This window comes from Astatotilapia calliptera, chromosome 13 (assembly GCF_900246225.1).
Source record: "Astatotilapia calliptera chromosome 13, fAstCal1.2, whole genome shotgun sequence".
Classification (NCBI taxonomy): Eukaryota; Metazoa; Chordata; class Actinopteri; order Cichliformes; family Cichlidae; genus Astatotilapia; species Astatotilapia calliptera.
Window position 1 is genome coordinate 28,679,871 of NC_039314.1, and position 144,179 is coordinate 28,824,049.

The 144,179-nt window shown below is 41.5% G+C and overlaps 3 protein-coding genes across 3 annotated transcripts; 1 reads left to right on the forward strand and 2 right to left on the reverse strand.

Annotated features, from left to right (window-relative positions):
- Positions 1-8,096: 8,096 nt before the first annotated feature.
- On the forward strand, positions 8,097-65,112 carry hectd2 (HECT domain containing 2). The gene is made up of 22 exons (XM_026190001.1): positions 8,097-8,652; positions 16,080-16,221; positions 21,973-22,111; positions 22,226-22,328; positions 22,504-22,593; positions 23,176-23,240; positions 23,527-23,572; positions 27,063-27,172; positions 29,142-29,290; positions 29,382-29,505; positions 31,584-31,680; positions 31,823-31,930; positions 34,320-34,452; positions 38,667-38,755; positions 44,892-44,956; positions 45,190-45,283; positions 48,818-48,892; positions 53,274-53,361; positions 55,243-55,349; positions 58,703-58,818; positions 59,859-60,002; positions 61,083-65,112. Exons 1-22 carry the CDS (start codon positions 8,569-8,571, stop codon positions 61,201-61,203), a joined length of 2,289 nt encoding a protein of 762 aa, XP_026045786.1. The 5' UTR covers positions 8,097-8,568; the 3' UTR covers positions 61,204-65,112.
- A 44,241-nt stretch (positions 65,113-109,353) lies between these two features.
- On the reverse strand, positions 109,354-111,816 carry ppp1r3cb (protein phosphatase 1, regulatory subunit 3Cb). Its single transcript, XM_026190789.1, has 2 exons — positions 111,621-111,816; positions 109,354-111,324 (listed from the first exon to the last, which is right to left on the reverse strand). Exons 1-2 carry the CDS (start codon positions 111,632-111,634, stop codon positions 110,301-110,303), a joined length of 1,038 nt encoding a protein of 345 aa, XP_026046574.1. The 5' UTR covers positions 111,635-111,816; the 3' UTR covers positions 109,354-110,300.
- Positions 111,817-130,749: 18,933 nt separating this feature from the next.
- fgfbp3 (fibroblast growth factor binding protein 3) lies at positions 130,750-137,560 on the reverse strand. Its single transcript, XM_026191184.1, has 3 exons — positions 137,484-137,560; positions 133,999-134,275; positions 130,750-132,128 (listed from the first exon to the last, which is right to left on the reverse strand). The coding sequence occupies exons 2-3, from the start codon at positions 134,268-134,270 to the stop codon at positions 131,687-131,689; spliced, it is 714 nt and encodes a 237-aa protein (XP_026046969.1). The 5' UTR covers positions 134,271-134,275; positions 137,484-137,560; the 3' UTR covers positions 130,750-131,686.
- Positions 137,561-144,179: the final 6,619 nt, after the last annotated feature.

Genomic DNA, 144,179 nt, shown 5'->3' on the forward strand with positions numbered 1-144,179 from the left:
AGCCAGTCGGAGGTAAAATCTCTCTAGTGTGCCCTAGGTCTGCCTGAGGGGCTTCTCCTGGTTGGACACACCTGTAAAAATGTAACCTAGCAAGTGTCCAGCAGGCATCCTAGTCAGAAGCCTGAACGACCGAGCTCTACTCTGAAACGGCTGATCTCTAGATGAACAAGCATTCCTTTCTGGAAATACCCTCCCACATAAAGCCAGGAGCACAGATCAGTCAGTTAAAGCCTTAACCTTCATCACAAGTGTGATGAGGCTGGGGTGAGCCATCTTGAAGTCAGTGGGGAAAAAGGTGAAATTGGCACACCAGGGTCAGAGTGACTTGGTGCCCCAAGTGGAGGATTTCAAGTACCATGGGTACTTGAAAGTCAGGGAAGAAGGGAGCAGCAGACTGATAGATGTGTGCAGCGTCTGCAGCCCCAGTCTGCTCTGTGTTCCTACCCTCAGCTATGACCTCCAGCTGTGGGGAGGATGAGATTGTGGTTATGAGCGCCACAAATGAGTTCGTTAGAGAAAGGGTGAGGAGCTCAGTTAATCTTTCCCCTCACCTGGCAGATTGTCGCCCTTCCTGAGGTTAGTTCTGCTCAAGATCTCTTCCTCTCAAAAGGCACTTCTTCCTCTCCACAGTAGCCAGTGTGGTTATCTGACCCTTAATATTGCACAGTCCTTATCTTATAATAAAATGACCTTGACATAACAGTTGCTGTAAAGAGATTCTGTATAATAAATAAATAAATACCGCATTAGTATTTGTAATTCAAATGACCAAACTGCAGAGAAAAGCTTGTGAAATATCTGGAGAAAAGCATAACAGACGCAAAATATTTTATCTTTTCATTTATTTCAATGAGACATCACAGCATGTGGAAAAATAATTTATTCCACGTCAACTTTTGGCGTCACGAAGCATCCTGCAGCACGGGGTCATTCAGAGCGCTCTCATTGGCTGGTATTCTGGCAGTGACATCAAAACATCTGTCGATCCGGAAAATTCTGGGCTTAAATAGATTTGATTAACAGCTGATGCTGGTCTTTTATTTATTGCTTTCATTTCTTTTATTTAGTTTTTGTTGTTAGCTCCGAATCTTGAAGGTGAAAAATTAGCAAAACTGACGAAACAAATGAATGAACATGTGGTTAGCTCTGCTTGTGCTGACATCAGCACAAGCGTGATGATTTGCATGATGAAAACTCACGCAAATCATCAAAGACATTTATATTTAATAAAATATGATCTTTTCTCAGGAACCAGCCTCATTTGACTCTTTTCAGCAGTTCCATCTGATAGAATAAGAAGCGATTTTAAAAGAATTGCATGAAATGAATGCAGACCATGCTTTGATGGGTAAACAGCGCCCTCTTGTGTTCAGACGAGGAATGACTCAAACCGCATCATCGTCTCAGTTTTAAGATCTAATTTTTAAAGCAAGCAAACTGAGATATTACTGTTGTTCTTTGTTTGTTTATTTATGAAATATTTCAGTTTCAGTTTTCTTCTGTAATCATTTATCTGACTATCAGTTCCCCATTTATTTACTTTCTTTCCGCAGTTTTACTTTCAGCAGCCAATTTGTTGTTTTCAACCAACCAGCAGTCGTACAGTTAAACCCATGCTGCATAAATTAGCGCTCCCTCCATCTCCTGAAGAGGCGTTGCCTTTGCAGGCCTCCACTGTAAATAAGGATGTGTGCTTAATGACTTTCCTGACTAGCAAACATTTTTTTTATTTGTAAAAACTGATCTTAAGAGCTTGAAAAGTTGAAATGTAAAAACAAAAAAAAAAAGCATTTTTTTTTTTGTTTTTACATTTGTGAGGATGTTTCACGTCTCATTCAAGAGGCTTCTTCAGCTCGTTCACCCACTGTTGATCATTAGACTTGTCACGTGACCCTGAAGAACTGAAGAAGCCTATTGGTTGAAAAGTGAAGCACCCTCACAAACTTTGTCTTCATTTTTCAAACTCTTAAGACTACCAGTGACAATCTTGTGAATATAATAATAATAATAATAATAATAATAATAATAATAATAATAATAATGTCTCATCTGCTGTTTATTTTTCAAACACAGAGGTTATAAAAAGTACCTTCAGCGACGTCCTTCTTATTTGTCTCCAAAGCAGAAATGAGGCAAATTCAAATCACATTTTTAAAATCATCTTCTACATTAATGTAATAATTGATTTATTTGCTCTCTGTTGATGTTTTTCCCTGACCGCCTGTTTGTTGTTGGGTAGATTTTGGCACTTTTGATCCTTCATTTAAAAAATTGTTTGTTTTTTTTATTTCATGAAACATTTTGGACAAGGATCTAAACATCCAAACTTCTTCTCCGATCCTTTCGTCCTTTGTTAAAGTTCCCTTAATTTTTCCAGCCTTCTTCAGAAACACGCTTGTGTTTGGGCCGGATCAGAAACATCATCATGTGCAGGAAATAGCTGCACCGCTCACCCTCCTCTTCCTCCTCCTGTCTGAATCTCCTCTGCACTCCAGTAACCTCTCTCCCTCTCCTCTCTGTTTTTTGGGGGAAAGGCGTGTGCGAGCGCGTCGCTGCCAAGCGGCCTGAAGCTGAGGATTCTGCTCCTCTCGCTCTCCCAGATGTTGCTCCTGCTCTCTGTCCCACACTTTGAGGCGTTGCTATGAATCAAACCAAATATTCCTCCTGACAACAGATGCCTCTCCCCTCTGAGCTCCTCTGTGCTCTCACATCAGCACAAACTGACGGCGATCAGACAGGATGAACCGACCAACCCGCTGTCCTTACACGCACGCACACGCACACACACTGCCTGTGTTTTTATTCAAATTCAACGCATTATGGAAAACCTTTTATTTACTTGGATTTTACAGTTATCCACCAAATAAACAAATAAAGATCTTTTTCATGCAGTTTGCTTCATATTCCTCTGGTCCCTTCACCCCCGTGTCACATCGCAGAGGAGCGTTGCCACCAGGCGGCGGAGGAGCTCACCGTCACGGTAACACCATCCGCCCTCCGTAAACTGCAATGTGTGGCCCAAATGTGCATTTGAAAAAAAACCCAAACACACTGTTGACAGAGACGCAGGCAGGCTGGGAGTTTATTTCTCACTTCCAGGATGAAGAAACATTTGCATGTTGACAAACAACGATTTAGCTTCAGTAGTTACTGAACACAGTCGAGACATTTGCCTGCATTTGTGTGACGTAGACCTATAGTTGTGTTATATCAAACCTGTCTCCTCCACTCTCCTCCATCCCCTCCCCACACAAAGCTGAATTTTCACAGTCACACTTAGAAATGTCCTCCTCCTATTTTCTTTCATTTCGTGATGATTGTGGTGGATCAGCGTAGCTGGCACACACACACACACACACACACACACACACACACACACACACACACACACACACACACACACACACACACACACACTCTCTCTCTCTCTCTCTCTCTCTAACTTCAAAGCCTGTGGAAATCTGGGTATTAGCTTGTGTGCCTGTGCACACCCAGACACATCTGTGTTGCAAGAGTTGGTTATATGAGCAGGTCCAACATGAACGTACAACTCGGCGGATTGAATTTATATCTGTCTCTCTATTAACTTAATGCATCAGTGGGGAAATTACAGAAATTGATTGGTGAGCTATCGCCAATCACTTTGCCCAGCGTTGATCCCTGGCTGTGCTCGTGTCATTAGCAATTCTGAGACCCAAATGTTAGGAGTTAAAAGTGTCCCATATTCTTTCATTTCCAATAAAATTATCAGTGTAGCTGTTCTCCCAGCTGTTACAATGAAGTTTAACACACTGGTATCTGTGAAATAATGATTTTACAGTATTTAGTTGAGTCAGAAGCTAGCAAGACTTTAGCCAGCTAGCTTCCATCTAAAGATGATAGTATGACAGTCCGAAGCCTTTCTAAAGAAGCGAACCATACAGCTCTGCTAGAAATTTGAACACAAACCAAGATGAAGATCTAAATACGAGTAACATATCTAGCTACCATACCTGGTACCATACCTGGTAGCTAGGTATGGTTTGGCTAATATAAACACATTAGCACAGCAAAGATGGAGGATGAGGCTGAAGTTGTTCTCAATAGAAGTCATCATTATGCTGCTCTTTGGTTTTGTTTACTCACTCTGAACAAGTCCTGATTCTAAGCTCAGTGTCCTCTCTAAAATATGAGTCAGCCCAACTAGCACCCAAATACGTACTGGACCACCGCGAGTCCATGGGTTGTAGTGAGTTTCAAAACTGAGCTTAAAGATGTGTTTGACCTGATCATGGATGGAGCCAATCCTAGCTAGCATAGGGCGAAAGGCAGGAGGGTACATCCAGGCCAGGCTGCCAGAGTGTCCCATTGGATAAGACGGACAACCATTCCCTGCACATCAACAGTGCTGATAATAACCTGAAGAAGCTGGGAATGACCACTCAAGAGTTTCTGAATGCTCGTATCTGTTCAAATAAAGAAGATAAAAACAACCAAAGCCCATTAAAAAGATGAGGGCCCCATCCAACACAGGACAGTCTTATAACTGATCTTTAAACTGATTCTGGCAGCAAGATAAACCTTTAATAACTACGTATAATCAAACTAATAACCTGTAATCAAGCTTCTTGCAACATTTTTACTTTTTGGATACTCGCTGGTTCGCATTAGGTGGTTTTAAAAAACTGTACAGTTTCCTCTTTGCCACCCAGTCCACATCTGCTCAGAGACAGAAACTGGCTACCTGAGATCCCCATATCAGGGATGTTAAAGTGAATGTTTAAAGCAGGCTGCAGCCTGGGTTTGGCTCTCAGGGATTATTTGTGTATGCAGTGACCTAATTGCTTGAAACTTCAGCTATGTTTTGATATCAGGCTCCATTAATGTAATAGTCTACATATAACAGAACATAAGGAAAGGCCATAAAGGTCTCGTTTAATAACCTTTGCGAGAATAAACACACATGTTTGTGCTGAAAAAAGCAAGCAGTCCTTCAGCTGACTGCTCACTCATTCATTCACTCTTTATGTTTTCATCTCCCCTGTCTCGTTCATTTTCCAGATCTGTGTCGGATCCCCAAATTGTTTAAGGAGAGATCCGCAGCCCATAAATCCATGAGTCAGCCGCAGTCCTGCTGCTGTTATGTAACATTCCCATAATGCAACAGTGCCTGGTCCCTCAGTCTGCTGCCTCGAATCCCAGCACGCCACGATGTAACAAAGAGGAGAACAAATCTGATCTGTCATCAGACATAAACACAACATGTCTGTTTACTACAGCTGATGTCTCCAGCGTGGGCCGGAGGCTCACACGAGAGCTCCCAGCAGCTTTGTGTTTCACCATCAGGTGCAGAGAGGCCCGAGCGAATGAACGTCTGAGGTCCAGAAGCCATAAAAAACTCTGTGCTGACGCAAAACACATCTGCTGTTACAGCAACCCTCAGCGCTTGCTGCTGAACAGACTCTGAGCTCGGAAAACAAACAGAGCTCGAGCCGACGGCGAGACTCGACCAATTTTAGAAAAGCTGGTGCCTGAAAGCTGCTTTCGGTTCCTCTACAAAAACAAACTGCTTGTCCAAAAAGTCCATTTTTACACAGCAGCTGACCACCTCTGTGTGATGAGTGAAGCTCAACAGAAAGTTCTCCACTTCATGTTCACGTCTTCCTCAGGTTATTCTGTTGTCACAGGTAAGTCAAAGACGGGGACACAATATTAGGAACCACTGTCAGTGAAAGTCAGTACAATTACAAAGTATTATTTTATTTCATTCAGATTTATTACAGGAATGTTGCCTATAACACCTCGACCATCATTGCTCTCCTTTAGCAGGTTGTAGTTGTTGTTGAGGAGGTGGAAAATGTTTGAAACCTGAAACACATCTTTAGTTAGTCACACAGAAAGTTTGCAGACTGCTGGAGCTTTTCACCCCGGCCTTAGCCTGAAAAAGCTATGTGGGCCCGCCACCCACAGGAGGGGTCGTACAGGTTCAACACTCTTTGAATCAGTCAGAGATGGAGGTCCTCGAGGCCCAATCCCCAGTTCCAAACCGGCTGAAACACTAGTTCATGCATTTATTACTTCCAGGCTGGACGACTGTAATTCATTATTATCAGGAAGTCCTAAAAACTCCCTGAAAATCCTTCAGCTAATCCAAAATGCTGCAGCAAGAGTCCTGACAGGGACTAGAAAGAGAGAGCATATACTTCACTTCACCCATACTGACTTCTCTTGAGTGACTCCGTGTTAAATCCAGAAAACGAGGTTTTGAATAGAATCAGGCCCCATCTTTTCTGAAAGACCTCATTTTACCGTATCACCCCAATAGAGCACTACTTAAAAGTAGAATTGGAGGCAGAGCCTTCAGCTGCCAGGCCCCTCTTCAGTGGAACCAGCTTCCAATACTTTTAATATTAGGCTCAACTTTCCTTTGTGACAAAGCATATGGTTAGGGCCGATCAGGTGACCGTGAATCCCCCCTTCATTACCCTGCAGTAGGTCTGGGTGTGTGTTTCGGTCAGCTGCAGCATTTCAAGCTGACATTTCATCAAATCAAGATGTTAACCAACTGAAAAAAGGATGATACAGAAGATGTGATTGGTTGGAGCTACATCCACTGAAACTTAGTGTACACTTAAGCCTATATTAACCTATAAATACAAGACAAAAATACACACTGTGGCACTCGGCTTGTCCCCTAAATTGCAACTGGCACTGCGAGGTACCAGCAAAAGCAGCACATTGTCACCACTAACCATATATTTCAGCTCTGCTTCGTTTGATACAAGCCTCAGTTGTCTGACTTTATACTGGCCTTGGAATAAAAGTGAGTGCAAAAGAGCAGAGCTTGCATTATGAGAATATCTGATCTAAAAATGTGTTCAAGGCTTTTCCAGGACCTGCAGAAAGACTGGAGCTGTTTTCAGGAAACCAGACGGAGAGTTCAGATGATCTCAAGCTTACCGAGAAAACCACACACACACACACACACACACACACACACACACACACACACACACACACACACACACACACACACACACACACACACACACACACACACACACACACACACACACACACACACACAGATTTGTGAGGAGCTGTTCAGTTTCTTTATGTTCAGTGAGAGTTGGCCTGTAGCCCAGATCCAGTTTCTCTAATTATGGACAGAGGTTAAATTGTGGCGGTGACGCAGAGTCTACAGCTCCGCACAGTCAACGCAGGAGGAATCACAGCTCCTTACTTCCCTTCAGCTTCCTTTCAAAACAAAAGTACCAGTGTGGAAATAGCAAAGTATACAATACATTTGGAATTATCATCAGAGACACAGATGCTCAGTGCTCACAGTGTACCAGTTATTTTCTGACCACTTGTTTAATGTCCATAAATAAATCTCACAGAAAAATTCTGATAATAAGAAAATCCAAATGAGCAGAGGAGAGAGAAGAGAGAAAAGCAGACAAACAAGACCAAACAAAGTGTGGGAGAGAGCAGGCAACAGGTTATATCTCACAAAGAAAATGCCTTTAAAAATGTTTGAAACCCAAAAACAGATAAACGAGGAAATATTTTCTTTCTCGTTAATAAATTTCTGTTTCTACCAAGCAAAAGGACAACAAGCATGTCCCTCCCACCTGCTGACGAAATATCAGATGACGATTTTTTGACATAAATCACAATTCCGAGATGATCGCTTTATGTTATATAAATAAAATTATTGGTTTCTTAACTTTAAGCAATGTGATTTTAAAAAATATTAATGAATGCACTTATTTATGTAATAATTATTTTTAATTACGTATTTTCTATTCTTGCTTTTTTGATTGGACCTTTTTTGCAGGTATTCGTTGATTCTTGTTGCGTTTATATTTGCTTGAATTACTTAAATTCACAGAGATTGTGAAAGTTTCAGCACCAACATGCGTTTATTCTTACAAAGGTTCTTTCGTTCCCTCTTCTAAAGCTCATGTTGCCCACTGTCTGCCGTTATTTCCTCCTCTCTCTAGCTCTCTCTCTCCCGTGTGTGTGTGTGTCTGTGTGTGTGTGTGTGTGTGTGTGTGTGTGTGTGTGTGTGAGAGAGAGAGAGAGAGAGAGAGAAGCTGTGCTCTCCAGGCGCCTCCTCCTCCTTCTCCAAACATGGCGCCGGCCCGCAGCTGTGCTGCCTCCCCGTCAGACGACGCAGAGAGGGAGAGAAAGAGAAGAAGAAGCGGGTAGAAACTCGCCCCAAAGTTTAGGAAAAAAACTTAATTTAAAACCAAGACTGCTTCGTGCTTTTTAAAGTACATCGGAGACTTTACGCGCCGCTTTTGGAGACGTTTACGCGTCAGGCTGTGCGCGTAACGGAAAGCCCACCTGTCCGACGAAGGTAGATTTCACTCCGTTTCTCGTAGGATGTGAGTCTTCCTGATTTTTGTGAAATAACGGAGCAGAGCGAGCAGGCAGCCGGGGGACTCGGGGTCAGAGCTGGCTCTGGTTAAAAACATGTGCAGCCCTGTGACCAACAGCAGCACAGAGGCTGTAGAGGAGTGAGTCTTTCCAGGGGACGGGGAAAAACGCAAAACAACGTTTCCACTCTTCCACGCTCAGAGGATGGATGGAGAACATTCTGCGCTGTCAGGAGTTGAGAGGGAGAGAGAGAGGCTCCCACCAATTTACAACAGCTCCCCTCCTGCTGTAAGAAACCCGCCTTTTATCTTTATCTATTCCACAACAGAGCGATCCCTGTCATCCCTTTCTGTTTGTTGTACAGAAAACATGTTTCAGGTGCTACTGGTTGTTCTGGTGATAAGGAGGCATATTTGAAAAGTTATAAAAAAAATAAGCAACGTTTGAACATTACAGGTAGAAATGTTAGACATCATTATCCCGTTTGAAAAAGACAATATATGAATTCAGGGTAAGGTTTTTCATGCATGTGCTTTAAAAAGCAAACCAATGACAGGTTTTTAGGAAGCATTCATCTTTGCAACTGGTGCAGGTTCAGGAACCGCACTGGGGTCTGTGTGCCCATACTGTTACATTCAGAACTGATTGTTTGAGTTTTACTGTGTAATAATAGATATCAGGCGTTTCGTGTTCTAAGAAATAATAAAAAAACGTTATGCAACACAAACCACGGTAATTAGAGCAAAGGATTTTACTGCAGGTCATCACTGCATGAGTCTCTCAGCGTGCATCTTTTTTAATGCAGTTTCACGTTCCACTTGATCCAAAATCATTTTGTAATAAGACAAAAATCTTCACTGTTTGTACTTCAGGAATCGGGTACATGGATTTGAACTTGTGTAAAGTCCCCTAAACTCCCTGAACAGATAGAAAAGTGACATTTAACAAAAAAAATAAATAAAAGACTGCACTTTTGTTGCTTTTTGGAAAAAGTGATGCCCCTGCCTTACATAATGATGCCTGACTCCAGCTCTCCAGCAGTGATGTAATCATTCAAACACAGAGCCGGGCGCTCGCCTCGCTTGTTGGGCTTTTCACCGGCGTTGTTTTCGGTTTGGTTCTCTGTGTCACTTTGGAGCAGACTGGCGGGCTCGCTGGCTGCTCGGTTGATGTCATCTACATTGTGTCAGGGAGCAGGAATGTGCAGATCAGAAGGTTCGGGGCTAATAAACAGTCTGTCACTGCTGAGACCCACTCTGTCTGGAAATGCCATAAAGTGGCCGCATGCGCTTTTTCTCTCCGGGGCTTTGGCCTGACTGATTCTGATTCTTCTTCAGAAGTTTTCTGGCTGCTTAGGCTCAGTGCGAGCTGAAAAGATTCAGGCTTCAAGTTTGGAGAAACAGCTCCTGGAGACAGTGGCTGCCATTGTTTTACCCACCAGTAAAAACAGACCAATTGAAGGCAGCTGGTGCTCCCTGTTTTTTTTTTTTTTTTTACCTGATCCAGAATTCTTGTTTCTGAGAGTTGCCCGATGATGAGAAAGCATGTTATTATCTGGAAGACTTTTTCCAGACCTCCAAGAGTTTGATGAGCTGATGGTCTGGTTACTTAAGTCAAGTAAAACCTGACTCAGCAGATTCATGACAAACATTTTTTTGGGTTTCAAGCTTTGATTGTTGGGTTCTGCTGTTTTTCTCTGAAAGTATTTCAACTGTGAGTTATTGCATATAAAATCAGCCAAATCTGAAATAAAGCCGGTTTAAAGGTTTTAATTCCTTGACTAAATAGAAACTCGACTTTTACATGTGTTACAAGTTGTTAGAATATGACTGTGTCACACACAGAAGATGAGCCTTGTGTTAATTGTTATATTGAGATTGAAATAAAAATAGTTTCTCTGAATTTTTTTTCATGTCACTGTGGGATGGTGCTTCAGGGTTTAGCACTGGGAGCTCACAGGTGGACGCTCCTCCTGTTCTCCCAGGTTTGTCCTGGAGCTGGCTTAGTTCTCGGCTCAGGGAATTCTTAAACGCTTTGCTTCCAGGTTTAAAAAAATCTTTGATAGACTTCCATTTATATGGTTCCACTCCACACAAACTTTCACAGTAGCATCTCTGTAGATATGCTGTAGCCCCATGGTTATATTTGAGCATTTCCATCATCCATCTGACGCCATCCACGATTATTTTGATGTTGGACAGTCTCCTTTGTCTTTGTTTAGCAGTTCAGCCGCTGGTAAGCAGCTAGCCCTGGCCCTTTATTCTTTCATGTTTTCTCTGTTGATCATTGCCATGGCAACATGTTTCAAGTACCTGCTGATTAGCCTATTAAGAAAAGCCTTGAAGCATAAATTAAGTGGCACAAGCTGAGTGCGATTTGATTTGAAGATGACTTTCCGAGAATGCCTTTGACAGACCTGGCTCGCGTTCATCTAATCCATCCATGATAATCCATAACCAGGGAATTCAGTTTAAAATGAATTACATGTGGATTTGAAGATGAGATTCCCAGTTTGGAGGAGAAAATAACTCCAAATATAAGAATGTTTATCAGACAGAAATGATTTTTTGTACAGATTGCCTGGGTGACATTCGTGTTTATCCACAGCAAACAGCCAGCGTGCTAACTGAATCTTCGCTGACAGCTCGCTAGAAATTGAAAGAGCAGCAGTGCTTCAGTGAGTGTGTCTGTGTTTGTGTTCATCTCAGCTTCAGACTAAACTCAGAACTCCACAGAAAGTCTTGGTGTTCCCCTAGTTTCCCTTTAGTCCCCTGTCCAGGGTGACATCGGGGCTTTCCTTTGACTTTGAACACAACACGCCGGCTCTGAGATGAGCTTCAGGTTCTCTTTGAACACGCAGTGCACATCTGATTTCTGCGTCTTAAAGAAAGAGCTCAACTTTATTTGCTTTGCCACTGCAGACAGCGCGTCCTCAGTATAAGCAGGACTGATCATCAGAGCACGTGACCCTGGTGTAACCTGCAGTGTTTCACGTCACTTTTTGGTATAATCTCAGCTCGCTTCACATCTCCAGCAAGGTGGTACTAAATAACAAGGCTCCTGGGAACTGTGCACGATTACTAAACCAAAAAAAAAGAGCCAGGCAGTACTGGGCTACTCTATCAGTGGTTTGGGGAGTTTTTCTTCAGCCCCAGATATTGGCGCTTGGTGAAAAATCCTAACGGGACTAATGCTTGCTTTATTTTGCCATGACCGGTCTCCAAACTGATGCCAGACTTGTGGTGATGATGCTGATGATGATGCACCAGAATGAGCTCACTGATTCTGTGAGCCATCTCGGATAAATGTTGGCTGCTCATTGGAGCTGATTTCAGCCTAAATCAACCCAAACCAGCTGACTTGAACACAAGTTTAAATCTGGGATCCAGAGTCAGACTCACATCTGGTGCTGTGCTTCCAAAACTCAGCCAGATCTGGCATCATTAAGCCGTGCTTACTCAAACTTGATGAGGAATAATGTCTGTGTATTTGGAAACCATTTCTAACAGACTGTTGAGTCTTTGTGTTCAGGAAGCAGACTGTACATCAGCTGCAGGTCAGTCTGCTGGATGAGATCGTGAACTGAAGCATCTATAGCTGGTGTAAAGACAGTGCTTCACGTTTATATACAGCATATTCGATCTGATTAGAGATGAGCAGCTGACAGAGGAGAGGCTGAGCAGAGTGTGTGAGACACAGTCAGACGCTGAGCTCTTCGTGGCGTGGTTTCTCTCTGGATGACAGCATTTCCTCTCAGACTAAATGACTGAGCAGAGCCGGACACGACGGAAATCACAAGACTGCTGCTAAAGCCGTTTAATTATTGTCAGATGTGAAGCGGGATCTAGTTATCGAGAAAACTTGAGCAGGAATGATTTGTTGACAGCCTCATTTCCTTGATCGAGTTGTTTATGCTGCACGCTTTCCCGGACATCACCTGTCAATCAGCTGGCGTGGGCAGGCCTGTGGCGATGATGAAAGAGTGAGTGATGTGGCTTCACTGGGAGAGGACTGTAATTATACACACATCACTTCTAAGGGAGTGATGCAGGAAAGCAGCTCTGCATGAAGAGAACGAAGAAGTTTACAGCGGCGCTTCGGGCTCTGTGAGGTCTTCAACACCGTGGCAGCATGTCGATATTTAGCATCTTAGTTTGGCTTTTTAGTGCACTAATTAGCACCATTTATAAAGCAAATATACTTATATACAGCATATATACCATATACACAGCAAACTGATGTCAGTGTCATTAATTTCATGAACATTTATCAATAAAAATGTTCTTAATGGAAACCAAATTTTCAAATTCAAATTCAAATTTTATTTGTCACGTACACAGTCATACACAGTACGATATGTAGTGAAATGCTTGGACAACTGCTCGTGACCTAAAGAAAACAAAAAAGGAAAAGGCTATGAATAAGATAGGAAATAAATATGAAAAATTAAAAAGGGTAAATTTAACTAAGAAGGAATAAAATATAAATTAAGGTTAAAAATGAAATAACTGTACAACACAAATTAGAATGAAGGGTAAATTTAACTGGGAAGGAATAAGATAAAATATATAAATTAAAGTTGAAAATAAAATAACTGTACAACAAAATACACAATACACAACCAGCTGAGCTGATAAATGATAATAAATGCAAGTAAAAAATGTATAAAATATCTCAACAGTGTCATTGTTGGTCACAGTTATGGGATGGTAATATGACAGTTCCAAATCAAACATGTTAGTTCAGACATCAACGTCAAGCTCAGCCACAATCCCAGCCCCTGAGATTTACTGGGATTGTGGCTGAGCGTGACAGTGCCAACCCACATCATGATGGCTCAGCTGATACCTTTCTACATATCACAAACTGCATGTCGGCTGTGTTACTTAGGCTGCTTTAGCTTGCCCGCAGTTCTTGCCCATCTGCCGGCTGCTTTGCAACCCACCTCCACCTTTAGCTTAAGATCGTTTTTGATTGTGGGCACAAAAGCAGTGACGAGCAGTCAGGCTTGCAGCGTTATAACTGTTTCCACTGTGGCCACAACGTTTTTCTCTGGAGTGCTCGTTTTGGCTCAACCCTGTTTTATTGGGGTTTGCTGCTAATTAAAGGGGAAAATAGGTCTAAAGGAACCTTTCAAAAGATTTAAGTAAATGCATATCAGTATCTGTTTTTAAAAACTTTTTAACACCAAATTGTCCTCTGAAGATATATAAGATAGAGTCCTTACAATAGGGACAAGATGACAAGAGACAGCAATACAAGCTACATTGTAGCCACAGCCACCCCTTTGCAGGCTGCAGGACACTGCTGCCAGGCCCTCTGACCACCACCAGTAGGCAACGGGTGAAGTGTCTTGCCCAAGGACACAATGACAGAGACTGTCCAAGCCGGGGCTCGACCTTTCGATTACAAGGCGAACTCCCAACTCTTGAGCCGTGATCGCCCCAATCTCCAAGAGAGATCTGCTGTGATTATTTGGATGTTAAATACTGGTTTTGTTGTCAAATAGCTGTATGAGTCTGAATGTAAGTTTGCAAAAAAATTCTAAATAAAAACATTCAATACTGAGGAAACATGTATATCCTGACTTTTGTGGAAATGTCCTTAAACAGCTGTAGTTAAAACACCAAATGTCAGGCTCGCAGAGTCTCAAGAAGAAAAGCCAACGAGTTAGAAAGCTGTGCATTAAACGCTTTTTGCAGAATTTCTCAACCTGTGGCGATTTAACGAACTCAGATGGAGCAACTGCTTTACTGCCTGCACTGAGTGAAATTTAAATGCACTTTAATTTGAAGTAATGAGAATCTTCTTCGACATGTGATTTATTGAATGATTTCAGTGTCTGCTTTTGTATTCCTGCATTAATTCTGGGTTTTCAAAAAGTGTTTGATCTGATTTGAGTGAAAAACCTGTTGCATCTCATTAACACTGTGGAACGTCTGAGCTGAGAGATGAGATGAAAGGGCACGTGTCGGCTCGTGTGTGTGTGTGTGTGTGTGTGTGTGTGTGTGTGTGTGTATCTGTTGTACTATTTGTATTCTGCGTGACGTGTGACACATAAGACTGCACATACACAAATGAGCCACAACATTAAAAGCACTGCTGGGTGAATCACCTTGTTACAATTCAGTGTGCATTAAGAAGACCTCCTAACTTTGAGCCTGTTCAAATGGACTAGTTATAAAAATTTGAACTACTACCCAGTTGTGATGAATGGGGAAACTATTCATAGAGACCAGAGAGCATTTTTCTGTGTGTGTAAGACCGTAAACGTATGTATATCTACTGTGAAGTTGGGTAATTTTACGTTGGGGTCTATTGGGACTGACTTTGGAAGCAGCCTCAAGTGGACGTTAGAGGAACTGCAGCTACTGGCACTCCCACTTTGGCTTTGTTTTTCAGCCTGGAGGTTTCTGCATGAACGAAAGCACACCCCACGCATTACAGGCCTCACCCACAGCCCACAGGACTGTAAGCTGCCTCAGTAGCACAAGAGAGACACATACAAAATGAGACAGGTGGTTTTAATTATGTGGCTGATCGTCTATGCCATCATCGTAATCTGTTCTTTTTTTGAAAATGTAGCATGTACCTGGCTAAAAGGGCTAAAATTCTGTTCACAATATCCCTCAGGGTCTCATTTCTTTTGAAACTGATTCATTTTGAATGGATGATTAACTGTCTTCCCGTTCCATCACCTGAACACAACACTGCTGGTGCTGCTGCTGTGTGTGTGTGTGTGTGTATGTGTGTGTATGAGAGAGAGAGCGTGGTGTGTTTGCGGCTGTCATGAGCGGCTGCTGTGCATCTGTTGAACTCCCCACCTCCTCTTCCTTCCACCTCTCAAGCCTCCTCTACGATCTGTTCTCTCCATCTGTTCTTTCATTTCCATTTCTTCACTGACTTCCTGTCTCATATCCTCCTTCATTTTTCCCCACTTTCTCCCATCTTTCCTGCATTACTTCACTTTCCCTCACTTATCCTTCTTTCCTGCTCTCTCTTTTCAACATGCTTTCTCATCAATCTTCTCATCTTGTTACCACATTTTTCTCATTGCACTTGTGGTTCACAGACACCTAAAACTCATCAAATACCAAAAAGATTAGAAGTGTGATTCATCACAGAGAAGACTGAGTGAATATTAAGTTCATTCATTCAGTTCAGGTCATGTTGTCATTGTCTGTTCATGCAGCTGAAAACCTGATTTCATTTAGAGGTTCTGACTCAAGAGCTAGAGCACCACTAAGTGCTGGTTTCTTGGTGTTATGGGTGAAATCTGGGCTTAAAATGTTCACAATCGAGTTGAAGTCCTAACCTGGATCATCTAGAAGAGATAGAAAAAAGGAGAGAAGATGGAGGTTGTGTCTGGTTTTAAAGGGCTCCATAGTTCTGTTTTAGTTTGTATGTGATTGGATCTCGGAAAATAAACAGAGCTGGTTTTCCATAAAGTTTTGGAGTAAAGGTTTGTGTGTGTAGCTGAAGTCATGTCCGGTAGTCTCTCACTAAAGCTGGCATCTCCACTTTGATTCTTCACGTTTCTCTCAAGGTAGACTGGTGACGTTGATTATGGAGTTACAGACTGAAGCATTTGAGACTTCAGGACTTTGCAGCGGTTCAAAAAGATAAAACAAAGGAGGAGATAACTGGTCTGTTGTGTGTGCATGCAAAAAAACTTTCTTTCCACTCGTCTTCATGATCATGTTTTTGTGTGGTAGGGTTTGGGGCGAGGAGCCAAGCAGCCTTTTCCATCTCTGGGCACCTTCATCTCCACGCTCAGCCAGAGGAGGGACATGGCTGGACGTGGACTGGCTGGTGGCATCATGGGCAACTTGACCGGTAACCACGGACTCAGACACGGTGAGTTCAGACACAACTTATTATTATTTCAGCAAACAGAGTGGTTTTGCCCCTTTTCTGTCTTTCTTTGCACATCGAAAAAGGAAATTTAATCAAATTTCCCAAAATGCTGTCTCTATCCTCCATTCTGTGTTCGTGCCTTTGGTCCAGGACCAGATTAGAGCTTTGGCTTTCAGGAAATGACACCGGACTCGAGCTAGCATTCATAAAACATTATGAGTAAAAATAAAAAATAATTTAAAAAACAGTTAAAAAAAACTCGATCCATCCATCTTCTTCCGCTTAGCAGGCTCGGGTCACGTGGGCAGCAGCCTAAGAAGAGAAGCCCAGACCTGCCTTATTGTGGTGGAGAGGTTTGTGTGTTGCAGGGATCCCAGGGGCTTTGTTGTCTGGGGGCTTTTGCCACCTGGCAGGGTCTCCCATGGCAAACTGGTCCTGAGTGAGGGACCAGACAAAGAGCGATTCAGAAGAACCCTATGAGTAGAACACCAAGGGAACAGTTCACCCTTCCCGGGATAGAGTTACCGGGGCCCCGCCCTGGAGTCAGGCCCGGGAAGGGGGCCGAACGCGAGCGTCTGGTGGCTGGGCCTTAGTCCATAGGGCCCGGGCACAGCCCGAAAAGGGGACACGGGCCCATCAGCAGCCAGGAGCGAATTAAAACTGTTTTGGCAAAATCTGCCTGTTGAAAGAACCTGACTGGAGAAGCACTGCTCTGTAAACCCAAACGCTAAAAGGATTTAAATAGGAGAATTATTTGGAGTTATTTGTTGCATTCTCCCTTTTTTCCATTGATTTTTTTTTTACATTATTTTAAGCCAGACTTAAAAAAACGTGTAATGTGCATCTAAGTTACTGCAATAATGCTGAAGCGTTCCAGCAGAATTAGACTGTTGAGCTGTCATTGGGAAAACACAGACACACAACCATTCGCACTGCACCACTGTGCCGCAGACACTGTGACAACTGATTCATATTAATGAAAAATATTTGAACTGACATAATAAGAACTTTACCATAGACATCATACAGAGATCAAGAGATATGACACTCACAAACCCAAACGATGAAGATGGTGTGATGTTGTGAAACTATGTGCATGCACAGTTTGATGCTGCTGCTGCAAATGGAATAAAGTGTTTAAAACCTGATTTAGGGGCAAAGGTGCCAAACCTCTGAAGTGTTGGCATTGATATGAAAGGTTTGGCTTTCTGCTGGCATATTTAGATAGGATTAAGTTTTGAGACTTGCTTCCAGAAGCACTTTAAATATTTGATTACGTGCAAAATGCACTACTTTACTGCAAAAAACATTGAAACTCTTAGAGCTTTTGATTTTTAGGTTCTTCACCATAAAAGCAATTGTGAGGCTTCTCTGTGGTTTTAAATGTGTAGATGAAACACTTTGCCTTTAGCATCTTTAGTCAAATTGAACTTGTGGCTTTTTTACTTCTACTTGTGCAACAAGCTTTGCTCCGACTTCCTGTCGTCTGAATCGGCACTGCTTCATTCCAAAGCAGTAAAGCTGCTCAGTGTTTTGTAATATTGTTCGCCGCCTCTTTGCTCTCTTGGAAGCACCGATCCCCGTCCTCGTCTGCGATGTAATGATGTGTTACTTCCTCTGTTTACAGTGTGCTTGATGTATGCACTCACACTCTGTTTATGCTGCCTGCAAATGATGACATCGCTACTCTGAAATGAAAAGCTTTGAAAAGGAAGAAGAAGAGAAAAAGCTGTGCGGCTGTGGATTTCAACATCCCGCAGTGTGAGAAGATCAGACGCCTTCACTAATAACGAGACACTTACAGACATTTTTAAGGGGTGATTCAGATCTCAGCTGACTCACAGTTGAAGCTCAAGTCACTTAGACTCAAGAGCTGGAAACAAGTAATAATTACAAATGGTTTGTTCTCCTGCACGTGAAGCATTTTTGGGCAAGTGGCATAAAAAATGTGTTTAGATAAGGTTTTTAGTTTCTCTTATTAAATTAGCATTGCAGTTATCAGATTGCGAGCTTTTCTGCGTGGCTTTAATTATTTTTTCATTGTGAGTGTTTTGACGGTAAAGGGGATGCTGCTTCCTGTTAAAGGCGTGGTTGTTTTTAAATGCCGCGTGAGAACAGAGACCCGGCGGAGCACCCACCAGCCCACTTTGTCACCACGGCTACTGATGCCAGAATAATTATACAAACCTCCGCCCCAAATCAAAACCATATGAAAGTGAAAACCATCAAGACACACACATGAGATATTGTTGCATTCCTCGGGCCCGTTACAGTCGGCCAGCCTGCTGGATAATCACCACAATTTGCTACTTCATCTGTAACGTGTTACGGGTTTTTGTAGAGATTTGTCAAAATAAAAGTGGAGTTTGGTCTCAGAAGGAACACTGTTCCACTGCAGCGTGATATGACTCAATGCAGTAAATATATAAAATGGCTAAATTGGTTGAACGAAGTGCAAAAGTCTTGAACCACCACTATTTTCTTTGTATGTACTACCGGTGAGCTTTCTCGTCATTTTTTAAAGTCGTCTTGAGTAACAGTTCTCGAGGCTTCTGCAGGTCTTTCAAAGTCCTTCTTTGGACTTTGGCTGCTTTTGCACTCGTTTTCAGTCCCAGCCTGGTACGTGATCAGTTTCAGAGAAGTGTCTGTTGAAACAATCAGATATAAAAAGGTAGCTAACTTAACAGACAATATAGCAAAAAAATAAATAAAAAACAAATTTTAAATCAAATCTTTAGGAACTGTTTTACTTGTAGCCTCTGGCAAAAATACCTCATATGTTCCTATTTCTTTTGCTAAAAATATGAAAAATGTCAAAGATGTCACAGTGTGACTGAAACAACATTTTTGCACCAATGCGGTGATTTCCAAAGAACTTTAGCTGCCATGTCTCAGAATCCTTAAAAAAGTTGTGGAAACTATGTACATGGAAGACCAATGAAGAAGTTTACATATCCACTGGTGTTTGACTGCAGTGACTACTCTAGTTTTTAGCGCTTGACTTCATTTTTCTGCCCCAAAGGTTGCCACTTGATGCATGACTAAGTTAAACAGAATAAAAAAAATGCATAATTGTAATAAACAGTAGTCATGTAGCCATGTGCTCACACATAGAGCAGGTAACCAGCAATCATATTTTGCTGTGACATGACTGAATAAGAAGCTATCACTGTGCAACTTGCCTCACAAACAAGGTGCACACATCATCTCCAGTCTGATGCTTGCTTTGTTCAGAAACCTCTGCAGCAATGAAAGCAGGATTGAATGGAAAGCACTTGAAAACACTTTGGGAAGATCTCTCTCACCCATCATCAAGAGACATCAAAGTAAACTCTGGAGAAAGAAAGAGAAGGAGGAAAAAGATGAATGTGACTCTTATGATCAAAAGGTGTCATGACAACGGATGCTTGTTGTTGTCAGCCCTGCGCTCAGTGATATACGAGCTGACAAAGCAATGATAATTAGGATGGTGAGGGACAGGGGAGTGAAGATGGAAGGTGAGATTTAACAATATGTTCTTCTCCTTATTGCAGCTTTGTTTCCTCTTTGATTATGAATTTCTGTCTGATTTCATTAATGAAACAACTAATTCCTTCATCGAGGAGAATTTCATGACAGAAATGGAGCATAATGAAAAAAAGAGCCAATTCAAATTTGGTTCCAATCCAGATAATTTTATTCAAAATAGTTAAATAGTCCTGGCTTTGGCAGACAAAGCACAATCTAAATGCTTTTGTAGTTGATTCATTTCATGGACCGTTTGCATGTTTGATATTCTTGATCCACAGAGGATGGCTTGTTCCTTTTCATCTTCCTTCACAATCACCATCAATACAAAGTTTACTTTTGATCAGCGGTTTGATCCATTGTCTGGAATGCTCTTTGGACAGTTTCATGGTTCAGAACGTCTTGTTTTGTGCGCAATCAGATACACACAGAGCAGCACAAGATGTTTGGACTGATGGAGAAAAGTAAAAGGTAAACCAGGTACTAAATCCTCAGCCAACACCGAACCAAACTGGCAGCCTGCTGACACAAGTGCACTCGGGGGGGGGGGGGGGGGGGGGCATCTTTCACTGAGGCTGAGAAAATCACAACGAGTGATGAAATGGAAATTTCTATTTGAAATCTACTTCTACACATTTTTTTTCACTATTGGATTAATTACTTTTTCTAAAACAATGATTTCTTCATTGTAGCATCTTTCCTCACCCTCGGGACAAAATGCAGACATTTAGCTGTTCTGTTGGTGGATGAGAGGAGTTTCTCTGTGATATAACACGTGCCCATCTCTGTTCTTGTGTCCCTTTTATCTTCTGCTTGCACAATCCTTCCACTTCTGCAGAATGAGCATCCACAATGCACCTGGACAGGGCTGCGCCTGCCTATTGTTAGTGTTGGGATTGAGGCTAATTATAAAGAGAATGGATGGATGGTCATCAGTGTGGGAGGATAGATGAATGCATGTGTGTTATGCAGCGCAGCCTGGCCTCTGTGATTGCACACTGATTGGGGTTAATAGCTGTTGTTGATTCATTTCTCTGTTTGTGGACCTCTTTTGTCTCCCAGCACATATTCCCTACACCTACATGTTCCGAGAAACATTCAAAACAGGCCCAATGTCTGTTTTGCAGTTGTTGTTTTTATTTTCATTTTCACTCCATGTGTCAGTTTAAACGCTGTCGAGCTGCAGATCTACAGCTGTGAGTAATTAACAGTTTGATGTTTTTATTGAATCTACCCACCCATCTTTATCCATCCATCCCTCTTCATCCATCCATCCACCCCTCCTCGACCATCCATCCATCATTCATCTCTCTTTATCCATCCATCCATCCATCCATCCATCCATCCATCCATCCATCCATCACCAATCATCCATCCATCCATCCATCCATCCATCCATCCATCCATCCATCAATCATCCATCCATCCATCCATCCATCCATCCATCATCAATCATCCATCCATCATCAATCATCCATCCATCTTTATCCATCCATCCATCCATCTTTATCCATCCATCCATCCATCCATCCATCCATCACCAATCATCCATCCATCCATCCATCCATCAATCATCCATCCATCCATCATCAATCATCCATCCATCATCAATCATCCATCCATCCATCTTTATCCATCCATCCATCTTTATCCATCCATCTTTATCCATCTACCATCCATCCATCCATCTTTATCCATTATTTGGGCAAGACAATTTACCCTACCGCCTACTGGTGATGGCCAGAGGGGCCGATGGCGCGATATGGCAGCCTCGCTTCTGTCAGTCTGCCCCAGGGCACCTGTGGCTACAACTGTAGCTGCCTCCACCAGTGTGTGAATGTGAGAGTGAATGAATAGTGGAATTGTAAAGCGTTTTGAGGGTCTCGAAACAGAGATTGCATTGCATAATTATTAATAATCTGCACATAAAACAAGATGTCTTGAACCAGATATCTGCTTTACATTATGAACATTTAACGAGCAGACTTGATATTATATTATGACCGTGATTAGGCCTTTGTGAGTGCTGCTATAGCTGAGAAAGCTTTTATTGTGTAGCTCACTAGGCTGAGAAAATGAGAGGATGTGGCTTCCTGTAAAATTCTACTTTGGCATCCAGATTCCTTTTTAAACTCTTTTTCTTTAAAGAACTCCTTAAGTCATGTTTTCTGTGCAGATGGTCAGTGTTACTGAGAGTGTGCTATAGTTGAACTGGTTCCTCTTCTTTATTTTCCTCTCCTGCAGGGAGAGAGCTGCCTCCGATATGCAGCAATGTTCGTCAAAAGCATCGGCTCTCCATCGACACTCTTCCTCCAGAGGTCAAAGCTCCATTCCCCTCTGACCCCATCATCCCCCTGCGCACCAAGACTACCAAGGAGTTTCAGTAGGTGTCAGTTCGCTGGAGCTTTAAACACACTTTAAACATGCAGGAAACATCCTTAAATCAAAGGTAAAGAGGTCGGTCTCCGTGAAGTCTTTCGTGTGTTTTGGCTGCTAGGGAGGACATGGAGCGTGCCCTCCAATCAGGAGACTGGAGGGAGGTCCGGGAGTTTTACCTGACAACCTTTGACTCCTTCATAGAAATCAACGCTGCCTTCAAGGTATATCGCACACAGAATCTGGTTCTCAGCGAATGGCCTGTTGTGAGAAAACACTTTTAAATGCTGGTAAAATTTCACAGAACTGTTTTACGATGTGGTGCGATGGGAAAGCAGTTTTCACTAACTCTCTCCGTGTGTTACTCTGCCTTCGTTTTCCCCGTCACTCCTTTCCCAGCGAGAGGCGAATGGATTGTTTAACACTATAGAGGACTCAGGAGTCAACACCAAGTTTGTCAACGCTGTTTATGACGCACTGCTCAACACGGTGAGACCACACCTTCAGACATGCTTACATACGCTCAGAAACGAGGAGAAAATACTCTGAAATTCGTTTGTTGGCTGTTTGCAATCACGATAGTTTTCCTGTAATCACTTTTGAATGTAAAATATTTTACATTTGATGGGCCTCATCAGCCAACACCTTGTGTGCAACTGCTGGAGCAAATCCCAGCAGTTGATCAACTGCTGGGATCAGCTTAAGGCTTTTCTGGGAGCTTTTAGGAACTGACTGTAGGGAATGACAATACTCCAGCATAGAAGTGAACTAGTTTTTTAGCATCAAGCATTTAGCATGTTTCTAATTTGATCAGTATTGCACATATTAAACAAGGCAGTCATAGAGATTTTTGGGTTATGTGTATTAAGAGATATATCCTGGTCAAAACTGACTCCAGGGTTCCTCGCAGTAGTACTGGAGTCGTCCACACCTGGTGAGCGTTTTCTCAATTTAAAAGTAGAACAAGTGACCTTCCTGTTGTGGTAAAGGTTAGATGAATATGCCGTTCAGTGTTTTTATTTCTCTTTGTAGGCCTCTGTACACTAAGCTTGTTTTCGGTTGTGTTTTTAGCCTCAGGACATCCAGAAGTCAGTGCTGAAAGGGATCATTAACAGCCTGCTGAGGGAGTGGAAAGGGTGAGACGAGCTCTCTGCATCTTTGTGTTATCATGTTCCACTTATGAAGTTTACTATACATGCTTTTATGAAAGGAAATTATTAACATTTCATTGATATTTTTCACATTCTAATCACTGATGTTGGAATTCTTGTTCATTTATTTTAAATTGTAGTAAAATAGCTTAAAGTAATACCTTGAATCTCTGTTTTGTACCTCTTTGCTGGTGTAGTTATTTGTTATATTGTGGGACTATTTGTTAACAGTGTCTCACTGTGTTCTGGGTTTGGTCTGTTCTTTTTTCAGGCCTCGGACAAAAGATGATCTGCGAGCTTACTTCATTCTCGTTCAGGTACGATTGTGGGGAGTACCCAGAAGGCCCCTTACAGTGAACTAATCTTCATCACAAATCAGTGAAGAAATCAAATAAATGAGAACAGAGAGTACAGCTGATTAAGTCAGATACAGCATGAAAGTGGGAGCTAGAGTGTAGGTGGGTTGCAAAGTGGCTGACAGACTAAAACAGTGCGCCCTGTTGGCAACTTTACACTTAAACATGCATCATGTCTTGATGCATGTTCAATCATCCAGGTAAGGAAATCCCAAAAAGTAGATTCTGTTGATTTGGACATAGAGTTTTCATCCAAGTGACTTCTTCACTATCTGCTACATCCAAATGAACAGAATCAGCTTTTTGGGATTGTCTGCAAACACTTGCTAAGTAACCACTGAGTGACTATGAAACTGCGACAGTAAAAGGAGGTTGTTCAAATGACCTGAAAGACCTTCAAAATAAAAGTTTTCCCTTTCCGCTGAAACCAAGATGTTTCAAAGGTTTAACTTTTACTTTGACGGTGAATGGTCTCCTGTTCTGGTTTGTTCCGTTTCACAAGTGTTTGAAGTCGGGGTGCTGTTGGTGCCTTCGAGCTACCGAAACAACAAGGTTTTCGGTGTAGCACTCTTTGCCACCAGTTTTTTGTAACAACAGTCAGCAAACAACCTCTCACCAAACAGTTAACGTTTACACATTTTTGTCCCCTAATAATCGGTAGTTACCATGGGCTCAGTGACTGGTTTTTAAGCCTACGTCACTGGGACTTGAGAACATTTGTTAAATTTGGTAGTTTTTGCCCATATTTATTCTTATTTAACAAAGACATTTTCATCAAAATGTTTTGTTTTCTTTTTGAAATTTCCCTTTGCTATTCTTCTTAATCTTGCCTCTTGTTTTCATTCCAGTCTTCTGTCTTTCTCTCTTTTTGGGGATCTTTCTTTGATGCTATTTTTCATCTCGGTCTGTCTTTCGTTCTCTCCGTCCAGTCTGATTCCCATATATGGTTTTGGGGATCAGCATCAGATAAAGACAGCAGTCTACAGTAGTCCCACTGTGGTTCCACCCTCCATCACACACACACACGGCCGAGCCAAACTTCTGATTTTGCCCCATTTGACTTTGAGGACTTGTCTCGTCTTTCAGCTCTCATGAGAACATAACCACGCACACACAAACACACAGATCGGGACTGGATGAGGTCATTTTGCAGTTGAGGACTGTTGGTTTCCTGCCTGATGATGACTCTCCTTCCTTTATGGGCTCTGGTTGCTACAAATTCATCTCTTTTTCCCTTCATCTGTGCATTATAACCATTCTCAGACTGAAGTGAGCTTTTCGGGATTATCTCACTCATTTTGTCATTTGTTATTACTTTTATTGCATCCAAACTTGTGCGCGTGCGGTCAAAGTGAAAGTGGGTCACACTTAAGGAAAAAAAGTAAAGAATAACAATCATTTAAATCCTACTTCAGTCGGCCTTTAGCCCTGCAGTTAGTTGAACGAATGAGAGATTTTTAAGGAATTGCAGTAAACCAGCCTTCTCTGGATCTTACAAATATGAACCGTATGTTGAGCATGAAGCATTTTCAATGGAAAACTCAAACATTATGTTCAACTTGAACCATTGTTTTGTTTTGTTTCAACTTGTTTTCATAGTTCTGCCCATTATTTCTTTATGTTATAATGTTGTACTCTCCAAGTTAATTAATAAGAGCTGAGAACATGAGGCCGTAATGAAGTCCACCGGGGCAGTTAACTCTTGTTTTCATTCTTCATCTAAACAAATTTGTCTAGTGGGTTGTTTAAGGGTTGTTTGGATGCTTGTGGGAGACCCAGCAGATTCCCTTTAACGCATGTTCCCGTGATCCCAAATGAAAGGTTTAAGACTGGTGAGTAAATGTTCTAAAAAGTCAAAGAAATCATACACAAAACTATCAAAATAAGGGGTACTTTCCTCAAAAAGAGTATTTTCTTAGTAATGCAAACTAATGAGATATTTATGGTCACTTTATTTTATCTAAAAATGCACTCAACAACAGAAATAAGGAGATGAGTAAGAAATAAAACAGGGAAAATATGCTTATGACAAGCATGCGGTAAAAGCCACTTGGTTATGGTTAGAACATGAATAAAGAATAAACTCCATCAGTCATATTTTCCCACTTCATGATGCTCTTAAACTTATTTTATTTTATCCTATCAAGTAATAAAAGAATAAGAAACTCATGAAAACTAATGTTCCACAAACTTGACTCAGACTCTTGCTCAACACTTCATGGCTTATCCTGCTGATCTGAACAACACCCTAAACAAGCAGCAGTCCACTGGAGAAGGTCCACCTGAGACAGAATCTGCATGTAAATGCTCATCCATAGTGTTCATAGTTAAAAAGCAGCCATCCAGTAATTGGTGTAGCTCAAGTGTGATGTTTTCCTTCTATTTCTATTCCGTGTTTTTCTTGGTTGACTGTCGTCCATGAAAACAACACTGAAAACTGTCCTCTTATGGTCTCGCCTTTGACTTCATTATGTGATAAATTTCTCTTTCTGTTAGAGTATAAAAAGGTAGAAGTAGCTTTTAACTCTAAGTTTCAGAAAGAAGGCTTATATGGGCTATGCCCATCGGCTAATGAATTGTGATTGACAGTTTGTGAACCAATGAGAATGCAGTTTAACAGTCACATCCGCCTCTGATGACAAAAATCCTCATGTTGAGGCTTCACGATGGAGCTTTGGAAACCAGCAGGTGAAGTTATTAACAAATGTACTGTTTTATTCCTTATAACTCGAAATGAGTAAATGAGCCCATGAAGTCATCAGAAAACTGTTTACTGAGATTATCCAGGACAGCTTTCACCAGACGAGCATGCTTTAATCAGTCAACTCAATTGAACCCTTTCACACATAGCGGTCACTACAGTGGACAGCTATTCAAAGGCTGTGTTCTTGCATTTGTGTCAGTGTTGATGGTATACTTGCACATAAACCACTACATAGGACGCTGATGTGTCACTCCATGCCCTGCCACACAGTCAAAACGTATGTTGTCCACCTAAGTGGACATTTAAAAAAAGACTCTTTGAAAAGTACATGTTTAAAAAAGTGAATTTCAAAAATGGTTAACATGGTTAACTACTGCAAGTAAAATGAACATGTGGTTCATTACCTTAGCATGTTCCCCGCATAAATAACAGTTATTTGTAGTATATATTGACTCACATACTATTTAATACAAGACAGTACATGCCCTCATAAATGTTTAAGCAGAGGATACCTTGAATTGTGTACGTTTCCATGGTTGCCATGTGCGTTCACATGCATCCAGGCACTAAGTTGCTGCTCTATCAATTTGTCCTGTTAAGGTCTCTGTTAGTAGCATCATGCAATACATTTGACATTTGTGTTACGATTTCCGTCTCAGTTCACATGTTGGATTCCGGCTTTTTAACTATGTGTTTCTGCTGTGTGCGTGTGTGTGTGTGTGTGTGTGTGTGTGTGTGTGTGTGTAGAACCCACAGTACTCAAGCACCAGCACCTATGTGATCTATGCTCACCTGCTCAGGCAGATCGCAGCTTTGTCTGAGGCTGACCATCACTTCCTGGTTCACTGGTTCAAAAAGTAAGTCCAAAACTCTGTGCAAGCGTCTGTATGTTCGTCTGTGTGTTCGTGTGTGTGGTAACCAGTTTGATATTGGTTCGCAGCCAGTAACAAATGGACCTCACCGCAGTTTAAATAAACAATAAAAATGTCAGGTATCATATTCTGATTGATGTCTCTTTACAGCGTCTATAAAGCTACAGAATATTTTCTTTGTCTTTACATTTGAATTACTTTGTCTTTTACTGATTTTCGTCATCCACACTGGATCTAAGGAGAGAGGATTTTGTATGTTAAAGAGATCGTGCAGCCTTCTGTGGAAAATGTGGGATTTGAAGCTTTAAATAACTCGTGGATGTGTGGGCGGATTGGCTGTTGTCATCTTGTTTCTGCAGCAGGGTTAGCAGGTGATAAATTGTGAGATGAGAACATAAATTAGGCAACTACTCTGCTTAGTCTCACTTTCTTAATGCATATCACATACACAGTTTTGAGGTTTTATGAATCTCTGCTGTCGTTTGGTGCAAACCCTAAAATTTGACAAAACACAGCACTCGCATTCTTTTTACATCCAGCTTGGTTTTTGTCTTCAGCTTTGCTTTCCCTACTCTAATCAGCCCACACAGTGCGACCTGCATGCCAACACTTTCCCTTCTGGAAAAAAAAAAGTTCAAACGTGTATTTGTGATTAACTGTCAAGTATAATAGAATTGTTCTACTTAAAAGAGTATGCTTAACTACTTGACATCCACCAGGTCACCAATAATCTGTCCATGGCTTGAGTTTTGTTTTGGCAAAATGTTTCTGGCAAAACTTTAGAAACTGCAACATGTTACATTACAAATAAAGAGTCATACATCAGCTGTTGCATCTTTTTTCTATGTGACTGTTCCAAATAGGCATTATATTATATTTAAAAAAGGGGTCAACATAAGCCAGACCCTACCCTAATCATAGGTGGGCTGCTAGTGACTAGCCGGATGTTAAATAGTTAAAAAAAAAAAACTCATGGCGAGTTACAACATTGTGTGCTAATGTATTGTAGTTGTTGTCTGCTGTTGTGTTACTGTACACATATTATCTGCTTTAGCTTGAATATAGAAAAACATCATAGAAAAGTTTTATCAGGTCATCTTTCATTATATATTGTTTTGCTAAGAACACGTTTGGTGAATCTGTCAGTGACATACTACATGACTAAAACTGGTGCCAGGCAACATATGACTCAAATAGTCTATACGAGCAAGGGAATGGAATGGAAATCTCATTTCAGCTTTTTGTGGATGCTAACAAGGACACATTTGTTTTAATGTTTGAGAATCTGCTTGCAAAAACCCAACAAGCTGTAGTCCAAAGTTTTATTCAGAATGGCAGTAAAAAAAGTCTTAGATCCAGTCCTTATGGTGCAGGAACCCTGGACGTGAAAGCAAAGACTGGAAGCTTGTTTGGGAGTTTTAGTATAAAAGAAATTTTTCACAATGTCAACACAGTAATCAACAGTAAGAGATTAATAGTTATGGGGCTTATGAAATATTAAACTTCTCTCCAATAGAAAAAAAGCATGTTTATTAATTTATAAATTTCTTTATCTTATTTAATTACATTGTTCCTCACTGTCCAAATATAAACTTTGTCCAGCTAGAAGACTTTAAACATCACACACAGCCTGAAAGCACAAATGTAAACCAGCTTCTGTTCGTCTCCCTCTCGGCTTGAATGAGGAACATTTGAATTCATGCTGTTTGTGGTAATGATTTACTAGCAAGCTGCTTCAAATTAGAAGTTCTGTTTAGTTCTGCTCAGATCCAAAAACCAAACTTCTCCAAAGCTGCTATTAGTTGAAGTGTAAACATCTATTTTTGTGCACATGTATATTTCAGGGTGCAGTTTGACTCTGCCAAGCCACCAGTATTAACTCCATGTATCTGTGTGTGTGTGTGTGTGTGTGTGTGTGTGTGTGTGTGTGTGTGTGTGTGTGTGTGTGTGTCAGACTGTCTGCAAGGCGTTTCAGACAACTGGTAGAGCGCCTCCTGCAGTTCATCTCCACTCGCCTATTTCCAGCAGAACCAGATGAATTTCCTCCTCTGTCCAAGTGCGCCTGGTGGATTCCCTCTGCAACCAAAGTGCTCAGCCTCTTCAGTGAGTCTCTTGCAAAACTAATAACATCTCGATGTCTGCTGCAGATGATTTCTGTCACATTTGACTGTTATTCTTGTTTCCCTGTCCTCAGATGCAGCCAACAGTGTCTCCTCCCCTCCAATCATGTCCTTCACTGACTTTTACAACATTACTCTTGAACACATAGATTTTATGGAGGATTATAGGAGCTGGCAGAACTATGGCAACTCAAATAGGTCAGTTGTGTTTTTTCTGTATACATTAAACTGTATGAATTTTCCATCTGGTTCAATCCTGCTAAATCCTGATGCTTGCATCATTAGTAAATCTAAAAGTCATATCTTGCAATTAGGTTTGTTTTCTTTCAGCCAATACTGGACAAATTACCTGCCAAGAAATTTAGCTGAACATGATTTTCAATTTAATCGCAAAATTTAGTGTTCACTTGAACCGTTCTTTAGAGCACCAAAGGCGATAGGATACATTTTACTTCCAGGACTTCATTTGAGTCATTTTGCAATTTAACAATAATCAACTTTTAGATGGACATGACCTTTTTGGTTAAAATATTTACATGTATATATATATATAAACTATCATATAGAAAGGGTGTGATAGAGGGCTTGTCCTGGTGAAAATCCCGGACGAGCCCCCAAACATTTTCTTAGTCCATAAATTGACAATGTAGTGGAACTAACGGCATATAAGATGGCACCATCTTGCTGTAATTCTATGAATGTTAAATGATGTAAATATAATTATAAAACACATAAGCTTGAACCAATTTTATTATTAGATTCAGGCTTCTTAACTAATATCTTAACTAACAAACTTTTAAAACCAAATCCAAAAAGTACGACTGCTTGTATCATCCAACTCAAGTATTAAATAACAAAGAAATTGAAGGACCAAGGCTTACTGTAGTCGACACCAAAGCCAGCCATTCTGACCACGTCTGGCTTTAAATGCATGCATAGGCTGATAAGGCATAACTGAAGTAATATTAGGTACCAGAACACTTTGAATATTTCTTTCTTTGTTTGTTGTTATGGATTGAGATATGTTGTATTACCATATAGATTTGTAGGAATAATTTCTTGCTAGCATAGATGCATTTCTGTTCAAATCAAGCATCTTTACTGCAGCATAATAAACTAATGAAACTTTGACATTAAATTTACACCACTGCATGTAATGAAATAGCTGACATCTCTCACTTTGGTGGGGCGTACCTCTTCGGTGACAAACTGGCGCAAACGAGACCCTGTTGTAATTTTGTATGAACTAGGCATTTATTTTCTTTCTTGTAGATCACTGAATATGGTAGTCAGCATGTGAGTAGTTGATTTGTTGCTACGTAACAAGTTTATGGTTGATTGCAGTAGCAGGTTATGCTAGAGCTGCTCATTTCTCATGGATACACAACTTTTCCACAAAGATATGTTCCTGAAAATACCAAAAAGGTAACATACTCTACTTTAACTTGTGATTCAAATCCAGTCATAACCCTGGGTTGCTCTATATAAGAGACTAAATCAATGTCATCTGGATTCAGATTGGTTGACCAATAATACAAAACCTGAATGACTCTGATTCACTTCACTTTTGTTATTCAAATCTTCATCAGTTTAGTTTTGTATGAACTGAAAACTCTCCAGATTTCAGCAATAAATAGAAAGCATAAAATGCTGTACTACTTTGTAGTGTAGTAAAGTATAGTACAGAATAGTAGTAATGATTGGTTGATGATATAGTCAGTGATGACTGATTTTTGTCAAAAAAAAAACAAACATTTTTAGACTTGCCTGTAAGCTCCTATTAGAATTGCCCCTCCATATTACAGTACATTACCCTGAGTAAGTGCTACTCATGACCAAGTCATCTAACATCCCTTTGAAGATTCCTGGAAGTGAAATTGAGTATCTCCTCAAAAGCTGAATAAAGTAACGCTTCCACAGCTGCAGTTTATCCAGAACTATGGAAAGACTTGCAGAAGCCGTGAAGTTCGTTTCACGCTGTGTCACGGCTCGTTAATGTCTCACAAAGAAAATGGATCTGGAGTTTACAGTTGAAATGACCGGCTCTTACAGCCTCTGGCTGGTGTGGTGGGGGATTTGTGGAGCTCATGTGGCTTGGAGGGTGTAGACTTCAGAGCCTGCTCATTAGGGTAAAGTATAGAATTTTGAAAACACTTGAAAGCTGGTCAGAAATGCAGTTACAGAAAGACATATTTATGAAACTGCTGATAGAAAAACAGACTAAGAAACTCTGCCTGAGAATTATTAACTATTCTTAATTTTTTCCTCTTTTTCAGGTTTTCTTTCTGTCAGTTTCCCTTCATCCTCTCGACGGTGGTAAAGAAAGCCATCATCCAGAAAGACTCGGAGCAACAGATGATCAGTCAGGCCAGGGTGAGTCGCACATTAACAAAGCCTGATTCCAGCCTTAAAATATTGTAATAAGGAAACACAGAGCAGGCAGATTTGCTGAAGCTGTATATGAGCAACAAATGCTTGTCTGTTGAGTTTAGGATTCTGTGTTTTTGCTTCACAGCAAAGTCTGGTCAGTAAAGTTTCTCGCAGGCAGAGAGTGGACATGAACCTTCTGTTTCTCAACATTAAAGTACGACGAGCACAGCTTCTCAGCGACTCACTGGATGAGGTTAGTACATTCACAAATTTCAGTTTTTGATGTATAATCATTTTACAAGACGTTTAAACATCTTTTAAACTTTTTAAACTGAAATATGCAAGTTAAAGCATGCAGTGTAGACTGGTGTCATCAGGGCGTTTATTAATTAGAAATAATGTGAATGTTGTCTGATCTTTAATGCATGAACAACTGCCATGATGATTATTTATTTTAAAAAAAGAAAGATAAAAAAATCTCCTGCAAATTCCCAATGATATCTTTCTGTTTTTTATCAGAAAGTTATTTTTATTCCAGTGCGAACTGGAATTTCTAAATTCAGTTTCTCTGATTTTAGTGCTTTATGCTTTATTTTTGGTGGTTTATAAAGGCTGCTTTGGTAATCTTAGTAGAAAGTTCCTTTTAGGGGCAAATTCAGGGGCAAATTGATAACATGTATGGCAGTTGCATGGAAACCTATTACTGATTACTATGTCTGATTTCTGATTTCTAAAAACAAATCTGAGAACCCGTTAACCCATCAGCTGACAAACTAAGGGCACAAATGCTAGCAGCTGTCTGAGCCGAGACTTCCTGATGTGTCTGCCAATCATAGTTTATGATCGTTAATAAATTAGAAAAAGCTAATAAAAACCTTTTGTCCTCTTTAGACAATGCCCAGTGTTTTTGAATTTGAATTTTGGTAAATGCATTCTGTTTTTTGCTGTCCATGTTTACCTGGTCAGTACCTGCTCATACATGATTGGTTATTAAAATTAAGACAAACCAGGAACATTCATGTCCCTAAAAACTCATCCTTTGTCTACTATCTTTACACATATTTATATGCAGATATCTGAAGTGACCTTGAGCCATAACACACTGTGAATTTATGTTTAGTGTGTTTTAAATGTCCTAATGCAATTTTAGTTGATACCAGAAAGCCAATCAGAAAACAATATGTTCTTTAGAAATACACAAGCACAGATTGGTGCAGGTTCAGCGTCATTTAATGAAAAATGAGATGTGTTAATGTGCCTTCTCCACTGAAGTACTGAGCAAAGATCGTGAAAAAAGAAGGAACTGAGGAGAAGCTCATGGGTGTAAACTGGGATTTTTAGGACATCTGAGAGTGTGATAACAACCAAAAACCAAAACATTTCTTAAAATGTTGTTTTAAGCAAGGGGGAAAAATTGGAAACTTGTGATGTGGGAATACTGGGAATATCGGCCAGTGAATATATAGACCCTGCCATGAGGATCAGCAAGTATGCCTTTAATGTTTTGCAGTCATGTGTCACCCTCAACCTCCGTCAATCTGAAATGTAACCGTAAATCTGAGATAAACACTAAAATCCAAGTCTAAATTATGTGAAATGTTATTTTCTTCCTGCAGTGAGGTTCAGACCAAATGTCTTTCATTTTGGTCTTTAATTGCTGGTCTGTCCCTGTGAAGATATTCAGTCTGCAGACACTGAGGAATACATGATCACAGCATTTTCATACTTTCATTTGAAGAAACCATTTAGCAACTTAAGTAACAGTGTTTATGGGAAATTATAGCAGAGGATGTCATTTTTTTACCCAGAAAATATTTCCGCATCTACTTATTTTCTACTGCTTCTGTCTGTAGCAGCAGTCTAAGCAGACCAGTCCTCTTTCTTGGTGACCTGTGCCTAAAGCTCTTGTGGCGTTCTCAAGCCAGAAGAGAACCATAATCTCTCCATCATATCTGCACTGGAATCTTTCCCATGTTGGGTGTGACTGGAACACCTCCACAGGAGCCGTCCAGAGGCACCTGGTCAGCTGGTCTGATTTGATGTGGAGGAGCAGCAGTTTTACTCTCAGCACCTCCTGAACCACTGAGCTCCTCACCTAGTCTGGGAAGCAGAGCTGAAAGTGCCTCTGCGGGCTCTTGCTTGCAGTTTTCATAATTCCTTTCATAACTTCTTCCCTCATCATGACCATAGATGTGGGTAGGAGTGTAGATGGACCAGTAAATCAGCTGCTTTTGTCATATCTCTCTTTACCAGAACAAATAGCATCCACATCCCAGCAGACACCGCAACCACTGGTCTGTCAATTTTGCATTTGCTGACTTATTGTTAGCAATGCACAACTTTCCCTGGTGCTCTACAGGAGCCAAATAACCCATAATAATGGGCCTGATACCCCAGATTTCTTAAGCATCTCAAACAGGGCACCATAAGAGCAATCACACACCAGTTCCACAAAGCACATGCAGAACAGCTGGACACAATATTGCCAAGGCGTGTCACCCAGGATAACCCCACATCAGACGCTTCAGGCGCTGCAACTCTTACCCATCCAAGGGGTACAAAGGTTTCTGCAGCAAGTGTTTCTGCAATGCAAACTGAAACGAAATGTGTGTGTGTTTGTTTCATCTCTTTGTCGCCGATAGCTGACGAGGAAGCGATGCGATCTAAAGAAGAAGCTGCGGGTGACTTTTGTCGGGGAGGCGGGGCTGGACATGGGCGGCCTGACGAAAGAGTGGTTCCTGCTACTCGTCCGACAAATCTTTCACACAGACTACGGTGAGTCAGGGTTTCAGATTGGAGGTCATTCACACTGAAATATGAGCTGCTGGGCTGTGAGTGTCCACAATCCAGCCTTCATCATAAAAATGGAAAAAAAGCTTTTCTTTGAATAGGTCTCGAGGGAGCAGCTGAGAATAACAGATAAGGTTGAAAATCTGGAAGGTAAATCCCGTTTGATACAAAGTCAGTGGAAAGTGAAGCTGTATTTTATTATTGAAGTCAAGCGGAAAAAAATCGTATTTTTATTGGATAAAACGGAAAGTACATTTTTATTAGACGGAGGCCTCGGTGGACGTGCTTTGTGAGTTTTCGGGTCAGTGAAACTGCAGCGGGAATAAGTGTCAGATGGCTGAGAAAAGTGGCCCGTGTTGGTTTTGGCAACTGTATAATTAGCTGTCATTTCAGTCTGGAAGAGTTCTTATTATGATGGTCTTCTTCTCTTGTTTCTCTTTTCCTTTTTGTCTGTTCTGGCTGCCTGACTGTAATTATCTCTGTTTGCCATTGTTGTCACTGTGCCTATCTCTTTCTCAGTGTTGCTCTCTCAGTCTTTTAAACTCCTTTAGCTCTGTTTACACGATTTATTCCAAATCTAAAGCCAGACACGGCTAAGTCACTCCTTCTCGTTACAGTTGCGTTAGGCTCTACAACGACCGGTAAAACTATCACATGTAAAGTTGCTCGTGTTTGATGTGACGTTTGCTCGATGTGACAGCTTTAGAATAAAGACACCATTATTATTTAGATGGTTCAGTGTAAGCCTTGCTTTTTATGCGTGTCCCAAGTTTTGACTGGCTCTGTGTTCAGCCTCTCAGCTAGAACTTGTTTTTTTCCCAGTAGCTATTGGCAACTTTTCCCCAGTAGCAAGAATGCTGGACAATGGAACAGCTGGAGAAACTGTGGAAACTTTACTTTTCTTTCAGTAAAAGAAAGAACTCGCCACAAAAAAGGCAATAAAACGGAAAATACAGTCAAATGAGAAGGAAAGGCCTCAGGCAGGCGTTGACTGGACGGAGAGAGATCCTGGACATAAGAGGGTTTACTCCGTTATTATTTCTAATGATAGGAATATGAGTATTTTTCCAATACTCTTCTTTTAAAAACCCAAGAACCTCCCATCATATTGAAACCAGTAGCTCTGTAATGCAAAGAAGTGCTTGACTGATGTTGCAGGTATCACTTTCACCTTATAGTTTAACACTGATTCTGGAGAAAGATGAGTACTTCTAAGGCCTATAATGCCTGTTAAAGCTGGCTGAAGTAGTCCAGTTTGTAAAATTGCAGCAGAGGGGAGACTGGTGTGACTGTCTGCTGTGCTTAAAACAATCCCTGCACTTCCTTTTCCGACACTGATTACTGTATTTGTGTAATAGCTTATAGTCGTTAACTGTCAGCGTAGACTTCTTCACACTTAATATCTTTAGTGTCTTACTTGGTCAAGCCAGCGTCAGCAACCGCAACAAACAACCTCCTCAAGGCCAAGGCCGCCTCTTCCCCATCGTTCCACATGTTTAGCTTCTACCTTCACATTCTTCTAAATTGGTCATTCATTGCTCATCCTTTTATACTTATAAAAAGGCCATTAATCTCTGGCTCTCGTCTACAGCATGTCATTTATCCCGTCTTCCTTTTTCTCTCCCCAACCAGTCGCAGCAGATGGCCCCGCCCCTCCCTGAGCCACCAAAGTGCTTGCTCATAGGGGGTCATATTTTCAGATTGTTGGGTTATTTCTCTGTATGTATTATTGTAGGGTCTATCTTACAATATAAAGTGCCTTGAGGTGACTGTTGTTGTGATTTGGCGCTGTGTAAATAAAATTGAATTGAATTGAATAGAGTTTATTTCTCAGTGGTATTGACGGGTTTTGACCTGCTGTTGTGTTTTGGCCCCAGATACATAAAACTGAATTGAGTTGAACTTGCTGGCTGCTCCGCCTTTCCTTTATAAGTGTCTGTGTTTGACAGTCACCAACAGCTGAAGGAACCTGTAGTTCCTTGGCAAGTTTTCACACATTAACTAAGATTACGTGGACCTTTGGTGGAAACGCAGCGAAAGACTCTCACTTCCATGCCCGCTGGTAATGTGGATAAATAAATCTTAAGTAAAGGGCTCAAATATTTCCCTTTGGAAAGGATTCAACAGTTTCCTAAAACAGCTGGAAAGTCTAGTTTTAAGCAAACATGAAACAAAGTTGAGGAAACGGCACATTTTTGGGGACTATTTTCAGTGGTGGATTACTACACGTGTGTGTGGGATTCACTCAGGACAAACTGCAGTGTCTGTTCGTGGTAATTAAAGCGCATGTCGCACAGCATAGTGCAGCCATGTGTTATTAATAGTTCTTGGAGAACAGCAGCGCACAGATGCATGGGTTATATCAGCCTTTAAATACATACACAGTGCTTCATAGCGCCATACTTTCATTGTTGGTTTTGCTCTTTTGGGGAGACAGTAAAAAATCCTTTAATGTGAAGTCTCGATTGAACGCACTTATCACAAACAGTTATTTTATTCACCGCTTTCCAGCTGCGCTGTGCTGAGTTGCACATTTCACAAATGGTGGCGAGTTGGTGGTTAACAAAAATCATTTAGATCTCAGTCCAAACTGAATTTCTGTGAATTGTGAGGAAAACATTTCTCAAGCCTTTCTTCCTCCATTTTTCAATTCAACAAGTGTGTTTCCATCACTGCCGCTCCAACATTTCCCCTAACTGCAAAATGATTCTCACATCACGTCTGGGCAAAAAAACCCTTTTTACAATATTGATATAGCATTTTCTCCAAGTTTCGGCCGCGTCCGTTCAGCCTTTGTAGTTCAGTATGTTGGAATTTGCATAAAATATACTCGAGTGGAACCAAGCGAGCGTCTGCCTGTGCATCTGCGTTTTCTGCTCTCTGCGTCTCCGCTCTGGTCAAGTTGTTCTTTCCATCGTCGTTCCATCTTTCCGCGGTCGTCTGTGTTTGTCGGTGCCAGGGGGATGTCGGCCCAAAGCAACACACTCAATGAAAGCTGTGTTCCCCTCATTAGCAGCACAGGGAAATCCCCACCTCTGCACACACACACACACACACACACACCCAGCTGCACACAGACAGGTGTATGCGCACACACACACACACACACACACACAGGCTCTTTTATACATGAGGTCTTTTCCATTTTGTGTGTTCAGAGATGTGAGTGGTCCAGATGTGAGTCTCCACTCTGAACAGACTGCTGCTGTTTCTTTCAGTCACAGCTGGAAGAGTTTCAGCAGCGCTCGAGTCTCAACAACTTGTGTGTTACTTTTTTTTAAAATGATTTATTTATTTTAATTAAATATTTAATATGCTTAGGACGTCAGCAAGGTGCTGCAGTTGCAGAGAAACTCTAATCAGAAAAGAGGTGATGTGACTGACATCCAGCAGATCAGCAGTGAAACAGCAAAGCTTTTCAGGTGGAGGCTAAAGAAGCGTGTGCTATGTACACACCTACACATTACACCTGCAGCAGTGATGTAATCACATCATTGATGCCATTGGACTGTCCTGGTTGACACACCTCTACAACATTGATGGAAGTTGGGGACAGTGTCCTTTGCTTGCTGAACTGCAGAGGCGGTCACCCTTTGAGAACCACAATTCCCTTGGAGGTGGTGCACACCTTCTGATCCCCCTTCTCACAAATTCCAAATGTGCATTTAAAATTCCACATGAGGGGAAGATGCGAACCAACCTCTAACTCTGATATAGCTCAGTGATCTCAGTGATGAACCAGGCACTCTTTCAGCCTCGCATTTCAACTTGCAGGGCAGTCCAGTCGACACTTTCCCAAACCGCGCTGTTTGGTTTCTATCTCCGCTTGTGTTCAGAGTAACAGCAGTGCTTTTGATTTCAGTGCAGTTTTACTGCTACTTTCCAATTCGACTCAACCTAAATCCCTTTTCCCCCAAGTTTGGACAGTTGATTAAAAGTCCTGAGTTGAAAACTTTAGGTGGACACTTTTTAATTTAACAGGGACTCACTGATTCCGGGAAAAGTCCAACTACATGTACCAGGTGTCTTTTTTCTTCTGTCTTTTCTTCTTCAGACCCTCTGTTTGTCGTAAAAATGACCTTTCCTCTTTATTTTTTTTTGCCTTCATCACTTCCTGTATCCTTTTTTCTACCAATCAAATGTATCGAATTAAATAAAAGAGATGTGTTCAATCTAAATGTAGTACTTTCTTTTTTTAGGGATGTTTACCTACATGAAGGACTCACGCTGCCATTGGTTCAGCAGTTGGAAGTGTGACAACTACTCTGAGTTCCAGTTGGTCGGGACTGTATCCTTTATGAAGAACAACAACAAACATCAGGGTATGTGCAAGCTTTAAATGTTGTTTAAGCGCTTTATAAATGAGCTCTTTGGAGGTCCTAATGAGCCTAACGAGGTTGCCTACGTTATCCGGTTCAAGTTAAGAGAAGGACAATAATATATATATATATATTTTTTTTTAATGAACGTGCATCGGAGCAGTTTGTTTAGCACCTCCCACGTTAGCGTTTTAATGCGTTTTCATTGTTTTTGTAGCTGCAGAGCAGTTTCACAGCATCTGCTTTTCTGCTCTAGACAAAACTGCTGAGTTTCTGGGAGGGTCGGACTATAAATGCGTGTAATGTGCAGACGGGCACAAATAACCACACACAGGAGCTTTCCTCGTGCACTCCCCTCTGACGTAGCAAACACTCCTCCGTTTTAAACCGCAAAGGAGAAAAAGATACTATAATGTGTGTGTTTAGGCCGTGGGTCTGCACATGTAACAAATACGCCTCGCTCTGTGGAGGCTTTTTCAGCGCAGCACATAAAATTGAATCGACGTGGTCAGAATCATTTTTCCAAAACAAGACCTCAGCGAAGAGCTTCATAACAAATACAAATAGAATCACAGCAGGTTTGTGTGTTTTTAAATAATAAATGATATTAAAAAAGTATGTTTTTATCACAGACTGTAAACCAAAAATGGACACAGCCTAATATAGAATTGCCTTAAACCTGCTTTTCATTGGGCAGCAGAGGGCAGCGTCTTACATTGCAAAAGGAGGTCTGATTGTTTGCATGTTTATGAGAAAATGATTGTAGTGCTCCTCTCAGTAGGTTTGAGTCATATTTGTTGTTAGTGTGAGTACATGAGTTACATGATCAGCCCAGTTATAATAATGGCCAGCAGGGGGCGCTTCCTTTGCCTTCCAGTTGTAAATCTGTGACCTCAGTAAACAATTCCTTCATGAGTTTTTGGTTCAGCTGCTAGTTTGAAGTCTTATTGATACAACTTTGTAACCGGCAATAAAGCATGATATGCTTTATTGAAACTGTGACATCATTACTTCTGTCTTTTATATACAGTCTGTGTCATTAAGTCAATGCAAACGTTCAGTCAGCAGTGAAGCTCATCACTTATCCTTCTGCTTCAGCCTGAAACGCACCAAAGATCAGCTGTTTTGCTCCTGCTGTTTCAGGGTTCTCAAAGTGTGGCTCACGGGCTATAGGCGGCCTTTGGTAGCTGTTATGTAAGTGCAACAAGTACAGACGCACTACAAGCTTTTCATTCATCCACAGTTAACATCATACAGGTCAATCTGGAACAAGATTAAGTTAACATTTGTCTTCAGTTTCAGGTCAGGAAATTTAACAGCAAGCTGTTAAAACAACATAACGTGAACGAGCACAAAAATGACAATTCTGAACATAAAGCACGATCCTCTGAGCAGATGCATTACAAACACTAATGATAGGTTTTATGTTTCCTGCATTATCACATGTTGGCTCCTTTAACTGGCACCCAGTCCTCAAAGATTCTGGTCCAGTTTCTCTTCCCTTTTGTCTGCTCTGCAGAGTTTTGTAATAGAGTTACTACAAAATGTACTTCTTTGTCTTCTACAAATTCTGTTCATGCATCAACTCAACCACTCGCTGAGTTTTCAGGCACATAATTGCCGTCTGAGTTTAACTCGCGAGCATCATAGTTTCCATTCACTGCATGTTAGTGTGTAAGTACGCAGAAGTCACAGGAAGGTGGATGTGGTGGATGGTGGGAGCAGAGGCCAGGGACTGCAAGTCCCCTCTGTGGTTACGTTTTAACAACAGAAGCACTTTAGTTAAGGTCAGGGAAGGATTGCAGTCTGGGTTAAATACAGTAAATACAACACACCATTTATTCCTATTAAACTCAACTACAATGAATAAATAAATAATGTGAATACAGTATTATATACAGTAAATCCATCTGGATGCTGTTTTACAAGACTGGGTGTTAGTGTGTTAATGTGAACTTTAAAAATTAAATAAATTTTTTACTGCATTGTATCCGACAGCTTTCTGACTACAGGCAGCTGCACCTTCCCACCTTCTTTCAGGCTGTTGGAGCTAACTGCACCGTGTGTAGCTTGAAAGTTGCCACGTGCAGGAAAAGGAAATGATAGTCAGGTGGTCAGAAATGTAAAATGCCTGTTCTCCAGTCGGAGGGCTGAGATTAGCTTCAATTTTTCACTCAATTTAAAATATTTTCAGTTCATGTGGACATTCCTTCATTTTGACTCGGCCCCACCTAAAACGGACCTGCATATTTTTGCATTGTTTCACTCACTTTTTACACATTCATGCACAGCACAGCCTCCCTGTGTTATTATTATCATTCTTCTCTCCTCAATGAAAGTTTATGTGCGCGTGTGTGTATGTGTGTGTGTGTGTGTGTGTGTGTGTGTGTGTGTGTGTGTGTGTGTTCATAGAGTTCATGTGTGTGTAATATGTGGCCAGAAAGTGATTCAGCACTTCGGGCTCAGTTACTAGCCAGCTGGGAACTGTCAAAAGGTTACATAACCTAATAGCTGCCGTTCCTCGCCAGGTTAGTGAGTGTGTGTGTGTGTGTGTGTGTGTGTGTGTGTGTGTGTGTGTGTGTGTGTGTGTGTGTGTGTGTGTGTGTGTGTGTGTGTGTGTGTGTGTGTGTGTGTGAACATAAATCTGTTTATTGAGTCGCACACTGGGGATCCAGCGTTCAACTTTAAGTTCCCATAAACGTAAATTTTTGGGATGAGGCAGTTTTCGGTTACAGCGGCGGTTAAGGTCGGAGTACGTCTTCAGTAAACGAGTCCTCTGTAATGAGGGAAACATAAATGTGCAGTTGTCGAATCAGTGAGTGAGCAAAAGAAGAAAGAAGTGGAAATCTGTGTACTTACACGTGTGTGTTTGCTGCTGGGTGTTTTTTGCATGTTCCACATGTGTGTCTGTGCTGGGAGCTAATTTATCTGTCTCCCTGGTTCTTGTGTTGTCGCCATGGCAGCACTGTATCATTGTGGATATGTGGCAGAGGGCAGGGAGAGAGTGTGTAACAGAGACTAAACAGAGGGAGATAAGTGAAAAGGAAAGTGGTGCAGTGGGGGGATGTCAAATGAAATGACAGAATATAAACAGATGTAAACAAAGTGGAATAAACATTGATGAGAAAGAGAGATGAACACGTGGAAAGATGAAACCCAATTTATCTGCCAGAACACGGGGCTGAAATAAAGTCCAGCTGCAATGTTTCCAGCGCTCTGTGTGTAAAATCATCAGCTGTTGAGTTACATGTGCTTTTATACGCACTATACATACTTGTTTTGTTTAAAAATCTTTTTGTGTGTATATTAACAATCACAAAGACTAATGGAACTGCTGTTTTACTTCACATCCCTAATTCATCAGTGCTCAGATCATTATTTCACTTATGTTGTGTTTAGTCTTTGTTTCTGGCCACACAGACAGTGAAAACCACGTTGCAGAGGTGGTCAGAGTAACGACCGTCAGCCACTTACTTAGCCCCCACATTTATGAGGCACAGTGTGTCACAAACAGAGAGGGGGAGAGCGATGATGAAAATAAAAATAAGAGCTGAAAATTAAATTTTTCACCTTGTCGCATGGTGCAGACCAACGGGCACATCCTTACAGTCTTTGCGGGTTCCTGAGAGCCTGGAACGGGGATCCCCCGAGGACAGCTTCCTGATTATTTAAGCCTGAATTTGGTGAAAAAAGATCCATATGTGGTAACTAATCATATTATTTTTAATGACCAAAAAAGAGAATAATTAATAACTGGAGGAAAATCATATCTAGCTTAAAACTATTAGAATGTCATTATTCTACCTTTGGTACCATGTTGTAATAATTACAATAACTGCTCTAAAAATCATAAACGTCTGCAAGAAGAAATTATGTAAAACTAACACAAAAAACATTTTCAGTTTCATTTGGACTGGAGATCAGCTGCATCCCAGTGAAAGCGTTCAAATCTGTATTTTTTATGATGATTGTTTGTTTGTTTCTCTGTTTTCTTTGTTTTTTTGGGTTTGGACTTCATAACCAGGAGGATTTGTGATCGAGCAGTCATGTGCATATGTGGTTTGCATGGATAAGGATAACATCAGAGCAGAGATGTAGGCGAACGGGAGAGGCCAAACCGAATCGTTAGTGTGAACGAGTTAAAACGGCATTTTCTAACCCTGGCTTTGGCGTGCAAAACATCTTTTGTTCAGCCCTAATATTGCTGCCATCATCACACCCTGTAAACCTTTCTAAAGAGATTGTTTGCAGACTGAGAGTCTTTGTGTAAGGAGGCCAGCATGCGAAGGGGGCGGCTCCACGAGGCGGCCTCTGTGTCAGCTGGTGTGTGCTAATTTAATTGAAGCTCTAAAGTTTTGTGTTAGTCGTCACGTACTCTGATCTGTGTTTTGTAATGAAGTTACCACAGAGCAGCAGCGATGCTGCGCGATGCTGCGCGGTGCTCCGAGTATTCCTCGTCAAGGTTGTGACGAGCTGTGACATAAAACCTGTTCGTTTATCCAGCACTTCCTGTGTGAAAAACTTATCAGTAGCAGAATTAATTTGCAGATTTTACATGTGACTTTGTGCCTCGTTAGGTTGCGGCGGCGATGAGAAAACTCTGACTTTAAGGACCAGAAAAGCAAAAAGAAGGAAGGAGAGAGAGAGAGAGGGATGGAGAGGGGTTGTGAAACGGAGTGGGCACGTAAGGAGTAAGGAGAGGTGGATAAAGAGATAAAAGACAGAGGGAGACAGCTTTGTTCATGCCTGTCCCATAAAGTGTAGATTTATGAACCAGGGCTGCTAAATGCTTTAAGGTGCCGTGCGTGTGTGTGTGTGTGTGTGTGTGTGTGTGTGTGTGTGTGTGTGTGTGTGTGTGTGTGTGTGTGTGTGTGTGTGACTTCTTAATGGCCTCCTAAATGGTTGCGCTAATGGTCCAGTTTATGTTTGTTTTCATGTTGGGGCCTCTGTGTGTGTGTGTTTCTGTGTGTGTGTGTGTGTGTGTGTGTGTGCGCACAGAGAGCGATTTATTTATTTGCATACATGTGTGTCACCTACCTGTAACAGTGGTCTTCACATCACAGACGCACACACTCTCAACCTACACGCACAATTACACCACATCTGGTCGCCACATGCGGCAGCTGTGAGCAGTTTGTGAGTGTGTAGGGCCGCCGCCCTTCACATAGAAAATGAAGAAAAAAATTGTATGACCATGTGACATTCACAACGTGAACTCTCTATCACCTACACACACACACACACACACACACACACACAGAGGTTGACATCGTAACGTTTGCTCTGCACAAAAGAGAAATAAATTTGTTCTTTTGTTAATTAGATTAATTGTGATATTAGATATTGTAAATGTGCGCAACACTGCGTAAATGAAAGTGTGTGTCTGAGAGCTTCGTGCTCGGCACAGATTAAACGCTCTCGCCTCCATCTGAGCTGCAGTGTTAGCTGCATGCTTCTCTCCGTTGGCGGATCAGGTTTTTTAATGAAAAGTGAAATGTTTGTTACTGAAATATAATTTAATATTGCTGCTGGCCCAGAGGGCAGTTCCTCCAACAGAGAAGTGCTCTTGTTGGGTTTGGGAATATAAATTTGAACCTTCTGCACGTTTCCCTCCAGGTTCAGAACCCCAAAAGTTGTTTCCTGTTATATGAAAGGCTCGTGTAACCATTAGCATATTTGCAGTAACATGATGATAGCTCACAGGTAAACAATGAAGGGCACAGTTTGTTTGTTTTTCCTGACCTACATTTCCCTTCTGCTAAAATTTAGATGACTGTTCATAAGTTCAATTTGTTGGTTTTATTTTTATTTTTTTACAGTAATTTCACAGTTTCGCCCACATTCAACACTAAACAAAGCATTTTAACTTAAGAGTGGAAATATCAATCAGTCAATATATTAATTAAGTGACATTTGTGTAGCAGAAAAATACAAAACAAATATACAATAATAGACAACTTAAAGTTAATAATAAAGATGAAAACAAACTTAAAACAAAAAAGACCCATAATTATTCAGAGTCTCCCCCCGAGGACTGAGAGAAGCTTATTTTTACTTTGCGTTACATTATTGTGTTGTTTCCTCCTTAACCTCATGTCTGATCAGCTGATGGGCTTAGCTGTTTACAACAGCATCGCGCTGGACATCCACTTCCCTCTCTACTGTTACAGGTGGGTGAGTTTCCATTCCTGTTACAGTGTTTCTTCTTCTGCAGAATCTAAAGTGTAACGCTGCTGTCAGCGATGGATCACCTCACAGCTGCAAAAGCTTCCTGTGCACGAGTTGCAGCTAATCATAGAGATGCTGTAGAAACTTTTGCTGATGTTTCAGACGTCACAATCCAACATTTAGAGAGAATAATATGAAGTAACCTTTAATAATTGTAATTCTTCTGTTCTTACAGGAAGCTCCTCACACCACCCACTGTACCATGTGACCAAAATGCCCTCGTTGGCATGGCAAATGCCACCCTGGACGACCTGCAGCAGATCATGCCGGTAGGTATTTCATTTACACCTCTTCGGCTCTCTAGTTAGAGACTCAGATTAGCTTCATTATAAAAAAGACTGACTTTATGTTCTCTTCAGTCAGTTTGATTGTGCTTGATGGGACCTGTGCTGTGTTTGGACAGGATCGTCTTTCTCTTTCTTTTCATGCTTTGGAAAAGAAGGTAAACCCTCAGCACATATAGGCTGTGCCAAAGGTACTTTTTGTAAAAGACACAGCGGCACAAAGTCGTGTTTTAAGCTGGGAATGCTGGTTGGGTTGCACTACACTAACACGTTTAGGTTTTTCTTTTCTTAAAATCACATGTAGGAGCTGTTAAATTACTCTGGAAAACTAAAATCTTGTAATGTTGAACCATTTTCACGCTTACATTTCTCTTGCCCGCCACTAGAGGGCGCCAGAGTTAAACTTATGAACTCTCCGGCTCGCCTTTCACCCTCGTCTTTCCCATAATCCTTCTCTTTGAGGAGTCTAAATTTAACTCCATGCACTGTTGTGAGATTGGGGTTAAGTGATTTAAGTGCCCTGCATTCCTCTGACCTAGCTTCATGTGTTCTCCCGCTCACATTCCCTTGTGTAATTTTCACAGTGCTGGGTTGTCTTTTCATGCAGTGTGCCAGCCCACAGCTATGCATGCTCATTTTTCATAGATTTTCAAGATTTTTTTCGCTGTGTTTTCTTTGATTTGGTCAAATTCACATTTAACTGTTGATGTAACAAATAGTTGGAAACTTTAGCTTCATTTGCCGAGTGCTCCCCCCAGTTTCTCTCACACCTAGTTAGTAAATTTCTCTTTGCCTTACACACACTTTTATATAAAGTCTATCACACACGCAGCTTTGGGATTTGATAGTAAAGCATACCGAGGGTCTGTGGCTTCATCGGTGTGCTGTCAGAGGCTGTTTCCTGGTTTCTTTGTAAACAGTTCACATCGCACAACGCGGCGAATAAATCACAAAAGATGTGGAACATGCAAAACATTACAGCCACCAAGTGGCAAAATAAAGCATGAAAATCACAGACAGTGGCTGAAAGGGCTGTGTGCAGCTCTCAGCAGAGAAGCATGTTCAGTCTGTAAAGCTGAACCCAGAGAGAGCTCATTTCCATCGATGGTATCTGTCGTCTTGTTCTTTTGGCCACTATTTACAGCACCACGTATCGTCACCATAACAGACCGTATGATGACAGACTGCACCCATAATCCACCTGTCAGTCTCTCACTACACACGCCTATTCTGTCATGTATAAGATCCAGAGATACTCCTTCACTCCAGCTGAGTCGTGTAGAAACCAAACTTGGTTTTCTTTGAGGTTATTATGCAGAATAAATCACTGTACACGTGCCTCATCACTTGGACTCGATCATTCTCCGAGCAGCATAAAGATTGAATTGATGCAAATTAATTTTGATGTTGTCTCGTTAACTTTGAGAATGTCCGAACATCAGAGCGCCTCTCTTTGGACCACAGCGTTGGATAAGCCGATCGACATCCATCCTGATCAATGCAAATTGCTCAGATTAAGAAATAAAGTAAATGCAATTTGTTCAGCGTCTGTTATTTTATATTTTATAGCAGGTAGTGATGTTTTGATGTGCTGACGTGAGTTTGACCTACTTCTGCTTTCTGAGTAATACTTTTTTTTTCAGTTTTTCTGACATGACTCTGACTCTTCCGTTTACTGTCGCTCTTTGAGTCACGTCCGCACCCGCTGACGTTTCAAGATGTGATGAGACAGCCCTACAGTATTTTTGATGGGGGCGTGTTTGGCTTTGAGGGTTTCACACTTTGCGTCTGTGCGCTGAGTATTGATGGAGTTTCTAGCAGCTAAGTGAACTGGTCAGATGTCTCAAGATCAGTTTGTTTTCCTTCGTTCTTTGCGGTTCGCTGTTTCAGTCTTTGTCCTGCACAGATAGGTCAGGATGAGGCTGCGTGCTCATAACCTGCTTTCACCTTGCAGGCAGTTTATTTTTCATTTATAGAAAATAAAGTGAAACTTTCACTGGATTCCTGTGAAGTTGACTGTTTGACACATCGGATGCTATCAGCTGCTGAGCTCTGACGAGACTTCCTGTTTCTCCTCCTCGTTTGCTTGGTTAATTTAGTGGTTGATTTAGTTTAGTTTGCAATAGCTAATGTGTTAGTTAATGGAGCTGTACTTGTTGCTTTTTTGCAGATGTAGACATGCAAAGTTGCAGTAGCCACCATTAGTTGCATGAGTCGCCAGAGTTACTGATATGTTAAGATACAGAAGTTGCTGTAGTTCTTTGTGGACTGATTGTAGTTGCCAGCACAATTCTCGCAGGTGTTGCTGCAATTTCAATAGTTTGCTTAGTTGCAGTAGTTTATGGTGGTTGGGTCAGTTGCAGAATTTGCCGTGCTTGGTTGAAAGCTTTGCTGCAGATATTGGTTCATTTGCAAATGTTGCCACAGTTGCTGCATGTGTACTTGTGTTTGCATAGGCTGAGTTGATTCAGTTGCAATAGTCACCATGTCAGATGCAGTTCCCTGTAGTTGGATTGCTTGCAGTTGTTGCCACAACAGTTCCAGCTGTTGCTGGAGTTTGAAGAGGTGCCATGTTTAGTTGCAGGTGTTGCTGTAGTTTGCTTATATTGCTGCACTTTTTAATGGTTGGGTTAGTTGCAGAAATTGCCATGTTAGCCACAAAAGTTGCTGTAGTTGTTATTTTAGTTGCAGTTTCCGTGCAGTTTAGCTGTGACTTCAAGAGATAATAAAGATGTTTGTCATTCGTTTGTTCATTCATACGTAAAGACCTTCAGAAAGATCGTGAAACATCTCCTGACGGTCAGTCCGAGTTATCCGATACACGAGCTGCTTCACATCCAACACCTTCGTCCTCATGAAGGTCAAACCTCTCCTTCGTAGTACACACACAGACACACACACGCAAACACACAGGTGCTATAACTGTCCCTAGTTGTGTAACAGCAGGAAATCAGATATAGTTTGAGGCCTGAGTTGATGCTGGAACCATAACTCTGGAAACTCTCCAGGAACAGACTTTATCCAAACACCAGTGGGATTCACCGTGTTTGCCTCAGAGCGCCTTAAAACTGTAAAATCAATCGTAAGTCAGAAGGACGATGACGTAACGACACAAAACACAAATAAATGTACTGATTAGTTGCTTCCGTGCCATCTCGGGTCTTCTTTGTCCCCACATTACTGATTTCAGATATCGGCGTCAGAGTCATTATTCGCAGCTCAGCGGAGCTTTAATTTATTGCTTCTGAGGTATGTCGACGTTTTGAGGTGGGGCATAACCAGACTAAACTCATTAGAACTCAGACCTCAGGCGAACTGTGTGAGACATTTGTCATCTTCGTGTTCTGTCAGAAGAGGGTGTGTTAAAAACACTGTTTCATTCCTAACCTGCAGTCACAGAGTTTTCCCTCCAATCCATCAACACCAAACAAAAGCTGTGACTTACAGAAATGAAAAATGCTGCAACTCATTCATGCGTTTCCTGATTCTGACCTCTCGACCTCTCGTGTCCATCTGCAGGAGCTGGCTCACGGTTTGGGAGAGCTGCTAAGCTATGAGGGAAATGTGGAAGAGGACTTCTACCTCACCTTCCAGGTAAAACTCTTCTTTTAAAGCAGCTTGTGTAGGATTTGCTGAGCAGAGTCAACAGTGCCCCCTGTGGCCACCAGTGGTAACTACAGGGTTCTGCTACATTAGGCTAGCAATTTGGACATGAAAACAACAGCAAAGAGACAAACTGGTTTTAGAGACAGTTCCTCGTCTCCTGTTGTGCGCTCAGTTGCAGCCAACGATCGTCCAAATTGTTGTTGGGAGAATGAAAATGAGCCAGAAAAGGCAACAGAACAGCTAACATGGCTGACATTTAGCTTAGTTAGCTACTTCGTTAACTTCCTGCTGCACAGCATTGCATTCAGTTTGCTTTCAGCACTCATAACAGTTCAACCCAAGTTATAAGAAGCCAATCTTGGGCTTTGAAAAAAAGGGGAGTGGTAATGAAAGTGATGTGACTTGCCCTCGTTAAAGTCATTAAAGTAACTTGCTGTTGTGTTACAGCCCTGAAGCTCAGAGATTTGTGATGTTGAATAGCTTCTGCTCCGCACATGTTTCCACTCTTGCAAAAGGTGTGAAAATGCAGAAATGCCACTTGTATAAAATCTGACAAAGACTTTCCTTTGTTGTCCTCTTGGATTGAGTTCAGCTGTTAACTGTAATTGAATAAAGGTGTACGTGATTACCTGACTGCAGGATTTTATTGATTCCGGTTGTTAATGATGTGAAAGAGACCTCAATACATGGAAAATTTCCAAGCAGCTATTGTTAGAACTGTTATATGCACACAGTAACACACCACAGACATCAAGATTAAAGTGTATGAAGGTGGCGACAGACAGCTGTGACTGCTCTGGTAATTTTAGAGCAGTGGGTGACATGGATCGGTTCCACCGATGACGTCCAGCCAGGAAGTCAAATGTCAAACACAAACTACGAATGAACGTTTATTTCACTAACAACATCAGAGTAACAAAAATTTAAAAATGTAGTGCTTTCTTGGTACAGATGGGTCTGAAACTGTCTAATAGTTTGGAAACCTGGTTTTCAGGGTTCAGTCAGATTATTGATCTTTTTAAAGCATCAGCCTGTGATGACAAACACCAACACAGAAGTGCTAAATAGCCACCAGAGGTTGGCCCTAACGGGGTCATTCCCCCGTATGCTCCTGGTTAAAATCGCCCAGTCTCAGAGGTTAAATGAACACGTGTCCCTACAAATAAAAACATTCATTTTTTACGATATACTTGCCTCAAGGCAACAGTGTCGCTGCTTTCTGTGCATACTCGTGTTGTGGATGTCAAAAAAGATTTCCCAGCAACCAAGTAAGTGTGTGTGCGTGTTTCTGTGCGCATGCATGGGTCAGTCTGTGTGTCTGACACTGACAGCCATCCTGTGTGGAACCTCGTGAAGCAGCTGCTGGTGGATGTGAAACAGAGGTGGATATCACATTTCTGACATTTGACTTTGGAGTAGTGCAGCATCCTGGTGCTCTGTTAAAATGCGTCAAAGTTCTCTCCATGCTCCTGACACACACACACACACACACACACGCACACACACACACACACTGACCCTTGGCCTACTTAGGTTCCTCAGACCTGACTCTGTGGTCCACTCTTCCTCCCTGTCACAAGGAATGACCCTGACTGACCAATCACAACCTTTCCTCCCCCCAAAGTTCCATATCCTTCAAGTTAGTAGTTGAATATTTATATATCCTGAAGCTGGCAGGTTCTCCTTTGGGGAGCCAGTCCCTGCTCCAAATCCTCTGATTGAAGTGATCAGCTGGGTGTGAAATGCTGAAGCTGCCTCAGAACAAGACGATGAGCTGAATGAATGAAGTGTGTTGGAGGCGAGAGAAAGTAAAGTGCTGTGTAATCTTGCCCTGAGACTATTTATTTAATGCTCTCTTATTAAATAAATAGTCAAATTTATTATTTTAATTCAGACACTGAATATAAACTTCAGGTGAAGCATGTACATGAATTGTCCACTCCAACTTCAAAAGTCAAATTATCTTCTACTGCTCATTTTCTTGGGTAGCTGCATCTCTTAAAAGCAAAAACAAAAATTAACTAAATTCAATAAAATCATTTAATTTACTTCAATAGGATCAATATATTTCCTGCAAAAAAAACCCTTTAGTCTAAATTTAAAGAAAAAATAACCTCAGAACCCTCTTCCTGTTTAGATCAGCAGATGTAATCACCTGCTGAATAACAGGATGCTCACAACCTCCTGCATTAGTCATGACAAAGCAGGTCTTTCATTTTCCTGGAATATGCACAAAATAGTATATTTGTTCATCAGTTTACGCACTGACTTAAATATCAGATTACTGCAAACAGATTACAGAGAGGTTGCAGTGTGAGTTTTAAAGCCTGTGGAAACAATTTAAAATGAGTTCTTCCTGCATTTTGTAGCATCTTGCATATTTAGCGAACAGTCTGGTTGTATCAGGCTGCTTCGTGCTATCTGTTGGGGTTAAAGGTGAAGCTGGAGCATGTGTGGGAAGAAAGAGTCTGCAAACAGCAGAGAGGAGGTGTTATTTTAACCCAGTATGTCAGCTCCCTGTGAGCTGCAGGCTGGTCACAGTCGCACCTCTGTGTGCTACACATGAACTCACTGACTTACAGTTTGCTCGATCAGTTTGGTTAGCTCCGGCTCACTGTGTCCTATTCTTGTATGTTTCTACTTCAATGTATTCCTTTCACTGCATTTATACCCCTCTGTAAGCAATGCTGCAGGCTACACTGAAATAATAAATTCTCTACAGTAACCATAGCTGTAAACCCGAAATGAAAGTGTATTTTTAAACATTTCCTGGCTCTGAACGAGCCTTTTGGGGATGATGAGGCGCACAAGCACAACTATTACACATACTGTAAAGGCAGTGAGTATGTTACCTTATTAGCTCCCTGTCTTTTCATTTGACTTTTGGCTTTTCTTAAAATCTCTCCGGGGGAACCAAAACATTAAAAAACTCATCCACCCATTGAAAGCATCGACAGGTGAGGTAAGAGCACATCACAGTGGTTATTTCATTTCAAAAGCAGCTGTCACAGTCGATGTGTTGGAACCAGGAAAAATGTCCAGCATCAGTGTCTGAACAACTCTGACAATCTCACTGTGAATGTGTCAGAGCGTCGATGAGGCGACAGGTGTTGTAGGTCTTACTGGTGCACACTGAGCTCAAGGATTATTTGTGCCGGAGGATCATTATCAAACCTAAGAGCTGCTGCAGCCACAACAATGGACATGTGAGTGTGAGAGTGGAGCGATGAATGAAGGGTGCCTCAGGTTTTCTTGTGCATCATGTGGACAGTCAGGTGCTGATAGACCTTGAGCACTGGCTATTTTAACATGCACATATACATTGCTGCTGATCATGTACACCGGTTTGTGGCCGCGGTATTCCCCGATGGCAGGATAATGTGCCCGGGTAAACTCTGCACATTGTTCAGCAGTGATCTGGAGAACATGACTAAAAGGTGAACGTGTTCACGCAGCGCCCAGATTCCCCAGAGCTCTATCCGATTGAGCATCTGTCGAATATTCTGGAAAAACAAGCTGCAGGTGAAGCTGCAATCTGGTCTGAAAATGCAGGAAAAAATGACACCTTTAATATTCTGAAACTTGTTTTACCAGCCGCTTGTCACACAAGGTGATATGACCCTGAAGACGTACTCAAAATGTACTTTTCTAAGTTTACTCCAGTTTTTAATCAGAACCAAATCAAACATCCCTGGTACCAGCACTTATTCATATCCTCTACGGCACAGCCATTAACATGGTATTAACAAGCCGAGCCAATAACACGTTTGACACTGTATGATATATCCCATTATAGAAATTAAATAGATTTGCTAACAGGTTTTAACAAAGGCTTTTTAACAAGTTATGAGGGCTCAAAAAAGGCCCAATCTACCCACTGCCGTGTACTTTGAGGACATGACAAATTCTACATGGCTTCATTAAATATGTTGGAGCAATTGGAGAAAAATCTAATTGGATGGGAACTTTTCTTCGATTTGATGATGTTTGTATTGAGCGATCCACGATGAAACCACAACATGGAGACGATGAGTTGTTTGTGGGCCGTTTGTTGACCTAGCTCGCTGACTTCCTGGATTCTTGTCCTCGCATCAGATTGCCAAGAAATTCATTGTTAATCTTTCGTTAAGTGAAAGTAACCACTATCTGAAAAACAAAGTAAGAGAGCGAGACCGGTGAGCACGCCGTGACTGCCTGGTTGTTTCTTTTTGGCAGTCTTGGCTGATATGGGCGCTGATTTGAAGATAAGCAGAAACACATTCATGATCTAAAATCAACTCGATGTTCCAGTGCCGGGGCTTTCTTCACTGATGGCCTACAACAGTTTGTGCACCATTGCATATGTGATGTTGATTTTTGTGCGTTTCAGGTGTTCCAGGAGGAGATGGGCGTGGTCAAATCCTACAACCTGAAGCCTGGAGGAGACAAAATTCCCGTCACCAAGCAGAACAGGAAGGGTGAGTCCACACTGCAGTCACCATTGGCAGTAACTCACCTCCAAGGCAACAGATATTCTCACTGGCACTCAAAGAGCATTTTGTACCTGTATGAACCTGCATCCTTAACTGCAGTGCAGTACTTGTACCTTTAATTGAGGATGAACTGTACTGCAAAACTAAACTGTGCTGCAGATGATACTCACCTTCTGAAGTATGAAACAGAAAATCAGACAGCCAAACACTGAAGGGCACAGTCATAATAAATAGTAGTAAGTAGTAGGAGTAAATTTGAGACTGAGTCTAGGGTTTAGAGTTTAGTAACTTCATAAGTTACAGTACAACTTGGCAGTTTGACCCTAGGTGACAAATTCATAGTAAACAGTACACAGCGTAGCCTTTGAACTGTGGAAGTAATAAAAGGGTGGTGGTTGCACTCGTGACCTGATGCCCTGAACTTAAACTGGTTCTTTGAGATCACAGATACGTCCACGCAGCGATCAAAACAGGACATTTAGAGAGTGATCCAAATATATTGCTGAAAGCAATCCGGAGGTGCACAAGAAGATGACCTTGAGAGGAGATATGGTTTTTACCTTTTATGTGCAGAGTCACTGCACTTGACCTTTTACACAGCTACAAACTATAGCACTCGTAGGGATCATCATTATAATCACATGAGGTCAATAAAGGCTCTCTGATAAAACTTTGTTGATGACATTAATCAGGTTTCTTTAGTTCATTACCTGACAGCAAAGTCACCTTTAGGTGCCTCTCTGGACCGTTGCCTGAAGATCTCAGGCTGTCCTGTCAGCATAAGAGGTCTTGTTCTTGTTGAAAGCCAGGCATCTGAGTTGGAGTCATTTTAGAGAACAGAGTTTCTAATTTTAATTGAGGCAAATGAAAAGGCTTTTGGAAACATCAAGACATGAGATGACGGTAGTGTTACAAAGTTAAGATACAAAATTGATTATTAGACTAAGTTTTGATAGCTGTATTTCTTAGATCAAAACTTTTGAACCAGTAACTATTGGTTTGAACTATTGGTTTGAACCAACTATGGGTTCAAAAGTGGACCAGAACAGGGAAGGAGGCACACTCCTCTCCTGTTCTTTTATTTTAACAGTGTGTTTTGTGACTGTGCTCTTCTCTGTGGCTGACGGACCAACAACACAAGCAAGAGTGACTCACATTTCCCACAGTGTTGTAAAAAGCCTCCATCTGGCAGCAGGTGCTCTCTGCAGGTAGACGGGTGTCTGCAGTTTTCTACCGTCTTCATGATCTCCCAGAAAACTACAGTGGCAAACCACATGGGAACCGTTAGTGTTGGCAGCAAATTCAGTAGATGCTGAGACCATCATCTGATAAGCATGCAGCATAAGAAGCTGGATGTAAAATCAACGGATTGGTTCGGATGAGCATTCGCTGAATAGCTGGAAAGATATTTCAGCGCTGGGCTGATGGATTCATATAAGACTCCGCAGTCTCTGAACTTTTAATGCAGTGCACTTAGTGACGAAATTGTTCCAGCGTGAAATCAGCTCTGTGATCCAACATCCTCATTAATGTAAAGAGAGCTACTGTCCTGCAGTCTTTAAGAGTCTCGAGTGTGTAATCCTGAGGAACGCCTTTATTGCGCCTTCTGTGCTCTTTAACTCCATGCGAGCAGTGAAACCTGGCTCAGGTAAAAAGCCTCTTTGTTCCTCCTGGGGGGATAAAGTCCAGCTGAGCACATCAACTCTGCTTCTCTTATTAAACTTGATTTTCCATCCAGTGGCTCTTGTTGGGGTCCGGGCCCACTCGTTACCAGCATCCCTCTCGCTGTGTTTGCTGAACAGAGGAGCCAAGGCTGAAGGGCAAATGTTTGTAATGGAAATCAAACTGTTTTTTCTCTTTCCACAGAGTATGTCCAGCTCTATGTCGACTTCCTGCTGAATAAATCCATTTATAAACAGTTTGCTGCCTTCTACCACGGCTTCCACAGCGTGTGCGCATCGGACGCACTCATGGTGAGTCTGCTACAAAATGTGTTATTTAAAGACCAATATGCTTTATCCTTTTCTTAAGCATTTCTTAACATAGACTCTTACGCAAAGACACCCATCCATTCCCTTCCACCTGATCATGGCACCTTTAAAATATTTCTCTGTCACATTTTAAACATTCGAATTAAACTCGAGGGAGATAGAACAGGCCAAACTGTGCACTCCATCCAGTGAAGGGCTTCTCAAAATACCAGTTCTCTGTTTGTTTCGAGATAAACTGTGTATAAATTTGCTGGAGAAACAATTCAAATAGTGCCAGTCATGTAAGATTTATCGCTTCCTGAGCAGCAACCGTGAAGGAAAGAAAACCCTCATGCGTTGATTATTTTTTGTGTTCGTAGGACGTTTTAGATTATGGAGTCAAACCCACAGTCTTTCTTACAGTTAGAGATAAAGCCGCCCAGTTTGACCCCCGTTTATCAGCCGAGTCTGAATCTGGGTCAGACAAACGACGAGTCAAACTGTAAAGAGTAAAGTGGCAGCAGGTCTCAGGCTCGAACTCGCTCCACTGGCCTCCTTATATCAGTTTGGGAAAAAATGGCATGCGTACCGTGTCCGTGTGCTTTTCCAGGAATGTCTCTATGATGGTTTTGATCATTTATGATTAGTTTAGTGATATATACATTTCAGTTTACAGTCACTGTAGGACTGGATTAAATTTGCTTGTGATTGTGGGTGCAGACGACTGCAGACACGATGGCTGAGCAGGTGTTTGGTTTTGGGTTTTTGGAGTAGCTTTTGCATTACAACAAATCGGAGTGCACAATGAGGAAAGTTACATCACTGGGAATCTACACACACTGATGTGGAAACACTGGCCTAACTCATCTTTGCTTACTGCACTTCTTCTGCAACTAATTTTACAAGTACACCAAAAGTCTAGAGCTCTTCCTGTCTTATCTAAACTTACAATAAAACATTAACAAGTCAGCCAAACTATTCCTAGACTCGGCAGTCTAATCAGAGATACCCAGACCTCCAGATGAGCCAGCGCTTCCAGCTCTTCTGGAGGTGAGAGACACAAACCGTCCAGTGTCCTTGGCCTGCCTCTTGAGTGGACATGCCTACACCATCATGTCTTTCTCTTTCTTTCAGCCGAATGACTGAGTTTGTCACCTTATCAGGGTCATGAGATGAACATTAAAGATGAAAAATAAAGCATGAAAATCACAGACAGTGGCTGAAAGGGCTGTGTGCAGCTCTCTGTCTGCCAACACAGCAGAGAAGCATGTTCAGTCTGTAAAGCTGAACCCAGAGAGAGCTCATTTCCATCGATGGTATCTGTCGTCTTGTTCTTTTGGCCACTATTTACAGCACCACGTATCGTCACCATAACAGACCGTATGATGACAGATTGCACCCATAATCCACCTGTCAGTCTCTCACTACACACGCCTATTCTGTCATGTATAAGACCCAGAGATACTCCTTCACTCCAGCTGAGTCGTGTAGAAACCAAACTTGGTTTTCTTTGAGGTTATTATGCAGAATAAATCACTGTACACGTGCCTCGTCACTTGGACTCGATCATTCTCCGAGCAGCATAAAGATTGAATTGATGCAAATTAATTTTGATGTTGTCTCGTTAACTTTGAGAATGTCCGAACATCAGAGCGCCTCTCTTTGGACCACAGCGTTGGATAAGCCGATCGACATCCATCCTGATCAATGCAAATTGCTCAGATTAAGAAATAAAGTAAATGCAATTTGTTCAGCGTCTGTTATTTTCCCAGTATGATGACTTTTATTTTATTTTGTTAAGCTGTTATCAACACGATTATCCTGACAAAGTAAAAATAAAAGCCTTGCCGTCTATCTGAGCTGACTTCCTAAAAGCAGGTAGTGATGTTTTGATGTGCTGACGTGAGTTTGACCTACTTCTGCTTTCTGAGTAATACCTTTTTTTTTTCAGTTTTTCTGACATGACTCTGACTCTTCCGTTTACTGTCAGTCTTTGAGTCACGTCCGCACCCGCTGACGTTTCAAGATGTGATGAGACAGCCCTACAGTATTGATGGGGGCGTGTTTGGCTTTGAGGGTTTCACACTTTGCGTCTGTGCGCTGAGTATTGATGGAGTTTCTAGCAGCTAAGTGAACTGGTCAGATGTCTCAAGATCAGTTTGTTTTCCTTCGTTCTTTGCGGTTCGCTGTTTCAGTCTTTGTCCTGCACAGATAGGTCAGGATGAGGCTGCGTGCTCATAACCTGCTTTCACCTTGCAGGCAGTTTATTTTTCATTTATAGAAAATAAAGTGAAACTTTCACTGGATTCCTGTGAAGTTGACTGTTTGACACATCGGATGCTATCAGCTGCTGAGCTCTGACGAGACTTCCTGTTTCTCCTCCTCATTTGCTGTTTGAGCTTCACTTACACCGCCCGAGCAGCGGAAGCGATTCTGTGTTTAGGTGGTGTTATGTTTTCGTTTATTAATTTAGAAGAAGCTGGTATGTGGCAAGGCTGCTGAGCTTCTGTATAGTGACATCAGCTCTGTGGGTTAAAACATTTAGACTTCCAAGGTTAAAATGTCAAATTCTGCTTATTAAATGGAAATCTGTTTATGTTTGCTAAACATATTTGTTTTATTTTGTCTTTAGTTTATATTTATCGGTAATTTAGGGACTGTTTCCATTTAGTACATATTTTGTGTAACCTGTACAGCACTGAAGAAACAGAGTTCAACATAAGCTCAGACTGCATGAAGTGCAGTAATAAGAACAGCTGAGCAGGGTGCTCCAGCCCACATTCATATGATTTCCAGAAATAAAACTGCATCAATTGATTTAATTGAATAAGACTGAAATTCATGCAGTCTTATTCTATTAGGAAATAAAACAGATGGACCTCATGATCAAAAAATTCCAGTCTTTCTCTGGCTGTGGCTGGAGGAGCCTGCAGGAAACTAGAATTAGACCAAAGTGTGCCGAATCATTGCACCTCAGACACGTCAGAATAGTTTGAAGATGATGCGACATGTTGGTTATTGACCTAATGTGACTTCTTGTCCAACATCATGAACAGAATAACCTTCTGGTCAGTTAGTTTGTATTGTTCAGCCAACACCAGTTTACAACACCACAACTTTAAGTAACTTTAAGCCTGAACACAAACCAAAGAGGATATTTTACAAAACAAAATCCCCTTTATGAAATTGTTATAAAGGAGGAAACTACCCACCAACCAGACAGCTGCAGATTACAGCCGCACACATGTGTGAATAATTGGTGTTGTGTTGAACATTAATGTGGGAAAACAAACATCGCGGCTGAGGTTTTTTTCTGAATCGTATATCATTTGTGTTTTATCATCTGGTGTTTGCAGTTGCTTCGGCCTGAGGAGGTGGAGATGTTGGTGTGCGGGAGTCCAGAGCTCGACATGAGCGCCCTGCAGAAAGCTGCTCAGTACGAAGGATACAGCAAGACCGACGCCACCGTACGGTACGACCCCAGCACTTCCTGTTTACTAACACTAGCTAACTGCTGCGTAGGAAGTCCACACATACCTCCCACTCTCTGCTTGGACAGAGAACCTCTGTACATTTTCTGTTTTTAGGCTGACCCCACTGTAAGTTTTCCATGCACAAATTACATAATGTGATGAGGTCAGCGCACCCGTTAAAATGTTACTGTTGCTCGGCTCCTTTGACTTTTATTGTCGCTCCAGACCATAAAGTGGAATTACGGCCCTTTTTGTCTCTCCTCAGCTCTGATTGTTTGTTGAAATAAGGTGGAAGTAACGTGTGCAGGGTGCAAATGTTTGCTTTGGATTCATTTTCTCGCAGGGTGTAATTCTCACTTGTTTTTCTCTCTCTCACTCACACACACACACACACACACACACACACACACACGCACACACACACACACACACACACACACACACACACACACACACGCACACACACACACAGGCCTTTGTTTGTGGCGGTGAGGGAGGAAAATGCCGACACTTGTGTGCCGCAGATATTGTAACTCAGCGTGCTGCTGACAAGCAGCTGCAGGCCTGTTATACAACTTCAGTGCTGTCTGCCTGCTGTGATGCCAGCAGTTTCAAAAATTCTTGTTAGTGTTTGTCTGATTAAAGTTTCATTTTGCGCTTTGTTTTGTCAGCTAATGTTGGTGTCTCGACCACACACATAAAGATTGCAATAATCATATAAATGATGTCACACGATCGAACTCACCTTTAAACGTTAACAAAGCGAGAAACGTTGAAGGCTACAAGCAAGTAAGTTTGGACGGGAGCAATGCCAGGGTCGGGGTGGGACGGACAGTTTGTCGCAGGGCTCTCAGTGATCATGATATTCATTTTTCCTTTTTATTTTATTGACTTTTCTCTCTCTGTAGTTACTGTTTGAATGACAGCGAGCGTCCAAGTGTTTCTTTTCTCGTTTTAACCCTTAGAGAATCCACTTCCCCTCTCCGAGTCTCTGTAATTGATTTGTTTATTTTATTATATGATCTTCGTGCTGTTGCAGATGTTTCTGGGACGTGGTGTTGGCCTTCCCTCTGGAACTGCAAAAGAAGCTCCTCCACTTTGCCACAGGGAGCGACCGCGTTCCAGTCGGAGGAATGGCCGACCTCAACTTCAAAATCGCCAAGATTGATGTCCCGACCGACTGGTAGGTTTTTGAAAAACTGCCATATTAAGACGAGGACTCGGGCTGCACACTGTCAGCTCTGAAACATAATGCACACGGAGCAGTCCTCAGAGCTGCCTGCCTGTGTGAGGTCTGCACACTTGACTGCAGGTGCCTCTGGGAACAAACACAGACTCTTTGAACAGTTTGCATAATCAGTCTTTAAGAATAAATCGAGTGTCTTGATCAGACAAAATTGTTTCATTTCCATCCTCATTTTTCGGGTTAGAGTTTCGGAAGCGTTCGAGTCGCTCGGCTGAAACTCCCTCGGCTGACTCGCTGGAGGTTTCGATTTGTGGAGCTGTTTACATAAGACTCACTGTTGAACTTTAACCAACTCTGGATCTGGGTCAGGAATGAGCAAGCTGGCCCACTGCTGCTTACACACACACACACACACACACACACACACACACACACACACATACATACATACATACATACATACACACACACACACACACACACACACACACACACACACACACACACACACACCTTTAATCTCTAACTAAACACACTCTAAAATGTTTCCTTAATTGTTTCCTTTTCTTCGTTCCTTTTGTCGAAGCACCAGGAGCTGATAGATAAATAAAGCTGTGTGGGAAAATGCTAACAGCTCTGTATATATTGGGCTGTATAATATTAATTATGGAGGCATTCGATGATCAACTTTGGGATTAACAATTTGGACATGTGGGTTTTTCTGCCGCACTCACAAGTGATTGTCACACTTTGCAGTTGTTAATTAGAGACTTTGTCATCTGGAATTATTGCGTTTGATGTCCCTTTACAAAGTTTTTTTGTCAGAAAAGTATCATGTGAAGAATGCATGAGCAGTGCTGCTGTGCAGAGGAGCTCTGGCTTCTGCTGATCCCTCTGTGCAGCAGCTGCAGCCTCAGTGAGGCTTCAGTGGTCAGTGTTAACATCTCTGACTTTTTGTCTTGATGCAATCATTTTAAAGTGATGCAACCTCAACAGAAAAGGGTGATGAAAGAGTGATTTCCCTGGCACCTCTTTATGTTTCACTGTATAACTTTGTTTTTCTTTTTCTCTCTGCAGGCTGCCGATCTCTCACACCTGTTTCAATCAGATCTGTTTGCCTCCGTATCGAACCAGGAAGGAGCTCAAACAGAAACTGACCATTGCCATCTCCAATGCTGAGGGCTTTGGCCTTGAGTGACTAATCTGCACACACAAACTCCCACATATACACACAGACTGTTTGCAGTGCTATCTGAAACTTTTCCCGCAACGCATCTGAGATCAGAAAGGAAATAAGTTGCTCGTTGTGAGTCAACACGTTGAGCAACTTTCTTATGAAGATGGATTCATCGATGATTCAAATCTGCGGTGCACAAGATGGAAGCTTTGCCAGGAAAACAGCTGCAGAGAAACTCCAGAAATCCTTTAGTTTGTCCGTGGACTCATTCTGTGATTCAACAACACCAACAACACCAACTCTTTAAGCACTTTAGTTTACTTCATGCTTACCCACCACAGAATACAGTGAAGGAGGCGTGTGTTCAAACCTAAATTCATTACAACAGTCCCAAACGTTCAGCCAGATTTATAAAGAGCAAATTTCAGACAGTGAGAGAACAAAGAGTCCTGAGTGATGATGGCTAATGGCAACACCACGGAGTCAGTCTGGGATAACACGAAGGGCCGAGATGCTTGGAACAGCTGACCTGCCGAGTGGCTGGATAAATAGTCGCAGACAAAAACGGTTATGTTTTAAAGACAGACACTGATCTCTGCAGCAGAGCAGCAGAATACTAAATTCAAACAAAAGACAGGGCAAAAGAAAAGCTAATGCAGAAGAAACTGTCCTGCAGAAAATCACAAAGCACGATAAATACAGGTGAACATAACAGAAAAAATACACTAATAAAGAAATGACACAGAAACTACTGACGAAACAATAATGATGATAAAAGGCCAATAAAAAAACTAATCCTAATGGGTCCTAATGGCTAATGTTTGATCACCTTTAGGTTTGACCCAGAAGATGTAAGGCTGTGTGTGCTGGAGCCCCTGAAAGGGATGGTGTGGTTAAACTATTCCCATGTTTCTGCCAGCAGGCTCCTCATTAGCTAAAGTCACACGAGTGTTCGCCCTGTGGTAGCTAGGATAGGCCACATACACCCCCCAGGACTCTGAACTGGATAAGCAGAAGAGAATGGATGGATGGATGTGCCATCACAGACCGTCTCAAACTGCAGTTAAGGTGTTGAGGTTTCAGGGACGGGTATACCTGTGCAGGGCAGTGCAAAGGGATGCTGGGAGCTTGGTATATTTGCCAAGGGGAAAGCTGTAACTAGAGGATAAGATGGAGTAAAGTAGGACCCTAAATCTAACCTCGGGGTCTGGCACACGCAATGACAGCTGTAGATCTATAAATCATTTTGCATTGTTTCAGAACTTTTACACAACCCTGTAGATACCATACAAAAAGAAATAGAACTATCTTAAAAAGTTATGTTTTATACAGAATTTCATATATTTGTAGGTCCCTGCCACTGAAACCCGGTTATATTTGTTCCCTTAAACCTTATATAACTAAAAACTAAACGTCTCTTAAAGGTTGCTGCTTTCTTTGGGTAAATATTCAAATCGAGTCATTTTTAACCAATGACCTGCTGTTTGCCCACCACTGAACATTTACTTTGGAGAGGCTCTGGCCTAACAGGAAGTTCGGCAGTAGCACGCTCCTGAAAACTCATCATTTAAACATTTTCATTTAAATCAAGTAAAAGTAGAAACCGGAGGCGAATGTTTCGGACAGAAACACCTCCGGAGGGGAGATTAGTGTCAGTCCTGACTGAGGCATTTGAAACGTGTTGCATATGGTTTTGTTTGGTTTGCACTGTGAGGACTTAAAGCTTTGCTGGATGTGCTACCGTCAGATGTACGTCGATCGTCTTGTGAACAGTGTTTTGCTTGTTTTTTGACATTGCCGCCTGTTTTATGGAACAAAGGCTGCAGCAGTTCTTTGAAATGTTTTGAAATGATGACGCAGTTAAAGCTGAGCTGTTGATTAATATTTGTTTTCTTTTTTAATTTTGGTTTTCTTCTTTTGTTTTCATGAGTGACGGCTGCCCTCGGGCTGAGAGCCGGCCTGTAGCCGAGGGCTGACAGATTTTATCACAAAGTCATCTTTGTGCCCGAGAGAAACAACTCGAGTTAAGCACCTCTGTCTGACATGCACTGCTCGTTAATTTCCTTATTGGACTTATTTCGGACACTTATTTAAATTGATGAAAAAAGTCCATTCTTGCCACCAGCATCATAAACGTTTCAAAAAGTTGGAACTTTACGACTCGCTATTGTTGTTTCCACATCCAACAAAAATCGGAATTAGCTTTATCCTTGGGTTAAGATTTGGTATCCAGTGGGTTAAACTTGGGGGTAAGAGGCCTGGGAAAGCACTGAGTTCAATGAAACTGCATGCCCCTCCACCCATGCGCAGAGTGGAGCCGTGGCTGTCACAGAAAGCAGGAACAGAGAGACACTCTGAGCCAAAATCTGAGATCCATCATCGAACAGAACCAAACGCAGCACTGCACTCGGGTCCTGAGAAACGCAGAGTAACTGTTGATGAGATTAGTACGAGTCTTTAGGTCTACACCAAAACCTAGATTTGTGTTAACCCAACATTTGCCGTATCTTCACACAGACACACAGATTCACTGAAAAAAAGAACTGGTTATTAGGTGACTGTGTTCTCTGGATTTCAGGGTTCATTCTGTAGTCGAGATGAGGTTACTTTGAGGCTTTGGAGCAGGAATGGGACACTGTTTTACTCATTGTGTTCACATGCCCTTGAGTAATCAGGTATTTCAGACAAAAAGGTTTAGTTTAACTTTATCAGTAGTGGAAAGTGACCCATTTAGAGCTCAAGAGGCCGTTAAGTGTCAGTTTCAGAGCGGTGAGGATTGATTTATATTTAAAATTTACAGCACAAGAGATTCTTTGATCTTCCTAGAAAGAAAATAATGCGATTTTTCTTCCCTGCATAATCAAATAGAGCCATCATCATTTCCATCACGAGTGCAGTGCTGCTGTTTTTCCCCAAAGTGTTTTTTATAGTGTAACAATGACTCTGCAGTTGTTACGTTGTAGCTTCAGTTCAAGGGAGCAAAGTTACTTTGTAAGGCCTTAAAATTCGTTCACTGCAGAGTTTAATCAGTGGGGTAAAAAGCCGGTTGGCATCCAGACTCTCTGCTTCTTTAACTTTGTTGAACTTTTTTGGCTTCGAAGCCGCTCTCTCCTCTCTCTACAGCTGGGCGGCGGTAATTCCAAACCCCCAGCGCTCTCTTATGCAATGTTACCATGGCAAAATGTCTGAAATCCTAAAAAGACACTGAAGTAACCAAGCAACAGCCGAGCAAGCCGTATGGATGCGCCATCCAAACATCAACCTAATCTGGGTCAGTCTTTCACACTCAGCTATAGGGTCTGAGAAAGCCCCTGACGCAACAATGGGTCCTTTCTGTCATTTAATGAGCAGCAGTAGGAGCCAGAAGAGGCAGCCTGTCTCCAAGCATCTGTTGGAGAAGGCCTCCGTGGCACATTTGCATCACGTTAGCCGCTTTGCTAAATACAAAAAAAGACACATTTTACATGTCGGGAGACGGAAACTGAGAGGAACGTGGACGTCGGGGGTAAAATGATGTCACTCAAGTGTCTTCCTGAAATGTTGATTTGACCCGGGTGTGTTTTACGTGAATAAGACCAAGCTGTGTCAGGTTATGCAGTGGAGACAGCAGTGCAGAGACCTTCTTGAAAATCAGTTTGAAAATAGTTCAAACCGATTCAAAGATTTGTTGCGGTGTAATAATTTTCACGTCCGATATGTAAATAAGTGCAGACGCCACTTAAAAAGTAAAGTCTCGTGTTTGCTTTCACAGGGAAGGTGTCAAATGTGTTTTATCCTGTGTTTTGTTGGGTTTTATCATGGGTTGACTTTGCATGACTCATATTTGAAACCTGTTATGCTTTTCTGCTGCCCAAATCTTACGTAACATACTGTGTTTGCTCCACAAGTATTTACAGTAAAAGCCGATGAGGGCTCGTCTCTATCCAGAAACTGGTCTCCTGAGTTTTCTTTCCATCCAGTTTTATTTTAATTCATGCACATCCTGGTGTTCAAGCTGGCAGCTGCACAGACCACCACAGCCTCCTGCAGCTTCTCACTGGGCAGCTGGATTAGTTTAGCTTAGGTTTTGTGGCTGCACCAGAGGAGCTGCAGATCAAGACTGGTAACTCACCTCGAGGCGAGCACAGCTTTTAGGTCACAGCATCACAGTGCAGTGCAAATTGTGGCTGTGTGATAATAAGTGTCTGTCAAGTGCAAATAGCTCTACTTCAAATTTGAACAAGGATACCAGCAAACCTGACTCATCAGCGGCGGTGGTGAAGCATTCAGTTTGGCTTCAAACTGAAACTCTCAGACATGCGGTCAGGTCCACCAGGGTTTCAATCAAACAACTGAAGTGCAGATTTTCAGTTTAATTCAAACATTTTAACAAAAAAATGCATCAAAGTTTGGAGCCCATGGACATTATCAAATGATGCTCGTCCTCTCTTCAGACCAGATCCACTGGCAGACACACGCTTATAAAATAGCGTTACCTCCTGTTGTGTTCGACAGCTTCAGGTCTTTCAGGCCTTTTCATGTACAGATTGTTGATTTGGCCGCTCCTGACGTTTCTGCTTTATGTCTGATATGTTAACTTTGTTTCTTCATCTTAATCATGGTGTCCCTCACCATCGTCAGCGTCTCTTTGGAGCTCTTACCGAGAGTTCAAGCAGCTACTTTTGAGCCTCTGAAAATTAATAGATTTAAAATCTCTTTTTCAGGAGTGACCTGGCCAAGATGGAGAGCAGTATGATTATGACAAGTACATACACACCAATCAAAGAGTAAAAACTAAAACACAGAAACAACCAAGTTCATAGGCGTCAGTATCAATCAAAGATGAATATCGTGGCAAAACTACTTGGTTTACAGAATTAAAATGATGAATAACTGATGTAATTGTCCAAAAACATATGAACCATATATAACTGTGACTAAGATGAAGTGTGATGGTGAACAAGTAGCTGTTTATGCACTGCTTCACCTCCACACCCCAAATACACAAACACGCCTCCTCTCTCCTTTTCTCTCCTTAAGTTTAGACACCAGTTCGCACTGACATTGCTTTTTTCTCATGCATATTTTTTCCTCCCCTTTTGTTGTGCCTCTCCGCCGTGGTGAGGCGGCCCACATTGATGCCGGGAACAAGAGATCTTATCGTTTGCTAAACAAACAGAAATATGTAGGCCATGGCCAGCACGGCTTTGTTACTAAATAACCAAACAACAGTCCACCATTATATTTTTTAATAGGACTCCCGTCTGGCTGAGTCTGCAATTTTCTCTCTATTCATGTTCAAAAATAAGCACACAAATTTGCCAAGTGTCTGGACAATGACCTTAAGTTAGTCCTTTGTTTTTTTATGTTAGCGCTGCTTCCTGTGTGGATCAGCAGAGCAACCTTGAGGATTCCTTCTTTTAAATCTAGTTCATCTTTTCATTGATCTGTTATCATCATAACTCCACACGACTCCACGACAGCAGTAGAGGAGTGGCTGTGGCGGTGCAGTCATTGGTGGATTGTTATTGACACAAACCCTTTTTTTTCAAAGTCTTCGCTTCTCTGTTTTTGTTTCTGTGCAGATTATCCCGGCTGGTTTGTCCCAGTTTAGTCTCTGCCAGCAGTCAAGGTGCTGATGGGAAACCGCTGACACTGCAAGGTTAATCGGTAGCTCACTCACAATGTAGCGCTCAAAGCTTCTCGCTAGCACTATGCCTACGTTCCTTAGTTTGTTCCCTGTGCCATTAGCAGAGCAACGTGGAATAACATTGCTTCATTAAACATTTACCAAACAAGCTTCAAGCCAAAGTTCAAAGTGGAGCAATTTGCAGAATATTAGGTGTCCAGACTTTAAATGATACCTGTGTCAGATAAAATGGTAACTGGGTCACATTATAAATTCCTGCTGTGTCCTGGCTAATCATCAGGGCACACACTTCTTTGGGTCGGGTTACTTTCATGCTGATGTCGTGTGGCTCTCTCCCAGCATGGGACTGCCTGTAAAAACGGACATTCATAAACAGTAATGTGACAGATTTGTTTGTGATGATGTGATTTAGCTTAGATCTGAAATGACAGATTAGTACCTCTTCACACTGACACAGGACATTAAATTAAAAACTTGAGTGAGGCGTGACGTCAAGCTGCCAAATGTGTTGCAAAAGGCAAAAAGAAAGAAAGGGGATTATTGCTTTGCAGCACCATGACTATAGACTTTTTTTATTTTGTTGTGAGTGAAGCGGTCACTGAAAAGGAGCCACAATGCAATTATTACTTTCTGCAAGTTAAAGGCGAGCCTCCTAATTTGAACTCAATATTTAATTCTCAGGCTCTGCTGGAGAAGCTTTACATGAATCAGGTAAAAATAATCCTTATTATTTCATGCTTGGTTCCCTCAGTTCATCGTCTGTCTGAAACAAGCTGTTTTAGTTCATCCTCATTTAGGAAAACTTCATCCAAATGGCTGCTCCACATAAAGAAAGATCCACTCCCACTGAGGTCATACGGAGTGAAGAGCAGAAAAAGGAAACAGAGTGGCTTTACTTTACACTGACTTCATTCTTGGAGACTTTAGCCACGTTTGACATGAAGAGCACAAAAGGAGACACACGGCATAAAATGGGAAAAAATATCTTTGTAAAAGTTGAATTTCATGCATAATTTGTCATTTTTTGTTTAATATCAATTAAATCATAAAGTAGATATCAGAATCAGAATCAGAATACTTTATTGATCCCTGGGGGAAATTATTTTTTGTTACAGTGCTCCATTATAAACCAACATTAAGACAAGAAAGACAATACACTAACTAAGAATAGTACAATATATACATATATATACATACATACATACATAAGTCACTCATAAATAAATATTTGGAAAAGAAACATGTGTAGTTGTAGCAGCAAACAGTGTGTTAAGTGGATGCGTTGTACAGGGAGATGGCCACAGGCAGGAATGATTTCCTGTGTCGTTCAGTGGTGCTTTTCGGTAATCTCAGTCTCTCACTGAACGAGCTCCTGTGACTGACCAACATGTCATGGAGTGGGTGGGAGGTGTTATCCAACATTGTCTTTATCTTGGACAGCATCCGCCTCTCCGACACCACCTTGAGGGAGTCCAGCTCCATCCCCACAACATTGCTGGCCTTACGGATCAGTTTATTAAGTCTGTTGGCATCTGCGACCCTCAGCCTGCTCCCCCAGCATGCAACAGCATAGAGGATCGCACTGGCCACCACAGACTCATAGAAAATCCTCAGCATTTTCTGGCAGATGTTGAAGGACCTCAGTCGCCTCAAAAAATAGAGACGACTCTGGCCCTTCCTGTAAAGTGCTGTGGTGTTTTTAGCCCAGTCCAGTTTATTGTCAATGTGTACTCCAAGGTATTTATAGTCCTCCACAATGTCAACACTGACCCCCTGGATTGAAACAGGGGTCAAGTGTTTCCTGGTCTTCCTGAAGTCCACGATCAGTTCCTTGGTCTTTGCCACGTTGAGCTGCAGATGATTCTGCTCACACCACGTGACAAAGGAGTCGACCACAGCCCGGTACTCTGTCTCATCATCCCTGCTGATGCATCCAACCACCGCAGAGTCATCAGAAAACTTCTGAAGATGGCAGGTCTCTGTGCAGTGGCTGAAGTCTGTGGTGTAGAGGGTGAAGAGGAAGGGGGAGAGGACAGTCCCCTGTGGTGCCCCTGTTTTGCTGATCACCTTGTCAGACACACACTGTGGGAGACGTACATATTGTGGTCTTCCTGTCAGGTAATCAACAATCCAGGACACCAGAGAAGCATCCACCTGCATCGCTGCTAACTTATCACCCAGGAGGGTCGGCCTGATGGTGTTGAAAGCACTGGAAAAGTCAAAAAACATGACCCTCACAGTGCTCGCCGGCTGGTCCAGATGGGTGTAGACATGATTAAGCAGGTAGATGATGGCGTCCTCAGTTCCGAGACGAGGCTGATAAGCGAACTGAAGGGGATCCAGGTGTGGTCTTACTATGGGTAATATGGGAATTTATACAAAGTCGTTCATAAAGGCAATTTAACCCAGGCTTGATAAACACCCACGTTTCACTCATACACAGTTGCGATCAAAAGCTGATGAATGGCAAAGAAATATATATTTTGCATGGTCGGATCTTAACAATGTTCCAAGTCGAGCTTCAACAAGCAAAAAGAAGAAACGGGAGTGAGACAAAACATGTTTTTGAGCATGCAATTTATTGAAAACTATGCTTACACTGAAACAGGCAAAAACAAACTTTGGATCAGCTGTAAAACAGCCTGTTTCACTCTCTCTTTAAATGGTTATCCATGTCTAAAGTCCTGTTACAACTTTAGACAATATGAATAGACATTTACATATATGAGTCCTTAAAACAAGTTTTATCTCCTAAGCTGAGATGAGCACATTTGAATGTCCAGTTTAGGAGTAACTCCTCTCGTATCTTTGGCGTTTTTTTGGGCAGAAAAACCATCGAGTCTGACTGAGCCTGGAGGAACACAGTCTTTCATACAAAGCGTAGCTGCCGGCAGATCAGCTTGACGTCAGCTTATTTCAGTTTAACTTGGCTACAAACAACTTAGTGTTGAGCTCTGGCAGGTGGACAGCTCTTCACCCACTAAACACTGACACTTTGTTCAGCACAGAGTGAGAATAAAAAAGGAAAACAACCTTTCCATCATCCAAACAGGGAAGGGTAAAACCTCGCCGGGCTTAAAAGACACTGACCTGTTTATCGTCTCTGCTCGGCCATTGACCTTTTTCATTCAGTGTCAGCTCCTCGCCAAAGTGCATTTTGTAGATGAACGTTAAACATGGCAGGAAAGAAATTCTGAAACTGTCTTTTATGTAGACACTCTGCTGTGGAGGACCAAAACTGCCAAAAATATTCACAGAAATAAAAGAAATATGGGCGATAATTAATTTTGAAAACATATTATTCACATAAAGCAGATCCACACGACAAATTTAGGAAAGGAGAAACATTTAGGATTTATTGGAAACACATTTAAGGAGGAGGGGGTTGGTAAATAACTGGTGATTAATAAATTAAACAATAAAATGTAAAATTAAATAAGAAAAGACAGAGACTGATGGAACGGTAAGCACAGGTGAGTTAGTATTAACAATTAATGAATTGACAAAACACCTGTTTGTTTTTGATTTAAGAACATATTTATTTATTCACTAACATTTGTATTTTATATCAGTTTTGGTTTTCTGTATACTCTGCCCTCTTATCACCAGAGGAACTTTGGCTCCGATCATCGGATCCATTCTTGTCCAGCTTTCTTTGGTTTCCGTCTCTATTCTGATGCTTTGACAGTTAAACAGTGTAGAAGAATTTTCTTGTTTCTGTGAGGTCATTTACAGTGAAGTCTTTTTTAAAAAATGCAATGATGGAGCGTCTGCAGACTTGCAGCCGCTGTGTTTTCTATTATTAGAAGAAAAACCTTGCATAGGTCGCATTCCAGCTCCTTCTTTAGACTGAAGATAACAGAAGTGAGTTTGCCTTATTAGGATCGACGTGTAGAAGGAGACTTTGGAGACCTTCAGTGGATGCACATGACGCCAACTGTGAAGTCTTGCATCACATTTTGCACACTGGGATTGTTGACAGTTCAATTACATCCAGATTAGTTGATTCATGGCAGCCGGCTGCTGTGATTGAGAGACTATCACTGAAATTAATCTGGTTAGCGATTGCTCAGCTCAGTCAAGTGTTACCAAATTAAAAGGTTTTATTGTGCAGAAAGGCAGAATATATGGAAAAGATTTAAAGCAACAGCCTGTAGCTTTGGATTTTTATCTGTATCTCTTATCTTATTTTTATGATCAGGGTTTAATGTTAAAGCATCTAATGAATGGGGCCAGTTATGAATTTAGTATTTCACCATTCTTGGCTGGGAAAATCCTTCTAATTGCTATTATTTAATTATATTTAGGCATTGATTTGCTTTGATTTCTCCCTGCAGGGTTTCTTAACGAGCTGCAGGTGAGCTGCTTCATCAGCTGTGCTTCTGAATGAGTCTTTTCTGGAAGCTAATTGGCAGCAGCTTCCAGCAACTGGCTTTAAATGTCCGCCTGAAATATCTGCAGGTTGGTTTTCTTATTTAGTTTTATCATGTGGGCTATATAATATCAAAGAATTGGCGTAGGACATCGCTGAGATTGTGCATGGGTGTGGAGCCTAGTCATGCAATTTCTCCTGTTGGAGAAAAGATCCAGGTTTTTTTGGTTGGGTAAAAGTTCTTAATTTTGCTTTGTGTAGGTGGGTAGAGCCCAAGTGCCAGTCATTAATGGTAGAAAGGTACAAAAGTCTGATTTAAAGAAAACATTTGTGGAGCGGAGTATCACTGCATGTTGTTGGGGCTTTCTCTTTGCAGGACTGGAAATAAAATTGTAAATCAGGTGCAGGCCTGAACAAAAGCAGCCATCACTCCCAGTCAACACACTGAAATCTGCTCAAAGTCACTCAGGTTTATGTGCAAGAGTCAATTAAAACCACAGAGAGATTCCAAACTTGAACTCTCTACAAATGAAACCTAAGGTGCTTTTTTAAAATTCTATTAAGACATCTAAAAAATAAATTCTATGTTTATACCCACAGAGTAAACTTGATCCCTTTAGAAGGGTACAAAGACCGGCAGCAGCGCAAAGTCCCCGAAAAGAGGACAGCAATGCTAAAGAAATCAATCGACTGCAGCACAGAGATCAGATGACCTACAACCTGTCAAACTCTACAAGTTTAGCACAACCACTCTGACACAAAAGCAGTTTAACAATGAGGAAAAACATCGACTAACACAATTCATTACAAACACGTGACAGCACCGACTGGGCCCCGTTTTTACAGGCGTCATCATTCTAACATTTTGGATCTTTTGGAAGTTTTCCATCACTTGGACATAAAATTGTCTCTGTTTGAGGCGACATGACTCTTCTCACGTTTTCCCAACATTCATTTGCAAAATAGTCCAGAAAGTTCAGGGGTCGTTAACATTGGCAGAGATGACATAATTATATAACCATTTTTCCATCGTGGTTTATTTTTCCACCTGGAGTGCAGCACTGCATTGCTTTTTTAAATTCATCATTTTTATTTTTCTATAAGAAACATCAAATAGAATAAAGACTGTATTTCATAGCTTTAAACAAAAAGCTTTTAGGCAATGTTAGCATTATATAATGACTGTCAGCTAGCCAGGATCAATATTAGCATTGATTTGCTATCCCTGATTAGAGTTTCAACACACTGGCATACTGCAAACACAAAACTATGCAATATTTGCGCCTAGCAGAATAAGGTCTCCAGACATGATGCAATAACACTGTTTGTAAATGTTTGCTGACTGACCCTGAAATAGGACGGGAAAACTCAAATCTAAACTTTCAAAATGTTTCGTGTGCTGAGTCCTCAGACCCTCCGGTTATTTTAGTCATGCAGCGATCATGCATGGAAAATTTTCCAACGTTGAATAACTCAGAATTATTTATCAGTGAGAGATGTTTCCACATGAAAATGTGAAAATGGGCTGAAATCAAAGACGAGTAAAAGTGGAATGGAAACTAAACTAAGTCTGAGTTAAAGGTAAAACTCCAAATGTGCAAAGGTTTGTTTTTTGTTTTTTTAATAGGTGCCTTTAAAGACCCTCGAGGTCACCTTATAACAGTACAAAAAATAAATAATAAAAAAAAACACGAGGTAAATGGAAATATACACAAAACAAGCATGAACGTATAAAAGCAAGTATAACAGCTAAACAAGGTAAAAATAGACTAAGATGGAATCATGATGAAGAGTATGCAATACCGAAATAAAACCTGGGCATCACGAGTCCAATAAATACTGATTTCCAATCACCTGTTTGGGTTTATAGTAGGTATTAGTTTAAACGGGGTAACAGTCGAGTCGCCTGAGTGCAGGACGTTCGAGTACCTCAGGGGCTCGTGGGTAAAGAAAGGAGGGTTGGTGTGCAATCTGCTGTCAGTCTGCACTGACTGGTAACATGTGAGGGCAGTGGCAACATATTTTATGATCACTGTGTGCGAGCTGTAACATGTCATGGGGAGAGGGTGGCCCGCACAGATACACATAGATCTCCATTCTAACACAGCCTGGCAACAAGAAAGGAGACAAAGAAGGTGGCAGACACGGTCAGCTGATTGTAGCTAATCAAAAAAAAACAACAGCAACTGGTTACAGTGGGCTTTTTTTAATCCATCAATCGATTTTCTGCCACTTATCCTCTTCCAGCACTTTCGGGAAGACACCTTTCCAGTGTATCCTGGGTGGAACATTCCCAAAACACCCCAGCTGAGGGGCAACCCAGTCAGCTCCAGAACCTAGTCAGCCAAAACTACCTGGTTCTTTCAATGAGGAGGATCAATGGCTCTACTCTGAGCCCCTCCATAATTACTGAGAATAGTTAAATCGTCCATTTGAATTTTACTGTTTACACTGTAGTGTAGTAGCTCTGAGCTAGCTAGCTAACTTGCAGCGGTGTCGCAGCAGCAGAGGGCGTGGTCGCCTTCAGGCTGAAAAATTGTTTGTTGCCCTCATTTTTCTTCACTACTCACACATGGCGACGTGCATTTTGCAACTGCTGTTCATCCTCTGACTATGTGAACACATCTGTGCAAGCACGGAGTGAACGTGTGAACGACTCAAGGTGAACGCAGGTTAGTGGAGGTGTGGCTGAGACACAGTTGGTGCCATTGTGATCACATTCCCAGCATGATGGGAACGGGTGGAGTGAGTGATGTTGTCCTGCACATATGAACCCTGCCAAAGGTATTTGGATTCACTGTGACACAGAGTGCCCTGTTCATGCTGTGATCTCTGCTTCAGGTTACTTAAAGTATGAAACTCCTGCAGTAGCACCAACACAAGCTCTTTACTGCTCACTCAAGGAGTTGCTGAACATGAGACCACACTGTTTTTAAAGTTTCCCATTCTTGTCTAAAACTGAAAGAACACAACTGCACAGAAAGTCGGTAAAATGCAGAAAGCCGTGTGAGTGTGTGGTAGGAAGCCTTCTCCTTACCAGGACACACTTTACCACCATCACACGCTCTGCTGATCCTTTCGCTGCAAAGTTGCTGTAGATTTCCTTCCTGCAGGCGGCTGTCCTCAGCCAACCCTGGAAACCTTCAGCCTCGAATGTGTGTGCACACGTGTGTCAAGTAGAACAGACTGACTTGTTTGGGCCTGCAGGGAATAAAACTGCACATTATGAACTGCACTGTTTGTGTGAAGGAAATCCAAACAATGGTATTCATTTATCTCCTTATATGGGAAAAGATTTGCAAATGGAAAAAACATAATTTTGCTTTGCTAGAACAAAACATTTCTAATGTTTTAAAGTTTTTTGCACCTATTGAAGAAGCTTCAATCAAAAACAGTAAAACACTGAAGCAGTTGGTGTCATTTTGAACTTTATGTAGAAACTCTACAACCTAGACGGGAAACCTTACAATAAACTGTATTAAATCTATAAAAGTGTACCTGTTTATTCATGTCTTGTTCAGATTACTGCATCATGAGCTTTCTGTGTCCAGGAAAAAGCAGGAACATTTTCGTTTTTAAACCCACTTTTCTCCTCCTCACAATAAAGTTTGTCTCTGAAACTACGCCCAGAGCTCCACAAGCTCCTGTTGTTTCTGCTCCAGATGTGAATAAACAGCCTGCGTTGTGCAGCGAGGGCTCTGCCCAGCCGTGGTTTGGAGGGCTTTCGGGGTCTGACTCGACAGATTCACAGACTTCAACAATGTGGTTCAGTGCAGGATAAACAAGTCCTGGCACAGAGCGCTGTTACATAAGCAGCTCTCTAGCTTCGTCACTTCTTCCTCATCACACTGACGGGAGAGTCCTGCAGAAACAGTTTTCATCTCCAGACTGTTTAGGTTGGAAAGTGAGTCTCGTCAGTTAATTAAGTGGTTTCCAATAGACAACAAAAAAGTCCCAGAGATTCAAACATTGTATAATAACACCTGTATCAGGTTTGGGTACTGTCACATCCAGAGATCAGCACTGAGTGCTTGTTAGGGCTTGTGTGGCACAGTTAAAGTCCTTCATGTGTTCATGTGGAGCTACAGTTTTTGTTTATTTTTAAAACTGCTGTAAACTAACCAGGTCACGTCTCCAGACATGCATCCATGCAGGCAGGCACAGAACAAACTACCAAAGCCACTTAAACCCACAGAGCAAACATGCAAACTCTGCACAGAGTGGCTCCGAATCACCACAAGATTGGAACCCACAACCTTCTTACTGCGCTCCAGTGCCAGTTCATGTCAGATTACATATCAGAGTAACTGAAACAAATCTCTTCACCATGTCTGTCAAAAGATGTTGGAGCATTTTCAGTTACCTAATAAATAACATGTCTTGCTGTGGGGTTCAGTGTGCCAACAGTCTTCTATGAAATGAGTATTTACACATTCTTATCCCGTGAAGTCGGACACTGCCGCTCAGTTCAGTGCCGCTGGTGTCTCGGTAATAAGACGAGTTTATATAATTAAGTGCAGGAAAACAGACAAAACTATAGAGGGGAGAGAAAATGAAGGCATGGCACAGAGTAAACCACAGGTTTATCAGCCACGTCCTGTTTTTGGTTTTAACTCCCTGATATTTACTTTTTTGTGGCACTTCTTGTGTGGTTTCTCTGTGGTTAGCACCAACATTGCTTGGCTGGGTTGAGTTAAAATGAGGTTACAATGTGATCGGGTTCTTGGAGTTACTGGTAATTTTAGCATCGCTCTTAGTGTCAGTCACCATGTTCCTTTCACTCCCAACACTCAAGTAACGATTTACTGATATGACGCATGCAGCGTCTTTAAAAAGCTGCATTACAACCTGAGACAGCCTGTCAGGTAGCATCAAAGCTATAGCTAGCTCAGAATTCATGCTATAATCGGCAATAGTGGTCAATGCTCCGATTTAAGACCTGCTAACTCTCTTGTTTCTCCCTCGTCACTGTAACAAATGCAGCCCCTCAAAGAGGTAAAGAATATTCTCTTTGAATGTGTTTCTGGTGTCATCATTTCATGGCAATATTGCAAATGCCCCGCCCACGAGACAATGTCAGTATCTTAGTATCTGATGCAAGAGGAGAGCTATCTTACCCCTCATGTAAACAATATCTATGCCAGATATGCGGCAGTGAGCATAACTCGGACTGCAGACTCTGAGGGCAGGGGTGGAATGAACGAAGGTAGACACCAGCTGATGCTTTTAAAAGGCAGAGGTCATGGCAGTGTGTCAGCTAACCTCTGCTTTAGCAGTCTGCGGGGTTCTTTTATATTACAGACAAGTTTGCACCATTTGATCATTTTTTAGGATAACGTTTTAATATTTTAGAGTGTTTTATTCTATTTAACCTCACCATCACTAATGTGTGAACATTCAAAACGACTGTATTTGTTTATTAATGTGTGCACAGCTTAATCAAGTCCAACCATTGGCCATAAATAAGTGGACTAACTCATCTGACTCGCTGTAGTGGCACTATTGAGCTTGGCACACTGACTTAAATATAATGTAAAAACATCAAACATTAAAAACATGTAACTTTGCATCGTACTTCAATAAAACAAGCACAGAAAAGTGAAATTAATAAAAGTAATTATCTCTCTTGGCATCATGTTTACATCCATCATGAGGAGAAGTTCTACACCCAAACCCCAAAAATCTGATGGTAACCATCTATATCTTATATTCATGCTACAAATGCTCATGGCTGGGAGGAGATGGAAGCTGAAGTAAAGCATGACCACTTAAAGTGCAGGCTTCAGTTACTGTGTTCTGATCAGGCCAGAGCTCATGGCACAGACGGTCGGTCAGTCTGCTCAGATCAAACAAACACGCTGTTCCTCCACAAAGACGTCGTGTTCCTCCATGATATGCTGCTACTGTTTATTTTTATGCTTCAGGGTGGATGATCTCCAATAAGAGAAGGTGTTGATTAAACTTGAGCAGAGGTTGGGACTGCGCTTTTCTGTTTGCATGTTTGTGAAGAAATAAAGCTGCAGAGATGAAACTGCATGACCTCTTTAACCTTTCTAAGGTTAAAGTTCTCTCAGAGGCTCGGGAAATACAGTCAGGTGGGGTATTTTCAATATTCCGATTTCAGGCGTGTTTAGAAATTTGTGGCACTGCTTGAAACACAGAGGAAATGACAGAAATGAAGAAGTTAAAATCTTTTTGTTTCAGTTTTTCTCCTTTTCATTTGAAGCTCTGGGGCATCGAGAAGGAACAGATTTTTTTAAGCAATCTGAGCAGTCAGGGAGGAGTTTCTTCTTTCTTCAGCTTCATCTGACCTGCACTCATCAGAGGAGGAGGAGGAGATGCATGCAACAGCTTTTTAAAGTTGCATTGTTTACCTTCACCCCACCTTCTATTGTCACTTCAGAGAAATAAAATATTGCACATTTCCTCCTCCTCCTCTTTTGTAACTGTTGCCGAGTGTTTCTTCAAGGCAGTGCCATTTAAAAAGAAATGCTGATGTCTAATTTTTAAAAAAGTAAAATAAATGAAATCCTTCTTTTGCTCCCGTCTGTGAATCAGGCTGCAGCTTTAAGGTCAGTGTGTCAAATGAATGCAGGACAAACGGACGGCGGGCATTCCTGAGAATGATGGACGTCAGGGAGAATTTACGGGCGTCTTGACCTGCTGACCTCAACCTTCATCAAGACAAAATAACCTGCCACACAACGATACATGCCTATAATAACCATGCTCTTTTCTAATTAAGCTCATCAGCAGCATGTTGGGTCATGTGGTTTATTTTCAGGTGTGACAGGATCTCCCGTCCTCCTCCACACGTGACAGGAAAATGGCAAAGAAATGCATAGCAAAATATTAAGATTTGTCATTGTCATTCAAAATCTTCATAACAGAATTACATTTTATATCGAAGCATACGAAACAGATCAAAATCAGAGACGACATGTAGGTCAGCTGGTTTTCTCGCACACATGACGTGTTCGTCAGGTCGTTTCGAATAAACACTTTTTTTGCAGCCTGCAGAACTAAAACAAATCCAGGGTCAAGAATGACACAGTAATGTTCTTGGTTTTCTGCTGCATGCTGAAATGTTCAGGTTTGTTTGGTTTTTGCTGCTGGTGTCTCTTTGTTAGAAACCAGTATAAAGTTATTCATTCCTCTGTTTCCATGATTGTTATCCTTACTCATGGGCAAAAAAACCCAGTATCTCCATCTGCCATGTAATAACTGGCTTTTCACTTTTGAAACCCGCAGAGTCAGTTTTGCAGGCTTGTAGCCAAAAAACCCACAAACGCTGCTTTAGGGAGTGTTGCCGTTTCTGATGACACAATAAATCTTGATGTTGAAACGAGGTTTACGGTAACTGTGTTAACATAATCAGCTTGTAAACTTTTATAAATCAAACACAAATCACCAAATGCAAGATGGAATTAACCCTTCAGTGTTTTTATGCTTTATTTTTTTCTCTCCATTATCACTCCAACAAAACTGCCCAAAGACTCGATTGGTAAGTAGTTCAATGTAGGTAACTAACCTTTCAGCTGATTTCACTGTTGGCTGTGGTGCAAGGTTCATCTCAGGTTAACGGACCAGAGAGAAAAATAAAAGTATTTATGCAACACGCAAAATTGTTGTGCGTTTAAGGTCACGATCTCAAGGTCTGTTTCATTTTGCAAGACGTCCCTCGGTATATTTCCGCGCTTTGTTTGCATCTGGCATTGTACCAATGCAAAGACTGTGCAATCATAAAATACACAGACACACACACACTGGTTTATATGCACTTTTGATACTATGCAACACCTGCTCTGCCATTACAACATTCAGACTTGTGAAAGTTTGGTTAATTATCATGAACTACAAACCCTGGCACCGACACAACAGTGCTATCCAACACCAGAGCAGCAGTCTTCACAAAACTCTGCCATCTAAAGCTGGTTTCATACTGAAAACAAACTGTTTTACATTAAAGGTATTCATCGCACTTTGAAATCTGTGAGCTGCAGATTTGTAGCATCACTGTTGTACCAGATACTGTGTCCACTGTTCAACGAACTAATGCACAGTCTCGCAAAATGCAAAAAACTAAACAGCTTGTGGTTCTCTGCCTTTGGTTCAGTTGTGCTTGAAACTTGGTATATTTGGAAGATCAACTGTTCCATTTAAGCCTTGTTCTCCAGAATAGATCTATTTTTATTCTTGGACACTGTTAGGGTAGCTTTGCATGATTCAGTTCAAAGTAATCCTTATTGCTGGATCGTGCTGCAGCCCAAAGTTTCTTTGCTGACAGTATCAGGTCACAGCTGAAGGTTCTACACTTTCATCCTGCCTCCCAAGTTTCTGACCCAGTAGGTTTGAGTTTAAACTGATTTCTACAATAAAGCTTCTGGATATTCCCTCACATATAGACCCTTTTTCTTGCCCACCTGATAATAATAGCCAACCTAAATCCATTAAAGTGGTTCTACCTGACACCTTCCCATGGCAGATACCACTGTTTTAGATAATTACAGGTCAATTTTCAAAGTGCCATTTATTTCCAAAATCCTTGGGATTTACTAATGATATTGTAATGCACTTGGACAACGGTGAGAATACTTCACTTGCCTGTTGTCTTTGATACCAGTCATGCCATCCTTAGTAAGAAATGTGCAGGCATCATTGGCACTGCTCTCAACTGGTTTTCATCATCTGACAGATCATTTAAAACTCATATTACCAACCCATGTATGCTCTCATATGCAGTCCTCATGTGGAGACCCCCCAGGGCTCAATCCAGTCCAGGTCTGCTTTGTGTTCATATATGTGGCCCTTGGTCATGTAGTTTATGGTTTTATGGAATCTCCGTTGCTATTGGACAGACTCACCAATGCTATGCAGATGATACACAGCTGTACTTAATATATTCTGCAGCCTCTCCTGCCTCAGTGAATGCTCTGCGATTACTAATTCAATGTATTAAACATTTTGTCGACCTTACTCCTGGCAGTGAGCATAACTCGGTCTGCAGACTCTGAGGAGAGGGGGGCAGTCAGTACCAGCCCTGCTCACCGAGCCTGAGAGCTCCAGTCATTTTGAAAAGTGCTATAAAAGTAAAGTTATTTCTTACGTTGCTGACCTAGAACAAACTGGAACAAATCCCCTTCTGGTCTCGTGCACTTAGACTGCTGCCCGTGCAAATCTTTTTGCTTTTATAAAGAATGAAAGTTTAAAACACTTCTGCACCGCCTTCACTTTCCAGACCAGAAAGCTGCTCCATCTTTTTTTATACTGTACATGGTCATTTACATTCATAGTCATGACAATACATTCACAGCTCCTCCCCCTTTAGGCCCCTCCTCCCTTCAGCTGACTCAATTTGCACAGCAGATGTGAGCTTTTTTAGCCTGACATGTACCAAGAGAAGAATAACTGTCTGAAATGTAGCGTTTGGAGCAGTGTGACGCCTGCACAGCAGTGTTACTTGTACAGAACCTCACAGGGTTATTTGAAACTGCTCAAAACGAACATCCACGACATGAACGACAGGAAGATGGTCACGTCTGGTTTCTAAAGTTTGTACTGGAAACCAAAGCTCATGAAAAATAGCCTCCTGATAAGATATTCATGCTGATCCTTCCTCTTTGGCGCTGCTTTTCCCTTTTCAAACTTTAGATCACTCATAATATTATTAATCACTTCTTCACTTCAAATTATGCCATCTGATGCATTTAGAGGCCAAAAACACAGATTTCTGCTGTGGAGCCAGCAGACTGTGTGTTTACCTGAGTGTCCACGCAGTAACATGTTGGTAACATTACTCTTCAGCTGATGATCATAGCATTCATGTGTAGGAGGGCGAAATAACGTTCATATCGCTGGAATGAATGGAATGAGTTTGTTGTGATGGGAAGAGATTTACTCATCATTTGTGACTCAGTGCTCGAAGCAAAGGTGTGTGTGTGTGTGTGTGTGTGTGTGTGTGTGTGTGTGTGTGTGTGTGTGTGTGTGTGTGTGTGTAGCCTTTTAAGGCTATTGATGTTCTTGTCATTATTCTGAGCTTCACTGCTTCACATCACATATCACTGTTGCTGGGTTTGCTGTATAGAGCTAAATCGTTAGCTGATTAAAGTCGAGACTTTCCTCTTTGTAGAGAGAAAATGGATGATTCTGCTTCTGCCCAACCTCGGGGATACCCACGATTTCATCAGCAGGTGTGCGTGAGGTGAGTAAACAGGAGTTATTCACATGACCAGCGTTCAGCACCTGGGGAACGTGCGAGCCTGGCTGTGTTGTTGTGTAACCATAGACAGACTGAACGTCTTTTGCTAGTTGTCTAGTTGATTCATTTGATCCACAATTATTCAATTTATTGAGAAAGTCTTTCAAGCCAAAAATCCATCATGTCAATTCAATTGTGTTCTGAGCAGCTAAGGCTGCATCCAGACCTACACGCAGCTTCTTCGTTCGGGCCTTTCGTCCACATGTAAACGGCATTTTGAAACAGAAATTTTTTTAAAAACCTGCCAGGCTGGAGATTTTCGAAAACTCAGTTTTTGCTTTTACGTGTGGACGAGGAAAACAGAGATTTAGTCGCACAACATCAAAGCTGTGCGCCAGCTTAATGCTTACATGAGATGAATTTCTACAATGATAGAGACAAAAAACTTCTGCTGTTAGTCTATCTGCAGTTTTCACACACAGTTACTGTCCCTGTATGTAGAAAGACTGCTTCTATGCACCATCTTTGTTTACTCTTTCCCTCCCAGGCTTCTACAATTCTGATTGGCCAACATTTCTACACGGTGGGGATTATTTCACCACCTGTTGCTTCGGCGTGTTTCGTTTCACTTTGTTTTTTGTGTTTACATGTGGACGAGATATTTTTTAAAACTACACATGTGGATGGGATTTAAAAAAAAAAAAAAACTGAAAATCTGTTTATAAGAATACCCGCGGACGCGTGGACGCAGCCTCCACACAGACTGAATCAGAGCTAAAATCAACACTGCTGTTCTTCTTTACTGCTAAACGAAGCACTGCTGTCCATGTACAACTTACAAGCTGCTCTGTTTGTTCATTCATATATATTTACATATTGCACTAGTGTACAATAACTTTTATATATTATCATAAAGTGTCCATAATTCTTTAAAGGTGAGAGAAATTCTCCTGTATGTCCTGTACATGTAGCTGTAGCTGATGACCAGTGTTGGGACTAACGCGTTATTAAGTAACGCGTTACAGTAACTACGTTATTATTGTGGTAACGAGCACGGTAACTAGTTATTATGCCAAAACCGAGAACGCGTTACTCGTTACTGGGATTTAGATAGGCTCGTTATTCGTTACTTCCTGTTGTGGCTATCGCGGAGCTTCCACAGACTCAGTAACATTAGCAAGTGGTGGAAGCCAGCAGGTGGATGAAGGAAAAGGGAGGCAAGAGGAGAGACCCGAAGAGGCCGCTGGTCCGAGAGTGTCAGTTGAACTGAACTTCAGGTAAGAAGTTATGACCTGCAGTCCATCTGGGTCAGATATGAACCAAGTTTAGGTGGAGTTTATTTTAGTTGTGCTGACTTTTTCGTACTGCGTGCTAGCTAGCATGACGGAGTTTCTATAGAGCTGGGTGGGAGCTATGATGTTACTGATGTTGAACTTTATTTTGTTCATAAGGTTAATTATTAGAGTTGCCAACTGTCCTGTAAAAAAATGGAATCGTCTCGTATTCAGAGAAAATATTACGCGTTTCGTATTTAGGTGAAAAGAAACACAGTTTGTCCCGGACTTCAGCTACAATGAAAAAGACACAAAGCTGGAGTTACTCTGTGTCTTTGCTGCACAGCTGCCTCTTCTTCTCTCATCCTCTCACCCTTCCTCTCCTGTTTGTACTTCAATCATGAAACTGATCAATGATCAGCTGATCGGCTTTTCTCTCTTGTTTATTTATTGCCCACTTTGCGCCAGAAAGAGGAAACCAGCGGATGCCGCGGTAAACAACAGCAGCACGTTTAAGCTTGATCAGCTGTTGTTAGAATTTATTTAATATTAATTTCTAGTATCAGCTGATGTTTGCTGGAGCCACAGCTGTAAAGCTGCTGGTCATGATGTTGGTTTGGATATGTGGTGAGAGGGAAACATGAAGATGAAACCAGGAGATGTCCTTACTGGATCATCAGAGCTGTGATGGAGAAACAGGTTTACCTTTTAGGTGACATGAATGAGTTGAAGGGAAGTTATGAACTGTTTCTGAGAGACAAATAACACCAGGATCCTTTTTTAGGTAGCTGACAGCTGGTAACTGTGCAGGGGCGGGTCTAGCAAAGTGTTGCCAGGGGTCCATGTAGGGCATTAACAGGGAAAGGGGGGCACAAGGAAATACTTTCTTATTCTCATTTAAAATGTCTCCCTTTTAAAAAAATAATTATCTGAGTCTTACAACAAACGATTGATAGATTGATACATATATACCATAAGAACAGTGTACATCACTGTCACAACAGTGTTTGTTTTCATTCAAAGGCTTTATGATTTTTCCTATAATGGTGGGCCGGTCTCTAGTCAAAATGCCCGGGACGATTTTCTGTCCCAGTCCAGCCCTGTATGCAGCTCATCTGCAGTCTGGTGTTGCCTACATCTTCCTATTCAGAAGGCAGAATTTCCGAGTTCTGAGTACAATCGAAAGAACCACGACTGCAGTTTTTGTGTTGGATGTAAAAAGCGAGGATAGAATGGCTAGGATAGAATCGGGTGTGGGATTTCTCTCGTGGAAATGTGCACATTATTTTTTCCTTTCTATTGGTAGGTGGCACAGTGCACTTGTGGCAAGTAAGCAAGCTAGAAGACTGGCAAACATGCTGGGTATCCAGTTACGGAAGCAACACATTAACAAGAGAATTCTGAATAAAACCAAAGTTACTTTCCCTAGTAACTAGTTACTCTGAAAGTAACGAGTAACTTGAAGTAACTGAGTTACTTTTGATAGAAGTAACTAGTAATGTAACTAATTTACTAATTTAAAGTAACTTACCCAACACTGCTGATGACAGAATGAAAGCTGAAGTATTTTTGTGTTTCCTCGTCTTTTTCCTCTCCTGTAAATTGTTTTCACTCACACTGACCGTCCTACAGGGATGTAGGATTTACTTACCCGTGGAAAAAAGTAGGAATCATATTAGATTTTGTTATGGAGCTCCACATCAGACTGGATAAATGTGACACCTCCAGGCCCAGCAACATCAGACCTGGACTGGCTGCTGCTGCAGGTTGGTAATGCCGTAGTATCGCAGCCCCGTCAGAGCTCTGCTGCCAGCAGCACAGGCTAAACTGGTCCTGTCAGTTGAGTGTGTGATGCTGTCTTTGATTAGAACTCATTAATCGTTGGTCGGTGTGGTAACAGGATCATTACTGACAGGGTTTGGTCCTGTTTGGCACTCTACACCCGGGCGCTCACTGTGTGAGAAAACTGCCTGCAGACAACAATGGCATTTTTATCATCGCTGCCAATCGACATGCTTCAGCAGTCGTGATGATGCGGGCCTGACAGTCGTGGGTGAACACTGGACCTCAACAACTGGTTTGAAGCTGTGCTTTTAACAGTGTGCAGCTTGTTCATGCTGAACATCTGCACTGGTAAAACTAAATAAATACCCTTTCACATTTGCAGCTTGTTTCATCACGTTTGACTTACATGGCCTGATTGTGGATCTTGGCTTGCCATTTATCTCCCTGCAGTTACCTTCATGAGTTCCAGCTTTTGTGGTTTTGCCTGTTTTGATGTGAGCAGGTTGGAACATCGTTAAGTGAAGTGCATGCACAAAATTTGCATAATTCATTTTTCCAAAACACCATCTGCTATCACGTGAAGTCGGTACAAACTCAGCTGTCTCCACAAGTTCCTAATTGTGCAACATTAAAGGACCATTTTAACCCTCGCATACTGTTCTCATTCTGCACAACAGATCTATGTAGAATCTATAAATAGATTTTAATGTCAGAAAGGATATCTATTCATTTATTAATAATACAGAGAGCAGGGAGAAGGGTTTTAGGTTCTATGTTTTATAGAGAAAATATTCATTCAATACATTTTATCTAACAAAAAAAACCAATATCAGATATAATGATTCAGTGATGTTGTGGTCAGAGAAATCACGAAGGAAGCAGGGTTGAGGAGGAGACATGGAATATAGGAAGCAGGTTGCAAAATCAGGAAGCCTTGTGGCTCTCGTGGCTTTTGTGGCTCGTGGCAGCCGCTCAAAGCTCACAGGGCATTCACATCTTTATTTTTATCACTGCAGCTTCCTCTCATGCTGGCAGACTGTGTGAGAGGAAACTGCAAGGCAGGTCCTGAGGGAGGTGGAGGAAAACAAGCGAGAAGATCCATGGACGTGGAAGGAAAACTCATTTTTACAGCCCACAGGAACATCATCCACAAACATTTATAAGTTTAAAACACAATTTATATAGTACTGTGCAAACATCTTGAGTCACCCCCTCATCTCTTCATATTTTGCTTCCAAGGATCCAAAATTTTTAGCGTGAACAAAAGCTGAGATGAACCAGTGTCACAGCTGCACACAAGACACAACTTGGCAAGGAACAAACTTTAAACTGTACCTTTGTTACCAGCAGCCAGTCTCAGGAAAACATTTGTTCCCATTTCTTTAGCTGAATCCATGATCAGGAGCCATAATAAGACAGTTTAACTTGAAATATGATTTTTCCACCAACAAGGTGATTCCCAAAAGTTATTAGCCAAAAGCTTTGCATCTCTCAGCGCAGTGTGTTCTGCACAAAAGAAGTCAGATAGGCCTAAAAACCTGTCTACATAGATGAACACTATCTGAAAATCATGTTCTTAAGAGACAAGCAAAGACTGAGAGATGCATCTGGCCCTTCAGTCGATCCATGTTCACATATCTTCATCAGAAATGGTCTCTGTTGGTTGTCAAGAAGCCAATCCTGCTCCTCACATACAAGTTCTTAAATAATCAGGCCCCATCTTATCTTAATGACCTTGTAGTACCATATCACCCTATTAGAGCACTTCGCTCTCGCTCTGCAGGCCTACTTGTTGTTCCTAGAGTATTTAAAAGTAGAATGGGAGGCAGAGCCTTCACTTTTCAGGCCCCTCTTCTGTGGAACCAGCTTCCAGTTTGGATTCAGGAGACAGACACTATCTCTACTTTTAAGATTAGGCTTCAAACTTTCCTTTTTGCTAAAGCATATAGTTAGGGCTGGACCAGGTGACCCTGAATCCTCCCTTAGTTATGCTGCAATAGACGTAGGCTGCCAGGGGATTCCCATGATGCATTGAGTTTTTCATTTCCAGTCACCTTTCTCACTCACTATGTGTTAACAGACCTCTCTGCATTGAATCATATCTGTTATTAATCTCTGTCTCTCTTCCACAGCATGTCTTTATCCTGTCTTCCTTCTCTCTCCCCAACCAATCACAGCAGATGGCCCCGCCCCTCCCTGAGCCTGCTTCTGCTGGAGGTTTCTTCCTGTTAAAAGGGAGTTTTTCCTTCCTGCTGTTGCCAAAGTGCTTGCTCATAGGGGGTCATATGATTGTTGGGTTTTGTCTGTATGTATTATTGTAGGGTCTGCCTTACAGTATAAAGCACCTTGAGGCGACTGCTGTTGTGATTTGGTGCTGTGTAAATAAAATGAAATTGAAATGAAAATGAATTCTTAAGGAAGCAAAAGGCTTTTGATTCAAATCAACAGTTTGTACGCAGGAGGTCAGACGAGACGTCTATGACTGAAATAAAAAAAATAAAACAATGTTTTTATGAATAAAATGCACTTTTTTAATCACAGAATATAATTAGGAATTAGTTTTAAAAGGATGCAGAGCTCACTGTCACCTGATGTGAGCTGTTCTCATTGTACTGCCTGTTTTTGTACAGACTCCGTGGCATCTCAAACACAGGCACAGCGAGTTCTCGGCATCAACAGCAGGATGTACGATCACAGCACAACACTTTATCTGTCCCTCCCCTTAAAAAATTTTCATCATTTTTTCCATCTTTTCCAGTCTATCTTTCACCCGTCTAACGCTCTTCATCACCAACTCGTCCCCTCTCACCTCCTCTATCTTCACCTGCTCTGCACTGCCACGACAGTTTTTGACCTTTATTCCACATAGTCACGTGCTCAGAGTTTCCATCTCACGTCCACCTGTTTGAGTTCTCTGAAAGTGTGTCAGATTTATCACCTGTTGACAGCAACAACAGTCTGCACTGTGTGCACATGAATCTTTTATATCTGCGTGTTGCTGTCTCTTTTTACACTAAATGCTGAACGTACGTGAAAGCACGTGCCGCTTTATAGATTTTATGTACGGATCAAATGTTTGGACATTAAAAAAAAATATTTATGGTGTGTGGCATTAAAGGAAATCTTCCTGAAACTGTGGAAAAGTTACAGCAAAAGCCAAAAAGAATACTTCAGATCTTCATGTCAATAACATTATATTTAATCATCAAACTGATTGAAAAGGATTTGGTTTCAGTTCCCCTGTCATTGAGTTTCCTTCATGCTCTGTGTCCTCTTACACTGTGTCCTGGACTCATGTGTCAGCACAGTGTTGTGTGACTTTCAGCACCGTTTAATCAACTCAGCTTCAGTCTGCAGCTGCTGTGCCTGAAGGATAGACAGCTCGAGCCATCACAATGAGCTGAATGTCCTCTCTAATAAGCTCACTGTTCGAAATGTACTTACAGTTATATTAAGCATTATTCATGGTCAGCTGGTTACAGTATGTTCGGAAAGTTTAAACGCTCATAACAAAGTGCTTAAATATATTTGACCTCAGTCTTGCTTCAGCGCTCGTGAACAAAGCCAAAGAAATCACAGCTCTAATCTTCTGCAGAGTGAAGAGGTGAAGGCGCTGTGATGCTAATGAACATGGACGGAGGCCGGCAGCATCGTTAGAGCGTTAACTGCTCGCAGCGCTACACGGCGTATGTACGAGCCTCAGCACCCTCATTAGTGCACATCATTTGACTACAAAATCAAGTGGACCTCTGAATCTCCCTCTCCTTTGGCACTTCACCTTTGACTCTTTGCTTTTCATGCTTATATTATCTGTGGACATGAAGGAGGTTCAGACACTCGGTGTGTGTGCACACATAGGTTTGCTTGTTGGCTGAATAAAGAGCGGCGACTGATTTGGTTGCACATGTGCCATTAACTGTCTCTCATTAAGATGCCGTGCTCATTTCTGTTTTTTGTCATCTTCATTTCTTTCATGCTAAGCGTTTGATGCTGTCCCTCAGTTCATGTCTTGTCTGAAAGAAGTTTTTTAGCTCTCCCACTTCAAGGCCAGCCTCTTTTTAAGCCAACTTTCATCTGACTGGCTGCTCGTCGTGATTAGAACAGCAGGTGGGAGTGGCTTATCAACTCTCTCTTAAAGTGATTTCAGAACCCAAATCCAGATTCATGACACTGAATGTAAGAGAAAAAAAACCTTTGAGTCCAAAAGCAGGTAAAAACAAAATATCGGGGAAAGTACAGAAATGGACCAACCAAGTGAAAGAGGAAAAAATAACAAAAACAGGGGGAACACTGGCGTTAAAGTAAACGTCACAGGAGGAAGATGTGGAGGGAAACAGAGATGAAGTGTTCAAAATGCAAATTTCAAAACCATTGGATGATGACACAGTGACTATGGCCATATTTTATATACAGTTTTTTGTCTGTGTTTCCACGTCTGAAGGGAGGAGACGTCCCGAAAAGATCCCGTTAAAAATTCTTCTGGTTAAATAGAAGTATTAGCTCAGCTCACCTTTAACTCTGACAGTAACGTGAGCATGTGTCTGTACTGATGACGTATTGTGGAGAAACTGAGTGCTCACATTGTGGATATGCAAAGTTATTCTGGCGTTGAGTGGTTTGATGAGGCCTTTGGAGAACGCCGCTCTCATGGCCTCCTCTCTGGGTCGTTAAAACTCACTTGGACTTTTTTCAGACTCTGAATCTCGGACAGCAAACACAACAAGACCCCATTAAAATCTCCTCTCATGCACAAACAACAGTGCTGCACATGCACTTGCTGCCCACGCACAATTACTAATGGATGCCTGTTTTTATCCATTGTCTGTGATCTACAGTTTGCAGCGTCAGTTCATCAGAGCAAGCTGCAAAATATGATCCCTTTGAGTCTGCTAAATGCAATAAATGCATTAATGTGGTCATTTTATGCTCATTTTATAAATCCTTAGTGTTTGAAGGTAACACAATAGTTTTTGCTTGTGCAAAACTATTTTAGGGCTAGCAACACAAAAAACCCATGAACCCCTGCTACACATGCTGCTCTGAGTCTGTATTTAAACAAGGTTGAGCTGAGGTCGCAGCTCTCAAAGGTTCTTTATTGCTGCGTCACAAACTCTCACTGTCAGCTTACATTTCCTTTCCAAGCCCTGGACTCTCTCTGCTCCTCCTATCACTCTCCACTCTCTCATTACCCCCCTCTCCTCTCGAGCCGTTCACGCTCTCATAGCGTGGATCTGGCGTGGCATCACTTTACAGCTGCACACTTCTGCAGCAGAAGCCTTTTTTCCTTTACAGCCGTCACTCTCCAGGAATAGCTGCTCTTCATTCCTATTTGAGACTCGGCTTAGGAGACAGTCCATTATGATAAAAATGGTTCCACCGTGGTGACATGTGAACATGTGCAAGATGTTCAGATGCAGCAAAAACCGCTGGTGTCATTTACATTTTATTAGATCCAGAGAGTGTTTGCCAACTGACCGTGTCTATATTTAAATAGCAGTATGGTGTGGATGCAATACAGTGACAGGACAAAGTCAGTGAAGATGCATCAAGCTAGTTTCACAGTGCAGAGAAACATCGAACATCCACAGCTGAGCAAAGCTGAGTTAATTTACAACTACTGCTCTTACACATAGACTGTATATAAAAAATGGAGGTAGCCATGTTGATGTCACCCATTGGTTTCTGCATCTTGAAGCATCAACATCGGCATTTTATTTTTTGAGCCACAGCCATGTTGGTTTTAGAGCCAGAAGTGACCATATTTGGTGCTCGGACCATCGCATGTCTGCCCCGTCTGTCAAACCAGAAATGACATAATTTTTGTGGTAAACTTATTTTTTTCAAAGGTTTCCTGGTATTCTTCATATTTTACTTTATGCCTTTCTGTATCGTTTCTGGGAGGCTTAGAACTTAAATAATAAGGATTTATTTTGATGCTGTTTTTTGCAAATTGTGCACGATTATATTTATTTTAATTTTTCCTGCAGTTTACAAAAATTTCTGTATCTCAAAACTTATGAAGACACTCCAAATAAATTTCCTGTGGTTGGAACTATTTTGTGCAACTTTTTTGCATTTACAGTTTTGAGGGATATACCTCTGAAATTTCTGTAAGCAGATGTGTAAAAAACAAAAAACAACAACAAAAAACAAAAAAACTGTTTATTATTAGTAGTTTATTATTAAATATACGCTGTTTAGGCTGTGTGGCTGTAAAGTTAGGAACTTCCTGCAGCCACCTTTCTATTTTAAATGTGTTTAAAATGCCAAAATAAATTATTCATGTAGTTTTTCTCTGATTGAGCTGCAAGTATAAATTATGCATTTTATTGCTTCATCAGTGAAAACAATGACTTATAGTTTATATGCAGCAAACATGGCTGAAATAAATCCCTGCGGACGTCTCAGAGCTGGAAACTGTCTGTGTGTTTTTCACTTCGGTTTATCACCAGTGTAGATGAGAGTGCAGCTGCTGATGCTGCTCAGCTGTCGACACCCTGACTGTGACCAATGATTCCATCAGCCGGGCTCTTTGTCAGTCAAATCTGATGAGGAGCGACTCGGAAAGAGAGCTTATTGGAAATATAATCAGAGATTTACTGTAAGGAGAGTTTGTATCTTTCACGTCTGATAAAGTGCTTATCATCAAATTAGAATTATGAGAAGTGAATGTGTGACCAGATTTCTGTGCAGATTAGTGAAAGGCTGCTTCTCAGATTTGTAGATGTGAGCTCTCTGCTCGGATCTGTTTCAGGTGATGGTTCACGTTTTCTCTCAGCTACAGGAGCTGATTGTCCTTTGACAGGGGTGCCTCAACCTCTGAAATAAATGAACTCCACTCATTAATAATTCACAGATGATGTTTCCATGTGTTAAATGTGTTGCCTCCACGTCTCCACCCACTTTCTATCAATGTTTGGTTATCTTCTGGTGCTTTATTTAAAAATCGACGATCTCTTTTGTTCTGCGATGTTACGACGCCGCGTGACTCTGATTCCACAAAACAAGAGAGAAAAGAAAAAGCTGACAGCTCCGAGGCAGAGCCAGGAAAAACTGACAACGAGAAGAACTCAGCGGCAGCAGTTTAGTTTCAAGGGAATACTAATCAACTTTTAATGAGTCATTTTCTTTTCTTTCTTCTTTTTAAACGTACTTTAATGAGTTTGAGGTGAAGAAAAAAAATGCACATGTGAAATGTAAAAAACGAGGTCAGAGATCAAATGTTTCAGAATTTGAAGCATAGTTTTTAAAAATAAAAACAAAAACAAAAACATTTTTCTTTGACCTTGAAGAGTTTCAGAGCAGGATTAGAGCGCAGACACGTGGCTGGAATAAAGTGGATTCTCAAGCAGGCTGAGAAAGATTAAACGCAAACACTTACTGGATTTATTGTCTTGCTTTTAGGTTTTTTTACTTCAACAAATAAATTACTTTAGTTTTGGTTTACTGTAATTATCTCTATCCATGCTAGCGTGGTGCTGTTGGCACATCACACGAACACATCGCTCTAACATTTCTCTGAGCCACGACCCGGACAGCTGTCCAAAAACAATTACAAACACACCCTTGAAAAACACCTCTGGACTGTGTGACGTGTTTCCTCATTTACAAAAAAAAGGTCCTATGTATGTTTGTTTGTTTGTTTGTTTGTTTGTTTGTTTAATGGCTCTAGAATCTAGTTCCTGTTAGCAGAGGCAAAACCATCTGAACAGTCTCGAGTCTGTCCGTGTGATTGACATGGTAAGATAATGTAGCAGAGAAATGCCTCACACACACACACACACACACACACACACACACACACACACACACACACACACACACACACACACACACACACACACACACTGGCATTAATAAAGAAAGAATGAGGACAATGCTTACACACACTTTCCAAAGCCCAGGATGCGTTATTGTTACTAATAACAGTCATGTTTGATATATGTGTGTGTGTGTGTGTGTGTGTGTGTGTGTGTGTGTGTGTGTGTGTGTGTGTGTGTGTGTGTGTGTGTGTGTGTGTGTGTGTGTGTGTGTGCGCGCGCTCCCGGGCAGCAGAGTTAATGTTTTCCATGTATGATTTAGTTATTATTCATCAAAGTTTCTCCTTTTTGTTTGTGTGTCGGGATCTTGCCCCAGTCTGTCTCACATTCTGTATCAATATCTCTTCTTTGCTGTGTCGTAGTTACCACGTCATCATTTTTCATGCTTTTCATGTGTAAATGATCACTTAAAGGAAAATAAATGACAGACAGATGCAGCATCACACGCTGGACTCCACACAGAAATATCTGCTAATTATACACATGTAACATAGTTACATACTAATTAATATGTTTATTAATTCCTTATTCCTATTAAATAAACTCAGACTTTCAGACTTTGGACATTTGAATCTTTAATCTTCAGGCCTGCATGTTGAAGCCTGAGAAGAAATCAGGTCGTGCCTGTGACAAAAAGAGGTCAGGGTCGTAGCAGTAAACAAACTGCTTTATGGATGTTGAAATATGATGTGTGGCTACTTTGCATGGTGAGTGCTACACAGATTTGTTTACATATGCCACACTCACACATATTTATCAGAGAATGCTGATCTTCGTCTGGAGTTTATGAAACTGTGATTGTTTGAAACTGAGCCAGAATCATCACTCGGTCGAATGCACATGATGATGTAAAAACTGCGACGACACAAACACGCAGCAACACTTCTGTGTGCAGTCAAACACACTTGTGTTTGGGACTGGAGTGTTTATGGTCAAACAGAGCTGCAGCACTGAGCTGCAGAGGACTCCTGTCCATGAGATCAATGCAGAGGTGAGAAGTGCCATATTGATTTTAACAGATAGTGACTGTTTGCACGGCGCCGTCACCTGAGAGGAAGCTCGTCAAACACTAACAGGGCGCAAATTTCATCTCAACGTGGACCTCTGACCCGCGCTGTCAGCCCGCAGAGACACAACACGGCACGTGTCACAGAGTTCATCGCTGGCTGCTTGTTGCACGGCAACACGTGTGTGCTGAGGCAAAGGGAAGCAAGCCCATAACTGTACCTGCAATTTAGTTTGGTCATGTGATAAATTTCAGGCAATCAAAAAAGTTGCTGAAGAGCCAAAAATCAGCAAAATCACAAATAATAATAATAATAAAAAATAAGAGTTTTGATGGCTGGGTTTAGTTTTGTATTACTGTGTTAGCATCAGTGGATGTTTGTGGCATTTTGCACTGTTAGAAATAATAATAACAATGTTTATATCTCCACGTCTTTTATTTTCTAAAGATAAACTCCTACTGTGTTTGTTTACTTTTCTTCCCTAACTGCTCGTCAAGCAGATAATTGAAAACTGATTCCATCTCAGATTAGCACATTTTTACAACTGTTCGTTCTCAGCCGTCTCCAATTTGCATAAAACATTTATGGTGCAAAGTTTGAAGAGTGTTGGGAAGTTTTAGCCTCATACACAGGATCAGACTTTGCAAGATGTACACATTTTGTTTTTTACATGAATGCATGTGAAAATCTGAAAAATTGAAGATATTTTTGTTTATATTATAATATTTTTGTAGTCTTGCCAGACCAAGTTTCCAATGTTCATGCCATATACACTTACACTGCTGCGAAACATTTTTATCAGTTTAAATTAAAGTATAAATCTTATAAAGTTTGTATCTGTCTTGTGTGAAACTTGTATGAAAAGCATACAAGAGTGAAAACATATAAAAGATCCCTTGAAAAATTATATAAATGAAACTTGTTTCTTCTGGATACTTACTAAAACAATCTATGAAAGTAATGAGAAAGTGGCCACTTTCATGAGTAAATCATATAAGCCTTCTATGATTCACTATATGAAGTAGGCCACATCTGATGCAAGTCTTTTATAAGTTTTTTCTATTTCTTTTTCATTTGGGTTGTTTTTGACTTACTGTGAAATATAACTATAAAAGCGTGAAACTCATAAATATTCAGAAATTGTCTCTTTTGTTTGTGTTTCAAATATGTTTGTTCATATTTCAGCTGGACAGTTAGTGGATATTTCAGGCTTTTTATCTGTTATAGTTTTATATCTATATGTTATAGCCTGAAAACGGGTCGATGGACTATACTGTAAAAAAATGTCATTAAAAAAACCAAAAAAACAACCTTTGACCATAATCAAAGAAGCAAATCAGAGATGGTTGAACATGTTGATGGAATAACCCAAAGTAATAAATTATTTGTAGGAAATAGCAGCCACGCCCCTCCCTGAGCCTGCTTCTGCTGGAGGTTTCTTCCTGTTAAAAGGGAGTTTTTCCTTCCCACTGTCGCCAAAGTGCTTGCTCATAGGGGGTCACATGATTGTTGGGTTTTTCTCTGTATGTATTATTGTACAATCTACCTTACAATATAAAGCGCCTTGAGGCGACTGTTGTTGTGATTTGGTGCTATATAAATAAAATTGAATTAATTGAAAATAACAGACATCTTTTACAGACCTGCAAACTTCAGATTAGGCAGAAGGCCAAAAAAACTGATTTGCTTCCTACTTACAAATCAGATCTACGCCGTAACCAGAACCCCTTTTTAACCCGACGCAGCAACTTTTACGTAACCTGCCATGTAACTCACGTCAGGTTGATGCATAACCAGGTGCAGGGATGAAAGCTTAAGAAGTTTGTTGGAACCTGATATCACAGCAAAGCGTGTAACAGACACGCCGGGCCACCGTGCCAGAGTTTAGGTTTAGGTTGTGTTAAAACACACTCATTCACAGTGACCATCATGCTGTTTGACAAATGATGAGATGAGAGTTACACATGTTTCTGACTAACACCCCGACGAGGCGTGTCACAGATAGACACATAAACTAAATGGCACCAAGTGACACCAAAAATCAATACGTCACGGCTGTTAGTGTGCTAACATTATGATGGCTATGCCCATCTTTCATATACAGGCTGTGTTTTCACAGAAACATTGTTTCTGACTCAACAGTAATGTTACTCTTATCTATTCTGAGCAGAAGCTTCTCAATAAATGAGTAACAGCTCGGAAACTTCCTCATTTCTGCAGGGACTCACTGTTACTCTCCTCTGTGCGTATTTTACAGTGCTGTAGGGTGTCAACACTAAACAGTGACTGTAGAAAATAAGTGAGACATGAAGATCAATGAAAACGGACAAATAGCTTTTTGTCAGCATTCAACTCGTCGCAGAACTTGTAGTTTTCTTATGAAGACTGGCTTAAAGGTTGACCTACATTTGTGCCGAACACTCAACTTCACAGGAGCATCGGAAAGAGCTGCAAACACAGTACTGGCATAACATCACCTTTAACCCTTTGAACGCAGGCCATTCTTTGATATTACCATCTGAAAAAACATCTGAAACTTACTCAGCTGGAAAACTGCAGCTGAAGGGTTAAAAAATAATCTTTCTTGTTTTTCCAGGGAGAACAAAAATGGAAAAATAAGACCCGTATAGGAATGAGACAGCAACGCAGGTGTTCGTGAAGCTGCAGGAGGTCAACGCTGACTGGGCAAGAAACCAAAACAGTGAAGTTTGGTGCTCAAACACAGTGTAAGGGTGACGAGTGAATGTTGTTGTTGCTGATGACAAAATAAATCCAGTTTATGTCCAAATAAGAACTAAGAGTTCACTTTGTCAGATATAACACAATCCGCTTACACACAATAATCCCTGTGGTGAGTGTAATCATGTCTGCTGGTGTTGAGCCTTTCTACAGCGAAAAATTAAACTTCAAATCTGAGCGAGCACCGAGCGCGCTGCCACGGAAATGTGACATTCACAGAGAAACCCCCGGATCCCCCCACTGACATGACCGCTGTGGGCAAACCTCCACCCGCCCCACTCCTGCTAAACAGGTGACAACAGATTTAAGAGCGACAGGCGTTAGTGCTGCTGAATCTTTGATGGTATTTATTTTTTGCTGTGTTTGCATCTATTTGCAATGTAATGTGGTTGGCGGAGCACCGTGATTCAGACTGCTGTGCCCGTGCACCACCTCTCGCTGCTGTTGTGGGTGATGGGGTGTTCCTGATGAAAGGCTGTGTTCCCTGTAGCTTAGCATTATGGCAAAGGCAGGACTAGCGGGTTAAAACAGAAGTCTTCGTGTCCTCCTTGTCTGAGCTCGCCACAATAGGTTTAAATGCTAAATACATTTCTTAAAGTCAAAGACTGTTGCATATAATTCAATTTTTGCTTGATGCAATGTGCATAAAGTTAAAAGATTAAAACACATTTTAAAAATACACTTTTCCACTTGATTCAGTTTTAAATGATGGATTGTGCAGAAAATGTAGAACTGGGCTGGAAGCTCTTCGGCTTTATTACATATTTTGTTTGTGTATCATGTTTTTAAAAAGTAACCAAGGAATAAAATAACTAATTATTTTTGAAAATAAGTAATCAGTAAAGTAACAGGATTACTTTTTCTAGGAGAAGTAATCAGTAATTAGTTACTAATTACTTTTTTCAAGTATCTTGACCAACACTGTCTGGCTCCAAAAGGAAGAAGGGAAAAAAACACGATAGCAGCCAGAGTACCAGCCTGACTTTGCAAACAGGGATACGAGACCACACGAATGAAATCATCAGTAGAATCCAGTAAAAATGACCACTGTGCACTCGTGCAAATGAATTTATGTCTCTGCTGGACTTGAATAGGAATATGCAATGGAAAAAAACTGGATGCTTTGTGGAGGAGCGTCGCGCTGTGGGACGTGTTCCTGTGCCTGAATATCCCCCAGGCAGCATCTCTGTTTATCCCATTTATTACAGCGATGCTGATGTCAGGACTGTGGAGCAGCGAGTTTCAAAAGCAATTACACACTTTCTCAAAAAGTGCATTATGTAACTGAACTTTTATAAAGAAGCTCATTGAGCCACAGCAACAATCTTCCACCCTGCTTTCATCTGGTAAACTCAAAGGTCTGTATCAGGTTCATACGGGAGTTTGACACAGATTTCATTAACATCTGTTTGCCATTAATTCATAAGTGTGTACACACAATCGCAAAAGCAAAGTAAAGTTATTACTTTTAAGCAAAGAAGTCTTGCTTCTTCTGGGGCTTGTAAAAGCCAGGAGCAATAATATCTGCCTACAAACCGAACACAGAGGTCTTTTATCACGTGTGATGCTCGAGTGTGAGCCAGCAAAGTTCTGAAACTCCCAGCACAGTTTAAATCTGCAGCATGGAGCCGCACTCAGCACTGCAGAGCTGCTCTGGTAGCGAAAACAACACTTTGTAGCAGAATTTGGTGACTGTTCAAGACAGCAACCCTCGTGTAGCCAAGCTGATCTGCGATAAGATTCAATTTGCATGACTTCAAAGCAACAAATTTCAAACCGGAGGGGTTTCCCTAAATTGGAAAGCAGCTCGCGGTTGCCATTAAGGTAGACTTAAAGGAAAGCCTGTGACCCTCATATCCACCACACCATGACTGCTCCGGCAGGTTCTGTGACGAAGTCAGGAGGAAACAAGTAGGTCTTTGTTGCCATTTTTCTGTTTTTGGACAGCACAGCCGAACCTGAACAGAGAGCCCACTGTGTTTGTGAGCTCCTGGGTGTGGTACAGCGGTGACTTTGCTTTGTGTCACAGCTGAAGCATTTTAAAGATGTTCTAATCATTGTTTAAGTGTTTGCTGCGCTCTGATGGTGAAGAATACAGCGGAGGCCGTGCTCAGAGAATGTGAAAATGAAAAAAGGTACCATGGCGTAAAATCAGGGATGTCGAACTCCAGGCCTCGAGGGCCGGTGTCCTGCAGGTTTTAGATATCACCCAGTTTCAGTACACCTGAATCAAATGATTAGTTCATTAATAGCCCTCTAGAGAACTTCAATGCATGTTGAGGAGGTCCTTCACCATTTGAATCAGCTGTGTTGGATCAAGGACACATCTGAAACCTGCAGGACACCGGCCCTCGAGGCCTGGAGTTCAACACCTGTGGCGTAAACCAAGGAAAACTGACTGTTGGTTCAGCATGTTGTTAGCATGATCGTGGCCCACTCCTTGTGGAATTTAGCTGGTGTGACGAGGTTTTCCTCAGGAAATGTGGCTCAGACAGAGTCACTGGTTTTCCTCCAGTTTTCCTGATTGCAGCACCAACACGCAGGAATAAAACAGGACATTTGTTAGACTGTTTTTCTTTCTACCTGCCTGCCATGCAAACAACTGAAGAACATTACTGTAACAGCACTGTGCTTACTGAATATTGTACAATGATACATTACTGTAATACTGAAAAACATTATGTTATGATTATAGTAAGGCGTTAGCGGTGTTGCTTAAAACGAGCGTCCCTAATAAAGATTTCAGCAGACTGGGACTCTTTCCTGCTCGTCATACACAGATTATGTGATGAGCGTCTGTGGCCACTCTCACATGTTTTTTAGGCTACTGCTATTAAAATATCCACATCCTGCATGTGAATATACAGAACATGTATATCTGAGGTGAAATTAGGTTGCAAAGACACACATGCATGTGTGTATCTTCACACATTAGTGCATTTGTGTTCTTCTTGTTTGTTGGGCTTTGCTGCACATTTTCAACAGTGACGCTATTGTTTCAAATGATTTTGTTCCCTCTGCAGTTTTACACAAAGCTTTGGATTCCTGTGTAAACACACTTCAGTTGCAGTCATCACTGACACCTATAACACGTAGTGTGTTGTATTTTTCTTCCACTGTGTGTATTTCTGACTTCCTCATTTTTTATCGTCATGTCTCTCGAGTGTAACGTGTCATGACTCACTGTGCTAATCTTAGCATTTCCTGTGTGTGTATTTGTGACTTATATGTTGTTTTGTGTGTGAACATGACTCTTCATGTTGAGACAACTGCCTTCATGATTCAGAGGCAGAGCTTCAGCTACATCGAACAGCTCTCTGTGGTTAAGCACTGTGACGCGCTCCCACTAACAGTGCTCACAGAGAAAACCTTAGGCCTTAAAATCACCTATAAACCTCTTACATACATCACTACCTGTGGATAAATCCATGCTTTTGTGTTTCAATATAAGCATTTAGAAAGTAAAACGTCTTAAATGAGCAGTTTTTCTGTGGGAATTTTGCATTGAAAGACTAACAGGAAACTAGCAAAGCAAAGCTGACACTTTTTAAATATTATTGTTCTTTAAAAGCACACAATCTTTACTTTCGGTGTGAACATGAACTTCAGCAGCATCCCTTCTGAAGTATCATTTGTTGGTTTTGGTGTCTTTACAGTAACAAACTGACTTGTTTGCTTCTTTTGGTTCAAACTAAAAGGCTAACGCTTCACAGTAAGAGAGAAAGTCATCGGGCAGTGGGGCAGTTTGCAGTCAAGGGCAAATTGAGAAATGAGGAAGGGGTTTCTGTGTCAAGTGCAGGAGTTCAAGTATGCTGGAGTTGTTGCTGTGTGGGGGAGGGTAGAGCAGGAGGCTGTCAAAGGAATTGGTGCAGTGAGCTGAATGCTATATCAGCCTGCCGGTGAAGAAAGAACTGAGGTTAAGACAAACCTGCTGGTTTACAGGTCAGTCTAAATTTCTGTCTCATCTGTGGCCATGAGCTGTGTGACCAATGGCATCATGGAAAAATATTTCAAAAGCAAAGGAAAAGGCTTAAAATGAGCTGTATGTGAGGCAGTACAAGAGGGAGATTCAGTTTTAAGCAGTTTTAAGCAAGAGTGGAGAACGGCTGTCTGGTTTAGCAGATAGGAGAAGAGAGCGAGATTGAGCTGGAAAGGATGTGCAGCAGGTTAGGATGATTAAAGATAGAGATGGAAATGTGCTAACGAGTGAAAGGAGCTTGTAGAGAAGATGGGAGGAGCTCCTAAATGAAGAAAATGAGAGAGGGAGAGAGAGGATGGAAGACAGTTAGCGAATTGGGAAGTGCAGAGAATTAGTAAGGAGGAAGTGAGTGCAGCTGTGACATAAGGCGATGTCAGAGCTTTAGGCTACGTCCACACTAATCGTTTTCTCTCCATTTTGGCCTCCCGTCCACACTGAGATGGCGTTTTCCTCAAGGGAAAACGCAGCGTTTTGAAAACGCTCTCGAAAACGCATACATTTCAAAACTGAGCTGTCCCGTCACAGTGTGGCCACTCGAAAATGCAGACTTTCTATAATGATGACGCATTTTAGTCATGTGATGCAGTCATGTGACCAATTACGGAGGACATTATACAGCAGTTGTTTTGCTTTCAATTTTGACAGATCTATCTGGGCTGGTGTGGACGTAGTCTGAGTGACTCCAAAGGGACAAAGTGGGTGAGCCACACCATGCTGATATGAGAAACAGTTTCTTCATGATGAAGGTGGGGATGGACAGTCTGAGGTCAGGCAGGAGTGTCTGTGGACTATGATGTTGCTAACATTGAGATCTGTGCTGAGAGCAGGGAACAGGTGGAAGGTGGTGTCTGAAGGGTGTCTATGTGTGAGGAGGTGGAGGGTCATTCATCTTACACAACGAAAGAAATCAGCTGAGGTGGTTCGAGAATCTGACCAGGATACCTTCTGGGTCTTTCAGGGGCATAAAAATGGGAGGAGACCCCATAGCACAGTGGAGAGATTATTTCCACCGGCTAGCTTGGGAACACCTCGTGGCACCTCCAGAAGAACTTGATCTCGGAGGAGACAGGAGATGTGAGCATCTGTGCTTAGATGGCTCCTCCTGTGACCTGGGCCAGATAAGCAGATGGAGGAATAATGAATGAGGAATCCTCTGGTAGTTACTGAGTCAAACATCGGTTTCCTTACAATTCCTGATCCAGGACTTTACATGGATCCAGTTGGAAGATACAGCAGTGAATCATTAGGTCGTGATAAGTTTAAACCTAACTTTTCATTTTGTTCCTGAGTTGATCCTGATGAACTGGTACCTTTGTACCAGCCTGTCATTCAATGAAGAACTAAATGTTCCTGTAAAACTGGATGGTTTATTTTATTAGCTCTGCTGCTAAAGTTTTACAGCTTTTAAAATCAGTGTTTGGAAGAGGAGTGATTAATTTCACACCAGCAGCGTCACAGTAAAATAAAAGTAGTAGAAATATGAATGCCTCCATCCTTTTATTGTGCACTTATGAACAAAGCTATGTACGTGATGTCTCCACGTGTATATGTACACTGATACATGTGGAAGTCGTGCACGTGCAGGCCAAACAGGAGGAGGAGATAATGACGCTGTTACAGTGAAGCGCACGTAACACCTCACACCTGGCTCCGCCCTCTGTATACATTTCCTCGTGCTACCCTCCTTCTATCCCCCATCGATGAACACGATCAGTAAAACAGTAAAAACTAATCAAACACACGCCGATCCAAACAAACCTAATACCGTGCGTTCCCACTGGCTGCTTATCATTCAGGTCATGAACTGAGGGGATGTTCTATCTCGTGACCTTTAAACTTAGCATATGCTAACTATTTACAGACAGTCAGAAAATACATTCAAATACACACAGGAATGCTTATATGCACACACAAACTTGTATATCTCACTGTGCAGTAGGGGAGACCGGGGATAGTTGTAACATTTTTGACATTTCTGTCTGTAAATTGGAGCTCGTTTAAGGTAGTGGATTCAAAATGTAATGCAAAGTATTTACATGTCTCTGCTATTAAATAGTGCAGCTATTTTCTCTGCAGCACAATTACCCATTGCATGGTATGGTCTCAAACACAAAGAGTGAAATGTTACAATTAACCCCATAGTCTGGGTTAGTTGTAACATATCCTGGGGTGAAATGTAACACAATGAAATAAGGGTACTAACAAAACATTAACATGTAATCTTTGTTTATTCAACACATGAATGCACTTAGAGCCATTTATGTAGCTGTGTGTGTGTGTGACAGAATGCAGAAATCTAGCTTTTGAACATATTCCAACCCCCCAAAAAAGACAAATTATGGAATTTTCTGCAACTGAATATTTCATTCATTTTGGTTGGTCTTCCTTGAGTTTGGCCTCATTGGCTCAGTGGGCATTATAACCTACAACTCTTGCACCAATTTTGAACATAACAATGAAGCTGAAAAAATGTAGTTGTTCACCAGCATCGCAATTCCATTACTTTTTATCATGGCTTACCTTGGTGTGGTTTGCAAAGTGCTTCAGAAAGATGAGGAAATCTGTTTCTTGCACCCATCCTGATTTATTTCCACTACCAGTACTTCCTACTGGTCCATCTCTGACACAGTGGTCTGCATAATGTATGTGTGGGAACACAAACAGTGGAGGAATTGTGTTGCCAATGGCATTAACCGCATATACAAAAGCGACCAGTGAACCTCTCTCTGCTGATGTCGTTGCCCCAACTTGTTTAATATAAGTTAAAGTAATAGTGTGGTAAGTTGTAACATCTGCATTATTGTTACAACTAACCCAGACTGTTGCTGTTACAACTGACCCAGACTCCTATAGCCATGAACTAGCTAACATTACAGCCAACGGCTAAAACATTAGCACTAAAGACTTACACAGAATATATCCCCATAGACATACAAATAACATAATTTAAATTTGATGAGTTTAACTGCAAAGCAGATAATGCTATTACACATTGAAATAAAGTAGAAAAACTTACTTTTTGGCATACAAATTACTTTTTTTCATGTTAAATTGTCTGTGTTTGACAAAATGTGCTGATTTTTCACATGTGATAGCAGAACTGAATTGGGCATGCACAGGATGAGTCACATCATTTGAAACTTAGCCCTGATTGGAGAAATTGGAAGTGTTACAACTGACCCACGTTACAACTATCCCCGGTCTCCCCTACCAATGTTACCTTCTAATTGAGCACAACTACACACCCACATCAGCACCCACCTGGTCACCCAGTTTGTTCTGTTTGTTTTGTTTCTGGTGGAGGAGGAGCAGCGTGCGCCTCTTGTTTTTGTTCTGCAGTGTTTTCATCTCAGCCTGCACGTTTCATCTCTGCTGAGGCTTGTCTCCTCTCCTCGCACAACAGTAATTATATATAACTATATATTTCTTTGCTTCTTATTCTGTATCAGCTTGTTCATTCGTCTGTTTGTAGGAGAGCTGTTGTAATTCTAAAGCCATTGTGCAGTCTGATTTAGCATTTCTTTTGTAGCACACTGGGCTGGTTTCAGGTAGCCTGATGATCAAAGTAAACGCACTCTGTGTAGCCAGCGCATTCTGCCGTCAAGGGCGATCATTGGTTAAATGTGATCATGTGACTGATGCAAGCCAGATCCTTTTATTTAGCAAAACTGTGATTAATAGTTAAATATTATTGTTAAGGAGCACAGACAGGACTTCGCGTGCCCACACACTTTAAAAATAATAATAATAATTTTTTTTAAAAAGTTGCCTCAACAAAAGGGCACTTTGGGCACCCATCAGGAAAGGGGCGGGTGCTCAAGCCCCTCTAGCCCCCCCCTGCACGTGCCTGCTGTGGGTGTCTGTAAGTGTGGACCTGATGACCATCTGCAGAGACAATACTAGGGTGAATTTTGGGAAGTGATTCCTTTGAGCTAACAAGGTAAACTTTACTTTTACTGGCTTTGGGTTTGTCATGTTGTGATGTGGTGATGATAGCCTGTAAGCAGGAGGTGACCGGGAGCGGGGTCGTTGGGTGTCATCTGCATAAAAATGAACCGAGATGAGGACTGACTGTTTTTACATACACCCTTATTTGCCTGTTCTGAAGCCCCCCCCCCCGTGAAACACAAACAGCTGGAGTCTCTACACTTCAGACTGAGCCACTTCTGTCCTTGTTTAGCATTTGTTGTATTTATATAGAGCTTTTCTAGTTTTATTGACCACTCAGGGTGCATTTAAACCAGGCGCTACATTAACCTTGTTCCAAAGATATTCAGATGTTCATCCTGTCCACCTAAACACTTTGCATATGATGCTCCACAGCAGTTTAGAATCTGGGATTAGCTTAATAGGCATGTCTTTGGACTGTGTGAGGATGCCAATACAGACACAGCGAGAACTAGCAGAGGCCACATCTGAGTGCCCCAGTTTACCAGGAGACTCCAAAGCTTTTGGAGTGAGCTAGCTGGTCAAATGTCTTTGATTTATAATGAGAACAATCAGACGAGGTGGAAACTGAAGGTTGAAAGGACTGATTTCATCTCTTTACGTCTGAGAGGATTGGATTTGTTTTTGTGGCCTTACTGTCACTGCAGGGGAGGTTCCTGTCATGTTCATTGCATGACTTCTGTCCACTCCTGGATGTGATGTGAACTCCGTTCATATTTGACCAGCACTGGACTCTGAGCTGCACGTGAGCTCGGCCACACATTTCTTAGCTGCTAGTGAAACTATATGATAATGTAAACAACGTGATTGTGTAACAAAAGCATTAAGTTTTAATAAACACAAAGTTACGCAGTGGCATTAACAAAATTAACAAAATCAAAATTTTAGTAAAAGAATGAAGAATTCAAAAGAATGAATCTGTGTAACCAACTAGTATTTCTTATCTTTAGTAACTTTAATGTCCAATGTTTAAAGATTTAAATGTCTAATTAACACATCGCTCTCTAAAGGAAGGAGACAGAAACTAAAACTACTTGTTTTATGTAGATGATGTCAGGTATAATCCACAAAAGGATTATTATCAGCTATGAACTGTCTCTCGTCTGAGAGAACCTAAAAACCAAAAGCTGGAAATGAGCATCATTAAGAACAATAGTTTCTGCGCTTTCACCAGGTGGATGATGAGGCCTCGGACATAATACAGTAATGCGGATTAGCCCGAGTCCCCTTCTTCAGTCCTCGTTCTCCCTGTAGAACTATTGAATAATCACTGTCCTTGAAAAGCTTTGCACCTGGTTGAACGAGGCATTTGTGTTGTTTATAACCCAAGGCTTACACCAGTTTCAGTGAAGAGTCAAGTTGTCTTCAGCACAAAGCCCTGCAGGCAGGGTGGATAGAAGCCACTTTGTACGTGTTTTTTACATTTGCATATAAAAGGTCCAGAGCCTTGTCTCCCCTCCTTGCCCCATTAGCAATTATACAAATGTTGTCAGGAGCAGAGAAAGACAAATAGAAGGATTGGCTGAAACCTCCAGATAAGCCTTTGAATGCGCCTGGCTGTTTTCTAGCCTTGCAATAATAAAACACGTTACATCCCACGCTGCTTCTGCATTGGCGGAGAGTACATTCTCGTGAAACAGAGTCGCCTCATGCTAACTGCTAAGTGGTCAGTGGCCCTGTTGCATACTTGCTCCAAGCGGGTCCTCCTGCAAGTGTGGGAGGACCAAAACTGCAGTTTGCTGAACGGCCACTTGATGCTGTCACTAAAAGTGAATCAGTGTGCTACAGTTTTAATGAATGAAACTTGGGTATTTTATCAATATGTTTCTTGGCAAACATCTGTGCTACACCCATACAGCCATACATCACTGTAAATCCAAATCTCAGCTACTTTTGACACTAAAAACCAACCTGGTACAAAGGGTTTCTTGCCAAAACAGCCCTGATCCATCGAGGCATGGACTCCACTAGACCCTAAAGGTGTGCTGTAGACCTTTGAAGTCCTGTAAGCTAAGCGGTCGGCCTCCGCGGATCAGACTTGTTTGTCCAGCACATCCTACAGATGCTGGATTGGACCGAGATTTAAGTCAACATCTTAAACTTGTTGTTATGCTCCTCAAACCATTCCTAAACCATTCTGTGCCAGGGTGCATTATTCTGCTGGAAGAGGCCAGGCAACACCATCACACTGCCTCTGATGGCTTGCCTTCCTCCCATAGTGCATCCTGGTGGCAGGTGTTCCCCAGGTAAGCAACACACACATCTGGCCATCAGCGTAAAAGAAAAAGTGATTCATCAGACTGGGCCACCTTCTTCCATTACTCCGTGGTCCAGTTCTGATTCTTTCATGCCCTTTGTTGGTGCTTTTGGTAGTGGAGAGGGGTCAGCATGGGCACCCTGACTGATCTGGTGCTACGCTGCTCCATACACAACAAACTGTGATGCTCCGTGAACTCTGATACATTTCAATAAGTACCAGCAGGACCTTTTTTGGCAATTTGAGCTCCTGTAGCTCGTCTGTTGGATCGGTCCACACAGGTCAGCCTTCTCTCCACACATGCATCAGTTGGCCCTGTCGCTGGGTCACCACTGTTCCTTCCTTGACCACTACAGGCTGGGAACACCCCACTAGAGCTGCAGTTCTGGAGATTCTCACCCAATCAGCTGACCGACACAGTTTGACCATCATCAAACAAACTCAAATCCTTGTGCACGTCCAATTTCCTGCACCAAACACATCAACCTTGTGGCCAAAATGTTCACTTGCTCCCTGATATATCCCACCCACTGACAGGTGTGTTATTGACCCATCAGTGGTCTAATGTTATGTCTGATTGGTGTACAAGATGTATTTTGGGCACAAGCCCAGGGGTCCACATCACTGGAGGTTATACAAATGTGAGGACTTTTATTTTAAACTTCAGGTATTGATGTTTTTCCTCATCAAAATAAACATGTTTGTTTGTGGATCATAACAGACTGATGATAATATTTGGTGGGATACAGTGGGACCATGTTTTGAAAGAAGACAGGAGGACAGACACTGAGGACCTCCGGAGAGCAGAGCGAGAAAGAGGAAGGAGACACCTTGCGAGTGGAAGGATACTTTAAATATATTATTGTTTGGCAAAAAATGCATAAAAAATCTATTGGTGCTTCATTTTCCCCTTTACTTCAAATTCTGTCTGACATGTCCTGATGTATACTTTGCATTTTTCAGCAAGTTAATTCACTTTCTGATCACAACTCTTTCCTGCACCTGAATGCATGGTTGATTTTTGTCCAGTCAGAACATCCCTCACAAAGAAACCTATGGTGCAAAGCTGTGCTTAGCAATCAGTTAGTGTCGAGAGGGTAATAAACGTGTTATAGAGTGGTTATGCAGCCATTCAGTTTATAAGCTGGACTTACTGTTTGGGCTCTGCTGTAATTGTGTATCTAAATTTATCATAGAAGTTAGAAATGATGGAGAAAGACTCATAATAAAGTGCAGACGCGCTGATGATAAAAAATTCTTTCATTTTCATTTACTCGCTTGAATTTACCACATCTGCCGAGACAGAGTGCAGAGGAATGTAAACAGGAAAACCAAATGAAGAAAAGGAAATGAGAGCAGGCCGTGCAATAAAAGGGAAGACAGTGACGGCGAGTGTAGGAACCTACATTCGTACACAAACGGAATGAAAAGCTGACGGGCAGAAAGAGTTTTTGTGATGATCCTTCAGGAAATTACAGGTTTAAAAGGAATGTGGATCCACGTGCCAGCAGGTGGAGGAGAGCTGAAGCCCAAAGCCAGGTTGACTTCACGATCAAAGCGTTGTCTCAAGCTGATACTGGATCAGCTTTTCAATTTTTATGCAGTTGAGCCCACAGTGAGAAATGCAGCAGCAGGGTGGTGATTCTTAAGGAGACCTCCAGGTCAGATTCAACAGTGAAGGTCAAAGTGAAATCTGCACAGATCACTCAGCACAAAGAAAAAGAAAGCTCCACACAGTACATGTCCATGCAGAGTGGGCTTGAGTTCACACATCCACTCAGTTTGTTTCATTACGCACATAAAGGATTTCAAGAAATCTGACAAACTACGTCTTGTAAAGAGTTTTTCACACTTCACAAAGTTGCATTTTCTCCTAAATTTAGAACAAAATATAAAGCATTTGGCCTTGAACACTTCAGAAACACGGTGTATAACCAGAAACTCACTCCGGATAGGATCACTTAGGCCTCCAGTAACAGTCTGAGGAACACTTGGAGGAGGATAAGCTAATAAGTACAACTGGATAACGATAATTTGATGAGTCATGGGGTAAAAACATCACTGTCTTCATCCATGGTATGTCACGGTACTGTATCGTGCTTTGAGTAGAGAGTTTTCTTATGTAAAAGTTATACACATGAAAGCTAAAGATGCACTCCAAGAGTTAAAGCGTGATAAAGAGAGAAAATATTCCGGCTTCACCCTGATCCAGCCCGAGGACTTTCCTTTGTGCATGCAAGCCGGTCACCATTCTTCCTGCTGAATATGAATCCAGCACGAGCAGCCGCACGGACAAGTGAAACGAGGGAAGCGAAATAAAGCCCAAATTCCTGCAGGCAGCTGAGGCGTGTTCTGTTTGTAGTCACTCCGAATGTACAAGAAACGCATCTGAAATCTGTGGAGCAAGTCACACGTCCTGAACGCAGCTGATCAAATTAAGGAAGCTGTTATCTGAAACTGAAACTTGCACGTGGGACATAATGCATGGACGAATGCATTGTGTAGATCAGTGAGGACTGACCGGTCACTATGATTAAGCCGGCTTTAACTAAACTGTCTCTATGGGAAGATTTTTAGTGTATACAGGTGACATGATACCGACTAAAAGCCTTCCGGCCATTCAGACCTGTGTTAAATCCATCTGATGTGACAGAGATGGATTTTTAAAGTAAAACTATAGAAGAAAATCTGTAACTCAGCATGACTATTTACTATGTTGCATATAATAAAGTCTTGCCGTACTTTCCCTTCATGTTTTGATTGAATAAAAGCCCCGCCCACTCCCGGTATAGGCACAAATAAATGATTCATCTCAAATGTTTGTAAACACAAGCTTGTTTTGCTGCTGTGTTTACAAACATCAGTTATGTAATTGGAAGAATAAAGTATTCAACTATTAATAATATTTATGAGATATTTAAAACCAGCCCATTAATCATTTTGATGAGTTGAGGGTTTGAATTCCTGCGGTGCATGCTGCTCACAAGCAGACTATATTTTATACTTGTTAGCATGTAAACCTTGTTTTTAGGAGTCTTCAGTGTAATTGCATGAAAGACTGACTGTAAACAAAACCAGAGAGAAGCTACTGGGATTATGTTTTTCCCCAACACGTGTAAAAGCTACCAGCGTTTGTTTCAAAGACAGGTCTGGACTCGTAACATTTTAGCACAAATATAGAAATTTATTTCAAAAAGGAAATACATAACGACGTGGTGCGCGTCGGCAACACACGCCTTCAAGTGATACACAGAAGGCCGGGCACAGAGCTTTCTTCAGTGAAGAAAATACATAAGCTGTTTCAAAACAGAAAATTCTTGATTCCAGCCACACATACTGTACACTCATCTTCAAGAATTGCACTTCTAAAAGCAAACATTCGCTCTTACATCATTTCTTTCTTAACATACCAGAACCACAGACGTTTCCAAACTTCTCCCCAGTTTGAAGCAACCACTCACATGCAGCGACTTTTCTTGAGACACAATAGCAGCTCACTTCCATCATATTACCACTCAAACATTTTAGCAGACAAATATGTGCAATTTACATGGAGGGAAAGAAAGGGTGGCATGTCTTAAATATTAAAGTTTAGCCATTTTTAATGTCCAAACGTTTAGTGTGCATTTTTCATTAGCAATGAATCAACTGTGTTTTCTGTAGTAGAGAAGCATAATTACGCCATGCGCTCCCCATATTTCCCCCTTCAATATGAAGGACTTGATCAGCTCCATTTACAGATATCACATTATTAGGGACATCTCAATCAGTGCTTATGTTACCCAATCCGTCAGGCCCTCCAAAGGGGGCTCCCCATTTATCTTGGCTTGTACAAATAATTTGTATTTTAGTGGGCAGGCACAATGAGAAGGCACATGAATATTTTACAACAGGAAACCCGAAATATTCGTCATTCTCCACCCATATTTCATCAATCATTCATCATTGTCCTCAATCGTTACAGCAAAAACCAGGTCAGTTGAGAACATTACTGCTTCAGTTTAGTCTCTGGCTGCGAGTCAACCCACAGCTGGATTCGTACTGAATGCCCTGTCAATGTCTGTTTGTGTTCTTCTGCTTAATGCCAGTTCAGCAAACATGCCGCAGGTTTCACCAATAAGGCACTGTGTTATCGATCTGACCCCAGCTCTGCCAGCCAGGAAACAGTCCGCTGGACATGCGTGGGCTGCCGAACTGATCGAACTCGAGCTCCACTAACTTGACTCCCTCATTTTTCTGCTCTGGGGACTTTTTCTGCTCAGCAGAACCGAGGGAGGGCCGAGTGTTCAGGTCCTCTCCGTTCCAGCCGATGTGCTTGAGCACATAATTCTTGCCGTCATTATTGTCCCAGAAGGTCTGACCCTGGGTTTTGAAGCAGATGCAGAACTCCACCCGATTATGCGGCGGGATGAAGCAGGGCAGCTCCAGGACGAATGCGAAGGTGTCGTTGTCCTGGGAGCTGTACACGTTGTTCATGAAGGTGCAGTCGATGTCGGTGAAGCTGACCCACGAGTCGTAAGTGACGCGCACCACAACTGTCTTCTCAAACCCGATGTTCCTGACCTTGATGGTGCCTGTGAGCGAGCGCTCCTGCAGGGAGCAGTTCTCCAAGCAGACCGAGTTCTGGATCAGGCGGTTCCGGAAGCCCAGGTAGTCGGCCGAGGGCTGCTTGAAGTCTAACGCCAGGCTGCGAACCGAGCTGATCTTTAGATCCATTGTAGCCGTTTCAAGGTCTGTCATGTCGAACTGCAGCTCATCTGCGATTGCGTCCAGGTGCTTGCTTTGATACGGCTCATCATCGAATTTGGAGAAGACGTGGATGACGGTGAGCGACATGCCCTTTGTGTCTGCAAACACCACTTGCTTCTTGCCGGCCTTGCTGTTGTTCCAGCCCACGCAGTTACCGTCATCTTTCTGCTGGTTGCTGAGGCAGGGTCGCAGAGGTTTGTAGAGCTGCTGTTTGCGGTTATGGGTGCTGGACCGGTTCACCCGGTTCTTGGCCCTCTGCAGGTCCTCGTAGTGGCTGAGGAAGCCTCGAAGAGGAGGCGGAGAATGGCTGATGTAGAACCGCATAGCCACATCCATCGGCATTACTGGGCCGGGCATCGCTGATGGACTGAAAGATCTGAGCACACTGACGGAGGGAAAAGGGGGAAGGAGAGGTGATGAGGGAGAGGATAAAAGTTCAGAGAGTTAGAGAAAGTTTCAGGGAGATGAAAAGAGGAAGACACGTGACATTAGAATGATGCCTAATCCAAACAAATATCGCTTAATTTATCAGCTTTCAGCTCTAGTTTGATAAAACTTGTTAGCATGTCGCCAAAAATGGTTGTAAAATCCATCCAGTTTCTAAATAGCTTAACTTTATGCACAGTGAAAAAAGCGACGCATCTATTTATGTTTTCCTTGTTGTTTGTCAGCTAGGCTTACCTTGTAGCACTCATGGAATAAAAATAGAAGGCTCCAAGAAAAAGAAAAGTCGGTTTTTAAAAGTTCTCAGTTTGACTTTTGCAGTTTGCAGAGCAGATTTTCCTATGAGTGCATGCTGCAGTCACTCCCCCTCTTCTTCCTACTGTCTCGCTCTCTTCCTCCCTTTCAGTGCCTGTGCTGCTCAGCTCTCAGGGATTTCAACTGCCACATAGAGATAATTAGCATATTCAGTCATATGGTTCCTGAAACAACCAATGGGAAGTAAGTGGAAATCTAAGTCAGCCAATCAGCTTGAGTTTGACCTGGCTGTCAGCCAGCTGATAGGGGCGTGTGGCCCTGCATGGGCCTCATGGTTGAGATGCCTCTGCCTGTTGCCTCAGCTGCTATTTGAGAAACATGATGGACCCCTGCTGGTGTTAGAGATGACTACTCACTGCAGAGTGCAGCATATCCCCTGTGGCTCCTCCTTATCATGACTGGGATTCCCTTTACACGCCACAGCAGGGTTATTCGTGTAAGAGCAAACGCACCGAGAGGAATCTTGAAACCGATATTTGGCTTGTTTAATCCAACACAGGGATCCTTTGTAATATATTTTTATATAATACAGAATACAAGCAAATTGGAAAGGTGTTGTTGCAAGGCACCGTCTCACAGTGTTTGGTACTTTTGACCCAGAATTTCAATCAGAGAGCACAATGTCAAAGCCTGAAACAGGCTGGGTATAACAGATGTATTTTAGTGTTTAGTATTTATTTATTTATTGTCATTGTCAAGAACAATGAAATTGCGTTTGGGGCTTCCATACAACCCCAAAAAAAGAAGAAAATAATAAATACCCCTTAAAACCCAAGTGTACATATTTAACCCAGTGTGACTCCAATGCAATAAGACAATCCTTAGCAATAATGTTCGTAGAAATTCAGACAAAGACCTGAGAAACATGACAAAATACAACAATGCAGATGTACAAATCTGTAGTGATGTTTCCAAGTGGTTCTGAAGTTCTTTGGTGCTGTCGTTGTTTTTTAATGTCAGCTAACAGAAAAGCTGCATTCAGACTGTGTGGGTACATTGCTGTGACACAGGCACAATAATTAGTGCAAGGTAAGAACGTCACACATCAAACCTGAGGCACCAACAGTTGCAAGGTCGATTATAGTAACTTGAATTATCCGAGGTGAGGCCTGCAAGTGGGTGATTTTTGGCTCGGGGCTTTTTGCCTGAGGCAAAGCCAAAGAGAGAAAAGAAAAGAGTGACAGCAAACAATATAAGATTTAAATCACAGCACTGTGACGCGTGCGGTTATTGTGATGTCCATAAGCTGATTGTGTCGACACAAGTCTGGTAATCCTTGTTTGAGCGTAAACTTTATTTATTGTGTCATCAGTAACAGGAATATTGGCCAAAACAGCATTTGTGACATCTCTGAGAGCTTTGACATGTTGCTGTTTTAGACAATTGTTTTGGGTCACTGACCTCCCCTGCCGAGAGACTAGCTTAGTTTTTTGTAATGGTCTCTACAAATGGCTGGTTGCAGCTTGGGAATAACTAAAGATAATAACATTGTTTTTCTTATGACAGTGAATCTGAAAGATGCCAGTGTTTGTTAGTTAATGCCATGCAGCACCGTAGCTAAACCTAACCATTGGTTTCTCATGTCTGAATCAAATGACAAAGTTTTACAAAGTGTAGCCATGAAATGTGGACAGAGCAGAATCATGTTTATACTGTAGCTTTCAGTGTAATCGCACTGACAGAGAAGTGTTGAGAAAGGCTCACAAAAAGCATCTCTGGTTCCTCGTACTCGCAGTTGTTGCTGTTTTCACTTTCAGACATTTAGACAGAGTTTTATCGTTTTTTCAGCCGTGGGTTAAACATTACCATCTGAAAGTTTGATTAGACCCATCAAAAAAGATTTTTATCAAACACAGAAATAGCCAAACCCCGGGCTAATGGCTGTATTCACGTTTTGTTTTGTTTTTTGTTATCATTTGGGAGGAAGGTGAAAATTTGTAAACTCTGCTCTCTCCTGAGGCCACAGCGAACCAAAATTAGGGGGAAAAAACCCTATTTGAACATGCTCCATCCACCTCAGTTCTCCAGATTCTTCCGAACAAGCCTAAAATTAAAGATCTGACTGCCTTCTTGCCTTCATCCACCTGTAGCTACATTGTTACAGCACAAGAGAAAAGCCACAGAGTTTCAAATTAGAGCGATGCATGTTTTCCTGTGTTCTTCAGGTCAGAGGGCAGGATTCCTCCTGAGGCTGAGGGGTCTCCCCCCTTTACACCGCCTGTGTACGTCTGAGTCTCCTGCAGAGAGACTTTAGACTCAAAGTGACATCCACGCCACTTTCACATGGGCCTACGGACAACAGACACTACTTATCACAGCCTTGTCTGTCTGAAGGTCCATATTGACACGGCCTCGGGGTTGCATAATCAGAAAATAGATTTCTTTATATAGAAACATCCAAGTAAATGTGACAGATGGAAAAACCCAAATAAAGTGCTGTAAAGAAGGCAATGAAAACAGTTCAAATAGCAGCTTTGCATAAGAGGTTAAATAAAGTTATTATTATGGTTTATTTATAAAGATTCCTGAAAGTGTGAAGAGCACATGTGACTTTTTTTTTATTCACATAAACCAAAGAAGATTTTATTCATATTTTCACTCAAAAGATAAGAGAGAAACAAATGCTTGATTCTTTGGGCGTGCTCCGTTTGTGGTCTCGATGCAGCACATTATGTTTTGACTCTAGTGATCATGCAGTGATCATGCCTGAGCTGCAGCTCTGGGTCATGCACTGTGAAGACAGTTCAATATACCCACGTTTTCTGTCTGTTATCTGTTATTGCCATAACATGATATTAGAAAAGACTGTAGAAGTCAAATATAGAAAATAGACTGAAGGTAACTCAGCTGCTGCTCAGTTACTTTTAGTATCAGTTACCTTTAGTCAAGTGGCAGATCAAAAGTCTAGGACCACGTGCCTTTAAAAGGCCAAATCTGTGCAAACATGTGGATTCATTGTAACTTTGTGTCAGGTAGTCACACTGTCCTGATGTTCTGACGGCAAAGCCAAACTAACGTTCCCTTGTTGAACGTGGTCGGGTTGTTGAACTGCATAAACAGGGACCATCATCGACCATCCTGCGTCTCCCCCTGATCTAAATCCAGTTGAGAACCTTTGGGGATGGATGGCGAGGGAAGATTACAAACATGGACAACAGTTCCAGACTTCGTGCGACCGTTTGCACCACTTGGAGAAATGTTGCATCAAACATGCTGCAAAGAATTGTTGAAGTGATCGATAATAGCAGTGAAGCTTCTCATTACTGAGTTTGTTTGGAACTGTTTCTGTTTTCGAGGCAGTTTACGGGTTTTTTGGAGGTGTGGTCCTAAACTTTGGATCAGCTGTAAAACAGCCTGTTTCAGTTTAAGCATTGTTTTCAATACATTTCATGCTCAAAAAATGTTTTGTCTCACTCACATTTCTTCTTGTTGCATGTTGAAGCTCTACTTGGAACCTTGTTAAGATCCAACCATGCACAATATGATTTTTTGCATGGTTGATCAGGACTGTATAAAAACAGAATTCAAACACTGGCTTAGTTTATGTAAATTAATAAACAACATTTTAATAAATTTTATCTAAGGTCAGCAAGTACACATAGCTGCTCTGTTTTAGCTTATGGAACAATAAAATATTTTACTGCCAACAGGGAGAAATCTAATCGAGGAGTAAAGTTGCATCTACGAATCAATATTTATGACTGATCAGGGAAACACAGAGACACTATTAAACCCTCATGTTATCTGTATTCATCAGTCTGAGGGATCTTCCTAGTACAGCAATGCTGCTTTAATTAGAACTCATTGGTGATTTTTACTCTCTATGACCTCCTCCAGAGCAAATTGGGTTCACAGTCTAGAAGTAAACCACTGAAAAGCCAAAGTTAACCCTGAAGTTGAGATGAAATCCTCATTTGAAGCTCAGGCCTCTGGGATATAATAGAAAATAAAGATTAAATTAATAATATCACAGCGAGCCTGCAGCTGTACAAGCTCATATTTGGGTTCAATCACATTATGAAAGAGGTGGAGGGGTCGAGTGTATTACCACTTTCCTTCAGGTGAATATTTTGTGGTCACAGCTGCTTAAACACAAGAAAGCCAGCAGTGAAGTTACTGGCTTGAACCTCTTTGTGAGGCAAACACAAAGTGCTAAGTCATCACAGGTAGCAGAGCACATTCAAATCACGGTTCAGAAGCAGCTGGTTGTGGCTTCCAGCGTGAGCAAGAGATGGAAACGATTCTGGCAGGAGGAGTGAGCGGCATTACAAACACACAGCTGATGATTTCACCAACGCTGGACTCGGCCTGCGTTCCTGACACGTGACTCAGATGATACCACACTACTGCTCCAAACTCTTGTCTCATTTTGATCTTCATCTGTTAATTAATTTTGATTACCCAGGTCATTTATCATTAAAGATATGTTGTTTAATATGAATTCAACCTAAGTGTGCGAAGCTGAATTTGTAGCAAATGGTTTGTGTTATCCAGTGTAAAGACAATCGTGTTAGAAGGCTAAATGATCATGAGAAAAAATAACTTCCCCAAAACGCTGACAAAGCTGTCACATAATTGTTGTGTTGATTAGTTTGGTGACAAATTTGGCTCCTTGAGTTGTTTGCAGTTATAGTCTAAAGAAAAAAAATGAAGCCTATTAATTGTGAGAAGTTAAATGGTATTTATGCAACACTTCTACTACGAGCACATCTTTTCCTATGCTCACTTTTAAATGGTAAATGGCCTGCATTTGTATAGCACTTTACTAGTCCCTAAGGACCCCAAAGCACTTTACACATTCAGTCATCCACCCATTCACGCACACATTCACACACAAACACAAAAAATGCAACTCGGGGTTCACGGTTCTTGTCAAAGAATACTTTGACATGTTTTGCAAGCCGCTCTGCAACCCTCCTCCAGCTTTGAGTCAGTCAGTGTCACGGTGCCTGGGCTCTTCGTGCACAAAGGTACGTATGGCCCACAGCGGTAACTGGGTGGAACTTTGACTGAATTAAACAAGTTCTCCTCACTGGCACGCTTTTCTTTGTGAGTCTGTGGACAGTTGATTTCATGTTCAGCACTTTAATTCCATTCATTCTGTTGGAGTTTTGTTGATAACTTGCTGAAGCGTCATGTAGTATTCATAACCAGCCACTTTACAGTACAGTGGGTGAAAGGATTGGGTGAGCTGAATCAGGCTGGACTAAGCTGTTAGAACTGAGTGGACTCACAGTGATACTGAGAGTTGGAACAGAAACTAAAAGAAACTTTGGTCTGCATCTGGACTTCTTTAAGTTTCTTGAAATGCTGCTCCAAAAGCAGGTTAGGCCTTGAAGAGTCCAACGTTAGAATCAGAGAGAGGATAGGTTTCCATGTTGGTAGGCCTGTGTAACTGGGGCTTTAACATTCTTCATTTTCCCAGCGACTGCCATCGACATCATTTTCCCTCACAGCCGGTGGTGCCAGACAGTCATCATTAACCCGAGTTCTCGGCCTGTGTGACTGCGGCCTTATTCACTTGACCCTGCATCCTCACCATCATCGTTACACGTCCAAAGTGGCAAGTTAATGTCATGTGATTTGTGGTCACATGTCTAAAGAAAACCCTCATTACTCAGTGGAACAGATCTCAGAAACTGGGAAAGAAAAGTAACTTGTGATTGGTTAGATTTAATCCATGACGGATGGATGGAATATAGTTTTAAGTGACCATGTCAGCATGTTAGCAGTGACCATGTTAAACACTGTGTCCTGGATGGTTTTTATAAGCTTCTATAACCCAGCTACCCTCACCCTAACCCTCCGTGAAGCTTCAGTATATGTATCGTTATCAGTAATGGAGCAGTAGTCCTTACACAGCAAGAACTTTCCTTTTAAACAGTTGCTTCTCATTTCTGTACATTTAATCGTTAATAAAGATTCTAATCAGACCTGCTCACGCTCTGAAACAACACATACCATGAAGTCTTTTGATCAGTCCTTGCAGCTAAAAGCCGATGTGTTTTTATACAATATAGATATAGAAATGCAAATCACTGTTTTTGTTTTATTTTTACACATGTATTCAGGGCGCAGTTGCTGGGTCAGGTCGCTGGTCCTCTGATCTGGATTTTGGTTGTCACTGGATGCCTTGTTGGCTGCAGTCTGGTATTTGCTTGAGTGGCATGTGTGAGTGATATAATCAGCCCAGGCTGCACCAAGGAGCTCCATCCCCAGATAATATGGCGATTAAAAACAATGAGTTTGACTTTCCCGGCATGATTACTGAAATTTTCAAAGTGTTTCGCAAATGACTTCATTCCTGTGGAAACAGTTCAGGGAATACGTAGTTTTCCATCCATTGCATTTTGGTTTAGTTAGCTGGTTTTGGTTTAGCCTACAGTCAAAATAGACCTGGTTTCTAAGCAGTGGTGACACATTAAATAGATAAACTAGACCTGAAATGCAACAGTGAATTCTGCTCATAGCGTTGCCAGTTGGCTGCTGGTGAAACCTTGACGCTCTTGAACAATGCAGTGTGACATCACTGGACAATGCCAGAAATAGAAGCACGCATTAGTGCTAAGACCTGCTGAGACAGTGCAGGCACATCAAACGGGCCACTCGATCCCAAATGGAGCGAAGACCTTTGACGGCTTTAGATGACAGAGATATTACAGAAGGACACAGGATCTGACATTTTAATTCCACTTTATAAGCAACAAGAATCCCGTTATTACTCAACACCTGAGCAAATTCATCAGCATCAGCACTGTTGCTTGGGGATTAGCCACATGCATGCGTGAGCACCTGTACGAGCGTGCACTGAACTCAAACTAGCAAACGCCAAACAACTGCATCGGCTGCAGGGGCAGAAGGCTCATTACTCTGCAGGAACATCAAGCATTTTCAAGCACTTAAGTGGCAGAGTTTAAAAACTCCAACAAAAGCTTTTAATTTTTAAATATTTGGAGAGAAATGGGACTAAAGGGCCATGTGTTGGTTTAAGAGAAACTCTTGAATACATCACTCACAGGTAAATAATTAATGCTCAAAGAAAATTTAAAACCATTACTTTTATTGTTGGATGCCAACAGACACATTATATGTAAATAAATATTTAATAGGAGCAGCGAAGCAAGCACTCAAAGGCTGGACAAATTAAGTATTCAGTATAAATCGGATTTACAGGATTGCTGCTAAAAAAAGGTTTAACAGCTGCCTGACAGTTTGTAGAGCCTTTTGAAAGCTCTGTTATCACTTCTTAAATGTGGGTTGACCTTTAACTCGCAATAATAAACAGCAATAACACTGATGTGTACCAAAAGAGTTCACTACGAGCTACTTGAATTCATCATTTCTTTCATTTGTTCCCCCGAGAGTGGGTGTCCTGCAGAAATCACACCATGAGGTGGAAAAGGATAATATCCTTGTTCATGCAAAGCATGATAATGTAAAGTACAACAATATTCTTTGGTAGCATGAGACAAAACTTGTACTTTAAATCATTAAATTGTATTCAACTGGAAAACTAAACTAAATACCAAAATAATGTGAGTGTGCGTGAGACTCAGATCACCTTGTATGACTTTAAGGTCTGACTAGTCGTATTTTTGACCGTACAGCTCATCTTACAGAGGCAACTGCCGGTCTGTTCTCACCTTGCTTCACTGCAGGCAAACACAGGTCTAGGCAGCAACATACTCACATTTCCTGTGAGACCTGCACTGTTGCCACAGCATGAGTGAGAGATATTTGAAAATGCTTGGCAAGTGTCAGAGAGTCAAAGCCAGCAAGTCCAGCCAAGTGTAATTGGTTAGAAGACCCTGACCGACATTAATAACCTACAGGTTCCCTTTAGTTCTTCTAGATCATGACTTATTTTACAAGAACAAAAGGCAGACATCCATGACCTGAAGTGTAGGAGTGGCTGGGTGATGTAACAAGATGAACCAACAAGAGAATGACTGAAAACCCCAATAATAAAAAATAATGGTTAACCTGAGACACTGCTGAAAAAGTTTAGCTGCTTAAAACACAAGCATAAGCAGGGATTGATTGTCTGGAGACGGTTGTTGCTGCTGAGGTTCTATAATTTCACTTTTTGTGTATTCTGTCAAAGTTTTCTGTACTTCTGAAGTACAATTCCAAAAGGAATCTTTTTAGCAATCTTTTCTTCCAACAGTCTGTGAATTTGCGACTGGTTGAACCTATGGAAATATGTTATATATTATAAAGAAAGATTGGTTTCTTATGTAGATGTAAATATAAAAGCAAATGCATTCGTAGTTTCCTGCAGCTGCAGTTTTGACCCGAAGCATCAAACCTAATGAAGATACTGAAACAACATCCAGCAGTCCGTTTAATTTGAGTGACGCAAAACAATAGCAAAGCCCAGGGCTGGTAGATAGATCCACTATCAAAATAGAGATTTTTATGAGTAAACTCTGGCAGCTATTTAGCAGCTCTGCAGGTAAATGCAGGTCATTGTCTTTGTGTTTGTCTTGGCACAAAGTCGTAGGTGTGTCTGCAGCAAACATGACAATGTGCATGTGAGATCTTGTTTTTGTTATATGTTAATAAACGTTAATCTGACCTCTTTTAATACAGATTAGGGGATCGCTGTTTCAAAGCTGTTGTAATCCGAGACACTCTAAACACAGCGAGCACGTCTGCGCCTCATGACACTGATAGAGCAATGAGCCAACTTAGCCTTTACAACGCTCGTCTCACCCTGACTAAATCCTGAGTCTGATTGCAGATGTCATTTCCAGTCAGACCAGATTGCTTACGCAGGGAAAATCTTTAATTAATTCCTAAGACAATCATTAATTAATGGCAGGACTTCTTTGAGCAGTTTTGTAGGAATGGGGTCTAAAAGACACATTGATGGTTTGGAGGAAGTAATTATTGAAGTTAACTCAGAAAGATCAATTGGAGAAAAAGAATCTAACTTAACATCAATGGTACTAAAAGTAGCTGTAGATAATATTACATCTGTGAGATGATTATGAGTAATTTTTTCTCTAATGATTTCTCCAGGCTAAATGATGATCCTCTAAATTTGTGACACGCCATTCCCTCTCCAGCTTACGAGTCATCTGCTTTAGGGTACGTGTTTGAGAATTTTACCACGGAGTCAGGTACTTCTGATTTGAGGCCTTAGTTTTCACTGGAGCTACAGTATCCAGAGTCGTACGTAGTAAGGAGGTAAAATTATTAACAAGATAATCGACCTCTGTTGGGGTAGCGTTCAGATAGCTGCTCTGCTCTGTGTTGGTACAGGGCATTGAAGATGATAACAGTGGGTGGATTATATTCTTAAACTTAGTTACTGCGCTTTCAGAAAGACATCTACTGTGATAAAGTCTACTCTCCACTGCTGTGTAATCAATTATTGTAAATTTAAATGTTATATTTAGGTTATACTTTTACTAAGGAGCCGGGGCTTTACTAATGGCATAGTTCAAGTAGTGGCCACGGATGGGCTCATTGCACGTGCGTTGATTATCCCAGATGTGAAGCTTCAGGGGCGGAGACCCCGAATGGGTCCCGCCCCCAGACATTGACAGCAAAATACAAACAAACCTTGGTGAAGTCAGTGAGGACTGTGACACTTTTGGTTATTGGCCCTAAATAATCACTTGTACATAAACCGACTGAAGAGATACTGTCGAACAATTTTAAAGATCTTTCCTTTCTTACCCGTTTATCTTAGCACAAATTCAAACTTCCTTGAATCTGTGGCACCTGAGGCTTAAGACATCTGTTGGTGTATGTGGTCGAGTGTCTTGCTGTGAGAATTTCCTAAGCCATCAAACCTAATCTTGTCCAAAGAATCTTCAGGATGCAATCTGTCACTCCAAATAGCAAACCACCAGAAAGATGCCATCTTGGTTTGAAAAGGCTTAATCAACCAGAATAACTGACAACACCTGCACAGGTATCCAGAATCACCAACCGCTTCAGCAGAATTGCCTGTCATGCATGATAGAAATTCCCACCTGTTGCTCCACTTGTCACACCCAGCTGCTGTTTTCATTATAACCTCTGGATTAACTCTGAATGATGATTCCATTTCTAAATAAAAGCAACATGAGACAATTAAAACCTGGAAAAGAACCACTGACTTTTGTATGTAGCTCAGTTGCTAAAACAAGAGTTAAATGTGAGTTAGGTAACATTTGTTTCAGTTTTGGAGCCTTTTCTTTACTGCCAGTGCCCAAACAGACTGGATCTAACATTAGCTTAGAAATGGAGTCCACTAATCACTAATGCCACCAAACAACTCTCTGCCCAACCCACCAGACTCCGACACAAACTCCACGTCCAAAAAGTGACAAAGCAAGCTGGGGTTAGCTCTCTAGCTGCTATGCTGGGTATCAAGTAATTAGTTCACATTAGCAGGTGGGCTAATCATTCTCTTACACTTATCCAATTCAAGGTCATGCTGCCCTCGCCAGAAAAACAGCCTTTAACAAATCCCATCTGGCCAAACACACTGATGAGCGCAATCAAGAGGGTTATTTCATTAATACCCCATCAGCTCAAGCTTCAAGGCACAAGCTGATGGCCGGACCTTGTCCTTCAGGATTTTCTGGTGGAGAGTTCAATGAATTACATTACATTACCATCAATTATATCAGCAACAAATCAGCCCCAGGCCATCACACCACCACCACCATGTCACCATGTCTGATTGTTGCCACGATGTTCTTTTTATGAAGTTAGTTTTACCCCAAATCTAACGGGACTCAAACCTTAAAAAATTCAGTCCAAAGAATATTTTGCCAGAAGTCTCGGGAGTCATCCTGATGTTTCTTTCTTGTGAGATGGGCCTATGTGTTCTTCTTGGTCAGCACTGGTTTTCCCTTTGGGACTCTCCCAGGCTGCCGTCTTTGCCCAGACTCTTTCATAGTGTCAAATCATAAACTCTAACTTAGCTGAGACACATGTGGCCTGCAGTTCTTTTGAGGTTGTTGAGGGTTCTTCTACAGCCTTGGAGTAGTTTTGTGAAGGTTCGCTGTTCCAGGTTTTGCCTATGTGTGGATAAAAGGTCTCACTGTGACTTAGAAAGGCTTTGTAAGCCTTTCTAAGTCTTACAGATGTCAATGACTTTATTTCTAAGTTGTTTCTTGGGACAATGTTTCTTTGGCCTCAGTGTGGCAGTGAAATTGATATCAGCTTTCCAAAACTGTGATTAATCGCAGGTAATTAATGCGTAACAAAGGGAGCCAATTACTTTTAAAATATAATCTTTTAGATTCAGATACTAAGGTTTGTATTCCTCTTTAACCTTTCACACAGGCCCTGTTGAACTATTTGAAGAAATGAGGTCAGTCCTGGCCCCACATACATGCACAAACATTATGCATTGTCCATTTATATATAGCTCACTCTATGTTGGAAAATTTTCAAACACAAAAAATATGTAGAACACACACCTACACACACCTACACACACACCTACACACTCTTGGATTTTGTCACCTCATGCTCAGGTGATCCTGAAATAAATAGCCAGCTGTCTGAGGCCAGAGAGTAATCTGACTGATGTTTGACCGATGTTGCAGCTTGTGTAAATATCATGACAGCGGCGTGAGGGACTCACAGTAGCGGTTATTACAGGCCAACGCAGGAGGATAAGGCAAGGTCAACAAGTCTGTCTGCTCCATGGTTGTTATAGCTAACTACAGCTAAAACACTCTAGCTTAATTTTGTCAGATACCAAACTGAAAGTATTTTAATGCACCTGAACCAAAATTAAATACAAACACACAGAAAGTGTTTTATCTTATTCTTTATTAAAACCAACGTGAGCATGCATTGGTTCGTATATTTAAAAGGTGAAGCCACTCTAAAAATTAGCTTAAGCTAAAACAGATCTAAAGCTGATAGCTGAAAACAAAGTTGCACTAATAATGACTTTGAGAGTGCTGTGAATGCTGTGTCTGAGGCATTTAGTCAGTTGAAGGTCCAAAGGTTTCTTCATTTGCCAAACTCAAACAATAAGAGCGTTATGAATGATCCGTATTCTTTTAGCATCAACAAAATGATTATTGCAGCACCTGAAAGAGAAACCACGTCCATGCATCCATGAAGAAGAAGGTTTATGAGGTTTAGCAGCTAAAAAAAAGCACAGACAAAGAAAAACAGTGAAATATATTATATGTTTGGACAAAAAAATTAATATCAGCGATGTTTGGAAGGTGGTAATGATGTGCTACCTGGTGGTGGCTTTAGAGCCACATTAGCCTGGTATAAACACATTAGCACAGATTTCATTACTTCCAAACAGCTTTATTTAAGCCCCGTCGGTGTGGTTGCAGAAATAGTTAGGACTCTTTCTAAAGGTGCACCTTGCCAGCTCGCCTAGTCACACGTTTTCTCACGTGGTTCCTTTCTGTTAGATCATAATTGGGTTTGTCCAGTCACCTCTACTAGACTCCTGTTTTCAAAAGTCCAAGATGATTAATAAACATGTTTACAGCCAGCTGCAAACTTTTGACTGAGAGGTGAATCAGAATCTGCATGCTTATTGGCTAATGACTTATCAATCACAAGTCGTTAGGCAGTGAGTATAGTTGTTCTGACACTCACGCTGAGCAAAATGTATTAAATAAACGTAATGTTTTATCGATTATAGCCAGAAATGAATGTAAAACTAGCCCATAAGCAGTAAAGTGTTTACAGGACCACAAGTCTTTTTGCAATCAAGGGAGACGCCCCCTAGTGAGCATTTGAAAGAATGCAGGCCTAAAGCACTTCCACTTCCAAGTGGACCTGGAAGCTAAGTCCATGTTTTATTCTTTCTGTGGTTTAATGATTTGTTGTTCAGGAAATCATGAGCCTCGTGCCTGTCCCAAAAAAATGGGAGCGAGGCAGAGCAGGACAGCATGTTAAAAAAACAAGTGCTTCATCTTGACATAGCAGATACTTGGATCAGAAACACAGTAAGCAGGTGAAACAAAGTGAGCTTGTCTTCCTGAGGTCTTAAACTGTAGTTGTGTGAAATTCCTGCATTTCAAATGCTGCTGCAGCACATACGGTGTTTTAGGAAGTGGTCAAACATGAATTCACACTTTACAGCTGATCACACAGGAATTGACACAAGACTGAAGTGTGTTTGTAAGCAGAGGAAAGCTCTACGGCCCTTTCACGTGTCACTACAGGCACAAAATAGAAACGTATGCCTCCAGGGGTATAAATATCTTTCACTTTCGGGTATTGGTGTCACTCGGACATCATATAACTCTCCTGCCCACAGGCTGTTCAGTTTCAGGTTTGTGTGTTTTAAAGTAAATGAGTAGCCAGACTCACTGGGCCCATTTGTCACAGTGAGAACGAAACCAGAATAAGTCCTCGATCATGTCTCAACCTTTGGATGGAGAAAGAAGACTGATGTAAGAGCTCACTGATGTGTGAAACGCTCCACTTTTCACGTTTTAACCATCACGCTGCTATCAGGAGAGCAGCCACAGTTAAACAGGACAGTCAGGGAGGAAATAAGGCAGGTGATAAAACTAGTGAATAATTAACCATACTCACTGTTGTAAGAGTGTAGATGAGCTGATATAAATGACTGCTATAAACCTAAATGTATAAAACTGAAGGAGCTGAGCACCTTTTCCGTTCCTATATGTGTCTATATTTGACTCTTTACTAGAGACCTGCCCAAAGTGTACCCCCCTCCCACCCCATGACAGCCCATCATGACCTCTTTGCAGTTAAAAAAACGGATGCATGGACAGACTACGGGTTTTCTGTCTCTCCCTAAATCACGAGAGGTTTTTTTCTGCTGTGATCTCACGGTGACCTCTGGTGGTGAACTTTGGCTTCATGCATTAGCTGCTGCTCAGAATGTTGTCTTCATATCATTTTTAACTTACCATTTTCAGTAAGATTAAACAAAGTACACAGTAAATTACTTTGCATGTGTCAGTTTTAAAGTGGACATGAAACACTGCATATATCAAAGCATCATAGGTTTAACGCTGCCTGTGAAGCTTTAAGGAAGAAGTGTTTTAGAATAGTTTTCATCATCATGTGCCAGTAGAGAGCATGGCGTCACTGGGTTGGATAGTTAATTTAAGCCTCTGAGAAGCAACTAAGTTTATGTTAGCTAACTAGTGACAGAACCAATGACTCAGGGGAAAACAAGGAAATTAAGTTTAGTCTAAACTGCTCGGATGTATTTGAAATTTAAAAAGAAAAACCTGTTCTATCCGATAAAATGGTGCTGATTGCACTTAGTGGACATCAGCTGATTCCACCTCTCAGTACACCTGAGTGACTGAAGCATGAGACTAAAACAGGCTCTCCTCTATACTGTGTTTATTCATGAAGTGCTCCACAAACCCTAATGTTATGGCTGACAGGTGGATTTTCCCATTTCAGTTTAGTTAGCCAACAGTGAAGAACCACTTACTGTTTAAGAGACAGAGAGTAAAGTGGACGGTACAACCTTGGTTTTAATAGCAAACTCATTGTAACCTGGAACGGTACAAACGTGACTCCCCAGAATAGATTTTTAGTTTTCCACTGGGTTCTGTTGCTAGTTAGTTAACATAAACTAATGTAGGGGGTCTGTCAGGGCATCCACACAGACAATAATATAATAATACAAAAATACATTTTATTTAAAAGCCCCTTTCAAGTCACCCAAGGACACTTAACAATAGAACAATGACAACGAAGAACAATGGAAAACAAAAAGCACAAGATAAAATAAACAATAAGTTCACAGTGAATATGCAGATTTGAACAGATGGGTTTTGAGTTGGGATTTAAACTGGGGGAGAGAACCAGTGCTTCTTATATCTGGGGGTCTCAGAATATCTGGGGGCCTCACCACCAGCTTTTAGCTCTGCTTCCCATGGTGCTGAAGCGCAAAGAAGGCACGGAAAGCTGGATAGAAGAAGAAGATTGACGTGTTTAAGAGATCAGAAAGGTAAAGTGGAGTGAGGATATGAAGGGCATTGAAGGTGAGCAGAAGAAGTTTGTATATTATCTGGAATTTCACAGGGAACCAGTGAACCTGAAGAAGGGGGGAGGGGGTCTGGTAATAATGCGGGCAGCAGAGTTTTAAACAGTTGAAGCTTATGGAGGGATTTTTGGGGGAGACCATGCAAGAGAGAATTCAAACAGTCAGTGTGGAAGCTAACAAGACTGTGGACAAGAATGGACGTAGACGTGGTGGAAGAGAAGGACGTTATCTGCACAATATATAAAATATGCACTAGAACAACACTGCCAGTGTATACTGTGTACATTAAAGGCAATATTATACAGACAAGACTGAGCAGTACTGTTCAAAAGCTGTGAATTATTCCTAATTTCATGAGATTTTGACTTTCTTTCTAATTTTCTGAAGCAACAGTCAGTCAGAGCTTCAGGTTTTCTGTTGTTTAGGACCTTAATGACAGTCCTACAAGTTCGATGTCTTTATTCAGAAAATGCACATTTTGCATCATCATTTGCAATGATAGCGAATTTCCTGGAGATGGCAGTAGAGTGATGGACAAACATGAGAGGCCACACTGATTTAAAAAAACAGCTAAAAACAAAAGTAATTTATCTTCTGCCCAGAAGATTCATCGACATGCTTGGAAACACTTCATTACTGAGTTGGTGAGAAATGTAGGCATCGTTATGTGAGAGCAGACATGGAAAAATCCTGCTGGTGTGAAGAAAACAGTTATAGTTTCCTTCCACTGAAGGAGCTCATTTATTCTCTAATAAAACCCCAGAACAGTTTGAACCTGTGCATAAACCCTAAACCCGCTTCGCTGTTACTGCCATCCACTCGCTGCTTCCAGGTAATGAAATCATAAGACAATGAAAAATGATTTCAGCCATTTATCTGAGAGGTTCTATTTTTCTCTTTTTTAAAAAAACGTTACGTTGCATATCTTTGCCAAGTTTTGGTTTTCCTCTGAGTGGTGCCTTACTATGTTTCCACCTGTTTTCTGTTTCACAGACAACCTTCTCTGCGTTTCAGCGCTGCTGAATGAAGTAACCCTGAAGTATCTGCAGCTCAGAGCACTTTGAGTTCTCTGGATACTGAGGAAAGGTGCTTCAGTGCTTCCTTGATTACCTCCTTCACCTGAGGATACACTGAAGTGTCCTTCATCAAAGTCATCTAAACTGTCCCACAAACAGCTCTGAAACCAACTCTACGCTGCTCAGATAAAATCTGATTCTTATGCAAGCCTTCCTGAAAAATATATAAGGTTACGAGCTATGTCAAAAAACCAAAGTGAGTGTCATGTTTAGACTTCAGTCTGTTTTAGTTACGTCTCGTGCTTTACTGCAGCCTTTGGGACTGACTTTGGCAGGAGCTACGCTGCATCATCTCTGCAACAGGAAATAGGTGTTTAGCTGATAAAGATTTCTTATCACTGGTTAAACTCCTGATGTAATTACACTTTTTTCCCGTTCATTCAGAGATAAAACAGCTTCTAACTGCTGAATTCCCCAGAAAAGGATTTACCAAGTTTCTTGAAGGACAAAGGAGAAATCTGTTTCCCAGAACATCTCTGTGACTTCATCTGCAGCTCACAGGAGTGTTGGATTTGTTTGGCAGTGTGCGTGGAGGTGTGTGCCCACAAAGGGAAGAGGAAAAATGAAAAGTGCAGAGAAAAAGCTGAGGAAGAAAAGCAGAGCAGGGAGCTGCCAGACCCTCGCTGTGCCCGAGTCCTCACAGGCAGGCAGCCAGCGTCCAGCATGGGGGGTCTTAGTGTCCCGATCTATGGAGGATGTGACCCATGCTGCTCCCTCCTCTGTGTGTGTGTGTAGTTCAAGGACAATCAGGCCACTGTGGAGATGTGAAGTGGGTGAGGTGATTATGATGTGGAGCGAGACATGAAAAGGCTGCAATAACAGCCCATCAACCTGATTACTCTTTCCAGTCTGGCTTTTTATGACCTTTAGAGTTTCTCTGTTTAACTGTGTCTGCTGGAGAACTGGAGGAGGGGAGATCCAGCAGAAGACCTCGACTATGTGGAAGAAGGTTAGTGTGTCAAATATAAAGCAACTCCTGTGACTTCTGATGAAATTCAGTGCAACACTTAAGTGAAGACACACACAGTGAATTAAAGAAAGAAAAAGATGTGAATAAATGGTTGGAGAAAATGTGGTCTGGAACCCAAACTTCCATTCAGTTTAGGTTCCAGACCAGCGTCACAGCTTTGATTTAATTTAATTCAATTTTATTTATACATCACAACAACAGTCGCCTACAGGTGCTTTATACTGTAAGGTAGACCCTACAATAATACATACAGAGAAGAAACCAACAATCATATGACCCCTATGAGCAGCACTTTGGCGACAGTGGGAAGGAAAAACTCCCGTTTAACAGGAAGAAACCTCCGGCAGAAGCAGGCTCAGGGAGAGGAGGGGCCATCTGCTGCGACCGGTTGGGGTGAGAGAAGAGCTCCATATGCAACAAACTGTCTTGTGGTCAGGTCTCCATCACTGTTTGTTGTTTGCTACTTCCTGTTTCATTTTGCTAGTCTCTTGTATCATGTGTGTAGTTTTGAGCTCCCTTGTCTCGTTAGATTCTGTTCACCTGTGTCGTGTTTTCCCCAGCTGTGTCCTCTCTCCTAAATTACCTCATGTATGTATTTAAACGGTTTTCTAAAGTGGGTTTTTTTTTGTGTGTCATTGTATCGAGTGCAGGGGAACAGTCAGGCTAACTTGATGAACAAAAACTCACCTTTATTCAGTCAAACCCAAAGCAGTAGAAACAGAAAATCCAGTGATCCAGGTGGAGAAGATAGACTCAGGCTGACAAGCAGGAAAAACTGTTTGATGCAGGGAAGCCAAGATAACTGAAACAAGGAAGTGAGTACACACAAAGTAAATAACTAGACCTAAAATAGACCAAAGGACATAAACAAGAAACCAATCTGAGGTCCACTTTATCTTCACCACCACTTAACAAACATGCATATTTTAGATTGTGGGAGGAAGCCAGCATTTCGTCTGTCACCTGCTCACTTTGTTCCATTTAGTTGAACCTCTTGAACTTTGTAGTTCATGTTTATTTAGTATTTTGAAAACGGTTCTGCTTTTTGCTAATTTTGCCTGCTTTGTCTGAAATGAGCTGAAAGTGACCTTTTTATTCATCATGAAACCGAAAGAGTTTAAAAAGTTTCCTTCCCTTTGCTATTGGTCAGACAGGCTGGCCTAGTATTTAAGAAATTCTTGGATTTTCTCACACAAACATCTCTGGGGTTTACAAAGAAAACATCCGGTGGTTTGGGGGAAGATGCCTTGAGAAAGGTCAAACTGCTTCGACCTGAAAGAAAGGCAACAGTAACTGGGCAGGCAGCAAACATCTCTGAATGCATTACGTGTTGAACCTTGAAGCACATGTGCTACAGTAGTAGAAGACCTCTCTGCCATTCAGGCTACTGCTAGTGGTGTAATGGTGTGGGGGATATGTTTTGAGTTCACTGTACTGGGACTGCCACCACAGTCACTAGATATCAGTCCAGTAGAGCACCGCTGGGATGTGGTGGAATGGGACAAATCCCAATGAATGTTTTCAGCACCTTGTCGAATCCATGCCACAAAGAACTGAGGCAGTGTGCACCTAATAAAATTGCCAGTAAGTGTTTCTGGCGTCATTAAACATCCATACTGCCCATAGCTAAAAGAATTCATGTCATTTGGCTCTATGGAAGTCTCATCAGTATGCACTATTTTCCATAACTAAATAAAATGTACACGAGAAGATCGCGAAACAGAAATTCTCCATTAAATCCAGCCTGTCCATTAATTACATTGAGCATGGTTGGGTCAACAGAGCAGTGGAGAGCATTGATCTTCAGCAAAGAACAAAGGCAGCACATTTATTTTTCTCCTGTGTCATGTTTAGCTCAAAAGTCAAGCTTTTTTTAACTCTTATAACCAAAATATTGCACTGTGTGGTTTTTACTCGTGTAAATACCACAAAACTCCCAAACTGTTCTCCTTTAATGGCCAAGATGTCATCACAATATTATGATTATGTGTAAAGATATGGGGTGAATGCATGGACTACTGAATGTTAATCACATGATTAGAAAGGGAAATTTGAAGCACTTTATTGTCGAGTTGCAACATTGTTAACAGTCATTTAGAAAAAGTTACACAAAGTGTGTGTAAAAAATAAAAAAAAGTTTCACATCAAGAAAACAAGAAGTACTAAAATACACATGATTAAACTTAAAAATCACTATTCTCACTGTTGCCCACAGAATTATTACATTTATGTATTATCAGAAAATTTGGACATAAAATAACTTTTCAGTTTCTGAGTTCTAGAAAACACGTCTATGATGGCAAGACACACGTCCAAAATCTAAACGTACTCAAAAAGTGAAATCTAATACAAACGAATTGGTTTATTTTTTCCAAATAAAGAAACTTGATGCGAATTATGGGGTTTATACTGTTAGCCTCATGCTGATGAGAAGTTTTGTGTAAAGCCAACTGTAGCAGTGAGTCCTGCATTAACGAAACGTGAGCTGAACTGAAAACAAATATTAAAACACCTGGAAAGCCTGACACACCCACTGAAGGTTATTACAAAAAGTACCTTTACAGGTCGACTCTTTCCCATTTCAGATTAAATTAACAGTCTAATGATTTTCTAATAAATTAATCATGTTCAATGAACATTAACACCTTTAATTTTAATGGTTTTGCATAATTTATATTACCTGGTAGTAATTATTTCTCCAATGTAGCATAGCTAAGGAGATGCCATGGGGCTAATTGGTTAGAGGAAAAAAGTCAGACTCTATAAAAAGCTGATGTTATAAAAGTTTTTATGTCCAAATGTAACACCAGTTGTTTTTTTCTTTATTAAAGCAGCTCCATGTTGAAAATGAAATTAAAGAATATATATATTGTTATAAACGAGCTGCCTGATTCTTCCCATGAGACTAAGAACATGATTTCCAGTGTTTTCAGATTGTGAATTCGCACCATCATAAATCCAAAATAATTTCTCATCAGCCTTCAAAGAACTTGACAAAGAAAGAGCAGACCGATTGCCAGCCCTCGCTGCAGTAAGCCTGCACCGGCTCCATGTCACTCTGCATTCCCTCCTCATCCTCGGCCTCAGTCCTTTCCTCCCTCCTCTTCTTCTTCTCCTCTGCCTCCTCTTCCTTCTTCTTCCTTTTGTCCATCCTTCCTCCTCCTACACTCTTACCAGCTGGTTTCTTCTTCCCTCCTTCCTTCCCTCCCTTCTTGTCGTCTTCCCCGTTGCGCTGAGCGAGCTTCATGTGGGCCTCTCCGGGCGCCTTCTTGCAGGTTTTGGCCTTCAGGACTTTTTCCCCTTCGCAGGCATTCTGCCTTTTCTTCAGCTTTCCCACCAGCTGCTTCCAGTACTGGCTGGACTTCACCCCATAGGCCTGGCAGAGGTCTGGTTTACCAGCGTAACGACACCAATACCTGCAGGAGGAGCACAAAGGCCAAAGTCAAGAGAGCTCCACAAGCTTGGCATGGTTGGACACCATGTGCACAGACCGTTATACCCAGTGTGTCCGAATGGTTTGAATGGTATGAGTCTCATAAAGCACTCGTCTTCTCTCTCCGAGCTCTTCAGTGGTTTAAATGACATTTCTGTACTGCTTGAAGTCAGCATTATAAGTAATATTTGAATGAATAATTCAAACATTATTTACTAAGATTTATGGCAGGCAGCATGCTTCAAACTGTGCCACATTATGATGGTGGTGTGTGCACATGATGAGGCTCAGCGTCTCGCAGAGGCTTTAATCTGCAGGGTGGAGCATTTATATGGATACACCGTAATAACATGGGAATGGTTGGTGATATTAAAGTCCTGTTTGTGGCACATTAGTATATGTGAGGGGGCAAACTCCTCAAGATGGGTGGTGACCATGGTGGCCATTTAGAAGTCGGCCATCTTGGATACAACTTTTGTTTTTTTTCAATAGGAAGAGAGTCATGTGACACATCAAACTTATTGGTAATGTCACAAGAAAAACAATGGTGTGCTTGGTTTCAACGTAACTTTATTCTTTCATGAGTTATTTACAAGTTTATGACCACTTATAAAATGTGTTCAATGTGCTGCCCATTGTGTTGGGCAGCACACTGGGCATGTTATTACGGTGTATACATATAAATGGCCCACCCTCTATATAACTGCACTTTTTGTATGTAATGCTGAATGCACTTCTGAATAGATCCTAATGGACTTTAATTGTCTTTGTACCTGTCAAGTTTAATCTAATCAAATTTATCATTAAAGCTGAAAAAGGAGGAGAAGAATCTGAGTACAGCCCATAAAGAAATCTGCAGGAAGCACAAAAGCATCCGTCTTTTCTCAGCAGTGCGCACACAGCGAGCTCTGAAACATCAGAATCGGTTATGGAGTAGTGATTTGTCTTTACGATACACTGGACTCAGGCAAACCTGGACTGTGTTACAATTATATCTGAATTTTACAACACAAGTTACTGACTGTAACTAATACCTGCAGCCTCACAAGCGAGCGAAAAGAGCACTGAGGGCATTTGCACATGTCAACTGATTTCTTTTAATGTAACCACATTTAAAAATAATGGTTGTGACTGAAGTTCTGTGTTAAAAGAATAAAACAACAATAAAATAAATATGAGTTTTCAAATGGATTTTAAAAATATCAATAACACTAACTTCATTTAGTCGGGATCTGTTGGTAAAAATCATGTTTTGTGTTCTTCATTCTACACATCAGGCAATATGGGACACTTCGTTGTAATAAGGCACCCTGAGCCTAATTCATACAGAGAACAACAGCTTCAGAGACCGCACACGTCCCTGATTGTCAACACAACACATGTGAGTACATATGGATTCGTCGTTGATCTGATCTGTCCTGCTCTTTCAGAAACACACTCGTCTGTTCGTGCACTACTCGCTGTCAGCTCATTTTTCACACTAATTTCCGCTGCTATCAGTAGACTTTGTTGGTCATTACTGAAATTAATTGTCTGCATTTTGGGATTTAAATTAACTGGAAGTTAGTGAATCACCTGCAGAGATTTCCACTCCCACTTTAAAAGTGAGTGCAAAAACTTCTTTCCTTTTTCTACAGTCGTGTGTTCACATTGATACTCTGTACAAAGCCTTACCAGGAAAATAAGGTCTCACCTCATTTCCATAACAAAAGTGAAGCTTAAGAAATCAAGTCTATATCTATTAACATGAACTAACGAGGACTTTGTCTCTTTAAGTGGAAATAAACACTGAGTCGTCTGAAACAAGAGCAAAGCACCAGTATGAATGTTTAGTCAGAGGATTTATAATTCACCTTTGCAGGTCTCCTTGTGCTTCAATGCTGCAGTTCACCAGCAGGCTCACCAGACCTTCACCCGATGTCTGCCAAACACAGCGATGCCCCTCCTTGGTGGTCAGCTCTCCGGAGCCTGGCACGGAGCGATTTCTGGGTCTCTTGGCCGGTTGAGGTGATGGAGGAGGCTGACGGGGTTTGTCAGGCTTCTCCTGCCCTGGTTGGCGTTTGGCTTCAGTGAGGATGGGGACGAATAGGAGGAGGACGAGGACACAACATGGCAGGGCACTCATTGTGGCTGTTCAGGGAAGGGAAGAAAGGTTATGAAAGCTGTTAAGTATTTAGAAGCACTTTTAAGCTGGAATTAAATTCATGTTGGAGAAAACGGCAAAAATGGTAGCACCAGTTAATTTTAAGACAATCGAACTAAAGGTTACAGGAAAGAGATGATTACTAGACTTTGTGCCAGCTGGACAGCCATCATGTCATTGCAGCTTTATGTAATATTCTTGAGTGTAAGCTATGTGCTAGGTGACATAATCACAACCCTTATCAGCCAACTGGAGGAGGAAGAGGAGCACAGCTGATGGCTGAAGTCACAGCACAGTCACAGTTTGTGTAAATGTTAGAACCTCCAGTCTTTCTGGACACCAACTTTACATCCCTGAGCAGGAATTTTCATCTGTCCAGTCTGACATTTACTCAGTCGTGTCCCCGTGAACATGAAATAAAAGTGTGTCCTTATTTAAAATGGGAAAGAAATTATATTTGGGGATTGGAGGGATGGCCGACCATGGGACTGGTGGCATTCTTGCTAAACAATCTAGGTATTAAAAGCTTGTGAGTTGGACAGGAGAAAGATCAGGCTTTTGGGCTGAAAGGCAACAGTTGCCACTTCTTTTAAAGCTCTGGTTTCTTGGTTCCACTGAGCTTTGTGTGTCCAAAACACCTGTTTCTGACACCAAATAAAACTCCTGCTGCTATAACTTACTGATGAGACTTCCACAGAGCCATAAAAATCTGTGCTGTTGTGAAAAAAAGTTTGTATCCTTTAAAACAAACAAATAGATTTCCTTCATATTTTCCTGTGAGATGAGAATATTCAGTCATATTTTTAGACCTGAACAGGAAGTCGTTTGGTTTTCTTCATTTTTCATTGCTCAACAATGAGCCATCATCAGGAGAGTCCACAGTGTGTTGGAGAATCGCCATGATGTACCTCGATGACACGGAGTCGAGTATTTTTCAGTGAAGCTGAAGTTAATTTTGCAAATACAGACGTGTATTTGTCTGAATTTGTTTCCATTTGTCTGTGTAAAGACTTCACAATCTCTCTGACTGAAGCTTTGTTTGATGTGTGCTGTGAATACGTCTCAGCACAGCTGTAATCTGTAATAGTAAGCAGCACTATTCTTCATATTTCATAACCGTGTGCACAAAGGACAAGATGTCTGTAGTCTGTCTATGGCCTGAATCTAACCTGTTACATTTAGGTAAATAGTGTGTTGGACAGAGTCGAGAGTGTATTTGCCAGCATTTATGATCTGATGATAATTTAGCTTTTCGGAAAGTTTCACGCTAGCCTTTCCTTTAACTGTTAATCTTTGAAGTAAGGAAATAAAATTAAAACCAACAGTAAGTGCTTTTATTTGCTGCTTTAAGCTTGTCTACATGTGTAAACATTGAATGAGACTCGGGGGCTGTAAGCAGAGCCACTAAAGAAATAAAAGCTTCTTCTATCTTTACTTTCTGGTAACTTCTTGCATCAACCCATAAAATGTATCTATCAAAGGACAAAAACAGATTTGTTTACAACTTTAAAATGAATTTTTGAATAGAAAGCACAATAAAAGTTTAATGACTGGTGCAACAGAACTGGGTCAGTGCACACTTCATCAGCACAGGAAGTTAGCATCGCAGCATATACAAAACTACGGATTCTACTCCAGAACATGTAAAACAGTTTAAGAGAGTTTCTCATCAGAATCCAAAGCACCAAGAAGTGCCAAAGAGCATCCGGACACATGAGTGTTAAGTGTTAACAAATGGACAATGGGCACTCAGCGGGGGGGTGAGTCTGTCGTTGGCTTATTGAAAATCAGCCAAGCGTCAGAAACACTCCACCAAGAGGAGTCCAGCCCGGACGTGGTGCTGTCAGTGAGCACTGGGGAGGCTTTCAGGACCCACCAGTACTTCCACATTTACTTATCCTCCAGAAAAAATCCTTTATTCAAACTGAATGGACTGTTTGTTATTTTTGACGCATCTTTTCTTGCATTTTATTGTGAAAATTAAGCTTCAAAGTTTTTAAATAGACTCTGTTTTCAGTTTAGCTGCTACAAGCTTGATTAATCATGTTTCACAATTACTCTTCTGTAAACACAATCTAGATTATTAGAGGAATTACTCGCGTACATCAGGTCAGTGCAATAAAACAGGCTGTAGCACTGTGTGGTAATGATGCTTTTATATGACCAGAATGAGAGCCATTAATAATATTCATGTGTTGGAAATGGAAAATTAAATCAGCAGAGCATCAGGCTCCCGGGCCTCACGGCCGCTGTGATTTCCAGTGAGCCGATGCGTGAATTACAAGTGACGTGTGTGAGCGTGCACTCTCACACATGCTCAGTCACATCGCTCGCCAGATACAGTCAAAACACAAAGGTCGCCAAATTCTACCAGCAAGGTACAAATTAGTGTGTGATTACTGACGGCGAGGTCCACGTACAAAAAATAACTCAAGAAACACGTCAAGAAAATCTGACGCAGAGCCAGATTTTACCAGATGGACGTGAGTTTGACTCCATTTCAGTGCACAAACAAATAAAATTAGTAAACACTGTAGTTCAAGAAAGGATCCTAACCCGTCTCCCAGCTTCTAAAGTTCAGCATCACTTTTACTTTCTGCTGTTTGATTATTCAAAGACAAGCTGCTGCCAAAAATCCTCCCTTAAAGCCTCAGAAATAGAAAAACAATCATTCTTGATGATCCAAAATCCCACAGTCCACGTTCCTGTGGATCAACACCAAAGAGTCTAAAGTGACATTTCTGAATTGAACAAAGAGTTTCAGGATGCACAGCATTAGAACGGAGCAACGATTGTATGGTATTGTTTGGCTTTGAAAAACCTGGAGGAAAATAATAAAAGCATTTTTTCATAATCAAGACTTTGTGTATGGCTACACTTCATGCAGTTGTATGTTGACATGGCGCTCCCATATTTGTCTCCCTCACTTCCCTTTTTTTAACATCTTCAGGAACAAAAATGACACCAAACATCTGTTTTCACAGTAAGCGTCACGTTTCTGGAGATAAAAACAAAGTAAAATAATCCCCCCCCCAACCACCCCTCCCCTCCCTTTGCACCCTCATCAATAAGTCATGACAAAAAACAAAAAAAGACCTTTCTTTGTTGTGTCTAATATTTTCTCAGACAGTTTGAGGAAGCAGTGGAGATGAAGAGAAGGTTAGCTGTTGATGAGTGGAGGCCCGGTGCTCTTACCATGTGACGCTCTTCGGCTCCGAGTCGCTCTGAGACTGAGGGGGCCACAAACACTCGGATAAAAGAGGGGAGAAGAGGAGGATAAAGGAGGAGGAGGGAGGGAGGGAGGTGGGGTGGTTTGGGGGGGGGGGAGACTGCTATACCAAGAAGTCTAAAAAACAAGGACACCTCCCACATTCTCCCCCCAAAATACATGTGTGAAAGCAGCACAATGGACACACTTGCCAAGGTCCCTCGCTCTGTGCCACGCTGACGACATTTTGAGGGTTTGGATGCATCGCTGTCATTCAGCTCGGGGAGAAAACGCCGCTTTGTTCCTAACTGGAGAGTTTTCTGTTGTAAGGTGCTTTACAAATTCATCCACTGCACAGTCCTCTCACATTTAACTCTAGGACTAGCTGTTATTGTTTAATGAATCTGTTAATTATCACGTATTAACATTTCTTACTGACAATGTGTGAATGTTTGTGGGATTACTTAAAAAACGAGCTCTGTCCTGACTTACTTTGGCCTTTTGTAGCCTGCAGAGAGTCGTCGATGTTTTGGGTGTGATGGAAATGAATGTGTGGCACAGCTGACTGTGTCACAGAAACATCAAGTTTGGGGTTTGTTTGAATAGAGCGTAACAGCTGAGACTGTGATAATCACTGATAAGAGACGTACATCTTTTATATACAGCTCATGTAATTACACTTCTTCGCAGTTTTCCAGCATCTCTTTGGTGTTTTTAAACCTTAACCCCAACAAACTGACTCCGTGTGCTGCCCACACACAGGGACACAGTCACTTCAGTTCAATTCAGTTTTATTTACAGAGCACCAAATCACAACAGTCGCCTCAAAGCGCTTTATATTGTAATATAGACCCTACAATAATACATACAGAGAAAAACCCAACAATCATGTGACCCCCTATGAGCAAGCACTTTGGCGACAGTGGGAAGGAAAAACTCCCTTTTAACAGGAAGAAACCTCCGGCAGAACCAGGCTCAGGGAGGGGCGGGGCCATCTGCTGTGATTGGTTGGGGTGAGAGAAGAGCTCACCCCAGAGTCAGACAGTGGGAAGGAAAAACTGCCTTTTAACAGGAAGAAATCTGGGAAAACCCGACGGATCTTTTACAATTCAACCCTGATCAGTGCTTTAGCTTTCTTTAGTCTCTAACCTGTAACAGAAACATGTTTTGGTGCTGCTGGGATTTTCTTTCAGGACGTTACAGAGCAAACAGTGTGTGAACGGTCTGTGAGCAGTTATAAATGCCTCGAGTTCAGCCAGAGCCCTTATGGGGTGCTGGACCACAGTTTGGGACCCACTCGCCAAAGCAGGGCAAGACAAATTTATTAGTACAGAAGTTTTTTGTCACAAGGAAAGTGCTTCACATAATAAAGACATAATGGCATAAATAAAAGATTTAAAGTGCACACAGGGTACCAAGAAAATAATCCAATATAAAAAGCTGTTTTAGAGCTGTTAGCTTCAGTCATCAACATTGCTTTACCAGGTGACGACTGAACGGTTCATTACTTATTAGAGTGTAAAAAGAATCAAGGAAAGAAAACATAATAAAGCTGCTCATCATCTGCTCTACTCGCAATGCCACGATTAAAACTTTCAGGATATTCTGTGTTTATTTTTCCCGCCGAGCCCTCTGAATGATGACATGTTGCTTATTGCAATAAAAGCTTGTATAAGCAAAATAATACATAACAGTTCATCCTTACTTACTCATTTCTTATTCATACTGAATCTTGAAAGAGAAAGTATTACAGCATCACTACACCCTTATTCCAAGCTAAAACATCTGCCTGGAATAAAACTTCGTATGTGGAAACAAATATTTTGTTCCTTCTGAAGCTGGTTGTGACTTTAACCGATGCACATCCAGAAATCCGTGCAACACAGACCAGCAGTGATTTTAAAAGAGGAGAGTAAACAAAGAATGCAGCGGTGACTGGTTTGAAGCTAAACTGCATGCATCTGCAGAATGATCTATAATGCATGCAAACTCAGAGTCATTTATTTCGTTTTCTGCCGGCCTGAGTCTGTCTCTCCTCCCCTCTGTCACTGTATTCATAACGCGAATTCAGCCCTCGGCGAGATGAATGAGGAGAATCTTCTCTCCTCTCCAGGACAAAGGCTCGTGCAGGAATCTGGGTCACAGCTTAACCCCCTGCTGGCACTCTTGTCATCACTGCCCAGCTCCTTCTCATTCAGCACAGGGGTTGGTGGATCTCTGAGTGCGCCTCTCTCTTCACCCCTGCGAGCGCTGCCAAAAATCCTCTTGGCCAAAGAAGGACACTCTGAAAAACAAGTCGACCGTGCCATGACTACGCCGTTCCGCCCGGTCTGGGCCAATCAAGAACAAATTTGTCACCTTGTTTTCGGTTATAAGTGCTCCTCGAGCCGAGCGGCATCGCTCTGATCTGCATTGTTTACTCGAGTTTTAACAGAAGCAGCTCAGTGTGTCAGCGTTTGTGTGCAGTGAGGATGAATAATTTATAGAGGGATGATCCATCTTCCTGCGTTATTTTTAGGGCTTTGTTTGTCAGCCAGAGACTTTTTAATATATATTTTCAATAAAATAAGGCCAAATAGAAACCGTAGTCTGCACTCTGTAAAACTACTACTGTGTTCAAATATTTGATTAAAAGGAAATGAGATTTGTTTCATTTTCTTAGCAAACCTTTAGACAGAAACATTCTGGCATATTTTGACTTTGTCAGGTTGTTCTGGTCAGTGTGTTAATTGCTAACATTTACATTCACAGTGCTCTCTCTCCTTTTAGCTTTGATTTGTCTTATATATAATTCTTCAGCTTAGCCACCCATTATCCACTCATCTCAAAATAAGTTCTGTATCTAACCTCACTAACAAAGTTGCCCAGTCTGTGGTCAAATACATGAGTCCAAGCAAAAACACCCTCAGCTGACAGCGTGATCACAAAGGCAAAGGAAAGTCTAAGCAAGGCATAAAAACTGACGGCAGATGACACAAGAGGCAAATCCACATTTAAACAAGTTAAACTAACTTTGCAGAAAAACTCACTTCCCTTTGCACTGTGAAAACTCGTCAGCTGGGATTTCTCCAGCAATCAGAAATGGAAGACGAGCTTCTTGATGTCATTGGAAGGCAGCTGAAGATGCATTGCTCAACTTTACTCATGGATAGAGAAAGAGAGAACAAAGGAAGGGCCTGGAGGAAGGTTAGTGATATTTTAAGACTTCACAGTAAGTTGTGAAAATATATTAATATAACTTCAGCAGACCCAGGAGCTTAATCTCTTCCTGGTCTTCTTGTTGGCTGTTGGGAGTGAATGATTGTCAGTTTCCAGTGCAGAAGCAAGCAGCCACATGTCACATGGCCTTTTGCTGCAAGTCTTCCACTTTCCTGTCTGTCTTCACTGCTCTGCTATCCAATAAAGGCAAAATGCCCTCAAATAATCTTTAAAGCATAACAAGCAAAAAAGCATAATTCTAAACTGCAGACTGTGCAGACACGCTGTCACTGTGGAGCATCATAAGTCTGACATGTGATTCAGCAGACACACAGTCTCGGTGTTGGGAGGTTAGAGAGTTGGCAGTGGTATAAGTTATACGTTCATTTTCACCAGCACGAACAGTTTCGTGCAGATGGAAATGAGCTCATAGCTAAATGTGGTACAATGCCATTATGTATTTTATGCACTGAGCCTTCTTCAGTTTGACACAGTTTGACCTCCTGCACCACAGCCGATATTTAAACATGTATTAGCAATGAAGTAACATATTTATTTATTAGGATTTGATCTTTATAAAGACTTCATTCATTCAGCATTAACATGTTTCTAGCACTTCTACTTCCTGGAGGAAGTATCTGTGTCTTCTGCATATACAGTTCAGCTGTCTTCACCAGCCAGTGTCTGACTGTGTCTCCTGTGTGTGTTCAGCAGGCCTCGTGCAGCCCAGAGGACAACAACCAGAACAGAAACTTCAAACACTTAAAATAAAGGATTGTTAGAGCTGCTTTAAATATGCATCACAGGGGAGGGCGAGGGACACAGGAGGTCAGAGAGAAAGTCAGACCTTGGTAAAGTACAGCGACGGGCACCGGTCTGTTCTGTTGTGTCCTGCACATGATGAAGTGCCAGGAGCTGAGAGCCCCTCTGTGTTATCCACATTTATTATGCATGTGCTGCTGGGACTCTGCTGCCTCCTACTGGTCGTTTCTGGAAACTAACAAAGAATTGAGAGCTGGTCATTGGTTACTATAAAACATGTCAGAACATAGTAACACAGCAGTCATTCATGTTCTGCATGAAATCACTCCGATACACATTTTTATGCTGTAATAAAAGTTTTTCAAGTACTTACATGGAACCTCTGCTGGAACAGTAGGAATATTCCTAAAGCTTCCTATAAACATGCTTTTATTCCTGCTGGCAGTAAGCACATTTCTGACTCACTATGCTGCACAAGCCTCGATTAAAACACCTGTTGCCTATTTTAACCTCTTCTCTCTGACCAGTTTTCAGTCTCCAGTTAAGTAAGTGTGTGTGTGTGTGTGTGTGTGTGTGTGTGTGTGTGTGTGTGTGTGTGTGTGTGTGTGTGTGTGTGTGTGTGTGTGTGTGTGTGTGTGTGTGTGTACCGATGATGACTTTGAGTCCTTGACTGCAAACAGAGGCGTCCACTTTCTTGTTTTGAGCAGTTGTTGAGAGACAGCCGCAATCAGCGCTCCACCATCATCGTCACCTCCTCTGCTGTGATTACTGCCGTGATTATGACACCAAACACTGACCTTCAGACTGTGTGTGTGTGTGGCTGAGGAACGTGAAAGAGATGAGAGTGAAGAAGAGCCGACTCTCATTGAAAACCCATTTGAGAGAGCTGCTGGCATGTTTAAACTGCTAATGATGTGAAGGATGAGCTCGGCTGAATTCGTTTAGACTCCCTGTCCTGTCTTTTTATTTGCACATTAACACATTTTGTATATGAATCATGCAGAAAGCAGCGACTGCACAGTCCAATCAACTTGACGTGTGGTTTATTATCCAGGGAAAATTTGTTTTCCCAGCTCAAAAAATTAAAGTTCTTCATTCACCAAATGTCAACATGATCTGAAGTTTCTGTGAGCAGTGTTGGGCAAGTTGCTTTGAAAAAGTAATTAATTACAGTTACTAGTTACTTCTTCAAAAAAGTAACTGAGTTAGTAATTGAGTTACAAGATTCTAAAAGTAATTAATTACTTACTTTAAAAAAATGTTTAACCCTCTGGGGTCCAGGGTATAATTGGCCATTTTTAACTACTTTTGATGTTTCCTCCACATTTCACCTTTAAAAACTATTTATTTGCCTTGTTTGGTCTCATCATTTTCAGCACAACCTCACGTGTCTGAATTTACAGTTATGTTTTCATTTTGACACACTGTATTAACACAATTGATCTAATATCAGACAAAAAACATCGTAGAAAAAGTTATATTTTTACTGTAACAACCACAAACATGTTTAATGATCATATTTCATAACTTTAAATGCAAATATAAATGGTCAATTTTAAAATCATATGCACAAGTTTTGCAAACAACAAATTTATTTGCATCCATTTACCTTTTATCCCTTTTGTTTAATAATCATTTCAAACTATTTACAGAACAATCAGCTGTTTGCATTCAATAAGATGCCACAAATTATTTGTGCCACTCCAAAAAAATAATTTCTGTCCACTATAAAGGAGAACATCATAGCCTGATACCTGCAGGTCTGACAGCAGCAGGTGTATCACTCCACACCACAACACTACACACTAACTACACAAGACGACACATGAACTACACACTCCAAACACGCTAAACGTCACAAATCTCTCACATCTCAACACTTGCTCTCTCTCTCTCCCTCTCTCGCCGTCACTCCTAAATCTTCCGCCTCTTCCTAAACAACCAAATGTCATGTTGCCATATCATTTTTGATTGGTCGACATGGTGCATTTTTCCACCAACATGAAAGGGCAGGGTTTTTTTTGGGGGGGGGGGGCATAAGCAGAGAGGTCTCGCTGCGCTGTCCTTAGACAGTAAACGTGACGAAACTATTGAGGAAAAAACGCCGCGTATATATTGTTTATCATGACTCTGGTTTTACCGGCCTATCAACACAGTTTATAAACTGGTATATGTCAGCTTGTTGCTTTGTCTTTAAGTGGTCGTGTGATTGGCTTACCACGACTGCTTTATTCTTCCTCAGTCAAACAGCAGCACTCGTGCAATTGTTTTGCTCCCTTAGCGCGCTAGTTCTTGTTAGTAACGGTAACGGCGTTGTAACGTTAGAAATAGTAATTAGATTACTCGTTACTGAAAAAAGTAACGCTGTTATTCCCATCACTGTCCGTGAGTTTGTGCAACCCTGATGATCTTGAGGGAAACTGATCTTTTTTTCCATTAACCTGAGCAATCTAATCAGACTGGTTTTCATTCACCAGGCAGTAATGTTACACTGCAGCGCACATACTGAGACAAATTCATTCTGCTGCTGTCACCTCGGGGTGTGACTACATCAGAGCCCACGGGTTTTCAGCTGCAGGAGACGGCAGCGAACCGGAGGGAGAGCGTGAAATAGAAATCATTCCTTCTTGGTTCATTTTCAGCACTACAGACATTTCTTTTCTTCTTTTTTTAAGTCTCTGAATGAGTGTCTTGATACATGCTCAGTCATCCTGGTAAGTAAA

What these genes read in the sequence shown, in the direction of transcription:
- hectd2 (XM_026190001.1), top strand. Translation starts at nt 8,569, where the DNA reads ATGGATGGAGAACATTCTGCGCTGTCAGGAGTTGAGAGGGAGAGAGAG. An exon ending in AATCTTTCACACAGACTACG is followed by an intron (nt 34,453 to 38,666) that starts GTGAGTCAGGGT and finishes TTCTTTTTTTAG; the next exon opens with GGATGTTTACCTACATGAAG. An exon ending in TTCCCTCTCTACTGTTACAG is followed by an intron (nt 44,957 to 45,189) that starts GTGGGTGAGTTT and finishes CTGTTCTTACAG; the next exon opens with GAAGCTCCTCACACCACCCA.
- fgfbp3 (XM_026191184.1), bottom strand. Translation starts at nt 134,270, where the DNA reads ATGAGTGCCCTGCCATGTTGTGTCCTCGTCCTCCTCCTATTCGTCCCC. An exon ending in GCACAAGGAGACCTGCAAAG is followed by an intron (nt 132,129 to 133,998) that starts GTGAATTATAAA and finishes CTCCTCCTGCAG; the next exon opens with GTATTGGTGTCGTTACGCTG.